A 121896-nucleotide genomic window follows, 5' to 3' on the forward strand; every position below is an offset into this window, starting at 1 on the left:
GCGTGGTTCTCCTTGGGTTTATCCTGCCTGGGACTCTCTGCATTTCCTGGACTTGGGTGGCTATTTCCTTTCCCATGTTAGGGAAGTTTTCAACTATAATCTCTTCAAATATTTTCTTGGGTCCTTTCTCTCCCTCTTCTCCTTCTGGGAGCCCTATAATACAAATGTTGTTGCGTTTAATGTTGCCCCAGAGGTCTCTTAGGCTGTCTTCATTTCTTTTCATTCTTTTTTCTGTTCCGTGGCGGTGAATTCCACCATTCTGTCTTCCAGGTCACTTATCCCGTCTTCTGCCTCAGTTATTCTGCTATTGATTCCTTCTACTGTATTTTTCATTTCAGTTATTGTATTGTTCATCTGTTTGTTTGTTCTTTAATTCTTCTAGTTGTTCATTCTTTAATTCTTCTAGGTCTTTGTTAAACATTTCTTGCATCTTCTCGATCTTTGCCTCCATTCCTTTTCCGAGGTCCTAGATCATCTTCACTATCATTATTCCGAATTCTTTTTCTGGAAGGTTGCCTATCTCCACTTCATTTAGTTGTTTTTCTCGGGTTTTATCTTGTTCCTTCATCTGGTACATTGCCCTCTGTCTTTTCATCTTGTCTTTCTGTGAATGTGATTTTTTTTTTTTTTTTTTTGTGAATGTGATTTTTGTTCCACAGGTTGCAGGATTATAGTTCTTCTTGCTTCCGCTGTCTACCCTCTGGATGAGGCTATCTAAGCGGCTTGTGTAAGCTTCCTGATGGGAGGGACTGGTGGTGGGTAGAGCTGGGTGTTGCTCTGAGCTCAGTAAGACTCAGAGCTCAGTAAGACTTTAATCCGCTTGTCTGCTGATGGGTGGGGCTGGGTTCCCTCCCTGTTGATTGTTTCGCCTGAGGCGACACAGCACTGGATCCTACCCAGCTCTTTGGGGGGGCTAATGGGGACTCTGGGAAGGCTCATGCCAGGGAGTACTTCCCAGAACTTCTGCTGCCAGTGTCCTTGCCCCCACGGTGAGTCACAGCCACCCACCGCCTCTGCAGGAGATCCTCCAACACTAGCAAGTAGGCCTGGTTCAGTCTTCTATGGGGTCACTGCTCCTTCCCCCTGAGTCCCGATGTGCACACTACTTGGTGTGTGCCCTCCAAGAGTGGAGTCTCTGTTTCCCCCAGTCCTGTCAAAGTCCTACAGTCAAATCTCGCTAGCCTTCAAAGTCTGATTCTCTAAGAATTCCTCCTCCTTTTGCCAGACCCCCAGGTTGGGAAGCCTGATGTGGGTCTCAGAACCTTCACTCCAGTGGGTGGACTTCTGTGGTATAAGTGTTCTCCAGATTGTGAATCACCCACCCATCAGTTACAGGATTTGATTTTATTGTGATTGTGCCCCTCCTACCATCTCACTGTAGCTTCTCCTTTATCTTTGGATGGGGGGTATCTTTTTTGTTGAGTTCCAGTGTCTTCCTGTTGATGACTGTTCAGCAGTTAGTTGTGATTCCAGTGCTCTCGCAAGAGGGAGTGAGGGCACGTCCTTCTACTCTTCCATCTTGAACCCATCTTGGAATTGCCTATATCTTTTGAATTATTAATACATTTTAGTATCAGGTAGGATCTATAATCCCTGCGTGTTTGGTCTGACAATTCAACCCCTTGTATTATCTCAGCCATTTTCTTGTTTTTGTTTTTTTGGTTTTTGTTTTGTAGTGACCAGCAATGCTCCAGTAGGTGGTTGTCCCTTCAACCTCTCCTGGATTGAGGACAATCTGGAGAGGAACCCCCACCTGACATGTTATGGGCAGGGAGTATGATCCGGAAATAAGCCTATATTCTTCTCCCGTCCCATGTTCTTTTAAGCCACTAATAACGTGGGTGTTGTTTCTTAAGGTAGCATAACCTAACCTATCTAGACTGTCCTGGCGTCAAGCACCTGCCCCTGGCCAAGTGCTGGGTTGGAATAACATGCTTAGGCCCATACCTTCATCAAGATTGTCTAGGCAGGACAGTCCCAGAGAAGGGGATGCGGGCAGGTAAGTATAGGTCATGTTTACTGCCTTACTGCCACTTTATTTCTGACTACTGGCACTCTCCAAAGTCTTCTGCAATAGGACTGAGCAGATGTATTAGTCAGAATTTTTTTGATTGTGTCATAAATTCAATTCAAATGAAACTGGACCACTATCTTACACCATACACAAAAATTAACTCAAAATGGATTAAATACTAATACATTAAATAATGTAAGAAACCATAAAACTCCTGGATGAAAATACGTGTGGTAAGCTCTCTGACATTGGTCTTGATGAGGATTTTTCATATCTGACACCAAAAGCAAAGGCAACAAAAGCAAACATAAACAAATGGGACTATATCAAACTAAAAAGCTTCTGCACAGCAAAGGAAACCATCAACAAAATGAAAAAGCACCCTACTGAGTGGGAGAAAATATTTGCAAATCGTGTATCTGATAGGGAATTAATATCCAAAGAAGTATAAAGAAGGCGTACAACTCAACAGCAGAAAAGCAAGCAATTTGATTAAAAAATGGACAGAAGATCTGAATAGACATTTTTCCAAAGAAGATACACAGATGACCAACAGACACATGAAAAGATGCTCAACAACACTCTTCGTCAGGGAAATGCAAATCAAAACCACAATGAGATATCACCTCATACCTGTGAGAACAGCTTTCATCAAAAAGATAAGAAGTAACAAGTGTTGGTGAGGATATGGCAAAAAGGGAACCTTTGTGCACTGTTGGTGGGAATGTAAATAGGTGCAGCCACTGTGGAGAGCAGTATGGGGGTTCCTCAAAAATTTAAAAATACAACTACCATATGATCCAGCAATTCCACTTCTGGGTACTTATCTGAAGAAAAGAAAACTAACTCAGAAAGATAAATACTCCCCCATGTTCACTGCAGCATTACAATAGTCAAGACATGGAAGCAACTTACACGTCCATTGATGGATGAATGGATAAAGAAAATGTGATATATATATGACTGTTATTTAGCAATAAAAAGGAAGGAAATCTTTACATTTGCAACAAGGATGGACATTATGCAACATGAGGGCATTATGCTAAGTGAAATCAGCCAGAGATAAGTCAGAGAAAGACAAATGCCACATTATCTCACTTATATGTGGAGTCTCAAAAACAAAAACAAAAAAATCCCTAAGCTCATAGATGCAGAGGACAGATTGGGGGTTGCCAGAGCTGGGGGTTGGGGAGTGGGAAAAATGGGGAAAGGGGGTCAAATGTACAAACTTCTAGTTCTAAAATAAATAAGTCATGTGGATGTAATGTACAACCTGGCAACTATAGTTAATACTACTGTATTGCCTATTGGCAAGTTGCTAAGAGAGTAGACCTTAAAAGTCCTCATCACAAGAAAAAACATTTTTTTGTAACTACATGTGGTGATGCATGTTAACTAAACTTACTGCAGTGATCATTTCACAATATATCCAAATACGGCATCATTACGTTGTACACCTGAAACTAATATGTCAACTATACCTCAGGAAAAAAACACCTCAATTCACACCGGCTGAAACACTCCTTATACCCACACTCCTATGGGCCCCAGAAGTTTTGGCCAGGCCCAGAATGTGCATGCAGTGTATAAAATACAGAACGGGTCAGAGGACTGATGGTCCCTGGCTAGAATGAATATACCGTATTTCTGCTGGCCGGTGCCACTGCCTTGAATACTAATGACCTTCTAAATGTCAGATCTCTGTCTTGAGGACCAATGAGTTCCAACCTGCCTCATCAGGCACCCCAGATTCCAGACCCTCAGCTTGTTGCTGACCACAGCTACGTGTAAGCCCCCGTCAGCCCGCAGCTTCTCTGGTTCCCAGCTCCTGCCCTGAGTCCGGCAGCCGCGGAGTCCCCTTTGTTTACCCCAGCTCTCGGGGCTCTCTGGCTCTTCTGGGCCACTCTCTGCCAGCCCGAATCATCTGCTGCCTCCACCGCAATGTGAGGGGCAGCTTTTGAGAGGCTGAAACACCGTTTACACCCCTGCGTCTGGTAGGTGAAGCAAGGAAATAGGAAGTCAAACCTGGGCTGGCCACGGAAGCCGGCTGAGTGTGAGTCCGCCGTTTGCCCACTAGGTGACGTCTATTGAGCCTGAGGAGAGAAGGAGAGCTTTTCTGTTAAAACAGCACAAAGGAATTGTTCTGCTGCTTTTCTTTTTCTTTTCTATTTTTTTCCACCCACCACCATCGCCACCGCCACCACCTCCAACCCTAAAAATAACATGAAAACAAGGCACCTTTCTACTTCTCCCTCCCGGGAGGATTCCAGCTTCTCTGACTGCCCGGACTAAAGTTAAGGCAAGGAGGCTGTTCTTTTCATCAAGTCCGAAACGACGGCCCAGTGAGTTTCGCGTGCTGTTAGGTTGTAATTGGAGCCCGCTGAGAACCTGTAACCCTCACCCCATTCCATTCCTTCCTTTCACCTGATTTTCTCCAAGGCCCACAACTAAGTTTAGCCACAGGTGTTATTTTTCTGTTCTCTCTTCTCTCCTCTCCGCTCCCCTCCCCACCTCCCCTTTCTTCTCGTCCCTTCTCTCCAGGTGTTTTGTATTTTGTTGTTTTCCTTCTAGGAAAGGGTAGGGCAGCTTGCCTACTATCAGGAGAAAATAAGATTCTTGGTGCTTATTCTGCCATTACTGTAAATTCGTTGTAAAGATTTCTAATAACCCTAACTCTGGGGGGGTAAAACATGAACCTGTTCTATTCGTCTTCCAATCTGTAGCCCCAGATGTTGAAACTTTCTTTCTCCCTGTGTAGGGGGTCCCTTGGCAATAGCTTAGATTCCATAACTTACTTTTCACTCTTGATTATTAAAAGACAGTCCAGCTTTTCAAAGCTGTCCACTCCCCCATCCGTACAGGCTGGCGGCTCACCGACCTGACTGGGGGGGCAGGGCCGCGAACTGCTGGTCCTTCTTCCTTCTGCCCTCACCTCATCAGGGAAGGGCTTGTATCTCCTCTGGGAGGCCGCCCGCCCTTCAACCTCCAGGCTCCAGCTGCTCCAGGGTGTTGGGTCTCAGCTCACAACCCTGACAAATCCCTTCTCTCCTGTCTGGAAAGGTGGTGGGCTTGGAGGGCTGGTCAGCAGCTACGGCTGCTGTTAGAAGGACCAGTTCTACCACCTACCAGTAAGCTCTGGGCAAGGTGAGCGACGTGGCGGTGGTTTAGCATGTGAAGTACTTACGGCTTTTTATCTCTCCAGTTGGATCCTAAGTACCAATTTTGGGGCAAAGAGAAAAATCCCACTTGTTAACCTGCCACAAAGTACAGAACCATCCTTCACACCCGCTTCCCTCCCCCTTCCACATGCTACGAGGACCAGCAACACAGGCGGACTCTGAAACAGCTCACCAAGCCACATCCTCCTGCCATTTGTTCACGCCTGCTGGAGTGGCCTGAGTAGCGCAATGATGGCCAGGTTGTCCTGGTGTTGGAGCAGAAGCATCCGGAGCCCTGGCAGCAGGATACCTTTGTCCTTTTTCAGCCTTTTCTCGGAGGCCTATGAAATGTACGTATGAGTGGGGAAAGTACCCTCAAAAGTTAACCACTCTGAAGCCATGTCATGGGAGTCTTTGCTCTAGCCAAACTTCAGCCAGTAACTTGAGGTCCAGGCAGAAGGCATAGCCCTTCCCACAGAGCCACTGGACTCTAGTCCCCAAACACCCCCATGGGGGTTCCACTCTGCTATGTGGCTCCACAGCTATGCCAGCTTGTGTTCTAAATTTCTCAGTTTGTAGTGAAATGAATTCTTTTCTTACCACCTCCTCTTCACAGATTTCTGGTATCAGTTCTTAGGAATAACGCAAGGTCTCCCTCTCTGAAAAACTAATCTCAGTAAGACATTCCCTGATGAACTTAACAGATTCCTTGTCACACCAATGAGTTGGACCATCAGCTGTCTCTTTTCCTCAGATGAGGATTTTGTCAGGAGGTACCTTGGCCCCAGTGCACATTTAACTCATGGTGGATCTTACCCATAGCCCCCCCCCCAAATCTTCACATCCTTATCCCTGGAATCTATGAATGTGTTACATGGTAAAAGGGAGTTTACAGGTGTGATTAAGTTATGGATCTTACAATAGGGAGATTCCCTTGGATTTTTTAAGTGGTCCCAATATATTCACAAGGGTCCTTATCATGGAAGGAGGGAGGCAGTGAGTCAAAGACGGAGATGTGAAGTAGAGTCATGAGCCGAGGAACTCAGACAGCCTCTAGAAACTAGAAAAGGCAAGGGAACGGCTTTTCCCCTAGAGCCCCCAGAAAGAATGCAGCTGTACCTTCAGAACTGCAAAAAAATTAACTTATGTTGTTTTTTAAGTCACTAAATTTGTGTTAATTAATTACGGTACCAATAGGAAACTAATACAGCCCTCCAGACAAGTTCAGCCATTATTAAAGAATCTTGGATAAACCTAGTCTAGGCTTTCAAGATGGGGCCTCTGTTCCATCTGTTGTGTCAAGGCCAAGATTGCTAAGGCTTCTCACATGTTGCTTTGCTCATTAAGTCCTTATTGACTAGGGCTTCATCACCTCACCTGTCAGCCTGTCCAGGGTCAAGAGTTCATCCCTGCAGCCCAGGGGATGGAATACCCTGATTGGCCACACTTGAGTCAGATGACCAGCTCTGGAATCAGAGGGTGGGCTCATTCCTCCCATTACATGGAGCAAGAATGAAGAAAGGATATCCCCTCAAAGGCAAATTAGAGTGTTACGATCAGAAAAAAAGAGAATAGATGTCGGGCAGGCATAAAACCCAGATGTCCACTATGGAGACTGAGGTAATCAGGAGACGGAGTTTTGAAGTGGTTTTACTGGAATATTCAAGCAACCTTGTATTATGAAAAATTCCATTCTTCAACCCAAAATAAAGTGAGATTCCCTTTATTAAACTGCTTTGCATCATTTGGTCAGATTAAAGGATTTTAAGATTCTTGCAGGTAAATTTGATGCATGTATCTAGTTTCTTTTATCTGTAAGAGATAACAGGATCCTCATAAGGCTTAGAAGCAGGGCCCCTTGATGTGACTGGAACATCTTCTCTTTAACAAAGTCTGCCTTATCTAAGAGTTACCTTTTCCAGCTTGAAGGCAGCAAATCGCCTGAATCCCTATGCTTTCAAACCAGCCTCACAAACGATGCCGAGGAAGCAATGTTAGAGAGCCCATTCTCAGAGAGGGGTTATTAATAAGCTTCAATAGAGAAAAGTTCAAACACATGCAGATCAAGGAAAAAGAAAATGACCCAAATGGAAGGTCTGAGATGTAAAAAGGAATCATGCACAAGGGAGTGGTAAATATGTGGGTATATCTAAGCAATAATCAATTGAATAAAACTACTAATAATGTATAAATTATAGGGTTAAAAAAGAGATACCTGAAATACTGGATAACAATGGCGTATATATTGGGAGGAGGATGATCAAAGCAAAAGAATTCTAAGGTTCTTTTGTGATTCATGAGGAGAGTAAAATTAACTTTTGAAATGGTAAAGTATTCACGCTAATATTTTAGGGTAGACATAAAGAGTATCATTTATCAGCAATTATACCCTCATAAGTTAAAACTGAAAAGCAAGAGAAACAAACAACAAACCTCAATTAATCCAGATCTTTTACAAGAAAGAAGGAAAAAAAGAACAGAAAAGGTGGAACAAATGGATAGCACAAAATAAGATGGTAGAATTAAATCCAAATATATCAGTAATCACAATAAACGAAATTCTTCAGTTAAAATACAAAGATGGTCAGATGGAAAAGATGATAAAATCCAGTTATTTATATGTGACACACCTAAAGCATAAGGATACAGAAACATTATAGTTCAAGGAAGAGAAAATATATATTAGGCAAATTATATTTGACTGTCAGACAAAATAGACAAGAAGGCAAAAAAAAGCGGGTCACCACATAATGATAAAAGTTTTAGATCACCAGAAAAATATGACAATTATAAGCTTGTTTATACCCAATAAAGAGCAAAAATTAAACTACAAGGAAAAACAGACAAACATCATATTTAGAATTGAATGATAATAAATTATTGTGTGTCAAAACTTGTAATATACAGCTAAAAGAATGCTTGTAGGGAAATATATATCCTTAGATGCTTCCATTAGAAAAGAAGATACGTTCAAAATTAATGACCTAAGCACAGAACTTGAGAAGTTAGAAAAAAGATTAGCAGATAAGCCTCAAAAAATTAGAAGGAAATAATAAACATAGAAGCAGAAATTAATTAGGTAAAAAGCAATCATATGATTGAGACTATTGACCAAGACAAATATTTTCTGAACAGCTTAATGAAACTGACAAACTTCTGCTAAGGTTAATCAATAAAAAAAGAAAGAAGACCTCTATTAGGGGAAAAATGGAGAATATAAGTACAGATGCAACAGATTAAAAAAAAGAATATTGTGGACAACTTCATAATAACCTGAAAACTTCAAAATATGTATACATTCCTGGAAAAATGCAACTTGCAAAAACAGACTCAAGAAGACATGGAAAACTTAAATTGTTTATGTATAATACAACATTAATTAAACATTCATATATTAGAGACACTCTTAGCAAACTAGGAATAAAAGGAAACTTCTTTAACTCAATAAAGTGTATCTGCAAAAAAAAAGAAACCCTAAAGGAAACATAAAACTTCATGGTGTCTGGTGAAAACATTCCCTCTAACATCAGAAATAAGGCAAGATGCCTACTACCAACACTTCATTTCCTCATCATACTGGTTATCCTGGCCAGTGCAGTATATCAAGGAAAAGGGGAAAAAAGGTATAAGGAGCACGGAGCAACTAAGCCCGTGCGCCACAACTACTGAGCCCGTGTGCCACAACTACTGAAGCCTGTGGGCCTAGAGCCCGTGCTCCGCAACAAAAGAAGCCACCACAATGAGAAGCCTGCACTGTAACGAAGAGTAGCCCCTGCTTGCCTCAACTAGAGAACGCCCGCGTGCAGCAACGAAGACCCAACGCAGCCAAAAATAAATAAATAAATCAAATAAATAAATAAATAATAATAAAGAGTAAAACAGAAAACAAAACACACACACACACACACACACACACACAAAGGTATAAGGATCAGAAAGGAATAAACAAAGCTGTCATTATCCATAGACGGTATATTTCTCTATTTGGAAAACACTGAAGAACCGAAATTATTTGAGTTTTAGCAAGTTTTCAGGATACGAAATCATTACTGAAGGAAGGCAGTTACATTTCTATTTATTAGCAACCATCAGTTAGAAAATTTACTTTAAAAAAGATGTCATTTAAAATAACAACAATATAAAGCACATAGGAATAAGTCTATCAAAAGCTGTGCATGTCCATTATGGAACTTTACTGAAAGACGTTAAAGATGACCCAGTTAAATGGAGATATAAACTTTGTTTAAGGTTATGATATTCAATATTGAAAATGTTAATATTCTTCAGATTGATTCACAGATTCAGTGAAACTCCAACAAAAATTCCAACAGGATCTTTTGGTGGAACTTGATGAGTTAATTCTAAAATTTATATGGAAGACTAAAGGGCTAATAATAGCCCTTTCATTCTTGAAGAAGGACCAAACACAAACATCAATTCCAGGTGGATTAAGGACTTACATGTGAAAGGTATAAAACCATAAAACTTAGAAGCCAATATGAATATGAGAATATCTTTATGACTTTGGGATAGGGAAGAATTTCTTAAAGAAGGCACACAAAAAACCAAAAACTGTAAAGAAATATGTTGATAAATTCTATTACATTAAATTTAAGAAATTATATTTTCACAAAAAGACCATTAGTTAAATGTAAAGTCAAGCCCCAAATTAGGAGAAGATATTTATCAAACATACACTCAAAAGGAATTTATACTTGGAATATATAGAGAACTTCTAAAAACTATAAAAAGGCAAACAACTAAGTTTAAAATTGGACAAAGGGTATGAATTAGGTGTTTCAAAGAAGAGAGAAAACAAATGGTTCATAAAATGTGAAAAGATACTCAATCGCATTTGTAATCAGGGAAAGACAAATTAAAACCACAAGGAGATACTCTTTTGTATCCACCAGAGTGGCAAAAATTTGGGGCCAAGTGATGGTGAGGTTATGGAAAACGTGCATTGCTGGTTGATGTGCAACTTGGTTTGACTACTCTGCTTTACTCAGTCAAGTTCAACAAGTACTCTAAGACCCAGCAATTTCACTTCTAAGTATTAAACCTTAGAAAAACTTTTGCACATGAGCACCAGGAAACAAGTGCAAAGAATGATCATAGTGGAAAACAGTATGGAGGGTCCTCAAAAAACTAAAAATAGAGTTGCCATATGATCTTGCAATCCCACTCCTGGGCATATATATGGAGGAAACTATAATTCAAAAAGATACACACACCCCAATGTTCATAGCAGCACTATTCACAATAGCCAAGACATGGAACCAACCTAAATGTCCATTGATAGATGAATGGATAAAGATGTGGTATATATATATACAATGGAATGCTACTCAGCCACAAAAAGGAATGAAATAATGCCATTTGCAGCAACATGGATGGACCTAGAGATTATCATAGTAAGCAAAGAAAGTCAGACAAACACCATATGATATCACTTATATGTGGGATCTAAAATATGAATGAACTTCAAATATGAACTTCAAATATGAACGACACAAATGAACTTATCTCCGAAACAGAAACAGACTCACAGAGGTAGAGAACAGACTTGTGGTTGCCATGGGGGAGGGGGTTGAGGGAGGGATGGAGTGGGAGTTTGGGGTTAGCAGATGCAAACTATTATATATAGAATGGGTAAATAACAAGGTCCTTCTGTATAGCACAGGGAACTATATTCAATATCCTTTGATTAAACCATAATGAAAAATATGAAAAAGTATGTATATATATGTATAACTGAATCACTTTGCTATACAGTAGAAATTAACACATTGTAAATCAACTATACTTCAATAAATTTTTTAAAAAACCTAAAAAATCAAAAAAAAAGAAAGAAGAATGCTCATAGCAACACTGTCCCTAAAGGCAAAAACTGGGGAAAAAAATCATATATCCACCTTCATAGAAGGAATAAACCAACTTAAGTATATTCATACCAATGAATAGCATCAAAGCCATAAAAATGAATGCATTACAGCATAATCAAAGATGAATCTCAAAAACATGAGGCTGTCACATAAGGCTGTGCCTGCAAGTTATGGGAGTGGGCTCAGTAGGTGCTAGAATCTACTACATGCTCCACGTGCCAAGCTGAACACACTGGCACAGGGATGCCCATCCCTGAAGGAAGCGGTGCCTTTAAAAATTTTTTTAACTCTCCAAAGGCTCTTTATGGGTTAGCTCTGGCCCTACAAAATCATCACGTTGAAAGACAAGTCAGAAGTGTATATATTCTGTAATATTCCATGTATACAGAGTGCAAAACCAAATAAAACTAAACCATAATGATTCATATACGTGTGTTAAAACTATATAGAAAAACAAGAGAGTGTTTAACACAGAATTCAGAATAGTGATCATTTCTTGGGGAAAGGAGAGCAACCAATTACGGAAGAGTTCCTGATGGGGGTGGAGAGCTCTTAAGGTACTGATGATGCTCTATTTCTTTGGCTTAGCAGTGGGTAGTCAAGTATTCTGTTATCGTCATTCTTTATCCTGTACACGTATATTTTAAAAGCCCTCCTTATGTAATCCACATAATTGATTTTAAATAAAAGAGATTCCACCCAGGAGTACTGCCTGGAGAAGGGGTATCAACATAAGGGCTGGACAGGGTATATTGCTAGGGGCCCAGAGCTGAGAGTCTGAGTCCTAAGTGGTCACAGGAGGAGAGACTTTGATGTCTCATGTGCAATGAGGTGGGAGGACTCCAATGGGATCCTTCAAAAGTGCTCCATGAAAAAGCAAATTAAAACCACAGCAAGATACCACTATTAGAGTAAAAACAATACAAAACAAAATGTCAATACAAAAACTTGTACACAAATATTCATAGTAGGTAGTGTTATTTATAATAGTCAAAAAGTGGAAACAACCCCAATGTCCATTAACTGGTGAATGGATAAATAAAATGTATATCCATACAATAGAATATTATTCAGCAATAAAAGGAATGAAGTACTGATAAATGCTATATAATGGATGAACCTTGAAAACATCCTAAGTCACATGTGGTTACAAAAGACCACATATGGTGTGATTTCATTTATATGACATGTCTAGAATAGGCAAATCTATAGACAGAAAGCAGAGGAGTGGCTTCCAAAGGCTGGAGAGGATGTGTGTGTGGGAATGAGAAGTGTTTGCTGATGGGTATGAGGTTTCTTTGTGGGATGATTAAAATGTTCTAAAACTGATTGTGGTGATGGCTGTAGAGCTACATGAATAGTCTACAAGCCAGGGAATTGTACACTTTAAATGGATGAATTACATGGCAAGTGAATTATATTTCAATAAAGCTGTAACAACAAAAAGAATGGCTAAACTTTTAAAAAATTGACAATACCAAATGTCAGCAAAAATACAGAGCAACTGGAAGATTTGTACATTGCTAGTGAGAATGCAAAATGGTACAGCCACTTCAGAACTAGTTAGTTTCTTATAAAGTTAAACATACTCTTACAATATGATCAAGCAATCTTATACCTAGTTAATTACCCAAGTTAAATGATAACCTATATTCACACAAAAATCTGTTCACTAATGTTCATAGTGGCTTTATTTTAATTGCCCCAAACTGCAAACAACCCAAATTTCCTTCTATGAGGGAATGGATAAACAAACTGGTACATTCATACAAATGGAATACTACACAGTAATAAAAGGAACAAACAAATGATACAGACAACAACATGGATAAATTCCAAATGCCCTGTGTTAAGTGAAAGAAGATAGACTCGAAAGGTTACATATTATATGATTCTATTACCAAAATGGGAAAAGCAAAACTCTAGAAACAGACAAATCAGAGGTTGCCAGGAACGGGGGCTCGGGGAAGGTGCTACACACAAAGGATACGGGGGATTTATTGGTGTGATGGAACTCTTCCAAGTATTGTGGTGGTTACATGACTGAATGGGTTGGTCAAGACTCACAGAACACTATACACAGTACACTATAAAGAGTGACTCTTACTGTACCTTAATTATATCTTAATAAAAAAAATAAACCATTCCCCTCAAAATATTGTCCCATGAGAAGAAAATCTCAGACCAGGGGCACGGATGTCAGATGCCAATTTAACAGTTACCTAAAATTGCGTCTTTGCGACTTTGACCCCTTCTCCCCCTAGACCCGACCCTAGATGGGAAAATACAGTAGCTAGGGAGTAGAAATGAGGCTGAAAGAGGAAAAAAAGCAGCTGACTTTACCCCCCCACCAGCCTGGCACCCGCCCCCCCACCCCTCGCGCCAGGAATTGCAGCCTGAAAGGTACCAGAGGGAGGAAGGGGAGGAACTCTATATTGTATACAAATTTGAGGTCTTGCTTATTACACTGACCTGGACATTTAGTTGCTAAAATGAGACTGTTCTTGTGACTGAGAGGCCAGGAAAGCTACGGGATCGGCCTGAATTCAAATGGACGCGTGGAAACAATCAGCCCACAAGGGGATTTGAAGGAACAGTAAGAGAAAGAACAAAGTGACTTTATCATCACCTCCTTATGGAGCCCAGTTTGTTTAATACAATGGTTACTTGTACAATCAGTATGTTAATTACAAATGACTCATTTAATCCCTACAAGTGCCAGATAGGGAACTACTTGTATTCCAAATGAGTAAGATAGTATTATCATAGCTTAATAGAATATTGTAGAAAATGGACCCTATTTCATAATGATTCAGCACCAAAATATGTTTCCTGAGGAAGTGAACTGGGCCCACTGTACAAGCATAAACAGCAGGAAGGTACAATTCTGTGCTCTCAGACGTATTCAGATACCACAGACACCAAGTGATGGAAGATCCCCACGAGAAGGAAAATTTGTCTGCCATGCACACCTCTGCAACCCTACCTAGTGCTAGAACACTGCCTGCTATAGAGGAAGAAAACATTTGTTGAGTAACTGAATGAATGGAACTCCAAGATGCAGATAGGAAAATGAAAAACAGGAATGGCTTTTCTTTTTCCAGGTGTGAATTGCAAATTTTATTTAATTAGAATCCCAATGATTTTTAGACAAGGGGCTTGGGAACCTAAGACTGTGGGTTGAGTTGCAACTTAATAAAGGTACTGAGCATCACCTAAAGTCAGCTAGTGGAGAGTGAATGGGCTGTGGTGATCCCCGTAACTATAACTGGAAACCTCTCTTTCTGCATGAAACAGATACTAAAAGAAAATTTTTTTCAAATTCTCCATGGAGAATATTTTTATTTGTTTATATTCTTCTTGCATACTCTAAAACGCACAGTGTGAATTTCCTTTCTTCAAAAACAGTTGTGAGCCTGGTCAGTTTATCCGACTTCAGAAGGTCTTCGGAAACATTGCCTTAGGTTTGTGCTAAGCAAGTCACAGAGATTGGTCATGAGCTACTACAAAATTACAGGGGATCTAGTTATTACGCAACAGTTACTAGAAAAGCGTAGAGAACACCAGACATATAGCCAGACAGAGAGGGTAACAGAAGAGCAGATGCTATGTAAGTAACAGGATTTCCATATATACGTTATGTACAGTATCAGAGTTCTCTTACAGACAGTAAACTTATGCTTAAATCATTATTTTAAGGGCACTCTAATATAAATACAAGTCTCACTAATTTTAATCTTTTCTCTTTGGCTCACAAGTGCACGAAAATACCATAATCAGTTTTTAGAACTTACTGCATTAATATATAAATAAGATACATTACAAATGGGAAGAAAATACAAGACGCCTCTTTAACATGGTAAATCTCTGAATATAAATAAGCAAATATTTCATATACCTACTATTAAACAGTCAATGAAATCATTACATGTGTTCTTCCACTCCGCCCCAAGGTCAGACAACAGAAATATCCACAATCTATACAACTTAATCTCTAAAAATACAGCAATAGTACACCTGAAACAATCAATGACTCTGCTACTGTTTTCCCCTCACAGGATACTAATGGGAAGGGCGGGACTCTTGTCAGCCAGTGGTGCTTTTTCTCATCCATCATCACTTCAGGCGGGAGAAATACCGACAATGAAGTCAACTCCTGCCAACAGCATTTCCCTTGGTCCCCGACACCTGGCATTTTGAAAAACATCTTTCCTGGGGTTGTTGCGCAAGCTGGTTTGCAGCATGTTTGGCCCTCAGTAACTGCTGAAGGTAAAGTGAATTCTCTTGGAGTGGGAGACATGCTGTGATCTATTACTAAGCCACACTCACTATACAGACATATATTTATAGAGAGAGGTATATATAGCTGTACATATATACTGTGCTCCTAATGTGCAACTTTTGAAAAAGAACATCATTTCCTGCTAACTCTAACAAGCTTAAGTAAGGTTTTAACAGTATTCTTCAAGATATTATGTTTTCCCTCAATGAAATGGCCTATGTGTTTCAGCAACATATAGAGTTTGTCCTAGAATACCAGAGGGGAAAGGGAAGTCCCAGAAACTCATGTTCTATGGACGGCAATTACAGATCCTGGCCCAGCCTCTCTATTTCCTCAATGAGGAAGTCGATATCAGACTGGGTAGCGGCTGGGTTGGAGACGACCATCCGGAAGAAGTTGGCCTTGTCCCCCTGAGGCTGGTAGCCAACCATGGTCGTGCCAGACTCCATCATCAGGGCTTTGATTTTCGGGGCCACCTTGTGAGGGAAAACACAAAACAAAACTCAAGACTGATATACCATGCTCTTTTTCAAAATGCAACCCATTTCTTAGTTGGAAAAAAGAGCAATTTTCTTTTTATTACTTGTACAAGTTTCTTCCTTGGCTAATATCTAGTGACTAATTTTTTAAATTGACATGTAGTTGATTTACAACATTGTGATAGTTTCAGATGGACAGCAAAGTGATTCAGTTGTACACACATATATATATATTCTTTTTCAGATTCTTTTCCATTATAGGTTATTACAGGACATTGAATGTAGTTCCCTGTGCTATATGGTAAGAACTTGTTGTTTATCTATTTTATATGAAGTAGTCTGTATCTGCTAATCCCAAACTCCTAATTTATCCCTCTCCCATCCCCTTTCCCCTTTGGTAACCATAAATTTATTTTCTATGTCTGTGAAGTCTGTTTCTGTTTTGTAAGTTCATTTATATCATTTTTTTAGATTCCACATTCACATTCCATGTGATATTTATCTTTTTCTGTCTGATTTACTTAGTACAATAATCTCTAGGTCCATCCATGTTGCTGCAAATGGCATTATTTCATTCTTTTTTATGGCTGAGTAATATTCCATTGTATATATGTACCACAACTTCTTTATCCATTCCTCTGTCTATGGACATTTAGGTTGTCTCCGTGTCTCGGCTATTGTAAATACTACTGCTATGAACATTGGGGTGCACGTATCTTTTCAAATTAGAATTTTCTCTGGATATATGCTCAGGAGTGGGATTGCTGGATCATATAGTAACCCTATTTTTAGTTTTTTTAAGCAACCTCCATAGTAGCTGCACCAATTTACATTCCCACAAACAGTGTAGGAAGGTTCCCTTTTCTCCACACCCTCTCCAGCATTTATTATTTGTAGGCTTTTTGATGATGGCCTCTAATGACTATTTAAGTCTACCCAATCACATATTCCTACAGAAAGCACTGCGCAACTGAATTTTGAAAGTCGGACATAGGACAATGATAATAAATTCAAAATCAAAACCAAAAAAATTCACATGGGCAACAACACAAATTAGGGCTTCTGTATAATCCAGTGCCTAGGATACTGTCTGGCACATGGACTCTGCTCAACAAATATTTGCTGAATGGTTAGATGAATGAAATAGTATATAAATTAAATACAATACAAACAACTATAAGTAATATATAAACTAGATATAGAAACCGACAACTAGAATGAATCAGCATTAGAACAGCCTTGAACTTAGTAAAAGATATTTTAACAGACATAGTTTAATACAAAAGTTCCTAGGAATATGTATATTATTCAACTGTGCTGCATATGACCCCTCTAATGACGAACACCAACCTAAGGCAGGGATGCGTCCTCCAGAGGTTCCCACTGATCTGAGCCGCAGTGAGGGGACAATTCAGACCCAAGAAGACTATAACAAGATGTCTCCCTACCACCCCAAGCCTTTAGCTTTTATTTCTCCTCCGTTAGAAAGACACATCAGAGTGAGGATCTTCTGACTAGCCAGAGAAATTGCAGAGGGTTAGATGAGACAAGGAGTGATTCCATACCTTGTGTAGTTTTTCCCGGCGCTCAGGGCTATCCAGAACGCCCCTGAGGCTTTGTGGAATATACCAGAAACAGACATTTGTGTGCTCAGGCTGTGGAGATTTTCACAGACAAGCATGCGTACAAACAAAACAGAAAAATTATGAGAACTTGAGAGAAAGCTGTCCCAAAACCCCTATGGACCCTTGGTGGAAGTCTCTCAGACAAAAAAAAAAAAGGATAAAAAAAAGGCTTCATGTTACTTCTATACTTGGGAGAACAAAGCCTGGTTAATCCCATCATATCTGACAAGAGAACTGTTTCCCATAACCCATTTTCTAGATGACTAAAGGTACCCACCTTTCAACACTGAAAGGTTAAAAAAATTACATTTGGGTCATTTTAAAAAAGGGTATTATCCATCTTGCCATTTTGTAGTGCCTCATGTCTAGAAGATGCTCAAAACATAGTTAATTTTATTGGTACTGAATATTCTGAGTTTACTCTATCAATACTGAACCTTCTCTGAAGACTCAGGATTATGATAATGAAAATTAAAACCGGTTCTAATCTATAAGACAGGGCTTATTGAGATGCTTAGAACTGTTTAGCATTCCTGCCCTAAAGACTCATGCTTTTTAAGTCCTTCTGTATTCTTGCTATAGTTTTTCAGTTTCCTTCCTAGTTGCTGTCTGCCATCACTGTGCCTGCCTCTCATGGTCTAGAGACATTACATTTGTTTTAACCTGCTAGTAGAATGTTTAAATTAGTGTAAATGATGAGAGTGAGGTCCCAGAGGTGAAACGCATGAGCACTGTATGATTGATTTGAACTGCTCAGGGCTCTTTTGCTCAGTTGGTGACTCTCCGGTGTGTTCCTAGTAGTTTAGGTGCCTGATAAATAGACTGAATTGAATGCAGGTGGTGTTTTATTACACTGAATTATGAGTGGATGTCCTTTTGTTCAGCACTGGCTCCTATTCCAACTTTCTTTTTTTTTTTTTTTTTTTTTTTGCGGTACGCGGGCCTCTCACTGTTGTGGCCTCTCCCGTCGTGGAGCACAGGCTCCGGACGCGCAGGCTCAGCAGCCATGGCTCACGGGTCCAGCCGCTCCGCGGCATGTGGGATCTTCCCGGAGCGGGGCACGAACCTGTGTCCCCTGCATCAGCAGGTGGACTCTCAACCACTGCGCCACCAAGGAAGCCCCCAACTTTCTTTATTCAACTGCGAGCTCCAACAGGGCAGAGACAGTACCTGTTTTGGTCACTACACTATAATCCAGCTCCTGGCCTGGGGCAAGGCACACCGCAGGCACTCAGCCAACACTGCTATGACAAGTACCTTACTGTGTGCAATACGGATCTGAACTCAGGGCAGAGACAACTGTATCTTGCTCTCTTCATAATGAATCTATTGTAAAGTAGAACTTCATTTTAGAACCAGTCTTGGAAGACAAGGATATACCCATCCTATAAGTTTCTTGGAACTGAGGAACACTTTATCGTGGAGGTACAACACCATAATAAGACCCCAGAATTATACAGGATTCAGACCTGCCAAGGAAACACCTCTTGCCTACGAAGGGCTGGCTGAGAACTATATCTTTTCTAGAAGAGGTGAAGGGGAAAAGTCATCCCAATGCTACCAGAAGAAACATTCATGGACACAGAGGGAAGTAAATGAAGAGTGCTAGAATGAAAATTCAGAAGCAGCTTCTGGCAATGTGGGAGACACTACAGCTTCAGGAGCTTCCCTCAAGAGATTTTCCAGAAATGCTATACATCTAGTCCAGGATGATAACTTACCTCACCATCAAAAACCATCTCAAATTCCTCTCTGTTTTTAATCTTGGCATAGAGGTATTCTGCCAGCTCCAAGCATTTGTTGATCTGATTTTCAAAGCCCACTGTGCCCTGTTTTAAAAAAGGAAAAGTCATGTTTGTTGGTGACAGGCTGAATTTCCCTGTGATGGCATTGAGAGGGCTATGCTGTCTTTGTCTATCGGAAATATATGTAAGAGTATTCTTGGAGATGGTTAGCAAGAACCATCTCACTAAATATGTATGGCTTTCTCATAGCTCTGCATGCGACAAAGTGTGCCTCCTCTCTTTTGAAGGCACTCTAGTCTCTGGGCAGTTATTCTCAACAGGGCTTTTAGCTTCTTGCTAGTAATTCACAGTCTGAAGCCCATTTCTGGTTTGCTTTAGGATAATGCCACCCAAACTGTTGTCTATGGACTGAGGCCAGTCCACAAAATGTAACCAGTCCATGATAAGATGAGTCCAAAAATTGAGATTAAGTAATAAGGAACTTTTATGGTCACTTGACAGAGTAATTTTATGCCTACTGAACTGCATTTTTAAAACCGGTGTTCATACTTTGTATGGCTTTTTATTTCACCTTTCTAGCCATTCATTTATTGTAGTGTACAATAAATGAATTAAGTGAAGACCAATTTATCGTACTGGTCTATGAGGGGTTAAAAACACCCCAGCTGGTTCTTCACCACAGATAGTTGGAGAAATACTACTTTAGAACCCACCTTCCGCAGCAGGAAGTCCTGGCCAAACACGTCCCCCTCACTCCCAGGCAGGCTACCTTCCATGTAACATGGTATTACCCCTTTCTAGTGAGAGGCAGGCAGGCAGATGGGGAAGCACTGGTCTCAGGATGTGCCCTGAGATGGCAGTAGCTCCATCTATTGACAAACTGATTGAGCATGAGTTTCCAAAGCCAGCATGGCTGATTAGTAACAGCAGCATGGGGGGTGTTGAGTGGGTCGGTGTTAACAAGGAGAGCAGATGCACGAGGCCTGTGGGTTGCTAATGTGTCTGGGCCAAGCCCAACACTGGCAAAGCAGCAGCTGCCGCTGAGCAGCGCTCGGGCCAGTCCACTTTCTTCTTGGGAAGGAAGCCCGCACCAGGTCCCACGTCGGTAACCAATAAATACTCTTTGAGCTAAACTTCCAGCAGACTGTTCAAAGCGGTTATTGTCAGGCAAAACCAAGGCACAAATTACTGAGACAGGCCATGTGGTTATCATATTTCTGAATGATAGGGCTCTTTCTCTTGTTGCAATTTATGACTATTTATATGCTTAAAATACCTATGATTATTTTGTGGTAGAAGTCAAATTCAGACTGTTTCTATATTAAGACAAAATAACTTAATGAGGAAAAAAACTAATAATCCATCAAATTCTTCTTACAGAAAAAACATTGGACTAGATGTTTGGCTGGAAACCCTTTTTTGTTTTGGTTTTAGGTGACCCGATCTTATATATGGAAATTTATTTAAATTACTTTAACAGTAGAAAAATAAAACGATGGCTGCAATATAAAGCTGTGAAATAAAAATTGCCCTTACTTGATTGCATACAAATACTTTTGAAATAAATAGTCCCATGGTATTCCTCTCCCTCACCCCCACTGGGGGAAGTTCCAGTAGTTTGCTTTTTTTTCTAGACACAGAAATGCATCCTGAAAGACTGATGAATGCAGACATAGCATGCCTCAGTCTAGAATTTCTTAGAATAAAGTATGCATTTTCTAGAAGAGAGTATAGAAGTACACATAATGGGAAAGCCATTATTTAAAGAGAACTTAAAACTGTCATATATATGCCATGATTTGAGGCCATATAAAGGAACTCAGGGTTCTGCACAGAATAATGTAGTAATTTTATCTTTATCTCTTTCTCTACATCTGCACTAAACAATTTCAGCATCCCTAAGGACTGCTGTGGAAGTCCTTATCTTGACAAAATTTTTAGTGCTTATAAGAGAAAGTGATAAGAAAAGTCATGCTAATTCAAATTGAGGAGACTGAATGGAAGGAGAGAGAATTTGACATAAGGGATAAAGTGATTTCATTTGCAAAGAAAATACAGTTAACTCAATTATCTAGATATTGATTTCGTACATAATGGATTATCTGGGATATATCTTTGCCTCACTTTTGCCAGCTAGCCTGTGCAAATTACATTTCTGCTCTATTTCCTGTAATGCCCTCCTTCGTACCTTTGCTTTCCACATCAGCCAGAACTTGAAGATGTCCACATGGCGGCCACACTGAATGGCTTTATCCCCAGTGTCGTAGGAGACGTCATACTGCTTGTCTGGCTGGAAGAGGTACCCTGCACACATCTGGTTGCATCCTTGGAGGATACCCTGTAATGGAAATCAAGACAGGCGTGCATCTGTATTCACAGGGCAGAGGTGTGGATGGTTTTGAAACAGGGCAGGCCGGACTTAGGGTCACATACAATCTTTCTTCTAACGTCTCATGAGGCCGTGCACTTGTTCTGATGTCCTTCTCCAAAATCACCCTTGGAAAACCCTTCGCCCCTTCTCCTCTATCACTCTGATTGGAAAACGATCTTTTGTCTCAGATGCCAACAACAAGAGCCCACCCTACTGTCCCTCTAAGGAGCATCTGGAAACGTCCATGGGTGTTTTCGGTTATTTCACAGACTGGAAGTGCTAGGGCATTCAGTCAGCAGGGGTTGGAGATATAAACTTCCTGTAGAGGGTGGGACAGTTTCATGCGTAGAAGAATTTTCCTCCGCCAAAGCACCCCCTAAAAAGTGTTCCAATCCTTTCCGGGAGCTCCTATGAAGTTAACAGGCGCTCTACTTAGGAGTGGAGTAAAAAGCTTGTACAGGTACTGGCCCCCACGGGTTGGTGACAGGCTTTTGAAGACGCCTCAGTGTGCAACAGTTTTACTGGAGGAACAAGGCCCTCCACGGCAGGGCCCTATTAGATTCTTAGGAAGAGAATATACTACCTATTGTTCTAAGTGCCTTACCGGCATTTTGTCAGTGCGGTGACATGGTTAAGAGCTCAAGCTTTGGAGCCAGAGTACCCAAGTCTGAAATCCGGCTGACGTTTGCTAATTTGGGCAAGTTATACAACTATTGTCATTTACAGAAGCTTTTTGGTCAACATTCCTTGTTGCCCTAAGTTGACATTTGTAGTTGTGGTTCCAAGTAAGTTGTTTCAGCTCTTGGGACCACAAACTCAAATAATGCCCTTGTAGTTTCTATCACTGGCAGGGCCCTGGGGGCTGAACAAGGAAGAAGGACGGTTCAGAGCAAGGGCCAACAGGATATGCTGGGTTAGCCGAAGGCTAACATGCGCAGGTGGGAAAGAACAGCCATGGCAGGCCCAGTGGGGCTGTCAATCTTGTGAGTTCCTCAGCCAGTACTGTAAAAAAAAAAAAAAAAAAAAAAAAAAAAAAAAAACCCATGCTTTTCTCTTTTTGTGCCTTCTAAAGGGTGTGCAGGCCACCAGCTCATCTTTGGGGGAAGGGCAGACCTTTTCCTTGACCAGGATGGCGGAGCACTGCAACAGCACACCCATCATCTTGTGAGGATTCCAGGTGACTGAGTTGGCCCTGAAAGAAACACATGATGCTCTGAGGAGGAGGTGCAGGAGTCGGCAAGAGGCAACCGTCCTCTTGAGGAAAACATCACCCACCGCAACTCAAGTCAAGACAAGTTTTCGACACCTCGTCCCCTAAATTGACTAATCAAGTGGTAAACAAATATTTTGCAGGCAGTCTCAGAGCACTAAGTGGCAGACTGCCTCTTCTAAATAACTGTATTAATACTACCTAACATTTATGAACATCACTTATTATGTATCCTATTGTTCTAAGAGTGTTACAGGCATTTATCAGTGCAGTGTCATGGTTGAGGGCTCAAGCTTTGGAGCCAGAGTACCCAAGTCCGAAACCTGGCTCTGACATTTGCTAGTTTGGGCAAGTTACATAACTCCTTTGAGCCTCAGTTTTCCTGTCCGTAAAGTGGGGAGAACAGTATCTGCCTCAAGGAATTGAATAAAATGAGTTAGTAAATATATAATGCTAATAACCATGCTTGAATACTTAATTCTCACAACAATCCTATCATATAGGGACTATTATCACCCCTATTTTAGGTGGAGAGACTGAGGCACAAAAGGGTTCAATACATCACCCAAAGTCACACAGCTGGGAAGCGCTGGAGCCAAGATTCAAGTTCAGGGAGTGTAACTGTCGAGCCAGTGTTCATATCCTCTCCACTAGACTGCCTCCCTCTAGGCTACAGACTCAGCTTCTTTCTGCCTTCCCATTCTTACTAATAAATTGGACTGGTGACGCTGACCTACCTGCTTATAAGGTAGTATGAAGACTGACACATAAAAGCAAGGATCCGTTGGACAATTCTAGACTTTGGCTACTTAGCAGCATTGTTTAAATGCTAAATAAACAGAATCTTGCCTGTTTAGGCTGCAATGATAGCTTAACAAGCATGGTCTCCTAGCAACCACAACACTCCGTCAGACACAATTAAATGGTTAAGGAGCACACTAGCTAGGACATTAGGGAAACAACTGTAATGTATGATGATTAAAGCTTAGGTAGCTCCTTTCCAATGGCCTAGCCCACAGCTGGGCTCTATGCTTTAATACCTGTGAAGGATGTTTTCCCCAGACATAGCAACTGGCTCGGAATTATACTGCCTCTGCTCTCCCTGGAGCTAAATTCCTGCTGTGAATTTTTAACCTCTTCATCTTGCTTAGGTGCATAAGAGGGAAAATAATTTAGTGTATACATGACCACAGGCGTACGTTGTATCTCAAGGAGAAGAAAGAAAGCCCTGATGTACTTTCCCCCATGTGCATAATAAAGAAAACCTTTATGAAAGAGACTGTGAAAAGTTCTAAGAAAAGTTGACTAAATGTTTATTTCATTAAAAAACGTCAGTGTCGGACTTCCCTGGTGGCGCAGTGATTAAGAATCTGCCTGCCAATGCAGGGGACACGAGTTCAATCCCTGGTCCAGGAAGATCCCACATGCTGCAGAGCAACTAAGCCTGTGTGCCACAACTACTGAGCTTGCGCTCTAGAGCCCGCGAGCCACAACTACTGAAGCCTGTGCGCCTAGAGCCTGTGCTCCACAGCAAGAGAAGCCACTGTGATGAGAAGCCCGCGCATGGCAACAAAGATCCAGCACAGCCAAAAATAAATAAATTTATTAAAATAAAAAATCCCTGTCAAGCCTTATTTAGAAGGTAGTGAATTTAATCCATTTTCTCATTGCTATCATTCACTGAATCATTAAACAATTACACATAGGGACTTCCCTGGTGGAGCAATGGTTAAGAATCTGCCTGCCAATGCAGGGGACACAGGTTCGAGCCCTGGTCCGGGAAGATCCCACATGCCGCGGAGCAACTAAGCCCGTGTGCCACAACTACTGAGTCTGTGGTCTAGAGCCTGTGAGCCACAACTACTGAGCCTGCGTGCCACAGCTACTGAAGCCCGTGCACTTAGAGTCCGTGCTCCGCAACAAGAGAAGCCACTTCAATGAGAAGCCCGCACACCGCAACGAAGACCCAACGCAGACCAGAACATTAAATAAATAAATAAGTTTAAAAAAACCAGTTATACATAGATCTCACAAAATGTCTTAAATGTTTTTTGAATGTCCTAAAGGTCTGAAGTAAATGATTCTTTGGTGCTATAGGTGGAAAGTAATAAGACATGACGTGGATTCAATGTCCTTCAGAAGACATATGTACTTTAAAATGTCAGAAAAGAAAAAGTCTAGTGCAAAATTTTTCAAGTTTTTCTTGACTCAAAGATAGAAAATGGAAATTGCCTGAGAAATCTAAAGTACAGCTGGACTGGCTTATCTACATTTAAGATCTTGTCCTCCAAGTTAAGGGTCATATAACTATGCTTCAACGAGTCAGTCTCACTCGCTTCAATACTGGCCTTTCAAAACTGAAATGCGGGCTTCCCTGGTGGCGCAGTGGTTGAGAGTCCGCCTGCCGATGCAGGGGACACGGGTTCGTGCCCCGGTCCGGGAAGATCCCACGTGCCGCGGAGCGGCTGGGCCCGTGAGCCATGGCCGCTGAGCCTGCGCGTCCGGAGCCTGTGCCCCGCAAAGGGAGAGGCCACGACAGTGAGAGGCCCGCGTACCGCACACAAAAACAAAAACAAAACAAAAAAACACAAAAAACTGAAATGCAAGGGAAGAGGCACAGGAGAGGTAACAAACACTGAAGCCACTGGAGTGCTTTCCCTGACGCCTGCTCTCCGTCCACTTCTCCACCCTCGGTCTGCTCTCACTGCTCTCACTTTGCTCCAGCCACAATGGTCTCGGTGACAGTCCTTCCTCCAACTTGCCAAGAACAGTCCTACCTCAGGGTCTTTGCATTTGCCCTTCCCACTGCCTGGAACACTCTTCCTTGTATTCATGCTTCCTCTCTCCCTTTATCCCAGTATCTGCTGAACCGCCTCCTCCTCAGAAAGGCCTCCAACTACACTGTCTAAAATAGCATGGCTTGGCAGATGAAATATCTTTGTTCATGAGACAAGTTAGGTAAGCTGAGTGTCTTACCCTTTTCCCAGCTTAATGGGAAACGTAAGCTTAGTGAGAATAAAGAATGAAATAAATCAGCACCCCTTTCTGTGCCCTTGACAAACTCCCATTTAGCCTCCAAATCCCCACACTGGTAAGTCTCTCTTCTCTCCTACCCGGGCACCTTGCAATCACATCTGTTGTTGAGCATATCACATGGTGTGGTAACTATCTGCATACTTGTTTTTTTCTCTTTCCAAATCGTGAATTGAGGCGAGAACTCATTTGACCGGGAAATCCATCATCTTTAATTTCCCAGTGCCTGGCATACAGTAAGTGCTCAATAAGTGCCTACTGAACAAAAGTGAGCTTAGAGTGAATAAGACGTTGGGAATCAGGGCAGGGACATTAGGGACTCAGCGGCACAGCGTGTTGCATGGCCTGAACGGAGGGAGGCCCTGTGCTCAGCCCTTACCTTTCTATGCCGCTGAGTTTATGGCGGTGCTTCTGAGACATGAGCAGCCCGCCACCCCAGGCAGCCTGTGAGGACAGAGAAAAAGAGAGGGAGAGGGAGGTGGCGCTGAGGAGTCCACGCCCGGTCACTTCACATCTCTAGCGAAACATGAGCGAGAATGTAAACAGCGAAAAGCGTGAGCTTCTCTGACAAATGGAACCCACGCTGACTGTTCCACCAGGGGCAGTTGTGCTTATTCATCGTTTATCACTTCTTCAAAAGTTCCTCCTGGTTAACGTCAGAGTCGCAGTGCAAGTGATACAGGTAAATAGGGGCTGAGTCTGTGGTGCTGAGACCCAAGGCCCAAAGTGCTCTGGAAAGCCAGGGACACTTGAGGAGACAAGGGGCGGAGCTCCGGGAGCGACACAAAGGACTAGGGACTGCTGTCTGATTCTGCCCAGAGCAGAATTCTAAGGGCTCCTGAAAAACTCACAAGGCAGCAGCCCTGGTGGGCTTGGAGGTCCCACAACCACTCCTGCAATAGCAAGACATTTTTATGCATCCTCTGATGCATGGGGATCGAATATCTTGGGACACCATGTGACACACGAACAGCCTTTGTTATCATTTGTCCAATAGCAGGGCAGATCACCCCACTGTCTAGTTGTGAGAAGTTAAACCCATATGAGAATGGAGAGAGAAAAAGGAAAAAACACATCCAGTCACACATGTGAAAACGTATCTCTTATGTTCCTAGGAAAATTTGGAACTAAATCTCTTAATTGATAACACCTTCCAAAATATGCTGCCTTATTTTTCCTACATGTACCAGATATGCATTTCTTTCTTTCTTCTTTTCTTCCTTTCTCCTTCCTTCCTTTTTTTTTTTTGGAAGAAAAGTGTCATAGATGGCTGGACTGAAGGCAGATAGCTGAGTGCCCAGATTCAGACTCATGGCCACTTTCTATACGTTGTATCTTACATCTTTTCCCTCTGAAATCAGTTGTCCTTCACTCTTAGACATTTGTTCAGACAAAAGCTTTCCGGGAAAGTGACAGAGATGAAATTCTAGGATGAATCACAGATGACAGCAATTGGCCAGTAAGGACTGGGTGAGCCCCAGAGGATGGACAGGTGTGTGGTGTGCACCTGTCATGAATGGCCTGCTAGGGGCCAGAGAAATGTAGTGGAGAGAGAGGCAATGGGAGAAGCTGGAGGCAAATTATAAAGCAGAGCTGCTTCCACCCCCCCGACGGGACCAGGCCACTCTGAGTTACAGCGCTTACATCGACATGCAGCCAGAGGTTGTATTTCTCACATATATCTGCAATCTCCTGTATGGGATCAAAAGCGCCATAAACAGTCGTGCCGGCAGTTGCATTGACATACAGAGGAATGTATCCCTATAAGGTAAGAGGGACAAGCTGATTAGTCTTTCTAACCTCCCTCCTTTCCACATGAAGGAGAAGAATTACTGTAGCATTTATTTCCAGCAGAGATCAGCTAAGCTGGTGTGTTATCAGATACTATATCTGGGACTATTCTCTGTTAGCTCATTCACTCATTCCTTCATTTATTCAACAAACATTTTTGAAGACTTTCATGTGCCAGGCCCTGTTGTGGATGCTGGGAATACAGCAGTGAGCACAAAAGACGAATATTTCTGTCCTTGCGGAGTTTGCATTCTTGTCGGGAGTGACTGACAGTCAACAAAATTGAATAAGCAAAATAAATAGCATGTTTAGTAGTGATAAGTTCTATGGCAAACAATAAAGCAGGAAAGAGTAGTAAGTGGAGTGATGGGCAGGTATCTGAGTATCATCTGGACATTCTACATTTTAGAAGCTGTGCTGTTCTAAGTGTATTGAGGTAATAATAATACTGAAGTAATAATAATAATACTGAAGCATTGTTTGGTTATTGAAAACAGGTCTATACACTGTTTCCCTAAGAGTAGATACAGTAAAATTTTGGTGTGAACAAGAAATAAATGAGAAAGTGAAGTAATAGAGCTCAGACAGGGTTGGGGAAGTCTATGAGTTCTAGGAGTTCCTCCTCTGCCCCTTGCTCAGTCCTAGCGACATTTCTGTCTCCTCTGCTGAGACCTGGCAAACAACCATAGTTAGAGAAGGAGGTACAAGAATGTAACCAAAACAACAATGAGTTGGTAAATGGCCTGACAGCTACTTGGCAGTGCCTTGTGCATATATCTGTTCTATGCGATTTTTCTGTTTAAGAGAATTTATTGAGGCTGGATTCACCAAGTATCATGGGCCAACTGCCAGGGCATGCAAGCAGTTTGCTAAATAGAATCCTAACCTTAAATGATACTTGTTAAAATGAGATTATACTTAACAAGTAGCAAGTGAAAACCTCAATTAGGCTGCATCTTCATGAGACGCGGATAGTGGATTTACTGAAGTACATCAAACTAGTCATTTGGTGCAGTGAAGACAGAACAAGTGGTTTAATGACTGAATTTTCCACTTTTCAAAAAAAATTGATATTGTGTAGACACAGCTTTAAAGCCATGTCATCACACAAGTTGAAAATAAGCAAACATCTGAGAAAAGAATTTTAGAAACACAATAAAATTATCTCTTATATTATCAAACACTTTTATTGTCTAGGGCAGAAAGAAGGTATTTTAAAAAATCAATATTCACCAGAGTTTAGATGCACCATAGAGTACATACCTTTTGCTTGGCTTCAAGAATTTTTGCCTCTAAATCAGCTGGAATTATCTTCCCCCTGTAATTATTGTAAAAGGAGAGAAATTAAAATGAACAATCAGTGAGATTGCACATGGAAAAAAACTTCAACAGCAGCAAAAAGTAATTTAATGAGATATTTTCAACAGACCATTAGCAGCTTGGCACACTGTACTGAGTCAGTCCTTAAGCACAATAAAACAAATTTAACAGATGAGCACATTTAATACATCAAGAACCTAATATTCACTCTCCCCTGCCTACCTTTCATTGCACTTTATCAAAATCACATTGTCGGTTCCAAAGCCAAGTGCAGCCCCAGCTTTCTTTATGGAATAGTGACTCTGCAACAGAGGCTGGAGGTTAGATGTTAGACAGTCCCTTGGAAAACACCACAATCCATGTGCAAGAGCACCCAACTCACGTGTTCTGAGGTGAAGAGGACCAGCTTGGGTACGGCTGCCATGCCCTTTGTCTTAACTTCCGGGAAGTACTTGTAGCGAGCCGCCATGATGCTGTACATGTTGGATATGGCTCCCCCTATCGGCAAGCAGACACATTGGGAGCTGTTGGGACTTCCTCATTACTGTTTCTAACAAAAAAGGCTGACGTGGTGTCTCAAGAGACAAGGGAGGTCAGAAAGGGGAAGGACAATATCGTGATAGGTTTTGCTGGCTTCCCTATTGCCAGGGCTTCCCTCTGGTCCCTTTGCCCTGGAGATACAAATAATCACACTTATTACCAAAGCCATTTAGGCAATTTGGCTGGAGGTGATTCACGTACTCTGGTGCCTGTCCCACCTCGAAGCCTAGACAGGAATATAAGGGGTGGCAGAAGCAGCGGCTGCAAAGAGATAGGTGAGTTACAACCCTCCTGCTTCCATTTTCTGCTCAATCTATTTACTGAACAAAGATGAATCTTTTCTCTGAGTCAGAAAGACAGAGGAAGAGAGAGTAATAGAGCCTATGGAAGGAAACAGTGACATTGCCTGGATACTCTCCTCAAAGAACAGCCCAACTGAGTTATTGAGTCATTTAGAAGAACTCCAAGTGTATTAAAATAAAACCAAACTCGTGTTTACTTAAATCAAGATGCAAGGAGAACTGAGGTAACTAGGTACGTCTGGCCAACACAAACAAGTCATGTTTGCATCAGTTACCTGACAAACAGGCAAATTCATGGACTGATTCAGTTGCCTGAACAATTGCAATTTTTATTTTTTCTCTTCCCTTTGTACACAGTCACACTGTCTCTGACACCACTCCAAACTCCCTCCCTTCTACAAGATTATCTGTCCTTGTTTTAAAGATTCTTATTGTATCTATATTGAACTAGAGATTTAAAGTAGATATACTATTTTGGCCAAAACTGATCTGTCCACTGATAATCTTGATTCTCTGATCCCCAGCTTAATCAAACTGCTATCGACAGACCAGAATTGTTTAGCATGATTTAGACACAGCCTTTGCCAGTGAGTACAGGTTTAGGCACAGCCTTTGTTGGTTAGTCCACATAGAATGTAGCATGCTTGCTAGCCTTCACTCTGACAAAGGTAAGAAGGCAGGACTATTGAAAAAACTGTTATTCTTCTACAAACTCACTTTGTGTTCAGTGTTCTCATGGACCCCAAGGACCCATACTGCAAACCTTGAGGAGAGCCAGGGAAAGAGAACAGAAACCTACCAGGAGAAAATATCCCATCACCATCTTTACTTGACCATCCAATTATCTCTCTCATCTTCTTAAGTGTTATTTGCTCCATGAGGACAAACACTGGTGCAATTTCATATGTAAACCTGGAAAGGTGGTGAGAAAAAGAATGAAAATAAAGAAGTCAAACCACTTATTTGGGGAACACACATAACTGGTTTAGCATTTGGACTTGGGTTCGAATAAAAGATGTTTAAAACCACTAAAACAATTAATTTCCTGGAAATGCACTGTCATCAATCATAAAATGTCAGAAAGCAGCCTGGGTTATCGAGAGAGGTGGTGGAAGTACCTGCTCTGTGATTCTTCACCAGCAAAACAGACTTTCATCTCAACAGAATGTCTTAGGTGTGGTCCACCCAGAGAAACAGAAGGAAAGAAAATGACTTTTCTGGGTCCCTTTCACCTCTAAGATTGTAGGGTGATGCAAATGCTAATTGAAAAAATGTATTCTAAATTCTATATAAATGGTTTGCAACATTTTAAAAAAAACTGATTGCCAACTTCACACTTGTAGAATTTATAAAACCCAGAGCCAAAGTCTATATTTTAATTTTTTTTGGCCGAGGTAGGTGGCTTGCAGGATCTTAGTTCCCCGACCAGGGATTGAGCCCGCGCCCTCAGCAGTGAAAGCACGGAGTCCTAACCACTGGACCATCAGGGAATTCCCAAAAAGTCTATCTTTTAAAAACAATGTAAATACCTGAAAGCTAACCATGAAGATAATTGGAAGTATTGACCTAGGTTTTAAAGATCTCAATATAATTATCTACATGGTTTTTCTACTGATAATCCCTAAGGACAGCAATGCTTCTATAATTCTCTGAAATCGATATCTGTCAAGAATAATTGTAAGTGATGATTTTCTAATTACCAATTACAAAAAAACAAGAAGAATGTCAACTGGCATACACAGCTAACTGTGGGCATCAAGATATTCTGGTAGGTTAGCTTTGTCTTCTAATTAACGGACTTAAAAGTAGCGAGCCATGCTCTTCTCAAAGCCATTCAAAACACAGTCTGGTGACGAATCATTGAAACAAAATCATGGTACCAAGGCAAAGGGCTTAAGAGAAATCAAAGAAGGTCCATCTACAGAAAATTAAACCAGAAAACAAAAAGATATTTACTGACTATGAGACTTTGTCTTTCTTCTTTTCACTTGGCCTTCTTAAGCATTAGAGTTTGTGGGCTCGGCTCAGACAGTGCTCGCCGAAGGGAGATTCCTAGATTGACTCAGCCCAGTGATATGGGGAGACTTCATCCCTGGTTAGGGTGTTTAGGCTGAATGCCAATGCTGGGAATTAATGGGAATTTTTGCTGGCTTCATGATTTAGAGAAGCTATTTGCAAGGATGAAATAACAATTGTTGTACAAAGACCCAGGTGAAGGTACTAAATTTTAATCATGGAGAAAAATAATCAAATTAATCACATGGTGGTAAAAGAGGACAAAAAGATCCTGAAGGATCCTCAGGGTATATCTCCTCATAGAAGAATTTTGTTTGCAAAAAGAATATGTCCATTTTCCTTGGGAGGAACCTTGAAATTTAGGAGGAAGACCCTTGGAAATCATGTGTTCAGTTACCATCACCTCTGGAGGTCACAATCATGCTTTGGTTCTGCTCTGAGCCCCATCACCGTAGCAACCAACACTCCCTCATGTCTGATGGCCTGATAAAGGAAGAAGAAGAGAAGGGTTCCTGGTTTAGCCTGTGCTGCTGAGTGTACCAAGGGGCAAACTCATGATGTGGTTCTAACCATTCTTGCACAAATGCGTTATCAACAGTGCCACTGATTGTTGGAAATGTTGGAATGGCAAAAATGTTTGCATGGTGAAGAGGTACTGGTGGCAGTGTGTGTGTTTAAGTCTCACAGTACCGAATGAGAAGGCTCTCTAGGGTAAGGCAAGGAACCAATGGAATCATACACCATAATATCAGAACCTTATCAAGGATTGGATGAAAGCTGGACCAGAGTCAAGTCAGTGCAGGAACCACATGGGGAAGGGAGAAAGGATGGGGTTGAAGGCCAGAGGGTTGGTCCACTTCAGGATTTGAATCAATTTAGGGCCCAGGTTTGCATGAATTAGTCTTCTTACCAGGAATATGGCTATTACTCTCAGGATCAGGAGGAAGAGTCTAGAGAGTTTGATCGTGAGATTATCTGATCTCATCTATCTCAGGTTCCTTACTTATGCCAGGTTCCTGATTCTGAAACCTTTCTTTCAGTTCTGTTCAACAAATATTTAATGAATGACTATTTTCTTCCAAATGGCTTTTTACGTACTGCGGAGACAAAGATGTCATAAGACACAATTCCCAACCTTGAGGAGGAAGCTTACTAGGATGAATCCAGCATCTTGGCCTTAGCTGCATCCTATTTGACAGTCCCTGCCTGGGTCTGAAGGATCAGTTACCCCACAGCTAACACCAAGCTTATTCCGATTCGTGACCTTAGTCCTGACACCCTCTCCTAGAAGCTGGTAGATTGCCCCACGGCTGTTGATCCTCAGCCGGACCTGACACATGGGCTAACGTGGTGCCCCCATTCCTGACACTTCCTCTGAACTTGCCTTCTCATCCTCAGCCGTGTTTACAACTGGGAGTCTGCCTGCATCCAGAGCCTTAGAGAAGACCTTGAAGTTCACCCTAGAGCAGTGGTTCTTAACTTAATTGAGATCACAGACACTTTTGGGACTCCTAGGAAAGCTATGGTCCCTCTCTCCAGGAAGAAAATGAGGATATGCACATCATTTTGTATACATTTGTAGGAGAGTCTCCTCTTGCAACTGGGACTCCAGGTTTGGTACCCCTTCCGTAAATGACAGATGAAAGTGGATAAAGGCAAGAGATGAAAGAAGCTAGTTTGGATTCAGAAGAAGCTAGTTTGATGCTAAAGTCATAGTACAAGATGACATTTCAGAATCGGAGGATAAGAAACTAAACCTGCTAAAAGCTCTAGGTTGAAGCATAAGAACATGGGATTGAAAGTAAGGGTTTAAAAACAGTATGATTGTGACATTCAGGGAGTGACACTAAAGGAGAGTTTTTATATTCTGAGTAGGGTAGTGAGTCAGCCCTGTTTTAGTAGTTCAACTCACCTTCCCAGTGGGATTAACGGAGGCAAATTGATTGTTAAGCTGACTTTCTCTGATGGCAGAATCTGCTGGTTGCTAACCAGTATCAAAATTTCCCTTCCTTCATTCAATTTTATTTGGAGTTGCAGTTCATCCAGATCAAAGACTGTATTTTCTAGCCTCCCTAGGTGTGGCCATTGGATTAAGTTCTAGCTAAAGAGATGCTATGAGAAATGTCTTGTGGAGCTTCTGAGAAGGTTTCTTAGAAGGAAAGAGTGTGTTTCCCTTTTGCCCTTCCTCCTTCCCTCTTTTCTTTCTTTCCTTCCTTCCTCCTTCCTCCCTCTGCCTGCATTCCTTCCTGAGATCTGGAACACATAAATGATGGCTGGAACTCCAGCAGCTAGTTTGCACCATGAAGTAACTTTGAAGATGAGAGCCACATGCCTCAGTATGAACCAGGAAGGCACAAGGATCCTGCATCCCTGGTGACTGCCAAACCAGGAACTTCTTTAACGAGAGGAAGAAATAATTTTCTATGTTGATTCTCTAACTTGACACTCCTCTTAGATTTTATCCTCCTTATGGATGTGGTGGGTGGCCCATCTCTACCTTAAAAGATAACACACCTGAGGGGGAGCTTAGTGAGCCCCTTTGGTGTCCAGAGATGACGAGAGACAGAAACAAAAGAGCTGGGAAGTTGAAGGGAGGGGTTGCAAATGGCAACAGTGACCTATGGGTTGGCTGCCTTTCCTGGGTGTGTGCATTGTACCTTGTATACACTGGGCACTTAAGACTGGTGTCTGTTTTAGTCTTCAGAATCACTATGTAAGGTGGATGCAATTATTCTTCATTTTTCTGAAGAAGAAACTGGGGTTCAGAGAAATTCAGTGAGTTGTTTCAAGATCTCACATGTAGGATGTTTCCAAGCTGGAATTCCATGTCCTTTACATCACAGCTGCTTTTCTATGACAAATGAGAACTACTTACTGCAGGCTCCTCTGTAACGACCTGCCTACTAGTGTAAAATGACTGATAACCCCCATACAAAATTTCTCCTGTGTAATTTCTATGAAAATAAAGTGCTAGATACTTGAAATCATAACCTCATAACAAAGGGCTGTGATAGATCTTGCCACTAGGATTATGTATTACCGTCAGGTGCTTGAGGGTAGGCTGTTGTTTACACCTGCTCGGTGCCCGTGTTTTGGAAGAAAAGAGCTGTACATGCCATGGCCAACTACACATTGGTGACGTTTTCTTTGCATCTTCACTGAATCCTAGCTTGGAAGAATATATCTCAAAGCTGAATGCACAGGTGGGTGTGAAAGCATGGGCATAAATGTTCCTTCTATTCTAACCATCAGATACCTTACACTTTGCCACTTGGATTAAAATATTGGATAGTTCTTTTAGGGAGGGTATACTGAGGAATGTAGTTATTATTCTCTATTACCAGTGCCATCCAAACTCAATGAAGTACAGGTCCAAAAAATGAGTGTATCACTAATTAAATCCTACTCTGCCAAAAAAGATCCTTTTGCCATTCTTTCCCAGGCCTATTGTGAACACTGTTCCCAGCTGGAGAAGGACTTGTCACAAGGGAGCAAATTTCTGCATAACCTCCTGACAGTGCTGCCACAGTTCATGATCTTCCAGGGGAACTGGCTTAGAACAATTTCTAGATAATAGTTATTACTTCTTCAGACAATGCCTTGTCTCTAGAACTGACAGAAACTATTTCAGTATTTTAAATAACCTTTGCTATCGATCTGTTGGAATCGGATCATATTTTATAAATATCCACTGTTCAGTACAGCTGCAATTACTATGTGCCATTTAGTTGGACTGACCTTGACCTCAGATGGTTGGACAATATTTTAGCGCTTCATATGGCTGAGCTGAGGTAAGGGAAGGGTAAGGGACTTTCATTTTATGAACACATACAAAAAAAAAAAAAAAAAAGGAGAATTTGTGAGATTTCCCTGGTTAAAGAAAAGTCTTTTAGGAGAATATGTGGTCATAAATGGTTCAACGGGGTGAATTCCTTCTATTTACCTTGAGACTGAGCCATATATATTAGGAAGTCACAGCTGAGAGGCCTACAGAATACACACTCAAAGACACTGGGTGAATTTGGTGCCTGTATGAATAAGGGTACTTGGGCCTTAATGGGTATGTACCTTTTACTCTATTTTTCTCATTTATTTTCTAAATAGTTAAGTTTTTTTTTTTAAAGCTGTACTTTCTAATTAAAATCATTCCTTAGTGTGAGATGTTTCAGTTAAACATCACTGTCTTTTTTCAAGTTATAATTAATATATTATGTCTATGCTTGCTGATATATTTTTATCTCACAAACCATAAACATAAAGACTGCAAAGGGGAGTTTTTTTGTTTAGGAGATCATACAGGTGATTGTATCTTTGACCTGAATTCCTCCCAGCCCTTCAGAGCCTCAGTGATCCAACATGAACATTCTGTGAAGTTAACCTTGACTTGCAAGTAGGGAGCAGGAAAACCATTTGACTTCCATCAATTTAATCTTTTATGCCTTTTGGCACTAATGGTGTCACTTGTCACATTTGCTTTTTAAATGTTGTTGTTGTTTTAAATTAGCAAACAAAGCAGGAGGCCTTAATTAATAGAAACTTTTCTGAATGTAGTTAAGTATTTTGAGTCACAGCCTTAAACAGCTTTGGAACACACACAAATCAATATATAAGTTTAAAATGCCCTTTCAGGTTCTGTGGCTGGTAGTAGTTTAAGAAAAATAGAATACCTTGAACTTTAATAACTTACGTTCTATCTTGACGTCAAATGGAATTTCTCATTTTAAATAATACCACCCTTTCACCTAAATTCATTTTTCAAATCTACTTTACCATGAACTAAAAAGTGTACGGTTATTTTCCAAATATTTCCACAGTGACTAAAACCCATATAATTCTTATGTAGTTATTTTTAACTTATTGCGATAACCTTGTTTTATTATTTCCCTCTGGACACTTTCATAGAATGTGGTACCACTGTCTGGATACATAGTGGTAAAACATAATCTTAGCGTTGAAAGAAAAGACAGTACTTAGTAGGCTATGATGCCCCTCCATCAACTTGTAACCTGTCCTTGTCTCCAAAGATGGCACGTTGTGTGTAGAAGAAACTGTGGGGTGATTACCAGAAGACTACCCAGGTATTACTTGCACACACAACCCTCCTACTGCCAGGACCTTAGAGACAGTTTCAAATAAATTTACAAGAACATAGAAACAAACAAAGGCTTTGCCTACTCAAGTATGAAAAAAATTTCACATTCAGAAAAACAGTTATTTTGAAAGGGATATATAATTCCTTTCAAAGGGATATCACTACATGAATTGTTTTAGAATTTTTAATTGAACAATAGGCTGATCAAATTGGTTTGTGGCTTTATGGCCTCTTTAATTATGAAGAAAATATGACCTAAATGATAAGGAGCAATATGCTTGGGTGGGAAAATGGACCAAGATTATATCCCAGAACATGATCTCTTTAAATATATCATTAAGAAATATGGAGTCTTTTAACATGAAGTTTCACACTAAATTTTGAAAGCTAGAGTCATGACTTCTTATGACCATGCTCTTATTAAACTGCATTATTCAATTAAAAAATAGTTTATCAAGTATCTACCTTTAACTCAGAACTGTGATAAACCTAAAAGATTTTAAGAGAAAAGATGACTAGGGCAAACTGTAATAAAATTATTATAGAACCACTGGAATTGGACTTTTAATACAACAAGCCATACTCAGACATCATGTTTGCTTACGTGGAAATAATATGTGGGACTTACATATTGGTATTGGCAGTTGATGTCAGCCATTCACCAGCTAAACCAATGATATCCAATCCAGTGGAGAGCTGGTTGAAAAATCGAGGATGACCTAAGGAGGTAAGTAACAGACAAGCATCAAGGCAAATCCAGAGTTTTCAAGCTGTCTTCAAATCAGAAGGTCCACTCCACTAGGCCACAGTGATGGGACCTCTATCCCAATGGTCTAATAGGGCTGCCCAAGAATACTGAAGGAAGGGCACTTTGACCCACCCTATACCAACCTTTAACATTGAAGATGTCTCCCAAACTTACATGTTTCTAAAGCATAATGCTTTTCAAGTAAAAGAAATCCAATGTCATAAAACAAGTAATCTGTCCAGTATTGTTGATTTCCAGATGAGCTCCTCTGTTGTATTTTTTAAAATACAAATCTGGATGTGGTGGTCCTCTTTTTCTCCATAAATATTTCAATTTTTAACTTAACACCTCAAGCTTTTATTCTCCAAATCAAGGTATGCTGAGGGAGGAGGAGGGGCTGCAGGCCTCAGAAGGGGTCAGTGGCTCTGTGAACCGAACCAAGCCCAGGGTAAGTGCCAGCTCTGAGGCTGATGCCGAGGCAGCCATCACTCCCTGGGCCTCTGTGTCAGTCAAATACAACGCCAAGCATTGGTGTGTTTTGCCCACATATAGTCAGGTGACTGTTAAACTAGATGTATTGCTGAGATGACCTGGCATCTGCTCTGTGAAACAGGGGCAGACACAGCCTCATTCACTCATTGAGTTGTTGATAGAATAATTTTTATTATTATGTAACTCAAAAGTCCTTTTCAACCTACTCTATGCTTTATCAGGCTTTGTTCTCAGCAAATTCGGGATTATTGCCAAATTTTGGCCAACTTGGCCTTCACAGAAAAACTCAACCCCATACAGCAGGCTTGGCCTGGCTGACACGAAGGCGCCAACGCAATAGATTATCTAGGGGTGTGTGACAGAGAACTGGTGTTAGAAAGATGTGCTGACTGCTGTGTTTCCAGAGGAAATTGCTTCTGCCTCTGAAATAACTGTCAGAGAGCTAATGTTGGAATGTTCCTGGTCTAAGTCCCCTCTCTGAGGAAGTATATCCTTCCCTCCTTGCGATGAGGACTCATTCAGAACATCTAGACTAGGACTTCTTATAGCAGGATATACAGATCCCCGCACCTCAAGAGTCCTCGAAAAATAATACTGAGCTTTAGAAAGAATAAAAGAAGCATAAACAGTAAGCTCGGTGTAAATTCAAGGCCAGATTCCAGACATTCATGTAGATTACTCTAAATAGCTTAAACTGGTCCATTTTGCTCTACTCGGCTCAGTGCCAACAAAATCTATGAGATCTCCTACAACATAACTAATTTTGTTGAAGTCCATTTAAATATAAATATGTATGTACATATATATACACACACACACAATACCCATTTGAAAACTTTTAACAACATTTCATTTTAAGACAAGATTGAATGATAAATAAATGCAATCACACCATTTGACAATGTATCAAAAGCACATCGCATAGCAGAGACAAAAGATGGACACAGACAGACAGACAGACTGATACAAATACCCTCAAACAAAAGCGAAACAATATCTCATGGTCTATTAAAATATAAAAGGACACAAAGTCCCCCCAAACCTTACTTTCCTCTTATGGCTATAGCTTAATGTCCCCAAAATCTCATACCAGAATTTCTATCAAGCAACAAAATGACCTAGTTTAAATTTCAATTTCAACTGTCTATAGTCAACAAAAATACTAACAGGTGATAGACGTGGTACTGAGCAGCACATGGCTTAGAGTCAGGTTGGAGAGAAAGAAAGAGTAATTTTTTAAAGTAAAATTTTTGAATAAGCTTCAAAAAACAAAAGAGATGCAGGAAGAAATTTATTGATTAAGAGACATATTAAGCAATTGCAGTGTGGGGGACTTTTGTGGATCCTGACTCAAACTGTAACAAAATAAAACTTTATGACATTCATGAGACAACTGGAAATTTGAACACTGACTGAATATGTGATATTAAAAAATTATAAATTTTTCTGGATGTACCAATGATAATGTGTTTTTTTTGAGTCCTTGAGGATAAAAAATATTTATTTATGAATGAAATAATATTATGCTGGAGATTTGCTTCCATATAGTATAGAAGAGAGGGGAGTGGGTGGGGTGTCAGGTGAAACAACACCGGCAAGAGCTACTAATAGCTGAAGCTGGGTGTTGGGTATACAGGGTTCATTACACTGTTTTATTTTTGTATAAGTTTAAAATTTCCATGATAAAAAGTTCAAAAAAGGAAAACTAAGGAAGTCAGCATGTCTACTGTGACTGAGGGCTGACTAGCGTTTCTCTCAGTTCTTGGAGAATGTATATACATTGGTTCCTTTTTCAGAAGTCTTTGTTAATTTGTAGAGAAATTTCCAAAGGCCATCATCATCCCTCCACAGACGCTTCCCAGATCAGTATGTTTTCATTCTAAAACCCTATTCATTATTCTGGCTGTGCATTAATACTCTTAAGAAATATCTTCCACTTCCATTGCAGAATACCTGTGGGTTTACTCTATTGCTCCAGTAACTACATCTAAACTACAGACCAGCAACTAGGAAATGTGTTTTCCCATGAAAGCAACAGTACACTTTGCCAGAGTCAGCACCCTGCGATGCAGGTTTCACATTGCCTGAAGACTATGAACTCTACAAATGCAAATATCTGCTTCTAGAAGCTGCTCTGAAGAACAGGGATGAATGGCTCCAGGCTAAGTATCTAATTGGATTCACACACTCGACTCTAGTAAGAGTCCATGCTTCTCTGACCACGTGATACTTCAGTTTTGTAGGCGATATGAGTTGCTATTATGACAAATCCATGTATTTTTCTTTGAGGGGCAACACTATTCTGAGCTTCGTGATAAACGTACATGGTCTCGTCTCTCTGATAAAGTGTTTGTGGCGTGAACTGACAAAATAAAAATAGTGGACCAAAGCTAGTCAAGCTAAAACATACACAGAGAACTCTGTTTTTTTTCCTAGCCAAATAACAACTTGATCTCCACCAGGAACAGATTAGTCATCAGACCAAGGTGAGATGTAACTAAATTGATGAGCATGTTTTTCTTTAAAAATCAAACACAGACTTTGTAATATAATTGAGTCTTGTCCATCCTGCAGTTATTCAAGAAAGCTACAGCTATACCAGTGGTGTTAGCAGACTTTAAAAGCTGTTTGGGATTCATTATTTAAAAATGCCTCTTTGGCCAGCCTCATTATTTCATTATAACCCTTGTTTTTGACATCCAATAGCCTTACTCAGTCCTATTACGACACCCTCCCCAGTCATATCTTCAAATGACTAGGAAGAGTGAGCAGGATAATAAAGGAGAGAGAGAGAAAGAAAAAAGAACAAGAGGCTACCAGTCATGGCGTCAGGGGCTCCTCTGTGGGGACAACCATGCTATGGACTGCCCATTCCTGTACATCAGTCTGCCCAAGGGCTCAGGAGAGCCAGGCTGCGGTGGGGAAAGACGGTAGGGAGAAGAAACCACTGCTTGATTCCTAGGCTTAGAAAGAGCCAGACAGAGATCCCAAAAGTCCTTGAACTTGAGGCAACTGGAGAGTAACCACTTGGCCAGGATTGCTGAGTAGAGAGAGTTCCTATAACGTGGAAAGGAGGCAAGAGGGTGTCCTCCAGGGCTCCCTGGTGGAGATAGGATTGGGTGCCTCAGGATACCTGAACTCCAGAGGATGGAGTAGAATGCAAAGGGTGTGTAAGTGTGTGGCTTTGGGGCCTAGCAAATAGAGGGTGTGGGGGGTTGAATTGTGTCCTGTAAGAGATATGTTCAAGTGTTAACCCCTGATTCCTGTGACTTTATTTGGAAATAGGGGCTTTGTGGATGTAAACAAGTTAAGATGAGGCCATACTGGATTAGGGTAGGCACTAATCCAAAGAGGAGAGAAACCTGGACACAGACTCTTGGAAAATGTCATGTGAAGATGAAGGCAAAGATTGGAGGGATGCATCTACAAGCCAAGGAATGCCAAGGAATTCCCACAACCATCAGAAGCTGGAAGCAGCAAGGATGGCTCCTTCCCAAGAGTCTTCAGAGACAGCATGGCCCTGCAGACACCTTGATTTTGAACTTTTAGCCTCCAGAACTGTGAGATAATAAATTTCTGTTGTCTTAAGTCACCCAGTTTGTGGTAATCGGTTGTGGCAGCCCTAGGAAACTAGTACAGAAAGAAAAGAAAATGGGCCCAATTCTCCCCAGTTTCAGGGACAGGCAAGGGTCAGATTTATCAGAATGAAGCAGGCGTGAAAATGGAAGCGGGAGAAGAAGTAGAGAATGGATCATTCTGCTCTCTTAAGGTTGTGAATAGCCTCAAACCAAGAATTAAAACTCTTTATACAGAACTTGACACAGCACCATGTATCTGTATCTTTTAAATCTATTTTGACAACAATAAATAATCATGGGATTTTGTCACTGAGTCTGGTGGTTCTGAGGTCATGGAGCGCTTTGCTGCCTTCCTTCACCCGGGTTTGTGTTTCTCCTTCAAAATGACTTCGACATCCTGGCAATTGGCAAAGGTCTGACGCAGGCCGAGGTTGCCACTGCGTGTCCACCTGGCTCTCACCCTTACCTGTGCGGACGCCATATTTCAGGGTGTCTCTGCAGTCAACCAGGATCTGCTCCAGGGACTCAGGGTGGTCAGAGAGTTCCAGGTTGAAGCCCTCCATGCCTTCCAGCAGCTGGTGGGGGTGGTGGAAGTCCAGCACCTTGGTGGAGCGATCGAATGTCTTGCGGACGTAGTTGAGGAGTATGTCTACCACCTCCAGCAGGAACTGCACAGTTTGCTCCTCCCCATTCTTAGCCGGAAGCAGATCTGGTGGGGGGAAGCCCATGAGGGGTTATCACCTGACTCCTATCCGGATTTCCTCAGTCAGCTTAGAAATCCCTAACATCCGTATCTTTATAGGACTGATTTTCTTCCAGGATATGCATGCATTGAGAACCTGACGTACCATCTCCCCAGAACAATGTACATCGGCGTACACACAGAAGCGCTGCATATATTCTCTGGGGGTTCACAGAGTTTCTGATAGTTAGGCTGCTCTTAATTGAAACGCTTTGAGAAGTCACGAGCAGCCTCCCCTGCAGTTATCCATTTGGGCACCTGTCAGGCGTGTGATGGACGGGGCATCTGTCTTGCTCCCCTAGTACCAGGTGTGTCTCTGTACATCTGGCTCAGATACTGGGCTTTCGGTTTGGTGTTATGATGTGCTTGATCTGTTGCTGGTGGCGGGTGAGGCTTCTGTTGGGTAGAGGCTGAGGTCACACCGAAGAGGATGGTTCTTTATGTTGTCCTTGGACAGAAAACTAGAACTGGAAAGTGGGGCTCAGGAAGGTGGGAGAGGGAACTCCTGCCCCTCTCTTGACCTTACCTTTTAGGGCTTGGCCTCTGGGATGCCAGAAGGTGACTCTGGGTTCCGGCCTGTGTTAGGTAGAGTCAGGCTGGGGGGTAGCCAGGGGGGAAAGCTGTAGGGGGCCCCAACTGAAGTTGTCAGCCATAGCTCAAGGACAGACTGGCTGTATATAATGCTCTGTGTCTATTCTTTGGATTCTCTCTCCAAGGTTTAGTGAATCTTGTTTTCTGTTCTGGTTTGGCCTCCATGGCTTGTGGGGAGTTCATGGAAGGGGGAAGGGGGAGGGGGGAGGGGGGTGGGTTTACCTTTGAGCTGGTAATGAAAGACTGGGAAAGCAACTCCTGAGACTGTTGTTGTAGGGGCAGTGGTAATGAGTGAAAGATCTTCAAAAGGAAAATGACCTTCAGGACAGCACTTGGTCATGAGGCCCAGCTACACAGCTTCCTACAGGGTGCTTTTGTTGTTGTGGACACCACCCTTGGAGGATAAATGCTATGGAGGGAATCGCTGGATTTTCTTATATGAAAGATTTCTTTGGATTCTGAGATTCTATGACTGTGTATTCGTCCCTGCAAGTATCTTTAGAGTTGGCTGTTTTACGGATTGCCCTCATCCAGCTTTCAAATGATGGAGACCTGGGCAACAGGGAAGGAGGGAGTATATTATATTCAAATGTTGGGAAAGCAGTTTCATGATGGTTCAGAGAGAATGGCTTTTTTTTTGTAAAAGAAGCAAGGTTTCAGGAAAAAGTAAAGAAACTCCAATAAGCAACCTACTGGATAGCACTAGGGCTGGGGTTGGGGACTACCTCGAGCAAACAGGTTGGAGAAGTCGGTCTCTGTGCGCTGGAAGCGGCCATCCCTGTCGCTGTTTTCACAGGAAAGCAGATTCTTGGAGGACTGCCTCTCCTTGAAGGCGCTCACAAGCCTGCTCTTCTCTTCCAGGCTGTTGGTCCTTTGCAAGAAGCCTGTAGCACAAGAAGCTGGGTCAGAGGAAGGGCACCAAACTCCCAGGCTCGGAGGGTCTGCTGCTGGCCCAGGTCGACTCTCCAAGCAGGGTTCTCACTTTTCCCGAACAGAAGCCGAGTGTCTGTTTTATATGTAAGGGCTCTGGCACTGCTCGCCTCCAGGCGGGGAGGGGGCAGTACCAAGTGTCATCAGTGGCGCAGACCCAGTCATGCAAGAGAGAAAAACAGTAAGTGAAGCCCATTCTCCTCTCTGAACATGACAGTGAACGCAGAATTAAGTCAATTGGACAGCTTCCACTCCAGTAACCAGCCCCAGGATGGGGTTTTAAGGGAAGGGACACAAACGGAGAGGATGCTGCCAGCTCTGGGTTTATGGGCTGTGCAACCAGAGGGAGGAGGGGGTGAGACCAGCACTGAGGATTGGGGAAGATGCCTTCCTTGGACTCCAGGTAAATGTTACCAGGGTTGAATGTAAGTTTAATTTTTCTCACCCAAAACTGAAGGGCAGCTTTCCCTGTACCACCCTCTCTCCTTAAATAAAGGTATTGGAGAAAGAGACAAGAAAGCCTAAAATCTTATGTGTGGTGACATTTAATTCCATAAATACTTATTGAGCACCTATTGTGGAAAAGGACTTTACTAAGCATTTAGGACCAGGGACAGGTAAAGATAAATGAGACAGAGCCCCTCTTCTCCAGGAGCTTGCAGACTGGCAGACGGTGACCAACAACGTAATAAAGCTAGACAGCCATCCAAGAACTCCACAGAGATGAGCTCTGAGCCCAGGGTGGGAGTCAAAGCACCTCCTCCCTGCCCCTCAGAAGGAGCGGAAATCTCTCCTGCCTGAGGTGAGCAGTGCAAACACTACCAGTGGCAAACCCAGAAGCAGGCTGGGCTGAAAGGGCTGAGGCTCTGCCAACCAGGAGCACACTTCCTCTCTCAGTACCTCCACCTGTCCCTTCTGGGGCTCGGGACCTGCGGACCCACTCCTTCCCTCAGCATCTCCTCCAATTCGGCCTCAATCTTAGTCTGAAATGCAACACCCTGAAAAGAGGAAGGAAGTTCTAAGCTTCTTGGTGACCCCAAAGCTGTATTTGTAGATACCAAGATCCTTGGGGAGTCACATACGTCACAAGGCAGGCTTGGAGGAAAGTCCCGGGAGGTTCCACGAGAGGCAAGTTAATCTGGGGAATTCAGCTTTACTTCCCCAGGACTGCAATTCAGTGTTGAGGGGTGGAGGAAGGAGGGGTGCAGGGGGAAAGTTGCAGTGATTAGAATCCTCCCACACACAGAAGCAGGGTCTATTTTTGGAGGGAAGAATAGGAAGGCAGAGGCACCAGGCCTTTCATTGTTCTCAGCACCTTTAAAACTTATCACTAAAGCTCTAAAGGACATCAGAAGGGGGGAAATACACTATAATAGAGCTCCACACTTGGATATAAAGATGGGGGGTGCATCCTCCCCTTCACCTCCGCTCCTACTTTCTGAATTCCTCCTCCAAATCCCCAGAGTCCAAAATGAGAAGCTAGCACTCATTTGCCAGAGGGATGCAGTATCACCTGGCTTCTGAGTGAGACTGCCCCCCTCCACCCAAACAGGCAGCAGTGGAATTTGTTTCAGACAGGCTGAAAAGACCAAGTCCACATGCCCTAATGGAGGTGAGGTCTTGCCTAGCTGAACTCCTGCTCTTTAGGTCTCTGACCTCTGGTCGGTTTTGACTCACTCCCTGGGAAAGTCTCTGCCTTGAAACCCCTTAGCAACTCCTTTCCTAGGTGGCAAAGGACCTAGGACCTGCATTTGGGCTTTGGATATTATCTCCAAAGGAGTTCTTCTCACAGGCATTCCCAGAGGTGTCCTGATAGGAATGAAAGATGCCAATTACGACACTTTAAACCTGCATCCCATTCCTGGACCATACTTCCTGGAGTGCACAAGGAATTAGTGTTTTCTATACATCTTATAACTATCCTATGCAAAGCACACTTATATTGCATTATAATTTGCTAATATTAATTTGCTAATATAAACACTTAATGGATATTATTTTTGGAATAGCACCTTTCTGGAAGGTAGTTGTTTTCTAAAATATTGGGAGCCTCAAAAATAAGGTCAAGGAGCCAGGCCTCTCTGGGCTCTGAGAGGCTCTGGAAGTTCGTATGCTTCTCCAAGGATAATGAGGCGGTGGATGACATTGAGGTCAGTGCTTTGATGACCTCCCTGGCTAGCAAGGGGTCCTGGAAGCAGAGGTCCCTGAGACTAAAGCAGACTGTACTCCCTTTTGCTCTATACCTCAGCTATAAGGATCTAGTTTAAGGTAACTTAGCTGAACATTCTTAAGAGGCAAAGAGGCAAGCGGAGGGGAGCTGAAGCTGCGCTGAGCTTTGGCCCGGTCGTAGCACCCTCGCTAGCTTCCACCTATGAGCCGAGGGGCGATCCTGCGGCTGGTCCTCACAGCTGCCCCCAAACTCAAAGGCCTAATCAGCCCTTTGAGGGGGGGGAGGTGTGAGGAACTAGAGCACCTGGTTCAAGCTGGTTGTTTCCAAGTGGGGTTTCAAACTGAGCCTAGCATAAGGGCACCTGGCCAAGGGGGCAAGTGAGGCTTGAAGCCCAACCCCCTTGCTGTCTCTCACCAAGCTGTAGCATGGAGTTGCATCTCCCTAGAGGATGGGGCTCTTTCCCTGATTTTTCTGGGCTATAAGTACCCTGCCAGATCTCTCCCCCACCTCAAACTTTTTTTTTTTAATTTCAAGAGAAGCCATAATAAATACAGAATATTTGAAATGTATACTTAAAAGTTGGTGACTGACACAAAATTAAACACACGCACAAACACACACACTGCATGGGCTAAATAAAACAGCTCAGGGGCTGTAACTGGTAGCCAGTCTGGGACCTCTGAATACAGAAGTGATTGAGGCCCAAGGACACACTGGGAAGTTAGCAGAGCCCAGAGCCAGCACTTAGGGCTCCCTGCATCTCCTTCGATTTAGGTCATGCTATCATGCCTGTAGCCACCAGGCTCTCTACCTCTTGGCAAGACCCTGGGTGTCTTCTGGCTGACTGCTTTCCCACGGGATTCTGCCTCCAGAGCTAAGGGTTACACTGGTGAGACCAGGGGCCTTCCTTGGAGCTTTGTCTTCCTGGGGCGGGGTGGGGGGGGGGAGGATCCAGGAGAGGGGGTGGGGTGGAATCTTGGCAAGGGCAATGAATGGGTCCCCCAGGGCAATGGATCTGGAAGTGAGAAGATGACCATTAGTCCCTCAACTCTCTTAAGGTGAAAAGTCAAACCAACCTGGAGAGTGTCAGGTCAAGAGGGCACCCTTCAAGCCCGTGAAGGTCTGGGATGAAGGGAGTGGGGGAATCTATGTGTGGACGAGGGGAGGGGTCTGTGGATTCAAGTCAAAACCAAAGACTGCACTTTGCCTCCGGTAACTAGACTAAAATGGAAAGCCAGAGTTGGCGCAAAGTATGAAAAACAAATCCTCCTGTTGTTTTGTTTCCTTTCAGAATCAAACCTATTGTAAATCCTCCTAACCTGTGGCCCCCAGAGCATGTGTATTAGCAGAAGGCAATTTCCCCTCAACACACTACCAGCCCTCTCCTGTCACAGGTGTTTCTGCTTTCCTGAAATTAATGTTGGGGAGGTGGGTAAAAACAGAGAAGAAACTCCCTGAGGATGGTAGCCCCCAAATGCCCAAGAGCTCTCCCTCAGGGGAAGCTGATGCAAACCTCTGTTCCCCAATTCCCGTACCCCTGTGCCTGGACATCTATTCCCGGACCCAGGGATGCTACTGCCCCTTTACCTTTTCGGGTCACTTCGGGTGTGTCACCGAAGCGGCGTTTAGACCTTCTCTTCTCCCTCGACCCTGAGGGTCTGCAGTCGGGGCAGCAGGGGGCACCGCCCAGGGCCGAGGCCGGGAAGCGGGGATGGGGATGGATGAAGGCCGCTGGCTAGGCAGGCCTAGGACCGCGAGGAAAGCAGCCCTCACCCCAAGCCTCCCCCCACCCTGTCCTCGACCGTGGCGGGCGCCCAGGGCTCGCTCAGTTCTGCTTGCCCGGCTGCATGACAATGACGGCTGCTGAAGCCGAGCGCCGCGGCCGCCGAAGGGACCTGGCGCGAAACGGGCCATTAAGCCGGGAATGGCGGCTGGGAGAAGGGGGCTATTTATAGAACAAAGCTCGGCTGCCGCCAGCTGCCCCCGCGCGGGGACGCGGCCCAGGCCTCGCCCCGCGGGCCTCGCGTGCTGGGGAGAGGGCCAAACCCCGGGGCCTCCCCGCCGCAGGGCTGGGCTTTCCCTGCAAAACGGCTAGGTCCTGGAGTCGAGCAGCCCTTCCTCACCGTAAAGCTGCTTCTGGGATCAAGGGGACAGAGCCCCAGAAACGCAGGGAGGGCGCCGCGCCGCAAGGCGGGGAAGGGAGGGTGACTCCCAAAAGCTGCCAAGTAACTCCTCTCGCTCCGGCCACAAACTCTCGCCTCCCTGGGGCCCCGGGATGCAGGGCAGCTGGGAAGATCAGGCCCGGAGGCCACCGGCTCGCCGGCCCACTCTCGGGCGCTCCCGGGGCTGGGCGGGCGTGCCTACGCCTGCGCCGCCACTATCTCCAGCGCGCAGCAGCTGACGGATGGCCTTTTAATAAGCCCCTCGTTAATCTTACCCCGCCTCTCCACCCCCTGACCGGGGACGTCCGTATTTTCTGGCCCGATAAGGCTAGAAATTTTAGACGGTGAAATGTAGCAAGGAAAGCAAGTTCTCATTGTTCAGTCGGAGCCACTCAGCTGTGTCCCTTCGAACAAATCTCCCTTTTTCCTTAAAAAAAAAAAAATTACAGCCCTTGGGCGTTTTCATTTTAGATCCTTACGTCTCCGGAGAGCAGTTCTTTCTCCCGTCCAGCTCCCAGATCTATTTTCCTTCCTCTCTAGCAAATCGTGCCCGATACCCACTCTCCGTCTTGCGGCCCCACGCCCCCTCTGCCCCCTTTCCCTTCCCTCCTCTCCTTCAAGGGCAAGCTCCTCAAACCCTCTAGCTTGCACCGCCCGCACCTCCTCCAGATAGGCCACCGAGGGCTGCAGGCAATCCATTCTCTTGACCTCCAAGGCCTCAAAGAACGAAATTTGAATCCGTTTTGACATCTCGGGCAAAAATATCCAGCCGAGGAAGCCACTTTCAACGCGCGATGGTGGAGAGGGAAGGAATACGACGCGCCAGCTACCGTCTAAGGCGGATGTCTCGCCTTGGGCCTGCTCTCCAGTAAACCCGGACCCTTTTTATGCCGCCTTCGCGTCGCGTAGGCAGAGCGCCTGGGTCAGAACAGCCAAAGCGCCGGGCAAGATGAGCGGGGCTGTCGCGCGGGGGCGCTGTGCTCGCGCCCAGCTAGGGGAGCCCCGAGGTCTCAAGTAGCCCAGGGCCCCCCATCGGAAAAGGTCCCTCGGGGGCACGTCAGGAGAGGGCAGAGGAAGGTCAAGGCCAGTAGAGGAGCGTCTCTGCCGGGCGTAGGGGCTGTAGACACTAGAAAACAGACCCAAGAGCCAGGATTCCCTTCCGCGTACGTCCCACTCTCCCAAACCCGCAAAGCCCGCTCGCCTCGCAGCCCCTTTGGGGCCCCAGCCGGCCCTTTCACTTACCACAGATCTTCAGCCCCAGTTTTCTGGTGCATCCATGGGCCACGCCGCACCAGGTGTCATACGCTAGAAACCAAGAGACGTGCGATCAGTGAGGCTCGACAGTCCGGCACCCGGTCGAGGGCAAAGGTTTTCTGGGGAGGGTAGGGGCAGGTCTTCGCCAGTGCGCCTCATTAAAAAGCTCTTTCCCGAAAGGAGCTAAGAGCCAGATCTTTGGGCCGATGGGGAGACTCGTGCCCCCCGAGACCCCATCACAGTCCCTTCCTGCTCCGACCTGAGGTACAGAACAGTGTTTCTGAGAGGCCACGCACCCAGCGCCCCACCCGCGGCTCCCAGCGACCACGATGGGGTAGCCGCCAAGGCGGGGTCGGAGTGGAACAGGGCTGACCACAGGTGCAAAGGGCCAGGCCCGGCTCCTCGACTTGCCCAACACCCACCCGCAGGCCCTGTCCCTTGGTTTCCGTCCCGCAGACTCGAAGGGCGACCACAGCGGCTGGGAAAGGGAACACAGAGACATCTGGGACCAACACATCTCATAATTTCTTGGCGGGTCTCCAGCTGAGTGGCAGCTTAAAATAAACTGGCATGAAATGGGGTCGCGGAAGAGTTCAGGAATTAATTGGGTGAAAAATAGTATTTGACTAGATGGTCGGGCTGGCATGGCCGCTCTTCAGTGGGACCGGGGAGTCGGCAAGACAATAGTGCGCCTCGGGTCTCACCCCCTGCCCCCTCTTCCCAACATGCCCCTCATTAACCCTTCCCTCGGACGTCTCGGATCTGGAGCAGGCGAAGGCGAAGGGAATCAGACACTTTTTCTCCAGGTCTGAATCGCAGATTCAGGCGCTGCCGTGTTCTCAAACTCCTCAGCGTCTATCCTGCCCTCGGGGTTCAACTTCCAGCCAGAAGCACGGCGGTGCCTGCAGAGCCTGTATGCGAGCCGGTGTAGTGGGCCTAGCCTGAAATTCCCCTCGGATTCCTCATAGCAAGGCGCCTCCAATCACTCCCATCCCCCACCCCATCCGGGCGGGTGCCTTCAGCCGGGCGCGAGTGTTTGCTGCGATAAGGAGAGTGACATCCATTAAACCCGAGGCACAACAGAGCCCCAGCGGGGAGAAGAACTAGCCCGACGTCAATGAGAGAGCGTGTCACAGATGGAGTTCCTGCAACAGACAGTAGTAAATCGGGGCGAAAGCTAAACCCTAATAAAAATGCCTGGCAGGTAAAGAGCTATTTTCATCCGATAGAGTGCTTTCATTTTAAAGGCCATCTCACCTAATCCTCATAACCCTAGGAAAAAAGAGGAGTGTTAATCTAAGACTCACTTTACAAATAAAAACACTGAAGCTCAGAGAGGCTAGGAGAGTTTTCCAAGGTCACTCAGCTGTGGCGTTGGACTTCAGACCCATGGCACTGCCTTTTAGAGTTGGGGATTGCAGTGAAAGAAAGGGAAAGAGAGATGGGAAGAGGAAGTGAGAGAGATCCTTCGACGTAGCCAGAGTAGGGAAGACCGAGTGGCTGAGAACAAGGAGGAGGCGTCGCCGGAGCAAGAGGTCGAGTAAGGTTGTGCGAATTGAGCAACGCCACCTCCCAGGAGACCCTGGCGGGGCAGAGAAGCAGAGCCAGCTGGGCGGGCGAGGATGTGTCTGCCAGGGAGGGCAAGGATGGGTGGAGAGCCAGGCGGGCGCGCACAGCCTAGAATGCTCACGGCGGCTGGGCTGTCGGGGCCGACGGCGGCGTTCTCAGGACAGGTGCTGCAGGCTTTTCCTGGGCCCAGCTCTCGGCTATCTTCCCTCCGCCCTGGCAAATTCCGGGCGCGCCCGGCCATGAGCGAACTCGGGTCAGCTCCTCTACTGGGTCTGGGACCCGCGGTTAGGCACATGGGCTCCGCTGCTGGCTGCCTCTGGGAAGCAGGGGCACAGTAGGGGTTCAGGACTCGAGGGTGGGTGAACACAACGGCCGCCCACCCCTGCCAGACAGCAAAGAAAGGGGCAGGAAATGTGGAGAGAACTGGAAAAGAAATCCATCAGGGCCAGAGCAACAGACAAAGGCGCGCAGGCCTCCCGTTTCTCTTGGCCTGGTCCGACCAGCTCTGGTAGCCAGTGCCCGGCTCTCGCGCCACCAAGGCTGGCGGCTCTCCTGAGCCCCTCTTTGTTGTGTGGGTAATTGTAGCTTACCTGGGGGGCTGGGGGAGGGAGCTGCAAAGGGAACTGGAACGCCGCCTAAGAATTTAAGAGAAGGCCTCCTGCCGGGAAGCCAAGGGCAGCATCTAGGGGTTGGATAGAGGGCTTACCTGATACCCCCCTACGCCAACCTTCGTTGATGGGAACAATTGATGTTTTCTCAAGCTTATAGAAAGTGCTATAAAAGCGAAGCAATGAGCTCTCCTTCTAACCACAATGCCATCCCTAAGCCCTTTTGTATAGAAATTCTGGGGCCGTTACTATCCGGAGCTCATGGATTTGGAGGGAGCGCATTTCCATCCAAAGTGGAAAAAGGAAAACAATTCCCTCATCTCCACATCTCTACAAAGATGCTGGAAATCAATCCGAATTAAAGACAGATTCTGGAAATGGGTTGAGTCGCCGCATGGAGCTAGGGGTGGGGAAGCATACATTTCCCCACCCGCTTTTATCTGGTTCCCCTTTTCTTCCTCTCTCTTCCAGAGGTGTTCATTGCTGACAGGTCTCCTGCCCTGGAGAAAAGAGAGGGCTGCTCTCTCCTACCGCCCTGGCAAACCTTCTGGATTCTTCCTGGTTCCCCACTTCTTGCCACTCAGGATGATGCCCGCTTTTTTTTTTTTTTTGTCTCTGAAATGTAATTGTCTAAAATGTCGAGGCTTAATCTCAAACCATTTTATGCTCCTTTCTCGCTCCTGGCTTCTTCCTCACTCGTCAATAGCTCGACGCAAATTTGGAGCAATTAGGGACCCCGAGTTTTCTAAAAGCTGCAATTAACGTCGAAATTTCCGCTGATTATAGAGTTCGAGCACAATGCAGGGGTAAAGGAGGGGGGGAGGGGTCAGATCTCGGCTCAACGAAAGCCGAAGACAGAAGACTCTATTCCCGCTGAGACTCCCAGCTCCTCACACCGCCCCTTGCGCTGACCCCCGTCGTCCCACCTAGCAAAGAAACCACACACAACACAACAAAAACAACACTCTCGCCGCGCGTCCTTCCCCCGCAGCGAAGCCTCCAAGGATCGCCACCGCTCCGACCCTGCGTGGGTCCCACTGCGCTAGCGCCCTGGAATCGCCTAGCATCCCTGGCAGTCGAACGACCTTTGGTCGGGACCTGGGTCAGGGCCCCACTTCTTTCTAGCCTCCATCATCTCCGCGCTCCCCCTTCCCTTTCTGCCAGCGCAGCCTCCTCACGTCCCAGCGCCCCCATCTTCCCCGCAGTCCATTTGATAGGAAACTGGAGCAGGACCTACTTGTGGGGCGCAGGTTGGTAGTATTGGGGTCCGCTCCCGCGTTCGAGGAGGTTGCGGACGAAGAAGGGGTCGAAGACGCCATCTGCTCGGTTGTCCCCGGTCCTCTGCTGTCCGGGGTCCTCGGCCGGCCGGGCTTAGGAACAGGCTGCAAAGAGAAGCGAGAGCTGCACGGGGAGGGATTCAGGGGTCCGGCGCGCGGGAGGCGATTGAGCGGTCGGGGGCGCGGACGCTCCCGCTTAAGTCCGGGCTCAGGAGAGAGAGGCTAGAGGAACGGCAGCCAGCGGGCTGGGTCGGGGTGCGCCGGGCTGGGGACGGGGGGAGGAAGAGACGTGCACGCGAGCTGGGGACTCGGGCGCCCGCAACGTAGCCCGGGGCGGCTCTCCAGTCTGGCGGCGGGGCGACCTGGAGCGCAGCGCTGAGACTAGAGGAGCCCAAGGCCAGTGCAGGTCGCGCGGGTGCGGGGGACTGGGCTAGGAGGGCTAGGGAGGCTCAGTGCGCGGTTTTCCAGCCTAGCCGCGACAAGCACTATTGGGCTCTCAGCAGCCGGCGGGCGGGCGGGCTGGCGGGTGTTGGGGGGGAGGAGGGCGCACGGGGCGGGCACGTCTGGTTCGGTGTCTGGTTCCCCTTGTTGTGTCTGGCTGATTCCCTGGAAAGAAGGAGGCTAACTGCTCCGGGGACCGGGGACTTTGGTGAGACAAGGTGAGAGGGAAAAAAAGGTCCACGTCTTTACGTTCTCCCTCGGACTTCGCTGGGGTAGAAATACAGTCACCTTGTAGTCCAGACAGCCAGAAAGCAGCGAGTCGGAACCTCGCTTGTCTCCCTCTTGCCCCACCCGCTTTGAGTCATCTCGAAGCCAAGAACGGGGCTCTATCCTTGTTTCTGTATTTCCTCTCCACCCAACTCTCTGAGGTCCCCGGATTTCTAGCTGTACAGACCCGGAGAGGGTGAGAGGCAAGAAAGGGGAACGTCACCGGGGAAACGAACTTGCGCCCAGCGCGCGGGAGGTGGCAGACAAGGATAGGTGCGCGGCGCCCCTGCTCCGCGCTCGGCGCTGGTGCGATGGCTTCCGAAGGCCAGGGGACAGAGAGTGCGGGCGAATCTGGGTACATCTAAGAGCCTGCAGAGTAGCGCCCGCCGGCCACGGCCTCCAGACCCTGCATAGGACTCCGCATCTAGCTCCGCGCGCGCACTCGCCCAGCAGAGCAGGCAGCGGGGAGGCCGGGGCTTCTGGGGAAGTAACAGGTTACCGCTCTGAGTCGCGCCTTCGGCTGCTGCTGGCCAGGAGCCCATTGGTGAGACCGGCGCTCGCAGCCGGGAGGCGGAGGGGAAAATCGCTCTCGCTCCACTCCTGCGCGAGCCTCAGCCTCTGTGCGTCCCCGGGGCATGAATCTCGCTGATGGGGATAGGATGATTGCGAAGGCTGAGGTCTCTGCGCCGCGCAGGAACGGAGAGTCAGGACTGGGGCGGGTGGGACGCACTCAGCTCGGGAGGGTAGATGGCAGACACTGGGGTGGGGATTGGTCAAGAAACCGCGGGTGAAGAGGACCCAGCTAACAGTCGCGGCTGGGTACTGGGAATGTACGGGCGGCCGCGCGCTTACCCACCTAGGTTGGGAGACAGCAAGCCGTGCGCTCCGGTCGCTCTTCTGCGTAGCGCCCAGCAATCCGCCCGGCTCGGCCCGGCTCTGCCACAGGCGTAATCTGCCCGGCGTCACCTCCAGCTGCCGCCTCTGTTTCGCTAGCACCGTCCCGCACGGGAGCTCCAGGAAGAGAAAAGAGCAATCCGAAGAGGCGGCTTCTTGGCTTCGGGGGAGGCGGAGGCGGAGTGGGGAGGCGGGGACCGGCTCAGCAGGGGAATCACGAGGCCGCTGCTTGCGGGGGCAGCTCGGCAGAGCGGTGGGGCTCCTTGCAGGTGCCTGACCGCCTCTGGAGCTTTGTAGGGCGATTATAAATCCAGATCACGGGTTTGCGCCCGGAAAAAGAAAAAAAAAGGAAGAAAGAGAAAGAAAGCAAGAAAGAAAGAGAAAGAAAGAAAAAGAAAGAGCCCTATGAGTAATCCAGACCGTACTCAACACGCTCTATTTTTTGAAATAGGCAGAGTGTCGGGTAAGGCGAGGCAAGAGAGAATTTCTATGAAGAATTCTGCCTCGCTGAGCGCTTCTCCCTCCCTTTCTTCTCCCCCACTACCATATCTTCGAGAAGACAAGAGCAGTATCTTTGCCTCAATTACTCTCCCCGCGGTTCCTCCAGCTCTACGACCCCACGATGCCTCCTTGAGCGAAACCGCGTTCTGGGTCGTGTCCTTGCTGGCTCTCTACTGAGCCAGGATTGTCGTGAAAGCAAAGGAGGCAGAGACGAGGGGTGAACACTCAGACCTTAGAGGATTCCATCTCCTTTTCATTTCAGTTTCCTCATCCAGCTCAGAGCCTCCCCAAGTATTTCATCTGAGTTCAGCTACCCACTGCCTCCGCAGAGAAAAGGGTCCGCTTTCCAACCGACTGTACGCTCCCTCCTAGCTTTGGTTCCCTTGGTGATGGGGAAAGGAGTCCTCCTGATTGATCATATCTGAAGGTTAATAACACGCACGAGTGCCGCTCCACACACAAGGGGAACCCGAGCATAGAGGTGTCCTGGGGGTGGGGTGGGGGGAGCGGACCGGCCCTCTATGCCTAGGCCCACTCCCCTCCACTCCCCCTTCGATTTCATGCTTTTTAAGGATTCTCCTTTTGCAATATTTAAACGTATTTAACGAACTGCCTGGTTCGGAAAGCCCCTCACGGTAAAAAGACGTTCACGGAAAAATTTCCACCAGATGGCGCTAGGCGGCCAGAGACCGAGAGGCCCTACGCTGGCCGGGTCTTTCCTCGTGCGCCAGAGCCAACAACTAGACTGGCTGGCGGGGCTGTTTATTCTCTGGCCTTTTCAAGCCATCCCTCAGGCACCCTCGTCTCTAATTTTTGTTCTCCTCTTTCCTCTACCTCAGTTTCTTTTTCTTGAGGGCAAAACAAAGTTGATCTTTGGGTCTGGGTGACACCGTGTAACCAGTGATTCCTTTACTCGTTTTCGCAGTGAGTTTTTCTTTTTCCTTTCCCTGTTGCGGTGCAGCAGGCAGGGGTTATATGTGGACACGTCTGCGGCCTTGCTGGCCCACCGGAGTCCCGACCCTTCTCTCTGAATATCTTATTGCCTTTCACCATGACACAGTGGGGATGCCGAAAATCTTACAAAGCACTGAATATTCCATAAGGGAGATCGAAGATTCAGCCCTGAGAAGACGGAGTTCGATTAGTACGAGGGATCTCGTTGTGAGGTTTGAAATAACCGCGTTGCCCTTGATACTAAAGGAAATACTGTTGCCCTCTCTTCAATCTTACAGTAAGAACTCGGGCACTTTTTAAGGACGGAAAAGCATCCCGAACGGCGGGCGTGGGTAACAGCAGCACCGGGCGCCAGAGCTCAGGACTGGGCAGGGTGGGCGTGCCCACTCCGCGCAGGAAACAACCCTTCAAACCGCGCACCGCGCAGCTTCTCTGCCACGCTTGGAATGCGCGGTTTACTACGAGACTAGGCTCGGAATTCCACCCACGCCCCTTCCTCGAGCCTTCCTAAAAGAAATGGTTGCACCAATCAGGGAGCCCGGTGCTAGGGCTCGATCATTCAAGACGCCCTGGGGCAAGGAGGCCGGCGGGAGGAGGCAACAAATCCCCGCTCCTCTCAGGGTGTGCCGTACCAGGAAGACGCCCGCTCACCTTGTCTCCTCTGCCTTCTCCTAAGATCCGAGATTCCCCAGAAAGGAAGATTCGTTTACCTTAACCTGTGGCATCAGACTGAGAAATTTCCACCCACTCCCTCTTCTGACCCCGGTGTCCAAAACGCTCACCCCTAACGTTTTAGCCAATAAAATAATCTCGCCGGAGAAAGAAATCTCCTACAAGACTGTGTGTCTCAAATTAAAGCTGAGTCCGTCCAGCTGCAAGGACATCTCTCCCTTTCTCCTTTATGTAGGGGGAAAGGGAGGAATGAAGGCTCTTGCTCGTCCTTAATTTTAAAATGTTTAATATTAGTAATTAATTAAACGGATGTTTATTAATCACCTACTTTGTGCCAGGCGCTGTTCTCATGGAGCTTACACTGTCCAGCAATTTATATTATCCCTGCACTCATGAACATTCCAGTTAGGCGGGAAGAGTAACAGAGTTGGGGACTTCATGGCTTTGATTTAGTTTCCAATTATCTCTCATTCCAACCCAGACTCTTGGGCTCAGCGGAGATGGTAAAGAACCGAGGGCCTGGAATTCCAGTTTCAGCACAGCGAGTTCGGACTTAGGGCACGGCTCTTTCAGCACCAAGGACAGAGCCCACGGTTTGGTCGCTTAAGCCTCCGGTTAGTCCGCTTAGGTCTCCAGCATTTAGGAAACCCGCCCAGCTCTCCCCATCCACCTCCCCGCAGTAACTGCTGGGTTTTGTTTCCCTTGTTGGGGCGCGGTGGTGGTGAAGTATGTCGCCCCATTCTTGCCTCTCCGGTAAGAATTTGCAAGGAGGGTCGTTGTGGTTGTCTTTCGGCTCTTCAGAATATTTGGGGATCTATATTTTTGTCTGTATTTTTCCACTCTTCTTTTTATCTTTTATGACTCCCGGGGGAAGATGCTTTGGATATTGGGGGTGGGAAAAAGATATCCTCTCTGGGGACTCTTCCCGGTGGTGAGGGGTGGCTCGGAAGGGAGTAGTATCCGCCCAGATGTTTCGTTTGCATTTGATCGAAGGTTTAGCGCTTTGAAGAAATGGGAACAAGACGTCCAGAGGCAGAAGAAGGAGGGGGCGAGGGCGACCCCTCTGGTCTCTCTCTGCCGGGCGTGGAGGTTTTGCCAGCCTGCAACCCAGGCTACTCGATTATGTCTTCCGAGGACAACCTTCCTTTAGGTCAAGGATGGTTGGGACTTGGGAATACGACCCTCCGCCCACAATGCCCTTTCCCCGGGAGGTTTTAAGATATTCCAAGTGGATTTGGATTTGGAGACGAGCCTTTCGTCAAAGGAAAAAAAGCGAGTGGGTGGAGTAAGGAGTGGAAGGGGCACCCAAATGGGCTGCGGGGGAGATTTTTTATGCGTAAAATATGGTCCGCGTCAAGGTGAGTAAATATGAAACGTCAATCTTTTTTTTTTTTTAACGCATTTAGCATTTTTAGCCTCCAGGAAAGGTAATTTAGAGCCACAGTGTTGGTTCATTTCAGCCTGCTCGTTAAGGTCTATTTTAAGCATCTAATTTACGACCAAAAAAGAGGGGGAAAAAATGGCAGTGTTCACCTTTTAAACGTCTGTCTCCCGAGACGAGGGCTGTGGGCAGCGTTAACCGTACACTCGGCTTTTCGTAAGTGGGAGCGAAGGTCTATTCGGTGTGTTTGTGTACTTTAAAGATAGTTCCCCAAATCATTCTGGACTTTCTTTGGGAACCATAGCTAAATCAACACCCCTACTCACAACAGACGACGTCACACTCACTCCTGGAAGATGGGAAAGGGTTAAAAGTGTGGCGAGAGAGGGAGAATTCCAGCCAGAACGCCGCCAGAGAGGACTCCGGAAATTACAACCTTTTCTTCTAAAGAACAGCGCTGAGTTCCTCAGATAATCGTCATATGGTCCCTTCCCCCTTGCTATTCAGAAGATGAAAATATTCTAATATTAAAGAAATTAATCAAAGAGGACAGAGTAATTTGTATTGGGGCACATCTTAAGACGCCCAGTTCTCGCTATTTCAAACACGACGACGGAGGGACCGCCAGGTGGCGATAGATTACAATTTCTGAGGGAACAACGGGTTCCACAAGGGAGCAGTTCTTGAAGGAAAACTGCTGGCAGGCCCTTTCCAGTTCACACTCATACTCTGCCATATTTCACAAAGCAGGGCCTTTTTTTTTTTTTAAATGCCGAGAGATGCTGCCGGAAGTGGCTGGAAACACTCAGAATCTCTGTCCCTTTGGTGAAAGAGGAGGGGATGCAGAGTATCCAACTCTTTCCCACAGAGCTGCTCTTTAAAGGTAGCCTCAGGACAGGAACTCTGGTATTAATTAGGCAAGGTGTTCCACTGCGAAACTGGACACCAGGGAAATAACAGGTCTGGATTGCAATTCTGACAGCTTCTAAGATGTATCTATGTTTTCAGTTCTCTCAACAAAAACTAAGGCAAAATCAGTCCTTTCCCAAAAGAGTGGGATGAAGAAAGATGATTTCCCAAATGAGATGCTTTTTAGTGAAACAGAGTATGGAACAGCGATACAGTTGAGCCTTGAACCACCTCCGGGGGTTAGGGGAGCCAGCCCTCACCACAGTGGGAAATCCACGGATAACTTAGAGTCGGCCCTCCATGTACAGAGTTCCTCAACATCCATGGTTCCTTTGTATCTTAGATTCTGCATCCACACTTTCAACCAACCTGAAATCATGTAGTATTTACTATGGAAAAGAGTCCGCATCTAAGTGGACCCTCACAGTTCAAATCTGTGTAGTACAAGGGTCAACTGTATTTTATCTATTTTTTTTTTCAGTGTAAAAGCTCTTGAACTATTTAGAATAACAGGTATTTAGCCCTTGCTTTCAGATGTAGGTGCCTAGGACTGCTGTGTATGAGAGGTTCTGGAAGGTTCTGACTTAGTTGTGGAGAATCTGATAAATTTCTATTCCTGATCAGATTCCTTCCCTATCTGGCCTAATCCTTGGCCAGTTACTCGGGAGAAAACAGAAGCTTAACAGGTGGGATTCATCATTGCTGTTCTAGCTTAGTTTCTTTCTTGTCAAGAACTAACAAGTAAGAGGTCACTGGAATTTATTCACACCCAAGGTTCTCACCTGTGTCAGCTGCAAATCAGTGCCTTGGGTTTTCCCAATTCTTTCTTACTTTCAGGTGCAAGGCTGAGGTCTTGTTTTCTCTGCCTTTGGATGAGTCAAGGATCCTTTAGAACTGCAACAACTTGAAATCTCAGGAAGTCCCTAAATATGCAGATTAAATGATAGTCAATATCTTTTCACTGGGTCACATTGTCTCAACTACATAGCTAGGGATAAACCACAGACATGCATTGAAGCACAGGAAGACTTGAATTGGTAAAACTTTTGTTTACTTCCCTGAATCAGAACCGTATACTCTCCCCGCCGTCACCACCCCCCCCCGCCCCCGCCACACACACACACCAACCTTGATATTGGACTTGGCCATGCGATTTGCTTTGGACACGGATGAATAGAGCTGAACTGCAAATCCATGAGTTTTGAGGTAATGTGTGATGCATCATTTCTGTGGCAGTAGCTGACGAATACAGCTTCTCACACCAAGGCTGCCAGGGAGAACCAAGGTGGAACTCAGAGAAAGGTCTTGGCGTTGGCTGTCCAGGATTGCTTACTGTGGGTGGGCCCAGTCTGGCCTAATAGCGGTGGTGGAGGGGGTGGGGCACGTTAGCGACCTCTGACGTCTCTGTCTCTCTCTCTTCTTCTCTGTGCCTGTCTCTCGCTTTAGAATCATGACTACAGAAATAGTTATAGAGGTGAAAAATAAATCTCCTGGAAATTATGCGGTGTGTTTGTTGTCTGAATTCTCATTTAAGCATCACCTGAGATAGTCTGCTTTGCAAAGAAACTGAAGTCCAGAGAAGTTTCAGGATTTCCCAGAGCACACACTTAGTGAGAATCAGGCTGGAAACTCTTCTCCCTTACATCTCAGTGCCCTGTGCACTGCTCAGTGAGGCCTCCCAGTTCTGCCACATAATAATCATTTGGCCTTGGAAAATCACTTAATCACTCTGGACTCCCATAATGGCAGGGTTAGGGTATCAGATGAGACCAGATAAGGCTTCATTCATCTAAAATAATTAATTAGTAGTGTTTCATGACTCTTCTCACAGGGCAATGTTCTCCTGTTGTGAATGCTATGGACTCAAGGACCTCTTGAGGTCTTCAAGGCAGCTTGTTACAGAAAGAAAATCAACTTTAGTCAGACTTGAGTTCAAATCTCAATTCTACTTATCAGCTATTATTTAAATGCTCTCAGTCTAAATTTTCTCATCAATAAAATGGGAGCTAACATTAGCTTTGTGGGCTGTCTTATTTGATGTCCATAAAACCCATGTTCACAAGTTCAGTGTTGCCTGGTTTATGAATTTCAATGTATGTCAACTCCGGCTCCTGTTCTTTCCCCTTAGTTCAACAGTGATTTTGATCCATTTAAATGTTTTCTCCTTGGATGTATAAGCTAAGCCTAATATGTGTTTTATTTTGTTGCCCATTTCAGTAGAGCTTCATCATCCCTTGACACGGACTTGAAGGCTTTCTCTTCAGCGATTTAGAGGCCTTTTAATCTATAGAGAGTTTTGATTCCTAGAGGAGAAAATTTTCTGATGGAACATTCAGACTCAGCTGAGAAGGGGTGAAAGGGAGCCAGTTTTGTGCCAATGTCTTCACTCTGCCCCAATGACACTGACCTTCTTGTTGTTTCTTAAACATTCTTGGCATGTTCCCGTCTCAGGGACTTGGCAATAAATATTCCTCTGCTTGGAAAGCTCTTCCCTCACGTATCCATAGGATTTGTTCCTTCTCATTCTGGTTTTTGCTCAAATGTTATTTTCTCAATGACCTTCCTTTATCCATTTAAAATTACAAATCTCCCCCGGTCATAGAAATCCCTATGCCACCCTATTTTTTTCCTCTAACACTTTCTTTTTTTCTTTACCACTTGACCTATTGTATATTTTACTTATTTATTGCTTCTTTCTTCTCACTAAAATGTAAGCTCCATGAGGGCGGGGATTTCTTTTTAAATCAATGTATCCCCAGCACAGAATGGTTCCTGGAGCACTATAACCACCCACTACATATTTGGCTGGTTTTTATTTTGTGCATCTGAATAGACAATATATTCCTAAGATCTTCAGGTGGCCATCTGGAAGGCACCTAGTGCCTGCAGAATGACTACGGGCAGTCGTTTTGCATCACTTTCTTTTCTTCATCTGGATTCAGATAAGGAGGTGAGAAGAAAAAGTAGACAAGGAAGAAGTAAGTCCCCCAAAGTCAGAACCACCTAGGAGACCTCAACTAGCCTATGAAGGAGCAGCCAGTTACATCAGTATTCAAACCCCTGCCTTAACAGGTGGCAAAAGATCTCAGTTTTGCAAGTTTGTTTTGAGACAAGTTTCTCAAAAGTATTCTTTTAATTCCATTTAGTACGTAGGATTTTTAATATTTTTCCTCTTATTTTCTTTCATTGGTGGGATGTGAGCTAAGGGAAGGTGGCTGTAGGATGACGATGTTGTCTGCTGATTTAAGTATTCTGCCCCATCTTTGGCTCAGTTCTTCAGATGCCAACAGGATGAAACTGAATTTGGTGCCTAGTATGATGGGAAAGAGATTTTCTTCCTAACACACTATCCAGTGGTAGACAAGGAACTGTGAAATGCATCATCTTAACAGGATGATTGTTTTCAAGTAATCCTTTTCATGGAAAGACATTCAGAATAATTTTTCTTTGAGGCAAAGATACATTTAGAGACCTGGGGGCATGAAACACCAAAAGTCTTGTTACAGAGTAGAAGAGGGGGCAAGCTAAAGTGTTTGAAAGGCAGGGGAAGGAGCTCAGGAAAGTTAACCAACTATTAAACTTTTTTTTGATACAGTTCTGCAACAATAGGAACTATTGGGTTGGCCAAAAAGTTCGTTCGGAAGAGGTTATGGCAAAACCTGAACGAACTTTTTGGCCAACCCAACACATAATCAATTCTAAAATAACAAGGTCTTTTGGAGGCTATAGGTGATGATTTGCAATTGTTTCTACTTAATTTATCCAACTGGGCATAAGAGTAAGCAAGTTTGTGAGTGTACTAACTGGTTAAGATTCTATGAAGATCAGCATTTCTGTCTCAGACAACATTTCTTTTCTGAACTTAATGACCTATTTATTTACTTATTAGTATTGATCCTCATCAGAAGCTTCCAGCACAACAAAAAGTGTACTAAGGCCTGCTAATATGCCTCACGTACAATAGGCAATTCGTGAATGTTGCTCTATATCCTCCCTTCCTTGTGTAAACTTTTCTGTTCCTAAGGTCAGTTTTACTTTAACTTTTTTTTAGTCTTTTTTTAAATTGAAGTATAGTTGATTTATAATGTTGTGCCTGTCTCTGCTGTACAGCAAAGTGACTCCGTTATACACATGTATACATTCTTTTTTTAATATTCTTTTCCATTATGGTTTTCCATTATGGTTTATCCCAGAAGATTAGTTATAGTTCACTGTGCTATACAGTAACACCTTGTTGTTTATCCTTTCTTTTTAAGTTTCTTTTTTTAAAAAAAGTACATTTCTTCCTTTAAATTAATATATGATTGTTAAAGTCTGTGACTTTATAATGAACTAAAATGAAATAACCTCATCACCCATACACAACCATAGTTAACATTTTCATTAATTTTCCCCCCAGATTTCATCCTGTCCTATTAGAGGCTTAATTTAAAAGTTCTTAGTATTGAACAGTTATTTGTACACACATGTTCACAGCAACATTATTCTCAATAGCCAAAAGGTGGAAGCAATCTACCTGTCCATCAATGGATGAATGGATACACAAAGTGAGATATACATACACAATGGAATATTATTTAGCCATAAGAAGGGATGAGGTATTGAAACATGCTAGGGCATAGATGAACCTTGAAGACATTATGCTGAGTAAAATACTCCAGTCACAAAAGGATAAATACTGGAGGATTCCACTTACTTGTGGTACCTAGGTCAAATTCATAGGCAGAAAGTAGAACAGTGGTTGCCAAGGACTGAGGGTAGAGGGAAATGGGAAGTTATTGTTAATGGGTACGAAGTTTTGGTTTGAGAAAATGGAAGAAGTTCTTGAGGTGGATGGTGGTGATGATTTCACAATATGAATGTGCTAAGTGTTACTGAACTGTGTGCTTAAAAATGGTTAAATGGTAAATTGTATATTTTAGCACAATAAAAAGCTTTTAGTTATAAAAGTGACACATGCCTATGATAAAAAAAATTAAAATGCATACATTGAAAAGTAAAGCTTTTCTTACCTACCTCCCCTCCTCACTTGCACAACCCAGAGATAAACATTCTAGCCAGTTTCATATTTCTACTTTTGACATACCTGCACCTGTAACTGGCACAAGGATCCGCCAATTCCTCTTCCTTGGCTTTGAGTGGCCATGACCCTTGGGGACCTGACGGTACCCTAAAGAGTCCAGTTAGGCTTACAGTCTTAGAGGATGTTATTGGTGTCATTATGCTTGCTATGCTGTGGCAGATACGTACAGTAGGATGCTCTCAGCTGCAAAGTAATAGAAAATCAGAAACAAACTGGCTTAAACAGTAAAAAAATTTATTGTCTTACGTAGGATATTCAGAGGTAGGGCAGGCACTAAACCAGAGATGACTGTCAATAAAAATGTCATCAAGGACCAGGTTCTTCTTTTCTCTCCTCCGCTGTCCTTAGCATTGGCTTCAGCATAAAGCTTCCCATGGTTCTAAGATGCTGCAAGTATGCATGAGGGCTCTATGCTTTCTTGTCTCATGTTTTATTAGCTGAGACTGGCTGAGTTCTGTCCATGTCTAGTAATAACTAGTAGTAAAGGGATATTGGTCTAAGGGTACAAAGTTTCAATTATGTAAGGTGAATAAGTTCTGGAGATCTAAGGTACAGCATGGTAACGATAGTTAACATACTTATTGTATACACAAGCCTACCTCATTTTTATTGCATTTCACAGATACTGCGTTTTTTTACAAATTGGAGGTTTGTGGCAACCCTGGGTCAAGCAAGTCTATTGGGGCCATTTTTTCAATAGCATTTGCTCACTTTGTGTCTCTGTGTCACATTTTGATAATTTTTGCAATATTTCGAACTCCACCAGCAAAAAGATTATGACTTGCTGAAGGCTCAGATGATGGTTAGCATTTTTTAGCAATAAAGTATTTTAAATTAAGGTATGCATATTATTTTTTTAGACATAATGTTAGTGCACATTTAATAGATTACAATATAGTGTAAACATAACTTTCATATGCACTGGGAAACCAAAAAACTTCATGTGCCTCACTTTAATGTGATACTAGCTTTATTGTGGTGGTCTGGAACTGAACCCGAAATATCTCTGAGGTATGCCTGTACTTGAAATTTGCTAAGAGGATAGATCTTAAATCTTCTCAACATACACACACACACACACACACACACACACACACGTCACTATGTAGAGGTGATGGATACGTTAATTCGCTTGATTGTGGTGGTCATTTCACAATGTATATGTGTATCAAGTTGTTCACCCTAAATATATATAAAAATATAATTTTTATGTCAATGACATTTCAAAGCTGTTACAAACAAACAAACTAGTAGCAAGTGGGATGGGAGTACCGTGATTAGCTTAGACTTATCACCTAGGTTGAAAAGGCTGGAGGGGGAATCAACCAGTGTCTGCTATAGGCTGTCTCCTGGTTCAGAAGGGTGCATTATGAACAAGGCTATGCAAGTCCATCTCATCTCCCAGTGCTTGACTTAACAAGCCCCTCCAACTTCTGCACACACACAGCCCCACCCCGCACTGTAACATATCCCAAGTCAGCTGGGTAGTTTATTAGGAAAGCCAATCAGAGAGACTTTTGTCCTCCTTAGCGTGGCCTTGGAGGCTACATCTTACTTGCCTCTTGTGAAGTCTCAATACTGCACAATATAGGACACTTGCCCAGAACTGCAAAACATTTCCAGTGGATCCAGGCTTTCCTTCACATCTGGCACATGAGTTCTGGTCAAGTGCTTCCCACCCACCTCTCCTGCTTGTCCAACATCAATATTCCAGGCAAAATACCAAAATTACATATACCTTGCATGTAATTAACCAAGGGTATAGTTAAAGGGAAAAAACACACTTCGATTAAAGAGAATGTAGGTTATCACCTTGCTTAATATACAGTTGACCCTTGAACATCATGGGGGTTAGTGGTGCTAATCCTCCGTGCCGTTGAAAATCTGAGTATAGCTTATAGTTGGCCCTCAGTAACCGCCGTTCGGCATCTGTGGTTTGGCATCCGTGAATTCAACCAACTGTGGACCGTATAGTACTGTAGTATTTACTACTGAGAAAAGTTCACGTATAGTGGGCCCGCACAGTTCAAATCTGCGTTGTTCAAGGGTCAACCATATAAAGAAATGAAGGGTAACTGAAGGCTATATAAGGAGCACAAAAGAGAGGCAATTCTGATTCCACGTTTGGACTGCTGGAGCGTGGTCCAGATGCAACCAACTGCCACTCACTGAGGTTATGTTATATACATTCTCTAAGGTATTAGATGGTCTTTACTTAATAAATCACTCCCCTTTCTTCAATCTGCTCCTCTCTACTGGAACCTTAGGGAGGGAAGTACAGTGAAGGGTAGAGCATTAGAGTAAAATGATCTGGATTTGGAATACCTTATGCTCTTCCTTTCTAACCCGGGCCCTGTGAACGGCTCTGAAAGAAGCGTGGTGAGAAGGACAAGGGCCGTTCTGCCAACAATAAGGTAGCGACCAGAGAATACACCATCTCCATTCACAAGCACATCCATGGAGTGGGTTTTGAGAAACACACCCCTTGGGCACTCATAGAGATTCGGAAATTTGCCACGGAGGAGATGCGAATTCCAGATATGCTCATTGACGCCAGGCTCAGCAAAGCTGTCTGGGCTGAAGGAATAAGGAATGTCCCATACTGTATCCATGTGTGACTGTCCAGAAAATGTAATGAGGATGAAGATTCACCAAACAAGCTCTATACATTGGTCACCTATGTATCTGTCACCACTTCCAAAAATCTACATTCAGTCGGTGTGGATGAGAACTGACCTGTGATTGACAAAGTTATAAAACCATCAAAAACAAATGACCTGGATTTGAATCTGCCAATTCCCAGGTTTATGATCTTTAGAAAGTTACTCTCAATCTTTCCTAGGTCTCAATTTCTTCACACATAAATGGGGGTAATAACATCTACCCCCATGCAGGTGTTATGAAGACTAAAAATATTAACATATGGAATTAACATATAACATTACCATATGGAATTAACATATGGTACAGTGCCTAACACATAATAGGCTATCAGTACATATGACTATCATCCTTCCTACCAAACATGCTCATCTTAAATATTTAAAAAATAATACTCCTTTTGCCTTATGTCCTCCACAACACTTAATCTTTTTTCTTACCTTCAATGTCAAACTCCTTATTTTTGTTTTCCTCACTCCAATTCACTCAAACTCACTGAAATACGGCTCTCCTTCCTCCCCCAGCCAACTGACACTGCTCTCCCTAATGTCACCAACCACCTCTTTGTTGCCGTCCAATCACACTTTTTAGTTCTTACCTTACTTGTCCTCTCTATAACTTCTGGCCAAGTAGATCTTCCCAGATCTTGAAACTCTTTTCTGGATTTCTGTACTCAGAGGTCAGTTAGGATGCTTTTGGCAGCAGGTAAAAGAAACCTCAATCCAAACTGGTTTAAACAATAAGAAAGTTTATCTCACTTAACAGTAAGCTCAAATAGAGGGCTGGCTCCAGAGCAATGGATACCATGATTGAAAATCACCAGGAATCTAGGTTCTTTTTGCTTTACTGTCCACAACATCCTAAGATTAGTTCCTCTCATGATCACAAAATGGCTGCCAACAGTAAGTAGCGCAGCATGCTTCCTGGTTCCCAACCAGAGGAATGGAGGAACCTCTCCTCCCAATCATGAAATAAAGTCCTTGATCTGACTGGGCCAACGGAGGTCACATGTCCACTTTTGGAACCGTAATAGTCACCAGAGAAATGCCATACACTGATTGGCTGAGGGTATCTTTTCTGAGTCCCATGGCTATGTGTGTGTGGAGTGAATATCTGAACAGAATCAGGAGTCTCTTAGCAAAGAAGCAGGGAGGGACGATGCTAAGCAGGCGACCAATGGTATCTACTATATTTGCTTTCCTGGTTTTCCTCTTGGCTATTCTTCTCAGTTTCTCTTTTGTGCATTTTTCTTTCCTGGACTACCACTTAAATGTTGTTTATCATTTAAGATAATTCTACTTTCAGTCCTCTTCTATTCAGACTACACTTTCTCTGTGGGCTACCAATGCCTTACCTTTATTACTATCTTGAATTAAAGAGATATCTCTGTTATGTGTTATCTCGCTGAGTCTAAGCTCCTAAGACTCCTAAATAAGGTGTATATCATCAGCCAAAGTGTCTCTTCCAAGCTCCATACCATAAATTCCAAAACAACTAACACACAATATTACCTATGGCCAGCAGAATAATCCCCCCACCTCCCAAAGATGTCTATGTCTTAATCCCCAGCACCCATAAATATGTTAGGTTATGTGGCAAGGGACAATTAGGGCTACAGATGTAATTAAGGTTGCTAATCAGCTGACATTAAGATAGGGAAGATTACCCTGGACTCTCCAGATGGACCCAAAGTAATTACAAGCCTTTAAGGTAGAAGAGGGAGGAAGAGTGTTGAGAATTTAGCTGAACTATTTCATAATATTGTTGCCTTGGCATTCATTTTGAGTGGCTAAGTGGCCTACAGGGGCCTTGAACTGACACTAGCCTCTCCCTCAAGTGCATGCCCAGATAACAGCCCATGTACTAGACAATAGCCTGCAGATTCACAAGTAAGTATAAATCCCAGATATGACTTTCCCAGTGCCCCTGGTGATAAATAGTCTCTCGTGCTTCCCAGCTCCTTCCCCTGTGCACCCCACTTAGATAAGACCTCCACAGAGGTTACCAAAACTCTGCTCTTTTTAGTTTGAATCCACCAATCTGGACTTAGCCTAGGAAACCCAAAAGCACTCAGTTGTAGACCCTAAGTAAGACATGTACCCAGGGTCCTGATGCCCACTCTCTCCTGCACCTTGACACCCCCCACCCCGTGGCCCCTTTGACGTGTGCCATGTACCTCCTCTAGGACCCATGAGTAATAAATTTCTCTATTTCACTTTCCCTTGTGGTCTACTTAACAAATGCTAATTTCACAAAAATCACAACAAGGGAGAGAGGGCTAGAGAGATGGCAATGTGAAAAGGCATCAGTCAGACAGTGCTGGTTTTGAACACGGAAGAATGGGGCCCTGAGCCAAGGAATGCAGGAGGGCTCTAGAAGCTGGAAAAAAAAGGCAAGGAAACATTCCCTCTAGCGCCTCCAGAAAGAATGGAGCCTTGCTGATACCTTGGTTTTCGCCAAGTGAGATCCATTTTGGATTTCTGACCTCCAGAACTGTAAGATAATCAATTTGTACTGTTTTAAGCCACTAAGTTGCTTTAATTTGTTACAGCATAGAAAACAATATACTTCCTATATTCAACCTGTGTAAGTGAACCACCATATTCTCCAGCAAATCTGCTTTTCTTTCTGTGCTCCTTTTTCAGGTGATATCACCACTATCATGCATCCAGTTACCCAGTTGGGAGTCATCCTTGACCTCTACCTCTCCCCACATTTAATTCATCACTAATTTCTGTCTGTTCTTTCTACCTCTAAAATAACATCTTTGTTCCACTGCATCTCTGCTACTACCTCTTTCAGGCTACAGTACTGAACTGCTAGAATTATGTAACAGCGGAGTTTTGTATTCCACTCCAGTCTGTTCTCTATACTTTCATATATTTAAAAATGGAGATCTATAGGAAGAAATACATTTCACATCAAGATCTAGGACACACACACACTCTGAATGAAAAGTTTCACAAAACCATAATTCCCATATACTCTTTTGCAATGTGTGCTATTTTCTATTCTATGTATTTAAATAAAAAAAAAACCCAGCTATTGGTGACTCACTACAGTGATTTCATATCTGACCAATGGATCATGACCTGTAGTTTGAGAACATATTTTTCTACCTGGCTACTAGAATGCTCTTTCTAAAATACAATCATCATTTTCCTTAAAATCTCTCAATGGCCTCCCACTACTTTAAGGATAAAGTTCAAACTTTAACACAGCTTGTAAGAGCCACCATTTCCCAGCCTCTTTATGAACACAACAGCTTCATCTGTCTCGGCTCTAACTGGTTCATTTTCATTTTGCGATCCAACCATACCTATTTACTTTCTGGACTCAGAATGTATCTACTGATAGAATGCTCTTCCCCACATCCTCTTCTTGTAGCTAATTCCCCCTCATTCTACCTTCTCAGCTTAGACTCCACTTCCCTCTGAATGCTTTCCCTGGACACCTGGCCCAGGTTAGGTACCTAAGGGTGCATGCTCCCTTAGCACCCTGGACTTCCTATCACCCTGCATTTCGACTGTGCCAGTGTTCTTTGAGAGCAGGTATACTTGGTTGGCCTTCAGTAAATACTGATTGAATAAATGAAACTATTTTGGTGGGTTCCCATCTTAAGTCCATTGAGTGGACATTTTGTACATTTGCAAATAGTTGAATATTTGGATTCTTTCCCACCACTGTAACGTTCTGAAGAAGGCAAAGGTCTGGAACTGAACTGTCTATATAGATACTTGTTTGCTGATTCATTAAACAGTTTCTACAGTTTAGCTCCGTGTGAAGCAGCACAGAACACGGGTTCAAGATTCACTAGATCTCTCATACTGAAACATGACCTAGCATCTCGTAGTCTTAATTTCCTCATCTGAATTCCACTACCCCAGTCAATATTTACCCTTGGATATGCCCAGCATCCCAAATTCAATTTGTGTAACTGATGGGGACAATATAATAGCTTGCTCATAGGACTGAGAAGCCAGTGAGTTAAATAATATAAAATACTTACATAAAACAATAAAAAATACTTTGCAGATTATGTTTAGCTATTAGATTTTATATTTAGCTACCACATACAGACACACATGCCTATGTCAGGTTACGCCAACACCCTAAATTACACTGATTAAGGAGTTCAAGTAGGGTACTTCCCTGGCAGTCCAGTGGTTAAGACCTCGCCTTCCAATGCAGGGGGTGCGGGTTTGATCCCTGGTCAAGGAGCTAAGATCCCACATGCCTCACGGCCAAAAAAACAAAACATAAAACAGAAGCAATATTGTCACAAATTCAATAAAGACTTTAAAAATGGTCCACATCAAATTAAAAAAACTTAAAAAAACAAAACCAAAAGGAGTGCAAGTAGGATGAAGAATATGGATAAAGGGTACATACCCATAAATATGGATTATCCCGCATGAGCCAACCTCACGAACACTTAGATGTAGCTATAATACGGTCTGTAATATCATGGTCTTTTATTCAGAGTTTTTCCCTCAGAACTTGCCTGTTCCTTTAAAAGAAAACTAAAGTTTCACTAGTGTAACTAATTTAGCCTGCAATATCAGTTTTAGAGTATTTAATGACCTTCTTATGGGGAGGGCTCCAAAATCAGGTAAGTGACATCAGCTTGACATACGATGGTTTTCCTATGGTAGGAAGGAATAACAAACACCCCACAAATGAAAAGAACAAGTGGTTCTTGCGGTCTCCATCAGCCAGCCCTTCAGTGCTATCTGACTATTTATGTAACTAGATGATTATACATACCTGTCTTCATTTCTTTCAGATACTCCTATAAAATGGTGTAGCCTAATTCCTCCCTCTGAATGTTAGCACGCTACAAAATGCCTAAAGAATGAATTATGCTTTAAGCATTTTGGATATGACATGATACTCTGCTGATATAAGAATAAAAATTCAAACTGCCTAACCCCAAATCAGATTGGCACACTCAAAACAAATTACTTAGGAATATTTTTCTCATTTTTACATCAGTTACCTTACAACCTAATTTGAAGGTGGTGGAAATTCATCAAGGAATACAGAATCAGCAAAATAATGTAGATTGATACATAAATAGTATAATAAAGTCTTATAAATATTTTATGAAAGAATATAAACATTGTCATTAACTTTCACCTCATTCATTCACTTGGTATACACATCCCGTTATTTTCCAGGCACTTGTCCAGTTGCTAGGGATATAACAGTGAAAAGACAAAGTCCTGCTTATGGAGGTTACATTTTCTGACAAGAAGGGAGAAGATAAAAAGAATAAATTAGGGGAGGGATAAATTGGAAGTTTGGGATTGACATATATATACACACTGCTATATTTAAAATAGATAACCAACAAGGATCTACTGTACAGCACAGGGAACTCTACTCAACATCCTGTAACAATATAAATGGGAAAAGAATTTGAAAAAGAATAGGTATATGTATAACTGAATCACTTTGCTTTACACCTGAAACTAACACAACATTGTAAATCAACTATACTCCAAAATAAAATAAAATAAAATAAAACCTTAAAAAAAAAGAATAATTAAATAAGAACTTCAGGTACTGATATGTGCTATAAAGAACATGAAACAAATGATATAAAATGCCTAAAGTAGTGGACATGGGAGGGGCTTGGAGTATGGATTCTGGAGCCATAATGTCCGTATGCAAATCTAGGCTCTACCGATCAACAGGTATATGATGCTGGGCAAATGACTCACCCCCTCTGGGCCTCAGTTTTCTCATCTGTTGAATGGGGATGATAATAGTGCTAACCTCATAGGTTTGTTGGATTCAACAAATTAATGTATATAGAACAGCACCTGGCACATAGTTAGTGCTATGTGTTTTCAATGATTACTTCCCTCTCTGAGTAGCTCACCTTGAGCTAAAATCTAAATATTAAGAAGTAGCTCAAACTAATATGGATAAATTAAAAGAACTCTGTACCAAATAAAGAACAGTTAGACTGAAATGCAGCTCTCTTCTTTATATTTCCATAGTATACAGTAATGAACATACATGAAGATTAAACTATAGCAGCAACTGTCATCACCCATCTTCACATTCATCAGAGCTTTCTTCACTTGGATCCTCACTGCTCTCCCCTTCACTCTCACCACTACTGTCCTCTTCACTCTCTTCATCATCTTCCTCCAGATTTTGAGCTTTCTCTGCCACAGAAAGGGAAAGACTTGCTTTAAATGTTTCTTAGTATTTCTACCCTCAAAAAATCACAATTCTCCTTGTTTTCCCCGCCACTAAGAAATACATATTTTTGGAATGTGAGAACTGAGCTGAAGTTTGCTAACTGCATGTAGGGTCAAAGCAGTAGTACAAAGAAGAACATATTCTTACTGGCATAAAGATGTTTGTGGATTTAAAATAAATTTAAAACATTGGTCTACAAAAATATTTTTTACTACCGTCAACTTAATTCTTACTTAAATAGAATAAGAGTAAAGTGAGATTCAGGGTGATTTAGAGGGTACTGGCTTTGCTTGGAACTGTGGGATAATCCCTTTAGTGCCTGGCACAATTAGCAGGTTCTGTTCCCTCTGAGGACTCTGTCAGTGCCCAATACCTTGTGCCCAGGGAGCCTGCTTTGCTTGGGCAGTTCCACCCCACAGAGGAAAGGGAGTCATCTTGACCATCCACAGAGGACAAGCCGGTTTCATGAAACCATCCAAGACAACCATTTAGCCTTTTCTTAACCACTTCATGAGGATGTACTTTGCCAATCTCCTGGGGCAATGGATTTTTAAATAGTGACTGCTCATAGTTCTATGAGAAAGAAGTAATTTCAATTTTTAAATTTACCCATCAGCAGCATTTCTTCAATAAGTGAGGAAAACTCCTTGGCCTCAGGATTTTCTGGTTCATAGATTAGGACTGAAAATGGACAACAGAATGCATATTATTAGTGTTTGAAGTGTTTCAGCAAACAGCCTCTTCAGAATGAGACTGAAACTGTCAATGAGAGTAAGTGAAAATGCACAAAGCAAAACCACCAACAATTATACCATGGGTATATCTAAGCGCAAATAGAGAAAATGTTCTACTTATCTTAGGTGCTTTGTAAGGGAAATAATCCTCATTCTAGTTTCTACCTCCTGTCCAAAGAAGGAAATCTCTATCACTATGAGGCTTCCCTCATGGGCCTGTAGCCAAAGTGTTTCTTGACTATAAGCATTCCCCAAACAAGGTGCAACTCCCGCAAAACATGGAGACTTTATTAATGACACCTAGTCATCGCCTACTTAACAGCACCCTCACCTCTTCATCAGACCCATTGTTTTTAAGAGCTATTTATTCCTTTTTGCTGATCCTTTATGTGAATGTGTCATCTTTCCTTTGGACCATATCAATAGATTTCTTTTTAGGCCTGTTAGTATATTACCAATGTCCTAGAGCCCAGAAAGATCTACACCTTTTGTTTCAGAGTTTTCTAGGCTAGTTTATTTATTTTTTCAGATCTTGCCCTACAGATCTCTCTCTCTGCCTTCTTCCTACCTGCCTTGAGGTGTATTCATAATTCTGCATCATCCATTTAAATGTTGTGACTCCTGCGTAATATCTTGATGGCCCCCAGGGGGCACTGAAACATCAAGCATGCTATTTGCCTGGCTAACAGTGAGACAGAATTGTGGATGGTTCACTTAGGCCCCAATGGCTCAGAGGGCCTCACCCCATATGGCTTTCATCCTGACACACTAAACCAAGGTCTTTATTTCCTAATTCCTAATATATAACAATGTACCATCAATCTGGGTTAGCATGAATGTACACCTGCTCAGAACATGCTTTTAAGGCTTCTAGGGGTATTTATACATCTTCTAAGGCTTCTGATAAAAGTGACTGTTTGTACATTTTAACTTAGACTAAAATAATTTAGCAGTCTAAATCTTTCTCTGAGGCTAAGCCTCTTTCTAGAGCAGAGTTTCTCCAACTTGCTCCTGGAGATACTAGTTTCTTAAGATGTTAATATGCATTTGGGAAACTAGGCTAATGAAGTTAATCAGGTAAAGCTTATAGTAAGGAGTAACTGCAGGATTTTATATAGCCATTAATATGCTCATAACTACTATGGATCTTACAGAGAGGAGAATGTGGTTTCCCCAATTTATTATCCCCATGGAATCCTTTTTTGGTGGAACACTTACTAAGAAATCTTGAACTAATATTCCTTGGAACACAGCTTAGAAAGTTTCATGTTGGAGTTAGGATTATTCCATGGGAGTGGAGCATGGCATCAGCTATTCTCAGCGTTTAACAAAAAATGCTGGCAATTGTCAGAGTGACAGAAAGGTATCTGCTTTGAAGCTTAGCCCTGCAATATCCATCCTAGGTGATAAATAAAAAACGCTTTGACAGGCTAGTAGGGTTTGTAAAAAGGCAAGAGAAGCCCTTAGCACATGCAGTTGATGTTCTGGGAGTTGTTTCCCAACCGGGGCCCGTAAGCAGAGGCCGGTATGGACCCTGAAGAAAGACTGTCAGATGTGAACCCTGGCTCTGCCACTGTCTAGCTGGGTCACCTTGGTGAAAGCATTTAATGCCTCTGTACCTCAGTTCCCTTATCTGTAATAATACTATTGACCACATCAGGCTGTTCTGATGAATCAAACAGATAATATGGATAAAGATAAATACTTAGTTTAGTCCTTGGTGCATGGTAGTGCTGAATAAATTTGATTATTAGTTTTCCTGGAGTGGTTCTGGGCCTGGAGAAAGGCTTGGTTCCCTCTTAAGTGTGCAGTGGATGCCTCCTTCTGGCTGAAGGGCTGGGGCAGGGAGCTGGGGATTCTGCTGCCCACGGAGCTCTAAGGCCCTCAGACAGGAGGCTATGTTAGGGTACACAGACTGTTGGTCTTGTTCACTGTTGCAGCCCTAAGAGAGTACCTGACACAGAGCCTTCAAAACATTAAAAAAAAAAAAAAAAAAAGGAATAAATGAATATAGACAACTGAATAGGAAGCAGTCCTTTTATGCCTTGATAAAATTATACTCTAGGCTAATAAGAAAGGGTGATTTATTTTACTCAAAAATAAATAGAGGGCTTCCCTGGTGGCACAGTGGTTGAGAGTCCACCTGCCGATGCAGGGGACATGGGTTCGTGCCCTGGTCCGGGAGGATACCACATGCCACGGAGCGGCTGGGCCCGTGAGCCATGGCTGCTGAGCCTGCGCGTCCAGAGCCTGTGCCCCGCAACGGGAGAGGCCACAACAGTGAGAGGCCCGCGTACCGCAATAAATAAATAAATAGAAAACTTTACAGGAACTTTCTTTTCTGAAGATACATCTGTATTTGTGTTAGACCCATGATGATGAGAAGCATTTTGGTTTTCAGGCCATTATTTTAAAACATTTACAATTATTATAATTGACAGAGTAGGTCTTCAAGGCTTAAAAGTTATTTTTGTAGAATCTCGGGCTGCCTGTGAGCGGAAGTGTTGTCACCCTGAGATGACTGGGCTGCAGGTAAAGAGACCAAGAAATGGGAAGACTGACAGAAAATCTCACAGTCAATCATGAGACTTGGGACTCTTGACTTGCAGTCTCATTTAAAAACCACTTTTCCAAGGCTTCACCAACAACTTTTTTAGAAGGCAGGATAAAAATAAAAGAACCCATTTGTACCTGGGATGCAGGATGGGAAGCCCTGCAGCCAAGTGAAGATACAAATGATTATACGGTGATTGGTTATTCAAGGGAGTGGATTTGCAAAACATTTCTGCAGGGACAAAGATGCACTATTTCATATAAACTAGTTGCCTTAGATACAAATAAAAAATATATTAGTCAACTTATAGGAGCCATTTCAATCTGATTGATTCATAAAAGCATCTCTTTTCCAAGTCTCTGCCTACTTAACCAGAAATATAAGCTTATTAGTCAAATGAGGAAATGGAAATATAGCAAGAAATCATAGGCTCTCAAGCCAGACCTGGGATCTAATCCTAGCTTTACCACTGGGTAGCTGCGTGACTTGGGGTGAATTAGTTCTCCTTGCTAGCCTCACTTTGCTCATCTGTAAAATGAGGTTAATCATATCTGTCTCATTGAATTGCTGTAAGAATTAAACAATGTATGTTTAATGTTCCCATAGTAGGTGTTCAATATATACATATACAAATACATAAAAATGTAAATACACAATCTATGTTTATATGCATAACTTTATAAATATATATATAGAGAGAAAGGTGGAGTGTTTCATGGAAGAGCTATAAGATGGGGGGAAAAAGAAAGAGACAAAAGAATATCTATGCTGGAGAGAACAGACTTGTGGTTGCCAAGCTGGGGGGATGAGGGAGGGACGGGTTGGGAGTTTGGGGTTAGTAGATGCAAACTATTATATATAGAGTGGATAAACAACAAGTGCCTACTGTATAGCATAGGGAACTATATGAAATATCCTGTGATAAACTATAATGGAAAAGAATATGAAAAAGAATGTATATATATATGTATGACTGAATCACTTTGCTGTATAGTAGAAATTAACACAACATTGTAAATCAACTATCCTTCAAAAAAATTTTTAGAAAAAGAATATCTATGCTGTAGGAATTTACATATAATATTTTAGGGTCCATGCTAGATGAAAAAAATTTGTTTTGTCTGTTGCTCTGAACACAGAGAGGGACTTTGGGTAAGCCCTCAGCCAAGCGTTCCTATTTGCATCAAAGAACTAGCACTTCCTTCTCCCTGGAACAGTCTGTCTACAACTCTCTGTTCTTCCTTGAACTTGCCTGGCTTTGCAAAACCAGGGCCTCCCTAATTTTCACATCCTTGCCTGGCAATCTGCCTCAGGGGCAGCCAATCTTACTTTGCACACCCCTGCTCTCTACGCCCATTCTCGGGGCCTTTTTGCTCACATTTCCCATCAGCCTCTTCTTCCTCTTGGGAGCAGCTCTTTCCCATCTGGCTCCCTGGATCATGGTGCCTGCCTTAGGGCACTCCATAGCTTCTTTTCCTAGAGTTTAGTCCTTAGTTTTAGAGGCACCACTATTTGCCATGGACGGAAGAGAGTAAACAGCATTACTGGATGAGTCAGTAAGAGTGTAAACCACGTCTGATATCAACCCCAAAAGGGTTTAGAGCATGTGTGCTCTGAGTTCTGCTTTCTCTCCAGCTCCCAGCATAATGTCTGGTACAGAGTTAGTGCTCAATATTTATTGGTTGGAAGGAAGGGAGTGAGTTTCTAAAGGAATATAACCCCATTAAGATATATCAGTTTGAACTTTTTCATCCCCATTGACCTGGTCCTTAATGCACGTGCACTGGTATGTCAGGTCCATACGCATTATACTGAGCACCTGCTGTCTACAGTTTGGGCTAACAGCCAAAACTTACTGACAGATGTGGTGATATCAGTGTCTATATTTTGTAAGCTTTAGCCAGAGGCTTTTCTAAAATGATTGATGAATATATAAATATAATATAATATGTAAATTTTCCTACAATTAGGCTCCACAAGAAAAACTCAAGAGAACTGGGAGCTAGAGCTACAAAATCACTCCCTTCTATACCAGCCACACAGAGAAGAAAAGTAGTTGAGGGAAAAGGAGGCTGGGGTTCCAGTTCTGGCTGTGTCACTTGCTCCCTGAGCAGGGCTGCACAAGCTGCTTAACCTCTCTCTGCTTCAGTTTCACTATTTGTAAAAACAGAGGATTGGACATGATTCTCTCTCTAAGGATTCTTTCTGATTGGAAATTCTGTTTGTGGGCCACCAGAAACAGTTTTGATTGAAATATTTTATTCGATGGCTCTAAAGGTCAAAAATGCTTAAAAGGATTAAACAAGGCAAATTATTTTGGATATAAAATAGGTAGTGTTAAAGCATTCAAAAAACCCATTTTAAAAATTAGCCAATGATTTAAGAAGTTCTGTATCCACAGTGGGGACTCTGTGAGGCAAGGGAGAGTAGACCCCATGTCCCTACACTACATTTTCACTAAAAGATTTTAACCATAAGACAGGTCTACAATAGTTAATATTTCAAGTCCATTATTAATAAAGTTTAATTGTAGAGTTGCCATTTTCTCCTTTAAAATAACTAAGACTAATGAAGTAAGAGAAAAAGGATAGGATAAATTAACTCAAAAACAGGTCAATAGAAGATATCCAAACTGAAGCATAGAAATAGAAAGAAATGGAAAAAACAGAGCTGAGTATAAGATACATGTGGGACACCATGAAAAAAAAGTCTAATTTATGTGTAATTGGAGACGCAGGAAGAGAAGAGAGAGAATCTGGCAGAGGCAATCTTTGAAGGTTAATGGCCAAGAAATCCTCAAATAAATACAAAGAAAACCACCACCATTTTGAACGTCAAGTCAAACCACTAAAACCCAAAGACAGAAAAATAAGGTAGTTCATATCATTCCTCTACTCAAAAGTGTCCAGTGGTTTCCCACCTCACTCAGAGAAAAAGCCAAGGTCCTTAAGCTGCGAAAGGTTATGCAATCTGCACAACCCCTGTAAGCTGTAAGCTCTCCGACCTCATCTCCTATCATACTTTCCCTGGCTTATTCTCAACACATTTGCTATTAGTCCTGCCTGGAACACACTTCCTCCAGATGACAGGACTCACTTCCTCAACTTCTTCAGGTGTTTGCTCTAGTCTTCCAGTGAGGCCTTCCTAGACCATCCTACTTAAAACTGCTTTGCCTCCCTCCCAGCATTTTCTACTCCTTCTTCCCTGCTTTATTTTTCTCCATAGCACCTATCATCTGTGACACACTAGTTACAGATAAATTTATCTGTCTGAAACTAGATATAAATGTGGGATCATTATCTGTCCAGTGCCTAGAACAGTGCCTGGCACACGTAGGTACTCAAATATTTGTGGAATAATTGCCTGTTAAGTAAGGCTTTCTGCACTACACAACACTTCTTTGAATCTAAAGGCACAATGCTACCAACCTGTTATCATGAGGCTAAGGGTTTTGACTTATTTTTTAATGGTGTAATTAGTCTCTGTCATTTTATCCCACTCAAAGTTACTCTAGAAGTCTAAATTAGTCCTTATACCAATTTTTACTATCAAGGATTCACTGAGACACTATCAGAGAATTCATTAGATGTATGATAATCAGACCATCTTATATATTATGGAATGTATTTGGAAACAGAGAAGATTGGAAAAAGGAAAAGTATTTTGTACTTACTCTTCTGACATAATTTTTTTGCCAAATGGTAGTCTTGGCCCATTTCTGATCTCAGGAACTGGAAAACATTCAGAAATTCTTCAGCTACGTAGTTTCACAGAGAATTTAAATGTCAATTATAAACTCCCTAGAAGATATTCCATTAATGATTAACTATTTTGCTTTTAACTTTTACTTGTTTTTCCAGGGCTGAGTCTGTAATCAGTCAGTTAATGAGGACTATTTAAGGACTATTTAAGGCCACACAGAATAAGTATGATACCTCTGCTTTGCTGCAGCCACACAGTGTACACACTACCGAACAATTTGAGAATATGTAGGTTGATTCAACTGGCATAGACTCTGAAGACTTTAATCACCTTAATATCCCTTTGGTTCAGATACAGCTTTTATTTGTGAACTTAATCCATAATTACACGACAATACTTAGTAAAAAATATAGATTTACAATTATGTATATTCAATATTTTCCAGTATTGATTGCCCTTATACCATCTAGTTTTGCTTTTACTATTTTTATTGTAGTTTTTTTACTACAAAGTAATATTTGTATGCATATTTGTATGTATATTTTTGTAGGTAGGAAATTTAAATGCTAAATAAACACATTCTGTCCCCAATTTAATAGCATTAAATAGCATTTTTACCATTTAGAGATGTTTATTTTTAACATCTCCATGAACATCATTTCAGTATTTTTTCCATAAATGAACACATATATATTTACAAAAACTAGGATTATTCAGTAACTTTTAAAAAATACACCACATTTCATGGTCATTTTCTCCCCATGGAATTAAATATTCTTGTTTATTTTTTTTACTTACTTAGGCTCCACAATTTACTGATCTTCTATTATTAGTTATTTAGACACCTTCCATTAAAAAAAGAAGCCTACACTCAGATAATTATTCTTGCTTGTGTGTCACATATTCTGAACCATTTGCAGGTATACTAGGTTTACGCTGCAAGAGATAGGGACATGAAGTAATATTAAAGAGTCTTTGGCTGGTACTGATCTGCATATGAGTATGAAGAAACTGAGGCTGGAGAAAGAATCACTAGAATGAGCAGATGGAATACTCACTGGACCTCACACAGGGCTGAGAAGAACTCATGTTCTCTCCAGCCAGAGTGGAAGGTCCTCTTAATACAGAGAGCACTGGGAAGAGTCCTCATAAGGGGACTTAAGGGGCCTTAGTAGTGTCCCTACACTGTAAAGGTTGCCCTGGATCTTCCCAACAAAGTTAAAAACCAAAACTCAAAAGGAGAAACCTATTTCCAAGTAACTCAACTGTCCCAGATCAAAGTCCAACAACAAAAGTTTGTATCCAAGAGCATAAAATTTACAACATCTAGGATTTGGTAAAAAATTACCAGGCATGCAAAGATGCAGGAAAATATGACCTATAAGCAGGAGAAAACTTAATCAATAGAAACTGACCTAGAGTTGACAGAGGTGATAGCATAGCAGAGAAACATGTTAAAATAGCCATTATAAATATATGCCATATGCTCAAAAGTAGAGAAAATCTGAACATGATGAGGTGAGAAATGATAGTTATAAAAATATTTAAAGAAAGCTTCTAGAGATGATAAACAGGATACCTAAAATGAATAATATATATGCATATATATGGGGCTAGGGAGGGAGAGGGAGAGAAGGAGGGAAATGGACTTAACAGCAGATTATAACTGCAAAGAAAAGATCATGAACTTGAACAAAGAGCATTAGAAATTTCTAAAATAAAATACATAGAGGGACTTCCCTGGTGGTCCAGTGGTAAAGAATCTGCCTTCCAATGTAGGGGACATGGGTTCGATCCCTGGTTAGGGAACTATGATCCCACATAGTTGCTGTGGGACAACTAAGCCTGCACACCACAATTTTAGAGAGCCCATGTGCCACAACTAAGACCCAGTGTAGCCAAAAATAAATAATTTTTTAAATATATAGAAAAAAACATGAAAAAAAGGGAACATCAGTGATGATATTGGGTGATCTGACATATGTATAATTGTAGCCCAGATGAAGAGAGGGAGGGCAGAGATCAGAAAAAACATTTGAAGACTTAATAACTGAACATTTTCCAAACCTGGTGAAAACTATAAACTCATAGGTCCAAGAATCTCAATGAACAGAAGAAATAGGTCACATCAAGGCATATCATAATCAAATTGCCAAAACTAATACATATGAAAAAAATTTGAAAGATGATAAAAAAGACATATACATGTAAATAAAAATAAGAATAACAGCAGACATCCTGTCTAAAGCTATGCAAAATGTGAGAGAATGGAGCAACCTTTCAAAGTACTGAAAGAAACATGGCCCCCCACCATAGAATCTCCAGCTATCAAATCCTTTAAAAATAAAGGTGAAATTAAGACTTTTCAGCCAAACAAAAGCTGAGAGAATTCATTTCCAGCAGAACTGCATTATAAGAAATAGTAAGGGAAGCTTTTCAGGTAAAAGGAAAATAATATCAGGTAGAAATTTGGATCTACACAGAACTACGTGGAACTCCAGAAATGCCTTCCAAAAGAAGATATTTTCCATTAAGAAAATCTCTTTAAAAGATAGCTAACCATCTAAAACAAAAAGAACAATGTATTGTGGGGCTTATAACACATGTACAAGTAAAACACATGACAACAAAAATACAAAGGATGAGAAGGGGGAAATGAAAATGTACTGTTATGAAGTTCTTATGATATACATGAAGTTGTGTAATATTAATTAAAGGTAGACTGTGACACCACAACAAGTGAGGTACAACTGTTTTGTTCTCCATAGAATTATCTGTAAACGTTTATGTACAATTTTCGCATGTGACGTTTCAGGCTTCAATGCCTTTGCCAATGCTGTTTCCTATGCCAGGAACACCTCCTTGATATGTTTACCAGATGAATTCCTACACATCCCTCTTCAAGTTTCTAAGATTCCATTCATGTCTCTTCCTCTAAAAATCCTTCCTTTACCCATTTCTCCTGCTTCTTTTCTCAATTAGTCACTCAATCCTCCCAGTTCCCAGAGAACTTTCCAAACACCTCTACTAGCACATATTTCCTTTTATTATAAATTGCATTATATACATAATATGTGCCTGTTAGTTCTCAAGGGTAAGGTCATGTCTTTCTTATTTATCTCTAAATATCCCAAGTAACTAGCATGGTACCCAGTAAGTAAAAAGTTTTCCTTAAAGTAGTCCTTGAAGAGTCTTATGCCCAAACTTCTCTTATTCCTGCTTCTGCCTTTACCAGAATACTCTGAGTCACTTCTAGAATCTTCACTCACCTCTACCCTGGTGAAAGTAGTAAGAAAGATGAGTAACGAGGTAAGCATCTGTGTGTGGGCAAGGATATTTTGACCATTTTTTTTAGTCTGCAAGACTATATACTATTCAGCTATTTTAATATTTTTAAGTTTCTTGAGTTATAACATACGAGTAAAACTTACTTCTGTCATTAACTCTAATGGGGCATGAGTATCCTTATTAGGGTTACTGTCTTCCTCATTATCTTCATCATTGGTATCATCCTCATCATCATCATCTGTTGATTCAGACAACTTGTCATCAGTATCCTCAGGGGAATATTCATTATTTTTCTCCTGCTCTGTAATGACTACATTTTTGCTCATTTCACCTAGAAAAGAATACATATAATTTAATCAATAAATATTGAAATGTATTCAAAAATTTAAAATGGTCACTCCTAAATTATAATGTAGCAAGTGTACATGTTTACTACATGTCCTCCTGTTCTGGATTTTTTTTCATGACTAAACAGCACTGCAATAAATTTACCTGATTTCCATTTCCAAAAAAGGTAATAAAACTGCTAAGTGAAACAGGAAAAAACCCAAACCGATAATCCTGAGCTGATGTTAGTGTTGTTTGGTGCTTGAAATTGTAATAAATGGAAAACGGTTTTGTTTATAAAGAATATAATAACTTCCAGAAAAAAAGAAATTAATGCTATTCTATCCACAGAAATACTTTTCTTAAATTTTTCTTATAGGAATGTAAATGCAAAATAAAGAGCTTGGAAAGTAAAAGTAAGACTATAGAGGTTGAAAAGTAATTCTTCTTAGGCAAGTAGTCACTGCTTGGATACTTGAGAATAAAGTTCTCTCTCTCTCTGTATACACATACACACACACACACACACACACATACACACACACACACACACATACACACACACACACACACACAGATTAGGAAGAGATACATGTGAAGTGTTCCAGATATAACCAGAAGTTACATAACATTATTAATGATTTTTCTTAATGTCAAGTCACAGTACCTATGACCAAACATAGATGACTGAAAAATAAAAAATAAGCACTACTCTGACTACCCATTCAGTGCCCAGCACTATGTTGAGCCCTAGGAACACAAAAATGAACAGTCATTGACCTCAGCGTGCTCACACTCTAACTGGGGAGTCAGAAACATAATGGATAATTATAAAACAGTATGGCAGTAAGTGATAAAGATGTGTACTAGGTACATGGGAGACCAAAGGAGAGCCCCATCCTGGTCTGAGTGGATCTGTTTTTCCAAGGAGAGGGGACAGCATGAACCAGTGAAAAAAGAATGTGTGTGGAGCTACAAGCACTTTGTTGTTGCGTATGGGTCAAAATTGAGGCTGAAATGGTGACAGATGTAGCCAGAGGGGTACAAGCTGGATAATGGAGTCTTGTGGGCCTTGGAGTTAGAACTTTATCCTAAGAATGAAGGATTTAAAAGTAGGGAAACAAAGTAGTCATGAAAGATTTAACTAGGGAAACAAGTATGATCAATTCTGAATTTCTGAAGGAATACCTGGATACCAGGGTGGAATGTGTATTTGAAGGCAGACAGAAAAAAAAAAAAAAAAAAAGAGCAGGGAGAGAGGTGGTTAGAGGTGTCTTTAAAAAGTCCAGGTGAAAGAGATGGATGACAGGGCATTGTTAAAATAGGGATTGAGAGGAGGAGATATATTAGAGAAATATTTAAGAGGTAAAACCTCCATGGCACAAGCTATTGAAACATTTTCCAAATTTCAGTAATATACTATCTTCATCCATTTTGCCATATGAGAGTATCACCTATACTATTTACTTTTTTTTAAATTTACTTTTTTAACTTAGAAATTTTGCCAGATCATAAATATTATCATCCACAAAACTGATGGAGGTACTAATAAAAGTAAGATATAATAATCACAGCAAATATTATACGCCATTACTCTTCTGAATACTACATATATTAACTCATTTAATTCTCTCACCATCTCAATGAGGTGTGTCCTATTTTTATCCCATTCATAGATGAAACTGAGAGGCAGACAGGTTAAATAACTTGCCCAACTTCACACCACTAATTAAGGTAGATCTGGGAGTCATTTTGGCTCTGGAGTCCATATTCTTAACCAGGTCTTATATTATTTTTTTCTAATACACATTAAAATATACTACTATTAAAGTAATTTAAAAAAAATTTACCCTCTGTTTCCTAAAATTATCTCTTTGGGAAACACTACTGAGTTTGCCCAGTTTTTTGGCTCTACAGATGAATTTCAGTTTCAACCTTAACTTGTGCTACATCATCCCCTTCTTGTAAGACTTTGAGTGTCTGGGAAGTCTTGAGGTGTCTTCTTTGATGGGAGTGTGGCCATGAGCTACTCTAAATAATGTAGAAACACTGGTGTTAGAAAGAAGAAAATGAGGAAATCTAGGAAAGGTTGAGAGAAGACAATGTTAAGAAAAAGCAGGCCAAAAAAAGAAAAAGCTGGGAAAACTCCTCACTCTAAGCAAAAGGTACTATCTATCCTCAAAAGGGATAACGAGTCCTTCCAAGAGTGGGATGCCTGGGCTATTCAGTCTATCTACCTGTTTCCTTTACAGTCTCCGTCGGCTCATAACCACTCTAATCTTCCAGTGTGTACCCAGCCTGTTCACCGACTCATCACACTGGTGTCATCAGGGATGGTCATAATAGGGAATTAAGAACTTTATGTGATGTCACAGGAACTCATTCAATTCACAAACACTGAGTATCATGAGAGAGGTTTCCTGATCCCTAGATCTAAGATAGTTCTCCCTCCTCCAGGTGCCATTTATTTATATATGGCTGTCTTATTTGTGTTTATTATTAGTGTTTAATAGTTGGCTATCTATGTGAACTCCATAAGGGCAAGGATCTTGGCCATTTGCTAACTATTATATCCACAGCTTCTAAACAAGTGCCTGGCACTCAGTAAACCATTGTTGAATAGGCGGAACTTGTTCATGCTTTCACAGGTATTTCAATTCATTCTAAAATTGAATACCCTATCATTATCATTTTATGTAATGTATACCCATGGATCCCACCTGACTGCATATCAGAATCATCCGGTACCTGAGTCTGAAAAATTACTGATTCCCACAACCCGCTCCAGACCTACGAGTTGTCAACATCCTAAAGGTCCTAGAGAAGGAGGGCTGAACTAGAAGCTACAGTTACTCAAATAAAACAAATATTATTACCTGTGCTTTCTTTTAAGAAGGAAGATGACCATATCTTAGACTGTAGATTTGTTTCTATATCTTTATTTTCAATAGTCTTTGGAGATACTCACTCTAAATTCTTTAAAGAAACTTTACTTTCAATATTTTTTGAAGAGACTTCCTTACTAAATGTTAAAGTAGATAGTGAAAAAACACTTTTCTAGGTCACAATTCTGTTTAAGGTTCTATATGGGTTCATACACACATTTAATATAAACACACAATATAATACACCAACAATAAATAGCTAAAATGCAATATCTTCTTTGTGGAAAAGCATTAAAAATAAGTTTTACTAATGATTAAAATTCTATTTCTATTGGGCATTTGTCATTGTGTAATGATTCTTAGAATCTTTTCAGAGTTAACATAGAGTATATAAGCAATCCATTACCTGAATGTTCCTGGCATATCATTGTGATATGATGGAATAAAACTATTTAAGGAATACTAGCCTTCAGGTTTTTTTTTTCAAGTTTGTAAGTCAGTTCTTACCGTTGCTAAATGCTATGCTTGGGACTTCCCTGGTGGCACAGTGGTTAAGAATCCGCCTGCCAATGCAGGGAACAAGGGTTCGATCCCTCATCTGAAAAGATCCTACATGCTGTGGAGTAACTAAGCCCATGCACCACAACTACTGAGCCCGTGTGCCACAACTACTGAAGCCCGCGTGTCTAGAGCCCGTGCTCCGCAACGAGAAGCCACTGCAATGAGAAGCCTGCGCACCACAACGAAGAGTAGACCCCCTTGTCACAATTAGAGAAAGCCCACATGCAGCAACGAAGACCCAACGTAGCCATAAATAAATAAATTTAAATTAAAAAAAATAAATGCTATGCTTATGGAGTCCAACACTAATATTAACCCCTGGTCATAATACAAAGTAGCCTGCTTTTTCATTAAATGGCTGAGATAAAAATGGGTTAATTTTCTCTTTTAGCCTTCAAGCCTGATACCTCTTGTCAACAGATAACACACTGAGACAGACGAGTCTTGTGTGGTGCACTCTGTTTACAAAGACAGGCACCCATGCTGGTGGAAAAATAACCCCAATTTCGTTTTTTGTATCTCCTTTAATGTGATTCTTTTAATATGTCTCCTTTACTGAGTTTAAAAAATTCAACTTTTAGTTTTCATGGAAAGATATAAAAAGATGTAAAGTGTTATTATTTTTTCCCCTAAGTTATAGTAGCTCTGTTTTATCCCTATCGAAACGTGAATCTAGAACATTAGTAGTAAAGTTAGTGATTTGTACAGTGCTTTAGCAAGTATGCTGAACAGCTTGTTATATTCTTAATACTATGGGAGGGAATGGAATCTTCACTTCCCCAGTATATGCTGCTAAAGCAAAACCCCACTCTGTTGATGAAAAATACAAAGCAAAGATGATTTACATTTCTACCTCTGCCCTCCTTGATTTTCTAATTGTGAAAGAGAGCATCCAAGAAGAAACCCTACACATGAAAAGTTGAGAAGTCACTTAAGTATCCAGTTTCTAGCATGGTTAGAGTCCTATTATGCCAAAGGTCACCACAAGTAATTACTAGAATTCATACGGTCTAATATCTAATCTAGATAAAAGGAGGACTTCACTGCCTTTTCCCAGCCACGAATTACAGTATTTCATTGAATCTAAGATACCATTTTTTCTTCCTCTTTTTTTTTTAATATTGAACTATAGTTGATTTACAATGTTGTGTTAGTTTCAGGTGTACAGCAAAGTGATTCAGATACATATATATACACACACATATATATATGTATCTTTTTCAGATTCTTTTCCTTTATAGGTTATTATAAGATATTGAATATAGTTCCCTGTGCTATACAGTAGGACCTTGTTGTTTATCTATTTTATATATAGTAGTGTGTATCTGTTAATTCCATATTCCTAATTTATCCCTCCCCACTTTTCCCCTTTGGTGACCATAAATTTGTTTTCTAGGTTTGTGAGTCTGTCTCTGTTTTGTAAATAAGTTTATTTGTATTATTTTTTAGATTCCACATATAAGTGATGTCATATAATATTTGTCTTTCTATGTCTGACTTACTTCACTTATTATGATAATCTCTAGGTCCATCCAAAGATATCACCTATTTATTATAAGACATTTGTCACCTATTTATTATAAGACATACTGACATATTATATTACACATTATAAGACATATTATAAGACATTAAGAAAGAAAAAGTATTGTCAAGTAGAGATGTTAAAATATGTATGCTTCAGAATCTATGAAATATGGTACTTATATATTCACTAAGTTATATCACTAAAGAAGGGAATTTAGCTAGTCTAGTTCTGGATATTTGAATAATTTGAAATGCCTTTAATAATCTTAATGTCCTAACATGGAGGAAGCCAACATACTCAATGACCTGAAGATAAATAGGATATTACTATTTGAGAAGCAGTGAACATGCCATAAAAATACATATGAGAAGTGACCAAATCATCATTTTAACAGTAAAATGTGAATTCCTTTTCTGCTCACTTTCTGATATAAAGTCTATCTTGTATACAGTCTCAAAGAAGCAGAGGACCAAACTCCAACCTGCTCTTCAACTATCATCTGTTGACTTCATTTGAGAAAGTGACATTACTTATGATACCAATGCTTCTAACCATTTAACAAAAATAGATAACCAGCATACTCTAAAATATATTTTCTTTAAATACAATTACAATTGAGGAAAAATTCAAATTTTTACTTTGGAAGATGGGAAGTATTTACTTTAGTATCTACTAAGGTTAGAGAGTTAGTCAAGTTAGATATCCCACTGGAACATATTTACACCAGAGGGTGGATAACCTAGGTTTTAGAATTAATTAGTATGTTAAGCACACTAGGCATATTTATGAAATGTCCCCAGATTTCTATTGGAATTAATAATTTTTTAAAGTTTATATTTTAAACTTTGTTTTAAAATGATTTACATTTATCAAACATGAGGGACTTCCCTGGCAGTCCAGTGGTTAAGACTCCGCACTTCCACTGCAGGGGACAAGGGTTTGATCCCTGACCCCTCATGCCGCGAGGTGCGGTCAAAACAAAAACAAAAACAAAAACCCAAAAAAACCATGAGCCTAAAAACAAAATTAATTAAAACTTACTTTTCTGAGACTGTCTTCGCTACATTTAGAGAGACTTGTGTTGGTGAGGTATAAAGTTTGCTTGCCAATGTTGGTCTGCATCTAAAGAGGCATTTACTTAAAGTGTAAAAATGGGAGTAAAAAATAATGTGTCATACATTTTAGAAAAGATAAAATATACGATTATGGAATAACCGATAGATGCAATTTTTTCAAACTCCAAGAGTTGAGTGCTGTGGGTTTGCTTTACCCATTTTCCCCTCACATCTTTATGTGTACTTGAAAGCCTGACGAAAAACCAACAGATCAAAGGTCCAAGATCTATAACACTTTGTCCAGCATTAAAGACATACTTTACTTTTACTGCTGAAAACAGTTTGTTAATTAAGTGCCATTTTTTGGGTAGACAAAATCTTTGACAGAGAGGATCCATGAGGAAAAACGGAAATGAATTATTTGGGCTTTGTGTACAGAGAAGTTTGAAACTCCTGGTTTATAAAGTTCACACACTCCTTGTGGCTCTGATTAGAATAAAGAATCAATCAGCAGATTAAAGCAAAGAACTGGTGGGAAAAGAAAATTTCTAGTTTTCCCTAATCCAACCTGGATAGGACCTTTTGGGAAATTCCCCTTGCCTGTCAGACTATGGAGCCAGAAGCAGGGTGGAGAGTGGAATGTAAAGCTATACTGAGAAAATCCATCAACTCTGTAGGTCAGTCACACTGTTCCTCAAGTAAAGGTCCCCCATGATTTTCTGTTTTCCTACTTGATCTTTTTTTTTTCCAGGACTGGCTCTGTTTACCTTCACCTCTGGGTGGAGTACCTGAGGTAACAAAGCCATGCACCTGTGAAGCTTACTGGCTACCTACCTATCCCTCTGTCCCTCACTCCAAACAACAACCAAACCAAACCCAAACCTAAACTCTTCTCTGCAAGTGAAGGGAACATGATCATACTGCCCTTGCAAAAAGCAGTTTGATAAACAGATGCAATTATTAATGAGATCAAGAGAACAGGCCATCACTCTGCTTTTCTATTTCGGCCCAGACTGCATTTGATTTACCCCTGGGTTTTAACTACCTCAGGATGTGGGTTACCCCTTGCTCCAGTTCCACACTGCTTATCACAGCCTATGAACATTGGGGTTCATAGACATGATAGAATGTATTTTCACTAATGACTACTAACTCCCATTAGTATTACTGAAAGTTATATCCTATTTCCCTCAAAGACTACTAAAATTTTCTTAGATTTTTAATTTAAAGATATTCAACCATGTAATAGGATATATAATATATAATTACATCCAGATTAATATACTTAATGGGGCATTTAGTTTTTTCTGGTTGTCTATAACATTTAATCTGAAATAAGCACAGAGTCTGTCATTGATCTGTAATACATTACCTTCTCTTTAGTATAAAAATACATCTTTAATATATAATTTACAACAAAAGTCAAGGTGGACCCTAATTTTAATTTTTAGCTTTGACAGTATGAAAATTGAAATATATGTTGCATAAGGTATAATTTTTCCCAGCCAATAATATTCAGAATAATTCAAAATAGTATCAATTTGAATAGAATCCCACTAGAATGGCACCTGCCAATTTATCAATAATTGATCCCCATGAATGTGTTTTACAATCAACTTTCAAAGTGTAATTTTTCATGGAATAAATAATTGAATTTTTTTTAAGGGGAGAGGAGATGATCGTATCAGGAAGGGCTCTGATGAATTATCAGAATCAGTGCCTTGAACAAAGCAGGTACTTAATATTTAGCTACCAAATTGAAACTGGACTATGATTCTTTTTTTAATATCAATCTCTTCAACTAGATAGGGTGATTATTTTCCTAATTTAGTAGTAATGGTTCTTCTCATAGTAAACAAAGAATCTGTTTGATTTTAAGGTAAGTATTCCTTTAAAATGATATTCTCAAAGAAGAGAGCAAGTATCAAAGTGAAACAGAAATGAGCGATGAAAGTTATATAAGTAAAATACAGAATACTTGCTGTTTAAGCATTTAAAAAGTAGGTTTGAATATTATCTATACCCCTACATTTTTATCAAAATTCAGTTTTCATTTTAAATGTCCTCTTATCTAAGTAACAATTGCTTTGACTGAAGCAAAAGCTAAGTGCTAATCCATGCATTTCTGGACTTTCAAATTTAATTGGGTGACAAATGATTGCATTATCTAGTTCTAATTGCTTAAAAGGCATGTGATAGATCAGATGCACAACCAGAGACATCTTCTTACTCTGACATCGCTCCATTTGGTTCAATCATCACTTTTTCTGAAAGAAAAGAAAAAAAATCAACCCAGTATTTTATCAGTAGTGATGTGCTTAATAGAAATTCCTGACTGGCAAATATTTAGGCATTGTTTGAGTGACAGACAGTATAATAAAGGATTTAATTGCTAAGTCTTTCAACCACACTCAACTATTCCTGTAGACTATCTTCTTAATATTTAGGACAAAAGGGTGGTCAAACATATTCTTTTTAAGTAATAAATCATTTACCCTTTGGATCAAACACTAGCAATTGGCCATTCTGTCCTTATTTTGGTGCCTAAAAGAGAAACAGAAATAAAAACTAGCATTATCAGTATTATTTTAGTTTGAGGTATTTGAAATAATTTATTCATAACCTTTATATGAACATTTCTATTATCTAGGCTAAAATGTAATTTTATACTAAAGCCAATTGTTCCAAAACTATACAAACTGATGGTAAAATAGAACTAAAGCGTTCTAAAAACTATTTTATATACTATTACCTTTACAGCTTCTGTCTTGTCTAGATGATTCCTGCAAGAAACCAAAATATTTACTTCTTTAAACACTTGTATAAATTTAGAATATAAATAAAATAGAATGCAGAACTCGGTCTGTCAGCAGGGTAGTAAGCATGTATTTTGATTTTGTTTTTAGTATCATTACTTTCATCCTAAGTGAAAAACATCATTCTTCTGGTTTATGAAATGAGATTTTAAAAAAGCCTAGAGAAATTAATGCTTCCCCTTTTCCCCGTTCACCTTGGAGTTTACGTAAAAAGAGCTACTGGAAAAATTTTGCATGTTAGAAAAGTGATGTATTAAATTAGCCTCTAATTCTCTGTTACCTTTTTGGGTTTATGTAACTTGGACCCTAGATCTGGATCCAAATACAATACAGCAGGTTGAGGTGCCCCTTTCCTACTGAGCTGACCCCCAGAAACCATAAGTTCAGTGTGGCGTATGTTTACAACACTGCTTTTCCCTCCCACTTTAACAAAGTAAAACAACACATAAACCAAACTACCTGCCACATTCCAGTTTATCCGTGTTATTAAAAACACCTTTACAGAGTATATATTAGCCAGAACTAGAAGTTTTTCCATGATATTTCAAGATAGTATTTTTAATAAAATATTATTTCAACAAATGCATTTAGAAATTAACATTTTTCTCCAAAGATGCATTTAAAAATATAATTCTTACCTTATAAGTTCCCTTATGAGTTTATTAATACTTACAATGTTTTCTCTTTGAATGTGTCCCTTTTTAAAGTTAGTCTATATAGACTTATTTTCCTATAACTTAGCCCTTTATATACCTGGATAAATTTCATTCTAATTGTAAAGAGAAAAATCAATTTTTAAGGTTTTTTTTTTAATGTATGAGAGATGCCACACTTAAATTTTTCATAAGCAATAATTCACTTGCCTCTCCTCCCCTAACACTTGTCCCCATATCACAAGCCAGGCTTTAAAAATTATAAGTAGTAATACCTAGGGATTTCTGGAATATAAAATTCAGGACCAAAACTGTAGACAATAAAAGAGAAGCTTCATTTATTTGCATTAAGTTTTTCTCTTTTTAAATGTGTCTCCCTCACACTGATTTGCACTCTGGAATAAAGCAGTAGTGCACAAACTTTTGCCTTAGGCTTTGTTTTCTGGGGAACCCTGATCAAGCCAGACATTATATATGTATTAATTTGATTATCCCTCTGAGAAGCTCACAGAGAGCTAAAGTCCATCAGAAAAACAAGGCATCTTTTTGGGAAAAACAGTTGTAGAAGACCAAACTCTAGGATAAATAAAAGATTTTACTCCTGATTCTCTACAGCAGTGGAGCTCAGAAGCCCAAACAGTGCAATAATGAACCAAATAAGATCTTAACAGAAGAAATCTAAGATGGCCTCTCCTGAGAGGTACTTACATACCACAGATGCCCACATTCTGTGGGTACCTGTATGTCTGGGTCTCCCCTTTATATTTAGAGATTTCCTTTCCGTTCTAGCTCTAGGGTCTTTATGGATTGCTACATTCTACCCTTTACCTGGATGAAACATCAGTGCATAAAATTCTCCTCCCATTTTTACCTAGTAAAGAAAAACCTAGGGTGAGCAGATCCCAGCCCTTGATGGAAACCCAGTCTCTGCTAGGTCTAGCTTTATCATTACCTAGCTTTATCATTACCTACCTCCTTTCATAATCTCCTTTCATAAAATTGAATTCTTTGGGAGGCAGTACGGAGTAATACTCAAGAGCTGGGGCTCTTCAGAAATAAACCCACACACCTAAGGTAAATTAATCTACGACAAAGAAGGCAAGAATATATTATGGAGAAAAGACAGTCTCTTCAGCAAGTGGTGTTGGGAAAGCTGGAGAGCTGCATGTAAATCAATGACACTAGAACACTTCCTCACACCATATACAAAAAGAAACTCAAACTGGTTTAAAGACCTAAATTTAAGACATGACACCAAAAACTCCTGAAAGAGAACATAGGCAAAATATTCTCGGACGTAAGTCATAGCAGTGTTTTCTAAGGTCAGTCTCCCAAGGCAAAAGAAATAAAAGCAAAAATAAACAAATGGGACCTAATCAAACTTAAAAGCTTTTGCACAGCGAAGGAAATCATAAACAAAACAAAAAGACAACCTACAGAATGGGAGAAAATATTTGCAAACAATGCAACCAACAAGGGATTAATTTCCAAAATATACGACAGCTTGTACAACTCAATATTTAAAAAAACCAAACAACCTGGGAATTCCCTGGTAGTCCAGTGGTTAGGACTCTGCACTCTCACTGCCGAGGGCCTGGTTCAATCCCTGGTTGGGGAACTAAGATCCCCCAATCTGTGAGGCATGGCCCCAAAACAAAAACAAATAAACAACCCAATCCAAAAATAGGCAGAAGACCTAAATAGACATTTCTCCAAAGAAGACATACAGATGGCCAACGGGCACATGAAAAGATGCTCAGCATCGCTAATTATTAGAGAAATGCAAATCAAAACCACAATGAGGTATCACCTCACACTGGTCAGAATGGCTATCATGGAAAAAGTCTACAAATAATAAATGCTGGAGAGGGTGTGGAGAAAAGGGAACTCTCCTACACTGTTGGTGGGAATGTAAGTTGGTGCAGGCACTATGGAGAACAGTATGGAGGTTCCTTAAAAAAACTATAAATAGAACTACCATATGATCCAGCTAATCCCACTCCTGGGCATATACCCTGAGAAAACTCTAATTCAAAAAAGGTACATGCACCTCAATGTTCATAGAAGCACTATTTACAACAACCAAGACATGGAAACAGCCTAAATGTCCATAAACAGATGAATGGATAAAAAAGATGTGGTATATATATATAATATATATATGTATATTTACATATAATATATATATAACATAAATATATAATATTCCATCATATATATATGACGGGATACTATTACTCAGCCATAAAAAAGAATGAAATAATGCCATTTGAAGCAACATGGATGGACCTAGAGATAATCATACTAAGTCAGTCAGAGAAAGACAAACATCATATGATATCACTTATATGTGGAATCTAAAAACATGATATAAATGAACTCATTTACAAAACAGAAACAGACTCACAGATACAGAAAACAAATTTATGGTTATCAAAGGGGAAAGTAGGAAAAGGAATAAATTAGGAGTTTGGGATTAGCAGATACAAACTACTATATATAAAATAGAAAAACAATAAGATCCTACTCTAGAGCATAGGGAACTACATTCAATAACTTGTAATAAGCCATAATGGAAAAGAATATGAAAAAGTATACATATATGTATGTATGTGCATATACATATATATACACATATATATATTTGAATCACTTTGCTGTACACCAGAAACTAAAACAACATTGTAAATCAACTATATTTCAATTTAAAAAAAAAAAGAAAAGAGCTGTGCTCTTGAGTAAAGACACTGGGTTCACATCCCAGTTCTGCCACTTCCCATGTAAGCTTGGGTAAGTTAATTTCTGTAGGCCTCAGTCCCTCTGTCTGTAAATCAGGGATCACAATGGTACCAACTTCATTGGATCATTATAAGGATTAAATAGGATGATCTGGGTAAAGAGTTTAGCACAGTGCCCGGCACATAGGAGGGACATGGTAGAAACAACTTGATGTTTTATCCAAACGAAAAACTGGGACGTTGCCCTATGGGGCTGATTAAGATTGCTTAGGGAAACAAAAAGGAGGCTTTACTGCAATTGAGACAAGCAAACTAGCTCTAAGGACCTTTAATTAATTAATTAATCACATAAGCCCTAAAGTAATGATACTTGCTTAGAAAGATCACTGACTCCAGGGAAAAAGGAGAGTAATTGAGAACACAGGTACAGTTAAAGCAGAGACTGATAATTGGTCAGAAATAGGTATGGCCATTGCACAACTATGTATTTTTCAAATGAGTATTAATAGCAAAAAAATCTCTCTGAAAGGAAATGTTTTCATAAAAGAAACTGATAATATTGGTTGACTGGGGAGGAAATAGAGATAGCTGCAGGACTGGGGTGGGAGGGAGTTTTTTTACTTTACATCCATTGTACCTCTTGAACTTCAAATAAAATAAATGTATTATCTATTTAAAAAATACGATGTAAAATTTGCAATATCGTTTGTATCCACCTCTTTGTTTATCCACCTCTTACAGGCATGTGAGCTGTTATGTTGGCCTTGTGCTACTTCAATTCTCTTCTCCACCCAGTGGTACCTGTTCAAATTGGAGTCATGGTTTCCAGAAAGAACAGTATGTAAGTGCACACCTTGTAGATTCATAACTACTGATTATGGTTAATGTTAACATCACAATATTCATTTAATCAGCACTTCGACTCTCTACCAAATACACCCTCTGCCTTTTGGAACATGGGCAGACTCTCCTGATGTCTTTCAACAATCCGGGTGGTAATAGGAACAACACAGTTAGGTAACTCCTAACTTTCATGTAGTATTCAATGTCTATTTAAAACAAACGTTTGATGAGCACCTAGTATGTATCAGATATGTCTGTGATAAGCTCTGGGGATACAAGAGAAGCTCAGAATTTTACAGGGGAAACAAAGTACTAACTTCCTATATATATGGAACAGACCAAGCTTCAAAGTAATATACTAAATGCTTCCCTCTAGGGGCTCCAATGTAATTTTCCATACTGCCCAAACAGGATCAGTCAAATCCCTTCTTTTTTTTTTTTTTTTTTTTTTTCCGGTACGCAGGCCTCTCACTGTTGTGGCCTCTCCCATTGCAGAGCACAGGCTCTGGACGCGCAGGCTCAGTGGCCATGGCTCACGGGCCTAGCCGCTCCACGGCATGTGGGATCTTCCAGGACCGGGGCACGAACCCCTGTCCCCTGCATCGGCAGGCGGACTCTCAACCACTGTGCCACCAGGGAAGTCCCTCAAATCCCTTCTTTTTTGAGCTCATGGACTGAAGATACCCAAGGAGAGTCAGAAGGCATTGGAGGCAGAATTGGAAAGATAGAGGGAGAGAGTCCAGTCAACAGAACTATCCCTGAACAACCTTCAAGTTCCAGAATCCAGTTCTGAGGCCTATTCTCTGGGTTTGCTATATCCCGCCACGTATTGTAATTTCTACAAATATCCCTAGAATAAGGTATTGTCTGCCTATAGCTCATCCCCCCTTATGTGGTTGACAGATCCATCCCCCTTGAACACAAGAGCAGTGCTGTCCTAGCACAGACCCATCATGGTAATTCATAAGCTAACACAATGACTGAACCAAGGATTGAGCCTGTGATCCAAGCTAAGTTCACCACACCTTTTTCTGAGGCTTTTCCAAGTGGAACTGTCACAAAGGAAAGAGAATATGAGAGTAGAGCTTTCAACTGCTACGGTTCTAGGTTTCAGGAAGAAAGTGGCCTGAGTGAAGCAGAATATACAAGAGAATCAGATATGAGAGATGAAGAGATGAGGTAGAGAGAAGGACAGGGACGGAGGAGGGGTGGAGTGTGTGTGTGGGGCAGAGACAGACAGACACAGACACATTCCTGATGGTATTTGAGTTCCTGTTTCCAGATCAACCTCTGTCTTTACCATGGGCCAACTGATTTCTCTTTTTGCCAAAACAAGCTGGAGTTTTGTCATCTGAAACCAAGAGACCTTGACGAATACAGCTCCTACTCCTTGAAACCAAAAGAAGCTAACATACCTGCTGTCACGTAATAAGAGCTACAACACTAGAATTAACATAGACCATGGGAGCACAGAGTGAGAAGTGATCAGTTCTACCTGCAATGCGGCAACAATGAGTCAGGCTTCACAGTGAAGGTGGCATTTATTTAACCAAGTCAAGATCAAGTCAGTAGATGGGAAGAGTACTCCTGCCATGTGTTAGAGAATGGCAGAGGATGTAGCCTCTCCTGGTGGTAAGTCATTCCACCACTCTGTAGTTATCTGTCTACATATTGCTTATGTGCATCTCCTTGATAGATTCTTTTCCTTTACCTGCTTCTTGTATGTGGGATCAAATTTTAAAAGTTATTGTCATGTGCTAAATATTTTAACCAGTAGGCAATGGAGAGCAAACCAGGCTCTGAATAACAATCATATGATTAGATCTATCTTAGAAAAGAAATTCTGTGGAGGGTAAACCCGAGAGAGAATGGGAGTTGGAGAGACCAGTTAAGAGGCTATTACAACAGCCCAGAGCAGGGGTTGGCAAACTATCACCTATGGGCCAAATATGACTCTCTGCCTACCCTTATAAATGAAACTTATGGGAACACAGGCATGCTCATTTGTTTGTACATTGTCATGGGAACTTTCAAGCTACAGTGGCAGACTTGAAAAGTTTCGACAAAGACTGTATGACCTGCAAAGCCTAAAATACTTATTATTTGGCCCTTTACAGAAAAAGTCTGTCAAACTCTAGTCTAGGGAAAAATGATGATGCACAAAGCCAGGAAGGTACACTTGGAACAAAAAGAGAGGTGAAACTGAGACTCAGTGGACATAGAAGGGAGAACAAAAGAGTTTGATGTTTCCAGCTTGGATGACCAGGATAAGGACCAGAAGAGGAGCACACTCTGGGGGATAATGAGTTTGTTTTCAGAAATTCTGAGTTGAAGGTGCCTGGAGGTCAACTGAAATCAAGTGTTCTATTGAAAAGAGAGTTAGAACTCAAGAGAAAAGACGATGTATGGGATAACTGTGAGAAAGTGGGGATGGATGGCATGACCTATGTAGAAGAAGAAAAGGCCAAGCATAGAATCCTGGTAGAGGAAAAGAATCCGTTAAGGAAATGCACAAATACAATATGTGCATTTCCTTGCACAGAGAGGTGGAATGAATGCACCACCAGGCCAGAAGTTTCTGGAGAGCAGAAACTGGCTGTTACCCATGAGTGTGGGTGCTACACCACTTTAAAGGTACTCAGATATTCACTGATTGAATAAAACCATTGGAATGATATAAAGTAATTTAATTGGCTTTAGAATGCTCATATAATTTTTTAAAAAGGCCCATAGAATTGGGGAGGATAATTCTAAGAAAAGAGCTATGGAAAAGCAGATATAGATTTATTTTAAGAAAAAAAGTACTGAAAGACTTACATAGAAAGATAGGTAGTATTAATCAGAAGATGAGTGTATTTAGATATTAGATAAGTATAAAAATGTACATGACAAAATGATTTGAAAAGGCATAATTATGTGATTACATGTTTGAAAAATTCTGTCTATTATGTAAATAAAAATGTACTTTGGGGTTCAGGTCACAGCAGGGTGGGGGGTCATCATGGACTCCTTTCTAAAAGAAAGGTCTTGCTTCTTAGCTTCTTAGCTGTGTGAGCCTGGACTCTTGGTTGCAAGTTACAGAAACCATGCTCAAGGTAGCTCAGGCACAAAACGGGATGCCCTAGCTCATAGAATCCAGGAGTTGAATACCCAAGCTGCCTGGAAGTCAGGACACAGTGGCTACACCTGTGTTCAAGGAGAGGGTGGGGCTTAGGTGGGGACAGGGCTTAGGTGGGGGCTTTCCCTTGTTCACCTCCGCTTCTCCCCACCTGGGTCTCATTCTTCTCTCTCATTGCAGACAGATTTTCCATAAGTAATGCAAAACATGGCTCCCAGCAATTCTTAAGTTTTATGTGATAGGGTTCTAGCTTTTAAGGAAATATTGCCTCTCTCAAAAACCAAAACCCCAGGGAAGAGGGGTTAGTTAGTTCAGCTAGTTTTTTTTGGCTACAAAGAACAGATAAATTCAAGCCATTAAAAAAAACCCAAAAAACTCTAGTACCTAATCCACTCCATGTCACACAAACTGGTGCTCAATAAATATCTGTTAAATGAATGGAACAGGAAGGAAGGCAACAAGAAAGCAAAGGGAAAAGTACACATTAAACTAGAGTTTTGCTGTCCAACATGGTAGCCACACGCCATGTGTGGCAATTGAGCACTTGAAACATGATTAGTTCAATTTGAGATATGCACACCAGATTATAAAGACTTGGTACCAAAAAAAGAATGTAAAACATCTCATATCCCCACTCTTCAGGTAAGTGTTCACTAACCAGCACCCAATAGGGCCAAATAGGTTTTATTTGGATTCTATAAAGCTTCAGAAAACTGATTTATAAAATGAGTTACCAATATTTAAAATTCAGATTTCACAAAATTCTCATTTTAGGTTTCTCTTATAACACTGAAAGATATATTGTTTCATCCCACATGTGCAATTATTTTATCCTTTTGTGCTATTTGTTTTTATAAGCTACTTTTTATTCTAATAGGCAAAGAATGATTTAATAAGTAGGCAGCTACATGCTCAGGCCCTGAAACTGTGGTGAGGAGAGACAGAGATGATTAAGCACCATCCTCCATCCTAGAGGAGCTTAGTGGGGAAACATAATAGGACAGGCAGAGGGCAATATTTCATTGTATAGTCTCAAATGTGTATAAAATGGTTTCAGTGATCAGTTACATTCATAATTAAAAATGACTATCTGTAAATTTTATATATTTCCTTTACAGCAGAATATAGTGCAAGGAGCTCAGACTCTGGAGTCTGACTGCCTATGTTCAAATCCCAGCAAACTGTGTGATCTTGAGCAAGTTCCTTAATCCCTCTATGATTCACTTTCCTAAAGTGTAAAATGAGGATAAAAATACTGATAGGGACAGAGTGATTAAATAGGGACAGAGTGATTAAATAGTTAATCCCCCTAGGGGACTGCAAGTAAAGAAAAAAGTATGCGAGACCCCTGTAAGTTAATGATCACTCAAGAAGGCAGGTTTGCTTAACAACAAAACCATGCGACAGAAGCCTGAGACAAGCCCCAAGACAATAAAACAATAGTGGAATGAGACCCACATCCTGCCCAGTGACCTCAGTAAGTTAATGATTCTTAGGACACACTCTTCTGCGTGCATAAAAAACAAACATATAAGGAAAAGGTGACATTATACTGAAACTTGAGATGATTTACCATATTTTAGTATATGTTACCACCTTTTTGCTCATTTCCATTGCACCATGAGAGTCTCAGTTTGACCATGCAGGATAAGAAAACTCCCCCGCCCAACATGGAGGAGGAACTGATGATGGAAGCATAATGTCTACTCAAGAATGAGGAAGAAGGGGGGCTCCCCCTTCCCCACTTTTCCTTTGATTACAAAACTGTAGCTCACTTAGTTCTGGGCACAGCACCCTCTCGCCTGCCCTCCTGTAAGCTTCAAGGGCGTCCTGTTCTAATAAATCACTTCTTATCTATCACTTTGCCTCTCGCTAAATTCTTTCTTCACGGAGACAAAGCACCAGAGCTCCTTGGAGCCCCCCCAAACGCCACCTAGTGGTTTCAATACTACCTGCCTTACAGTTACTGTGAGGGTTAATATAAATAGCTAATAATAAATAACAGTAGCACCTATCTCCTACTACAATGATAATCACTCCAACTCTTCCTATTACTATTGTTATTATTACCTACAGCCTAGCAAGGACAGTGCGGAAGCTGAACTCTGACTAAGGAAGTCCGTTCTAAGTGCATAATTGGGCCTGGCTTGGGCAATGAAGGGGGAGAAAACATTGAAGAGTGAGCTCAAATGGTGGTGCTGAATGTGTGTGGTGGTGAGATAGGAAGCTCTGGAATTCTGGAGTGGTGCAGTGGAATCCTACAAAGGTGTTGGATTCAGCTTGGGTAAACTCTTAACACTTAAAGAGAGCAGTGTGCTATTGTTTTCCCGAGATTTAAAAAAACAAAACTTCAACTAGAAAAAAAAAATTTAACAAGGTGGACTTGGTGATCACTGTACTTGGTTTTTAGGAGAATAAAACAAATCAAAAGACATTTTCAGTGTCTTTTTCAGATTTATTTTTAAAAAGCAACTTCCAGGGTCTCTTGGGGGTCATAACAGATTCCTCCACTTCACCTATGCCCTCTGGGAAGTCAGACGATAAATTTATAGTGATGCTATGTGTTAACTAAAATGCTATAGGGGCACTGTGTAGAGTAGTTTGAGTAGTCAAAAGACCCCAGGATCTTGATTTTAGAAATCTCAAGTCAATTTCGTTATCTCACAGAAGGCTGAGACTAGACCTTAGAAGTGATCCGCTGTCCAAGCCCCTCATTTTACAGAAGATAAAAACAAGGCCCGGGGAGGTTAAATGATTTGTTCAAATTCCACAGAAATTTTTTATGGCAAGTCGACTAGGGAGTAATGACGTGTTAACTACAGCCAGCTGAGTGCTCGCTCCTATTGGCCATTAAGAAGTTTCAAAAAAAAAAGTAAGAAAAGAAAAGGGGGGTGGTGGTGCCTGCGGACAGAGGGAAGTAGCCGGAAGCCCTTGGATGGAAGAACGTGGCTATTTTCATTGTTTTTTTTGGGGGGGGTGGAGGAGTTGGCGCGTGCGACTCGGCAGGTCAGAGAATGGTGGTGTAGACACGTCTGTCAAAACTGCCCAGTTATCACACCCACCCAGACACAAATATCCCTTTCTCAGTGCCCGACTGCAGCCAGAGGAGGAAGCCAATTACGAGCTGCACCTCCGGCCGCGCGGAACCTACCTCCTCGCGCGCTGCCTCGGCTGCGTTGGGGCGCCAGAGCCTGAACCTGGAGTAGGCAGAGAAGTTTGCGAGCTCAGGCGCCGGGCTTGGGGGAGTCCGAGGTGAGGACTGGGTCAGGCTGCTCTCCGGGATGATGAGAGGGCGACCGTGGTCGAATAGGCGCCTGTTACTCGCCTGTGGCCCTCTCACGCCGACCAGCTTTGAAGGGTTGACACAGAAAGCTAGCCCAGCTCCTGGTCAGCTTGGTGTTGGGAGCTAGGAGCCATAGACGCCGCGTCGCCATGGAGACGAGACTGCGCGCGCCGGGAGACTAGGAAGCTGCGTAGGGACGAGGGGGAAGGGGCGGGGCGAGCCTGGGGCAGGGCTGAGGGGCGGGGCAGGGCTGAGGGGCGGGGCAGGGCGGGGGCGGAGCATGATCCGGGAGTCTAGGAAGGTACGCCGCCAGTGACCCGTGGCCAGTAGAGGTCGGCGGTTGGATTCCTACCGTGCAGAGAATTGACTGCATGCACCGTCGGACACACTCACTTGAGAGTCCGCATGTGCACCAGTTACTCTGAAAAGGGCAGAATGGAGGGGGATTGGAATTTCGTTGTCCATACCTGATCTTATTCATGGCGGGGAGAGGGGAAAAGACAGGGCGGATTCGTTGGTTTTAAACCTAACCTATGGAGTAAAAGATGTCTTGAGTTGGGAGAGAGGGTTGTCCGTGGATGTGGATGAACCCTGCAGGACTTGTTCCCCCAACCTTAGGTCGCTCTGAAAAGATTATGGGTTTCCTGGAGGGCTCTGGACGTGTTTCCCCACAGATCAGATTCAAATGATTAGAACCAGGGACCCTCCTCTCCCACTAGCGGGGGATATGAAATTGACATTGGCCAATGGAAGGTTTTACTGCTTAAATAAGTGGTTTGGTCACAGAAGAGGGTGGAGAGCATTTCTATTAGAAAATTCTAATTGTCCCTCAAGCTTGGCTTCTAGAAAGGAATTGGTTTTCTCCACTTTGGATGCAGGGAGTCACCAGGGTCGATTTGTTGCTAGGCACCGTGCTTTGAAGGAAGCCCACTTTCTGGAATCAAATCTGGATGCGAATTTCACTAAATAGCTATATGAGGTATAATCGCTCTTTAACCTCTTAGGTGCCCTCTGGGAATATGAACTTTGGTAGATGGTTGTCAGACTCAAATGACATAAAGTATATAAAGTTCTGACATGTAGAGATGCTTAAAAAAATGGTGAATTTTATAATTATATTTTAATAAAATGGAACCAGGTGGACCATTTCAGGAACCAAGGGTATACGGAGATTCTGCTATTTTAAAATTCTCCTGGGATTTCCCTGGTGGCACAGTGGTTAAAGAATCTCCCTGCCAGGGCAGGGGACACGGGTTTGATCCTGGTCCGGCAGCGGAGCAACTGGGCCCCTGCGCCAAAACTGCTGAGCCCGCGCACCTACAGCCGGAGCTCCGCAACAAGAGAAGCCACCGCAATGAGAGGCCCGTGCACCGCAACAAAGAGTAGCCCCCTCTTGCGGCAACTAGAGAAAGCCCGAGCGCAGCAGCGAAGACCCAACGCAGCCAAAAATAAATAAATTAAAAAAAAAATCTCTTAATCATCTATTCCCATTCACTTTAAATCTCCTTGGAGCCCTGGATGGTAGGAAAGAGGCAAAGGGAAAAAGCCAGAATGGAAGTTTCAGCATGGATGTTTTTTTAGAGCGCTCAGTGAAATCCTTGACAAATACATCCCTAGCTTGATAAGGACATAGCAAACTACTACCTCCTCTGTTATAGGAACACCCTTATATCTTAAGTTTGACTGAAGACTTTTTGTTCAATAAAGGCCAAGGAAAATTCATTATATTTCTTGATCAATACCTTTTAAAACATTCGTTTTGATGAATTTGCTTACTGTTGATAAATGGGTAATGTCTGACAATTCCCATTGTCCTGCTCCAAGGAAATGTAAGAAACCCCAAATCTAACTGATTAAACTTCCTCTTCACCCCTCTTTCCTGCAACAGAAGAGCTCAAGCCCATTTGTAGAATGTAGTGATTTCATTATTTATTTATTTATTTAATTTATTTTTGGCTGCATTGGGTCTTCGTTGCTGTGCGTGGGCTTTCTCTAGTTGCGGTGAGCAGGGTCTACTCTTCGTTGTGGTATGCGGGCTTCTCATTGCGGTGGCTTCTCTTGTTGCGGAGCATGGGCTCTAGAGCACAGGCTCAGTAGTTGTGGTGCACGGGCTTAGTTGCTCCGCGGCATGTGGGATCTTCCTGGACCAGGGCTCGAACCCGTGTCCCCTGCATTGGAAGGCGAATTCTTAACCACTGCGCCACCAGGGAAGCCCTCATTATTTATTTATTGTTCCTGAAAGAAGGGACAAAAATGGTTTAATGACCTTGGAGAATAAAAATATTTTCTCCACATGGAGAAGTGGTTAAAGAGATATGGTTTCCATTTTGGGCCAGGGTCTTCAAGTGCAAAGTGGGGATGATAAGACTACTTGCTCAGAACATGAACTGAGAGAAAATAAGCCCCTGACACAGAGCCTGGCACATGACAATTGATCAATAATGCTTAGCTATTATGATTACTTTTACTATAATATTATGTATGTGAATAAAAGTCTCTGCATCCAGGGTAGCTGTCAGGATTAAACATCATTAGGTAAAGTGCCTGGCCCAGGGCCTATTTAAACTCATGTTGGTTATTTTATTTCTCTCTGATGAAAAAACATTATTCTTTTGTTTTTTAAAAATTTTGTATATACATGAGATGATGTTCACTAACTTATTGTGGTAATCATTTCATGATGTATGTAAGTCAAATCATTATGCTGTACACCTTAAACTTATACAGTGCTGTATGTCAGTTATATCTCAATAAAACTGGAAGATTAAAAAAAAATTATGAGAGAAGGGGAGATGTCCCTGCCCCTCAATATTCTGTGGTTAATGTCACCACTGGTGTATAATTTCTATCAGTTGTGGGCTTCTATGTCACTGTTCCTCAAACACTGAGTGACTTTGGCCACTTCTGGGGCCCTAGACCTTTGGATGCTTTGGAGCTTTACACCTGTAGGCAGAGGACTAAGCAATGTGGACATAAGTGGTGTATTTTATAGTGAATAAAAGGATGGCAAGCTTAAAAAAAGAAAGAATTTACCTACCTCTGTAACTTTTGTACAGAAGTTATTTTTGGTGTTATACTCAAACGTAGAGCACAACTTAGCTCTGGCTGGTGCATTCAGGCCGCTGAATAAATTACAAAAGTATGTATCTAGTGAGAGTTTATTCTAACAAAGTGAAGGGGAAAAGCCAAACACACTTATAAAAATGTTGAATCACCCCACGACAACTATCTTAAACTCACAATTTTTAATGGTTAATTTTTTTGTTTTGTTTTGTTTTTTTGTTTTTGCGGTACACGGGCCTCTCACTGTTGTGGCCTCTCCCTTTGCGGGGCACAGGCTCCGGACGCGCAGGCTCAGTGGTCATGGCTCACGGGCCTAGCTGTTCCGCGGCATGTGGGATCTTCCCAGACCGGGGCACGAACCTGTGTCCCCTGCATCGGCAGGCAGACTCTCAACCACTGCGCCACCAGGGAAGCCCAATGGTTAATTTTTTTTTATCACAGACCTAATTGTTAGCAGAGCATCATAAAAAATGTTTAACATATAGTGTTTTTCTGATTATAAAAGTAGTACATGCTCATGACAGACAGCTTGCAAGATGAAGAGAAACAAAGAAAACAATAAAAACCACCTTAGTCAATAATTTTATTTTTCCTTCTAGTCTTTTTGTGTGCATGTGTATATTTACTTTATAAAACTTGTATTAGATAGCGTACACGTTGTTAGCATCCCTCTTTGCTTAACATTCTCTCCAATGTCTTAATGCGTCCCCAATGTCTTTAATAAGTTTTCAAAAACATTTTTAGTGGCTATACATTATATAGTATGTATAAACCACAATTTATCCATAATTTATTCAACCAGTCTCCAATTCGGAAATTTCTGACTCCTCTCCGGTATTTCCTTCTTTCAAGAATATTTATTGAGTGCTTATTTTATATTAGACACTACGCTAGGCATAAGATTTAAGTGGTGAACAGTAACTATAAAAATAAGGTTTTGGGGCTTCCCTGGTGGTACAGTGGTTGAGAGTCCGCCTGCTGTTGCAGGGGACACGGGTTCGTGCCCCGGTCCGGGAAGATCCCACATGCCGCGGAGCAGCTGGGCCAGAGCCTGTGCTCCGCAACGGGAGAGGCCACAACAGTCAGAGGCCCATGTACCGCAAAAAAAAAAAAAAAAAAAAAAAAGGTTTTGATGACATCTTTGTAAATAAATCTTTAATGGCATCTTTCATTCTTGGACTGAATTCCTAGGATTATGAAAACATAACTTCAAAAAGCAATTTTCCAGCTTCAAAGGCAAACTTAAGGAATAAAATTCTGAACTGTAAAATATTAACTTTTTGGAAAATTACCAACAACAGAATTAATATTTATTTTGTGCGAAGTGTGAACTTACCCAGAAGATGCTTTCTCGTTAGTGTCTGTGAAACATCAAGGGTATTTGAAGTGTATTGACTTTGGCTTTTCCCTCTAATTCTTTGCAGGATTTGCAGGTTTTCTCAATAGTGTGAGATCGTTTGAAGTATATGTAAATTGCCCTGCTTCCTCCTCTCACAGTTAAAATGTTAACTATTTCCAGCTTTCCTCTTGTAAACATAAGGCTTTTCTACATTTCTTTCATTTACCTTCCTGTGTGAAACATTTTGTATCTTTACACTTTTTAACCTAAAGGCAGACTTCTTTTTTCTAAACCCAAGTTATAACATATACATTCTTATAAGACACTAGATTTAACATATTCTGTAGTTAATTTTGGCCAAGAAACATCATGTAAGTTAACCAATGCATTTAGGGAATTTCATAGTAGAGGTTATTAAAGGTAATAATCCCCCCCAAACACACGCGCACACACACACACACACACACACACACACACCCCCTACTATTCTTTGACGACTAAATGTTCATATATAAGGTTGAACCCTATGAAATTGCCATTTGTGAATGAAAAATGGTCAACCAACTTCATATGGTTCTGTCTATATAAATATTTCATTAACTAGTTTATAATTTTTCCGCTTTCTCCAAATAGTTAACTTCCTGATTACCATACTAAGGATACTAAGGATATCCTTTATTATTGTACAAGATTATGTTTGCTTTGACTTTCATAAATGTTGGAATCTAGTCAGGAGAGTACCATAAAATGTTTGTTAATTATTGCAGAGACAGTAGAGGGAGCCTGGAGCCAAAACGTTGTTATTTTAAGTCTTGTGTAAATGATAATTGTCTTCCAATTCTTGATGTGTGGATGAATTTAAATATTAGGATATATGTGAAATAGCAATCTTTTTCTTTTTTAAAGGTTAGTTGTACTTAATCACTTCAATAAGATGGGAAGGGGAAGGTTGGCCACCAGTTCAGGCTAGACCCCATCAGAGTTCACAGTGGAACCAACCTGAACCCCACTGTTCTCTGCTCTTCTCTGAGTCATGCTGAAGACAGTACGTGGCCACACTGACAAATTTGTGCTCCACAGATTTCCCTCTTTCAACCCATAAGGTGGATCACCCCATTTCCATGGGCATTATGTCCTGATTCTTCTTCGTCTTTTTTTTTTTTTTTTTCAGTTTAGCCACGCAGCGAGGCATGCGGAATCTTAGTTCCCAGACCAGGGATGGAACCCGTGCCCGCTGCAGTGGAAACACGGAGAAACACGGAGTACTAACAACTGGACCAGCAGGGAAGTCCCTCCTGATTCTTCTTTATTCCATCAGAACTTCAAAATATGTTATCACCTCCAATTGTGTGTCTTAATTTAAGGTGATTGTAGTTTAGTTGATTGTTTCCTCCAGACATATAAGGAGGCACTTTGATCCTGTCTTCAACTCACATCCTTCTGGGAAGGTTTGTAATAAATGACCAATCCTTTCACAGAGTGGGAAACTTCATTAGCCTTAATTAACGACATTGTCTCTTGCTGACCTGTCCTTGACCATCTTTATCCTCAGTCCAATCTTTTGTTAATTCCACACCCTACCCTGCTGTTACAGAAAGGTCCCCAAGGCAGTTGGTGGTGACACCACTCTTCTTCACTGTGGGTAGTCTACAGAGGGCTCCAAGTCCCTGAGGTAACATGAGTCCCTAAATCTAGAGGTAAGATGAAGTCCTGCTCTACTGTAAAAACCTTACAGGAATCCACAGAATTTAGATAGAACCAATTTGCTGTGGCAGGGTTTCCTAACTGGTGTTAAGGGGAAATTCTTTCGATGTATTAATAACAACCAGAGAAAAAAGTATTCTCCAGGAAAACAGTTTGTTTACCAGGGTGGGGATTTTTGTTTTTTTGGTTTGCTTTTATTTTTGTTTTCCTTAATGTAGGGAGTCTCAGAGGAAGACTTTGTCAGTCTAATATACTTTGTCAGTCTCTCAGAGGGAGATTTCAAATGTATAGCCTTTCTCAAATTTGTTTTACTAGGAAATTTCACTTCTTTTCTTAGCGTCATTTGGGAATTCTTAGAATACTAGATACTTCCTTTGTGATTTGGAAGATAGCTCCAAGTGAGAAAAATGCCCTGTCTCTCCCCAACTCAATCAGGAGTCAGCTAACCTAAAATTCTAATGGAAAAAGCAAACAAATCTGGGAATTTTAACCAACTATTTATAAGAGGAAGGGTGATATTGTAAAAACTAAGTACAAGTAGAAGAATTGTTCATGAAAGCTGGAAAAGTGCATGTTGGAAAAAATATCCCATTAGAGTGTAACCCTCTTTTTTTTTTAACTACTTCTTTCCTCTCAATTAATAAACAAGCTTAAGTCAAATAGCCTTAAAACAAACTAAAATAAATAAAAACCAGGACACTTGGCCCTTGGAAGTTCCCTATTTCCCTCTCCTCTCTGTGCGAGTCTCCTTACCCATCGGCGTCCATCTTCTAATTTTCAGTCACTGCCCAGCATTGCCGAAACTGCTCTGGTAAACAGTGCCAGCTTCAATGGGCGGGGACCTTCTGGTTCCTGCCTTACTGGAACAGAGGCTGCATTTGACACAGTTACTTCTCACTACTTTCTGAAACTCTAATCTTTTAGCTTTCATACACATCTTTCTCTCAGTTCTCCTAATTCATGGGCTTCTTTGTAGTGTTTCCTGCCAGTGTGGACCCTCTAAAAACCTTGGTGCGCCCCAAGATCCCACGCCACATCATCTCCCTGGGGATTCAGCCACACTAATGGCTCTATCACCTACGTGCTGACTAGCCTTAAACTTTCCACTGGGGGCTTCCCTGGTGGCACATTGGTTAAGAATCCGCCTGCCAATGCAGGGGACATGGGTTCGAACCCTGGTCCAGGAAGATCCCACATGCTGAGGAGCAACTAAGCCCGTGTGCACCACAACTACTGAGCCTGAGCTCTAGAGCCTCCGAGCCACAACTACTGAGCCTGCATGCCACAGCTACTGAAGCCCTTGAGCCTAGAACCCGTGCTCCGCAACAAGAGAAGCCACCACATGAGAAGCCCACGCACCGCAACGAAGAGTAGCCCCTGCTCGCTGCAACTAGAGAAAGTCTGCGCACAGCAAGGAACACCCAACGCAGCCAAAAAAAAAAAAAGAATCAACGCAAAGGCTACTTTAAATAAAAAACAAACAAAAACTTTCCACTGGGCTTCAGGCTCATATAATCTAACTATGTGCTGGACAGACGCACTTAAATATCCCATAGGCATCTCAAACTTTGTCTAAACCTGAACTTATTAATTTTCCCTCTGCCCTAAATGTCAGAGTCACCATGACATCCCTGTCATTAAATCCATCAGGAATTTTTCATTTCATCTTATTTGACCTTTCAGCCATATTTGACACTGTTAATACTCCCTTATTCACAAAACACCTCTTGGTTTCTGTGGGTCTATTCCTTGTTGCTGTGACACTATACCTTCCTGATTTTCATCCTATCTCTCTAGCTACCACTTTTTTTTCTTTGGGCCAGGTTTTATTTCTCTACCTGAAATTTAAATATTAGAATTTCTTGACTCTCTCCTGGGCTCCTGCATCAGTGAGTGATCTATTGCTGCATAACCTCAAAATTTTGTGGCGTAAACCGAGCAGATATTTTATTTGTTCATGATTCTGTGGGTCAGCAAATTGGGTCTGGCTTGGCTGAGGGGTTCTGCTGCTCTTGCCTGTGGTCACTCAGGCAGCAAAAGTCATCTAATAGCAAATTGAGGCCTGGCTGATCGAACATGAACTTATGAACATGCGCGGTGGTTAGCGACAGCTGCTGGCTGAACCTCCCTCTCATTGTCACTTATGCTTAAGAAGGCTCATCTAGGCTTCTTAACGTGGCAGGCTCAAGGGCAAGAGTGGAAGCTGAAGGCATCTTGATATCCAGGGTCTGAGTCCCCCAACATTACTTTCCCTGTTTTCTGTTGGTCCAAGCAAGTCACAACGCTGGTCCAGCTTTAAGAGATCTGGAGAAATAAAGTCTACCTCTTCATAGGATGCAAAATCATGTTGTAAAGAGTCATGCAAACCAGGATGAGAGGAATGTGTGGGCTTTTTTTTACACTATACTACAACCCCCTTCTTACTGTGCATTACAATCTTACTCTGTATTCATTTCCTAACAGAGCTCATACATTCATCTGGCTCATTACCCATGGATAACACCATCAACAACTCGCTAATATATGTGTCCTTCCAGACCTTACCTCTGAACGTGTATAGCATGTTCATCCTTAACCTCTTCACTTGGATATAACAATAATACTTCAAGCTCATTAGCTCTAAAAATATAATAATGATCTTCCTCCAGAAATGTTGTCCTACTTCAGTGTTTACTATCTTAGTGAGTATAACCATCAGCAAGAAGCCTGGACAAATAACTCTTTTTTTTTTTTTTTTTGCGGTACGGGGGCCTCTCACTGTTGTGTCCTCTCCCGTTGCGGAGCACAGGCTCCGGACGCGCAGGCTCAGCGGCCATGGCTTACGGGCCCAGCTGCTCCGTGGCATGTGGGATCTTCCCGGACCAGGGCGCAAACCTGTGTCCCCTGCATGGGCAGGCGGACTGTCAACCACTGCGCCACCAGGGAAGCCCCAAATACCTCTTTTTTATTTCCCATTTCTATTTCCATTTCTATTTCTATTTCCATTTCTATTTCTATTCCCATTTCTATTTCCCATTTCTCCATAACTGAGTTAAGTCATGTCATCCTGAATAATTCTCCACGCCATGTGCTTTTCTCTATGTCTACTTCTACCACTTTAGACCAAACTACCAGCACCCCTTACTTGAATTACCGCAACATTCTCCTAAGGTCACTATAACTACTCTTGTCTCCTCCACCAAATCCATTCTCCAAGAGCCAGAGTGATCTTTTAAAATGTGATTTGAGAACTTTTTGCTCAAGATGACAAACTACACACATATTTATCACCTCTTCCTGCCAACACCTTTATAAAGATCATATAAAAATAGAAAAAGTCTAAATCCACAACAAAGAGAATGGGGGTAGACAGACTGGTCTTAGAGAGTATGATGAGGCAGGAGCTGAAGTCTATTGAAAAATGTACTGCTACAGAAGCTAGTAGTGCATTGTGATTACATTTTCTTTCTTGAACAGTCTTTTTTTTTGTCTTTCTTTCTGTTTTTTTTTTCTTTCTGTTGTTCATTGTCTGCCTGTATCATATCTTTAAATTCTCAAAACTACATGCTTGGTTAAATCCACATCCCTGGTTAAATCCAGTTCTCTACCTTCTTCCTCTCTGTATCAGCTCAGCCGACTGTGGCTAATGGAAAACACATGACTAGTTTCACTTTAAATTCATTATGGTTAACCACAAGGGGGTGGTCAATGCTGCCCTACCATCATGCCACATGCCACATGTCCATCTGCTCTCCCTCTCCTGCACCAGTGGTCTTCAAACTGTGGTTGCTTTCAAGAAGAGAATAGTTAAGGGAATGGGCTCCTGGATGCTCAACATCTGTCTGGACTCTTTCCTAAAAAGTTTCTGCTTCTCCTCTCACTTTACAAAATAAAGGCATACCTCTCAACCACCTTAAACCTCAGAGGTGGCCCCCATGCTGTACATGCCTCCTGGGCCAAGCCAAAGGGCAGTTATTTTTCATGATGGAGCAAGTTGTCATAAACATGTTGGATTGTCTGTCTTCCTCTGTTCTAAGTATATTTCAGTTAAAGGGAAACCAGCATTAGAAATAGGGTATTTTGGCCCACACTGATATGTTTTCAGTGTAATATATCATTGAGTGGAGCGGTGGAAGTGATGACAGGTTTTGTTGAAAGACCTAGACTCCTCCACCCCTGGGACTATTGTCAAGATCCTAGAGCATTCTTGGGGGGAGTTCAGGAGAACAAAGAGGATTGGTGAAAAATACTGAATGCTAAAAATGGCTTTTAAGATGTATTTAGTATTGGCAAATCTTTTTAGCTATTCTTAGTATTCATCCTTAGGGCCATGCCATTAGCTAGAAAGAATTTGAACAGCAAATCAGTGTAAGTTAATAACACTGATTCTTTACAGTGTAACTGGAATGATTTCTGGGACTACTAATTTTTAGTAGATGCATTAGATAAAAGCTACAGATAAAACTTTTATGTGATTTCCTCCAGATTGGGTGTATATTATTAAATAATGTAGTTAGTACCTATTTTATTAAATCATATCATGAAGTATTTATTTCAATTACAGTTAATCCTCATCTTCTAAAGTGTTAAATATTGTCTACCTCCTATTAAAATAATGGTTGCTAGATTCAAATTTTTTTTTTCTAGCTGGCTATACATTTCAATTTTGTAAAACAAATAGAAAAATCTAATTATGATGTCTAATTAAATGAATGGAGTTGTTTCTAATTTTTATTTGAAATTTTAATTAAATTATTCTCAAAAACAGAATGTTAGAGATCAATATATGCACATAAATATAAATGCTATTATTTAAATAAACAATAACAAGATAGTTAGCAATGACAATTAGAAGTGATTAATAGTAGGAATAATTAAACAAATATATGAAGAAAAATATAACAATATTTTAATAGTTCTCCTTTGATATAGCAACTTATTTTATCTTTTAAAAATACTCTATATTGGATATTTAAATTTTGTAGGCTATGTTATTGTATATTCTTAAGATCTATAAACATATTTTAAAAGGAGAATATAAATACAAAGTACTAATTAAACAGATATTATCTGTATTTAATAAAAAATAACAATGACATGTTTTCTTCTGTTTCATGATGTAGTAGGTTATTTTATTTTGTTATTTTTATTTGTTTATTTTTATAAATTTATTTATTTATTTATTTATTTTTGGCTGTGTTGGGTCTTCGTTGCTGTGCACTGGCTTTTCTCTAGTTGTGGTGAGTGGGGGCTACTCTTCGTTGCGGTGCGCGGGCTTCTCATTGCGGGGGCTTCTCTTGTGGAGCACAGGCTCTAGGCGCACGGGCTCCAGTAGTTGCGGCACACGGGCTTAGCTGCTCTGTGCCATGTGGTATCTTCTCATCCAGGGCTTGAACCTGTGTCCCCTGCATTGGCAGGCAGATTCTTAACCACTGCATCACCGGGGAAGTCCTATAGTAGGTTATTTTTAATCTTTCTATTTTCTTTTCCAGTAATATTTCTATGAACTGCCTACACCCTTTAAGACATCCATTTTTCCTTTTATGTAGTGGTAAAACTGAATACAGTCAAATGTAAATTTTTTTTGACTTGCAGCTCTGCTATTATCAAGTCCATATTATAGAAGTTTATAGACTGAATAGAACTTGCCAAGATTTACATTTGCACTCTCTGCAGACAGATAAACTCTAGCTTTTATTTGGACAAGATATCAACAATATTTTGTGTTTTCTACAGTTTTATTAAAATCTTCATAAAAATCAAGAAAATGATTTGAAACTCCATTTTCAAATTAAAATACCTAAGAGTGGGTAAACATTTTTTTGTTGTTGTTATTTGACTCATTTCTATATATTGTAGAAAGCATGATCATAGGTAAGATTTGACAGAATGAGCTCTGCACCATAAGGGGCTGTACTGGATTGAACAGTGTCCCCCCAGAAGTCATGTCCACCTGGAACCTGTGAATGTGACCTTATTTGGAAATAGGGTCAAGTTAAAAGGAGGTCATACTGGAATATGGTGGGCCCTCAATCCAATATGACTGGTGTTCTTGTAAGAAGGAAATTTGCACACACACACAGAGGGAAGATGGCCACGGGGAGATGGGGGCAGAAATTGGAGTGATGAACCTAGAAGCCAAGGAGTCCCAAGGAGTGCCAGAGCCTCCAGAAACTAGGAGAGGCTCAAAACAGATTCTTCCCTAGAACCTCAGAGGCAGCATGGCCCTGCTAACAGCTTGATTTTGGACTTCTAGTCTCCAGAACTGTAAGGATTAATTTTTTGCTTGTTTGTTTTAAACCACCTGGTTTGCACTACATTGCTGTGGCAGCCCTAGCAACTTAATACAGAGGCCGATGTACTTGTTCTCAAATTTCCCCACAGGACATTTCTAGTTCCAACCTGTGAATCAGTATATGGTACTCTACTCAGTTCCACAGCGCCACAAAGGGAGGATACAATCATGCGTGTTGGTCGTGTGGTTAGCCCAAATTAATTCTGTGCTCACTGTTTTCAACTGAACAGTGGTGTTTCTTTGGGAGACCACAAAACCGTTTGATTAATTTAGAGGTATTTCCCTGTCTAATCCCGGACTTGTGAAATTCATTCTCCGTATGTGTCTTCACAGTCTCCTCCTCTGCCACGTCCAATACAAAATTATTTTCTGCATATTGTACAGCATGCTCTGGTTCAGCTCTTTTCCTCCCTAATCCAGTGTGTCCTTCCTTCTATCGTTAAAACAACCCAGTCTGGGACTTTCCTGGTCGTCCAGTGTTAAGACTCCACAGGGGCACTTCCACCACAGCAGCCCAGGTTCCACCCCTAGTCAGGAACAAGGATCCCACAGGCTGCACGGAATGGGCAAAATGTAAAAAAACAAAAAGCAAAAACAAACCAAAAAACCCAATCCATTTAGGCTCCTGTTTCAGTGATATCTGGGTCATGCCTGTGATATCACAGTAGTTCCCATCTTCATGATCCTGAACTTTCAGAAAACATTGTCACAATATTCACATTAAAAATTAACCTAGGGGGGCTTCCCTGGTGGCGCAGTGGTTGAGAGTCCGCCTGCCGATGCAGGGGACACGGGTTCGTGCCCCGGTCCGGGAAGATCCCACATGCCGCGGAGCGTCTGGGCCCGTTGAGCCATGGCCGCTGAGCCTGCGTGTCCGGAGCCTGTGCTCCGCAACGGGAGAGGCCACAACAGTGAGAGGTCCACGTACTGCAAAAAAAAAAAAAAAAAAAAAAAAAAAAAAAATTAACCTAGGAATAAAGACACAGACCTACTAGAGAATGGACTTGAGGATATGGGGAGGGGGAAGGGTAAGCTGGGACAAAGCCAGAGACAAGCATGGACATATATACACTACCAAACATAAGGCAGATAGCTAGTGGGAAGCAGCCGCATGGCACAGGGAGATCAGCTTGGTGCTTTGTGACCGCCTGGAGGGGTGGGATAGGGAGGGTGGGAGGGAGGGAGACGCAAGAGGGAAGAGATATGGGAACATATGTATGTGTATAACTGATTCACTTTGTAATAAAGCAGAAACTAACAACAACAAAGAAATTAACCTAGGGCTTTCCTGGTGGCGCAGTGGTTGCGAGTCCGCCTGCCGATGCACGGGACACGGGTTCGTGCCCCGGTCCGGGAAGATCCCACATGCCGTGCAGCGGCTGGGCCCGTGAGCCATGGCCGCTGAGTCTGCGCGTCCGGAGCCTGTGCTCCGCAACGGGAGAGGCCACAACAGTGAGAGGCCCGCGTACCGCAAAAAAAAAAAAAAAAAAAAAATTAACCTAGCACTATCTCTGCAATAGGAGAGTGGCTCCATTTTGATGTTTGACAGCCAAGAGCTTTAGACCTTATCCCTTCATCTCCCCGACAGCCCTACATCCGGGTAAGCTGCTAAGAAAGCCTGAGCGCTCTCTCCTTTGGTGCTGGCGGAGATTCAAGCCACACAAGTCCCTGCTCGTACTGGGAACCCTCACCCCCCCATCCCCTCACCACAATAAAAACCCCAAGCCAGTACGTCTCCTACCTCAGCTCTCTCAAGGCATTCTGGACCTGCTTGAGAGGCCTGCCCTGCCCTTCTCAGGGACCTCAGTGGTGTAAATATTCAATCTTTCCATAGCCTCTTGGTGTGTGCATCAGTATCAACATCCGGACCCAATTTCGGGGTGGGGATCTATCCTGATTATTCAAGGTGGCCTCTATAATCTTAATTCAAAGCACAACAGTTAATTCATAGGCCAGGTCAAACTTGGACTGTTAACGCCATGATCACACACACTTATGTTGCACACCTAACTCACATCACTGGAAGTGAGGCAACAATGGGTGACCCATTATTGTGAACTGCAAATCGTGGTTGCCAACATCAGTGGTGAGGCGAAAAATCAGTGAGTGATGGTAACGACTGGACAGTATCCATTTGACACTAAAAACAGCCCTGCTTTCAGTCCTTATATTTTTGGCCACTGTACGGGTGTTGTACTACCCCTACTCCTCAATTCTTCACCCATCACTGAATCCCATAACTTTTCGCATCCTTGGGAGGGGCTTCCCAGGACACAAGATTTTCAGTGCTAAAACTGGGATTATTACAATGAGAGACCTTAAACAAGCACTGTTTGGTTAACCCCCATTGAATTCCTGACCAACAGAAACCATGAGACATGATAATTAATTCTTGTTTTTTTTAAGCCACTAAGTTTTGTGGTGATTTGTTATGCAGTAATAGAGAACTGAAACAGCAACTCAAACTGCCTAAGTTGGGTCCCTGATCTTTTCCCTTAAACCTATTCTTCCCAGTCTTCCCTTCTACTTATATGACAGCTCCTTTCTTCCAGTTGCTCAGTTCAAAACCTTTATAGTCATTCTTGGCTCTATTTTTTCCCTCTCACATCCAACTATTCACTAATCATGTTGGTTCTACCTTCCAAATATATCCAGATTCTGACCACTTCTCCTATCCTTCACTGCTACAACAACCCTACTTCAAGCCACTGTCATCTCTTGCTTAGATTATTTCAATTATCTCCTAACTAGTTTCCCTGCTTCCTCCCTTGCCCCCTTCAGCCTCTTTCCGACACAATATCCAGAGTGGTCCTGTTAAAATGTACATTAAATTGTGTCACTCCATTGCTCAAAATTCTCTCAAGGTTTCCCATCTCTCCTATAATAAAAGTCAAAGTCCTTGCTATGACTTACACAGTCCTGCACTCTCTGCTCCCCATTACTTCTTTCTTTGTTCCTCTCTAAGTCTCCCTCTTGGTCAGTCTGCTCCAGCCACATGAGCTTCCTTGCTGTTGTTCGAACACAGTAAGCACATTCATGTCTTAGGGCTATTGTACTTTCTGTCCCCTTTGCCTAGAATGCTGTTCCATTTGCCTAGAATGCTGTCCCCTTTGCCTAGGTGGTTGTTTGTTTTGCTGCCTTGTTTTCTGGAGGCTACTGTCTCAGTGAGGCCTTCCCTGCTCAGAACACCTAAAATTGCAACCCCCAGCCTGAGTCTTCCTATTCTCCTTCCTTGCTTTACTTTCCTCGCAGTACTTTTCATTATCTGTCATACCATACATTCTATATATTTACCTTGTTAATTGTTTGTCTCCTCCACTGACATGAAAGTTCTGAGAGGGCAAGGATTTCTGTCTGTTTTGTTCATTGTGTTATCCCTAGAGCCTAGAGAACAGTGCCTGAGACACAGCAAACTCTCAGGAAACTTATTGTTCAATGAACAGTCATCATAGTATATGCACTGTATATACTATACATAGTATATACATGCATTGATTTTCAAATATAGAATCAGCACTTAGGAAGATAACAGAAGACAATCATGATTACAGAACAGAATGCAAGTGCTGTCAACCTTAAGGATGTTAAAGTATGATGCAGCGGTTTAGGGATGGAAGGAAGAGGAGACGTACAGAGAAGGAAGGGATGCCAGTATCTCCATCCTGCAAAATATCAGAGCCAAGAGATACTCTCTCTGGTGGTTGGAAAAAGAAGTATAGTTATAAGCACAAAATCGAAAGTTAGAAGCATAACTAAAAGAACTAAGAACAATGAGTTGACTACAGGAACATGGGAGAGAGATGCGAGTGGTGATCTTAAGTCACAGCTGTAAGTCAACAGATAATATTGGCAATATCTATCTTGGCCTGATTTCCCTAGAAAATAGAGCTTGAGGCAAAGCTTAAGGGCTTATGCCTTATTAGGAGGTACAACCCCAGTTCTGTGAGCGTTAGGGAGGAAGACAGGCAGAGAAGATCCGGCAGCAAGTACAAGGTGCTGAGTTACTGCACTGGCCATTGCTTCATAAAATGCCATGAATAACCAGAGCTGGTTCCTCAGCAGGTGACCACTCAGTCACAAAGAACCTCTTTGGACAGGCTGGATGGAAATATTGTGCCCAGAACAATCCATCAGAGGGAAAAAGGAAGAGAAAACATATCTCCCATCTGTCTCTGCCTTCTCTCTTCCACTGGTCAAAATTTGCTGCCTGGAGAGTTTAATCTCCCACACATGCAGGTTGTGTCACTTGGGCCCTGTAGTAGCCACTGGGGAAGTAGATCTCAGCATGTGGCCTGATGGCTTCCTGCAGTGGAAACAGAAGCTCAGACTTAGTTGGTGACCATTGGGATGGCCTGGGTGGAGTGAGCTGGGAGACTGGGAGAAAGGTAAGGTTGAGGAAATCTGAGTAAGCACGTATGATGTATCTGATATAATGCCCAAATCTGATAAATCAAGAGACACAGATATAAGCATTTTTTGGAGATAAGAAGGAGACTATTAGAAGAATAAAACCAGAAGAGATTTAAAGTGGTTCCCTCTGGGGTGGGGAAGAGGTTGGAAAGCAGAATGTTGCTTATTATTATGATTAGCTCTTCTGGACAATTTTATTAATGCATGAATTACATTGTAAACATTATTTTTTAAAACCTCACAAACTAGGTTTTATCACTCCCTTTTCCCAAATTCTTCAATGACGCCCCATTGCTTGTAGGATAGTTAAACATGTTGAACAAAGTATTTCCAAAGGAAACATTAGCTCTCAGATACTGCCAATTAATATTCTTGATATCTGTATCATCTAAATTTGTTCTATTATAAATGTACTATTCAAATGCCAGTGATTTTGTACTAACCCTGCCACAGGTACAATATTTAAAGGAAAAAAGTGCAATTGTCCATGCTGAGTTTTAGAAGTTTCAGTTTTGAACTAAAGTCCCTGACTCTCAGGGGCCTGCAGTTCTCTCTGGCTCACTGTAAACTATTCCCTCTTGCTTTCTGCTCAAGCCATATTGGTCACCTTTCTGTTTCGTGGACCCCCCCAACTCTTCCACCTCAGGGCTTTTGCACCAGAATGCTCTCTTTACTACCCATGATCCCCCTCCCCATGCCATCTCTCAACATACCAACTCCAGTCTTTATACTGAGCTTCAGTTTCCACATATCATCTACACGATATTTGCCAACTCAAGATGTAATGCTTACCATATTATTTTACCTTAAATTGATAGCTTTGTTAAACTTAAAAACTTTCACTTTACAAGGAAACTTTACCTGCCAACAGCAATGGAAAACAAATATCACCTGTCATAAACTGCAAAACTGTAAAATAAATACATAACAAGGACAATAATAATACTGGCTTGGCCAAAAGGTTCATTTGGGTTTTTCCATAAGATGTTATGAAAAACCCGAGTGAACTTTTTGGCCAATGCTATATCTCTCTGTATCACTAGTGGTCCATGTAACATGCTTTGCAACACCCTAGTTTAGTTACCTGACATTTTTCTCATTTTTGAGTTATAAGTTTAAATATTCTTTTTTTTTTCCCCAGGGAAATCTCTCATTCCCTAACAGGACCAAGCTCCTGTGTTGTGCACTTACACAGCTCCTGGGCCATTGCTGTATAATGCTTATGAACTTAGAGCACCTGTGGTTATGTACTTGTGGAATTATTTTTAAATGTCTGCCTCTCCCACTGGGCTTAAACTTCATGAGAACAGGATGTGTGTTGATTTTGCTCATCTCACATCTCCTCCGTATATTTCCAATGTGGAACCCATTTGTTAACGCTTTAAAAAGACTCATGGAATGAATAAATGAATACCTGTATGAGATTATCACCTGACATCAACCAACTTCCTTTGTTTTGTTTCCATGCCCACCAATCCATCTTCTGAGTGTCTTCAAATTCTTCCTGAAAGGAAGCAGAGTAAAAATAAGTAATGTAGGAGTGAAGGAGTAGAGGGATGCCAGGAAGAGGGTGGCCTGGGTGGCAAATTAGAGTTACCAAAAATGGCTGCAACAGTATGTCCTATCCCATGTGTCCTTGTGCAGAGGGACTTTGTCACTCTCCCTTTAAGAGTTGAGCCTGGGGGCTTCCCTGGTGGCGCAGTAGTTGAGAGTCCGCCTGCCGATGCAGGGGACATGGGTTCGTGCCGCGGTCCGGGAGGATCCCACATGCCGCGGAGCGGCTGGGCCCGTGAGCCATGGCCGCTGAGCCTGTGCGTCCGGAGCCTGTGCTCCGCAACGGGAGAGGCCACAGCAGTGAGAGGCCCGCGTACCGCAAAAAAAAAAAAAAAAAAAAAAAAAAAGAGTTGAGCCTGATTCCCTCCCCTTGAATCTAGGTCGGGCTGAGTGACTCACTTAACCAACACATGTGACTTCCAAGGCAGGTCAGAAAAGGCTTGTAGCTTCCACCTGTCTCTCTCAGAACACTCACTGCCTGGCTGCGCGTCTCAGGACACTCCC

At 42.0% G+C, this 121896-nt stretch overlaps 2 protein-coding genes and 1 pseudogene across 9 annotated transcripts; 1 reads left to right on the plus strand and 2 right to left on the minus strand.

Annotated features, from left to right (window-relative positions):
- Nucleotides 1–14203: 14203 nt before the first annotated feature.
- Nucleotides 14204–53050, minus strand: GAD1 (glutamate decarboxylase 1). 3 transcript variants are annotated; one of them, XM_060151440.1, is made up of 16 exons: nt 52945–53050; nt 49519–49581; nt 43740–43898; nt 42148–42390; nt 37492–37582; nt 30555–30667; nt 29296–29411; nt 29136–29215; nt 28857–28911; nt 27447–27563; nt 26182–26246; nt 22673–22751; nt 21377–21526; nt 19165–19272; nt 17384–17473; nt 14204–15815 (listed from the first exon to the last, which is right to left on the minus strand). In XM_060151440.1, exons 1-16 carry the CDS (start codon nt 53024–53026, stop codon nt 15642–15644), a joined length of 1785 nt encoding a protein of 594 aa, XP_060007423.1. In that variant the 5' UTR covers nt 53027–53050; the 3' UTR covers nt 14204–15641. The 3 variants fall into 3 exon arrangements, with proteins under 3 accessions (XP_060007423.1, XP_060007422.1, XP_060007424.1); XM_060151439.1 differs by lacking the exon at nt 52945–53050 and adding an exon at nt 49953–50052; XM_060151441.1 differs by lacking the exons at nt 14204–15815; nt 17384–17473; nt 19165–19272; ... (6 more) ...; nt 29296–29411; nt 30555–30667 and adding an exon at nt 32218–32254 and having other exon boundaries at nt 52945–53026.
- An 11097-nt stretch (nt 53051–64147) lies between these two features.
- Nucleotides 64148–66821, plus strand: LOC132521536 (large ribosomal subunit protein eL31-like; annotated as a pseudogene).
- A 5070-nt stretch (nt 66822–71891) lies between these two features.
- Nucleotides 71892–121678, minus strand: ERICH2 (glutamate rich 2). Of its 6 annotated transcripts, none has more exons than XM_060151444.1 (9): nt 121436–121678; nt 121253–121342; nt 92350–92380; nt 92093–92141; nt 91828–91864; nt 83385–83572; nt 79925–79982; nt 73573–73644; nt 71892–72926 (listed from the first exon to the last, which is right to left on the minus strand). In XM_060151444.1, the coding sequence occupies exons 5-9, from the start codon at nt 91841–91843 to the stop codon at nt 72805–72807; spliced, it is 456 nt and encodes a 151-aa protein (XP_060007427.1). In that variant the 5' UTR covers nt 91844–91864; nt 92093–92141; nt 92350–92380; nt 121253–121342; nt 121436–121678; the 3' UTR covers nt 71892–72804. The 6 variants fall into 6 exon arrangements, with proteins under 6 accessions (XP_060007427.1, XP_060007428.1, XP_060007430.1 ...); XM_060151445.1 differs by lacking the exons at nt 121253–121342; nt 121436–121678 and adding exons at nt 89584–89664; nt 102917–103191; XM_060151447.1 differs by lacking the exon at nt 91828–91864.
- Nucleotides 121679–121896: the final 218 nt, after the last annotated feature.

Source organism: Lagenorhynchus albirostris, chromosome 6, assembly GCF_949774975.1.
Source record: "Lagenorhynchus albirostris chromosome 6, mLagAlb1.1, whole genome shotgun sequence".
NCBI classification, from domain to species: domain Eukaryota; kingdom Metazoa; phylum Chordata; class Mammalia; order Artiodactyla; family Delphinidae; genus Lagenorhynchus; species Lagenorhynchus albirostris.

Excerpts from the sequence above, each read along its gene's own strand:
- GAD1 (XM_060151439.1), bottom strand. The coding sequence starts at position 50,052 with ATGAGATGTGTTGGTCCCAGATGTCTCTGTGTTCCCTTTCCCAGCCGC. Across the intron at positions 22,752-26,181 it reads AAACTCAGCGGCATAGAAAG|GGCCAACTCAGTCACCTGGA; the intron begins GTAAGGGCTGAG and ends TGTTTCTTTCAG. Across the intron at positions 21,527-22,672 it reads CCATCCTGGTCAAGGAAAAG|GGTATCCTCCAAGGATGCAA; the intron begins GTCTGCCCTTCC and ends TTTCCATTACAG.
- ERICH2 (XM_060151444.1), bottom strand. Across the intron at positions 79,983-83,384 it reads CATTAGAGTTAATGACAGAA|TTCCTGAGATCAGAAATGGG; the intron begins GTAAGTTTTACT and ends AATGTTTTCCAG. Across the intron at positions 72,927-73,572 it reads TGAAGAAATGCTGCTGATGG|AGAAAGCTCAAAATCTGGAG; the intron begins GTAAATTTAAAA and ends TTTCTGTGGCAG.